The sequence below is a fragment of the Mustela erminea genome, chromosome 7 (assembly GCF_009829155.1).
Source record: "Mustela erminea isolate mMusErm1 chromosome 7, mMusErm1.Pri, whole genome shotgun sequence".
NCBI classification, from domain to species: domain Eukaryota; kingdom Metazoa; phylum Chordata; class Mammalia; order Carnivora; family Mustelidae; genus Mustela; species Mustela erminea.
Genome location: NC_045620.1, coordinates 137,864,360 through 138,008,538, shown reverse-complemented (window position 1 = coordinate 138,008,538; position 144,179 = coordinate 137,864,360). Strand labels below are relative to the sequence as shown.

General features: G+C 48.6%; 1 protein-coding gene across 1 annotated transcript; it reads left to right on the top strand.

Annotated features, from left to right (window-relative positions):
- The first annotated feature begins 49,214 nt into the window (after positions 1-49,214).
- On the top strand, positions 49,215-125,348 carry LOC116596422. The gene is made up of 3 exons (XM_032353719.1): positions 49,215-49,273; positions 62,537-62,922; positions 124,871-125,348. The coding sequence occupies exons 1-3, from the start codon at positions 49,215-49,217 to the stop codon at positions 125,227-125,229; spliced, it is 804 nt and encodes a 267-aa protein (XP_032209610.1). The 3' UTR covers positions 125,230-125,348.
- The last annotated feature ends 18,831 nt before the right edge of the window (positions 125,349-144,179 follow it).

Genomic DNA, 144,179 nt, shown 5'->3' with positions numbered 1-144,179 from the left:
AGGGGAGGGGGGGCAGCGAGACAGCAGAGGTAGAGAAACGTAGCGTGTCTGGGGGTTTACCAAAGAGAGCACGCGGTGATGCCACATTTCCGGCAGGACATCCAGGTCAGCGATAAGAGGAGGCTTTGAAATACCGGCATCCGAAATGTTCCCTATGCTTTGGGCTGCAGCCCCTTGGAGCATTATTTAGGGGTTCACCGGGCATGGGCCACCGTGTTTCTGACCCTGGTTTTCATGGCAGGCCACGCGTCAGGCAGCCTCGCCCACTGTCCCCCCTCCTGCCGCGCGGTGCCGTGCAGTTGAAGCAATCAGTCCGGCAGCCATGAGGAGTCGCTCCTGTTACCTGCTCCACTGACAGAAGCCGTTTTCCCCGCGTCTGTAACTCTTGTCTTTCTCTTTTAGAAACCTTGAAAATTCTTTAAATGTCAAGCCCTTGATTATCTGCCTGCATAATTAAGGCCGTTTTCTGTTTGGAATGGTTAAACCTGTACTTGCATTTTGACAGGTTGCAACTTTTGGAAACAATCTCTGCATTAAGAGATGGTCAATAAGAAAGATCCAGACCATATTTGGCTGAGATTTCGCGATGACCTTTTAATGAGTCAGCCAAGCTCTGCACAAATACGGGATCTATGGCCACTTCTGCGAATCTCTCCTGAGTCTCCTGGCTTCCTGGAGGTCCTTCTGCAGAAGCCAGTGGGGTGGAGAGGCAGCAGTCAGGGCCTCGCGTATATGAGGCCTCAAAGACTTTTTCTCCAAAGCGGGCTTCCTGCTGATTGATACCAAGGTCATTCATTATGCAGAACCATTAGTCACATCACATTACTTCTGCAATCAGGCTTTTGATGATCAGTCTTAAACTTAGAAAAAATTCAATTCTCAAAAGGCACAAAAGAGACAATACATTTGTCTGACCCGTTATATTTCTGGAGTGCTGCTCACTTGCTTCATGTTTTCTATACCTAAAGACGCTGCTCTGTGTTATGCCCTTGGCATTTTTTTTTTTATTGGTAGTTACTGCCGCTTTTTAGTTGGCGATCCTGTCTCTAGGCCCGGTGTTTTCTGGGCGTATCTGAAGTCCTGACGGCCACGGCTACGCGCTGGGCTCCCCCAGGACTGGCTGCACCTGCCCGCCCCTCCGGCTGGCGTCCATCCGCTGCTTCCTGCGTCCACATCCCTCCTCTGCTCCCCCAGATGCCAGGTTCCAAAGGGCCTGGGCTCCCCAGTCTCGCTGTCCCCCTTCTCAGAGCAGCTGACAGCCACCTAAGATCAGTCCTTCGCTGCCTGGGCTCAGAGGCCCAGGGGAAGCCTGGAAACCACGGTTTACAATGTCATTTGCAAATGTAAGAATTTGTCGGTACAGGATTCATCAAGGATGAAAGGAAATGCCCCTTTCCATCCAAAGCCAGAGCCGTTTTCCATGGTTGCTTTAGGAAGTGTCCAGCTCTGCGCGGGGGGGCGGGCCGGGGCCAGCGGAGGGGGCGGGGAGGGGTGGGGGCTAGCGGGGAGGCGACTGTCCCGGCTGCGGCTGCGGCGCGGGGTCCCTCCCTGCCCGCTGAGGGCCACCCTCAGTCCTTCTTTGCGCAGGAGGCACCAGGCCCAGGGAACAGAGAGAGGGGCCTGGCCTCGCCGTTGCCTTGGAGACGGGCTGGTGGGGCGTCTCTTCCCCTTCAGGAACAGACCCGTCCATTAGCAGCGGATTTTCTCTTCCATCCCTCCTGCTCTTTGTGCCTCTTAAGCAGACCCTAAAAACCTTCCCCTATTTGTAAAGAATAAAAATGACATTCTGTGAGGCCTTCGGCTTTTAGAATCCTAACAAATAATGTGCGGTTTCGATAGTGATGCCAATTCGCAGGAGCCCCGTGGCAGCACATTCTTCTGGTCTCCGTGGATGGCGCGTTTGTCGTGATGTATTTTCTGCCTCTCCCACCCCCACATTTCTTCCTTTCCTCATGCTCCACCGTCAACGCGTTACCCACACTCGGCTTGTCTCTGGTCTCAGCGCTACGGTCCGATACCCAGACCCCTTCTATGGGTTTAAGACCTCACTAGTGCCCAGACTGGGGGCTTCACAGACCTATTCCCCTAACAACGACAAAGGAAGAGAAAACAGGGCACAGAAGAAGGTGCTTTATAAATGGTGGAGCGTGATTTATGCTTGCAACAGTGTTTCAAGAAGACCCTTCCCAGCATTTCTAATACGGATATTCTTATTTTTCTTTCACAACGAAACGCTGAACATTTTATATTATTTTGATTTATTTTTTAAACTTTCTTTCTTTCTTTACTTAAAAGAGAGAGTGAGAGAGAGGAGGGGCAGAGAGAGAGAAGAGAGAACGTCCAGCAGACTCCCTGCTGCGTGGAGAAACCCCGTACGGGGCTGCATCTCAGCCCCTAAAATCATGAGCAGAGGCAAAATCAAGAGTCGAACGCTAAACCGACGGAGCCCCCCCTGCGCCCCAGAACGCTGAACGTTTTAAATGTGATTTCCATTTTACCAAGCATCCTGGGGACATTAGTTGTACGTACGCTCATTCAGGTCTCTGGAGTCTGGAGTCTGGGGTGCCGAGACCCTTCCTCCCGGCACCCTGGTGGCTGCGTGTGACGGCAGTGAGTGAGCAGGTCTCCGGACGGATTCGAAGCCGAGCGGATGGGGGCCTCTTGCCGACCAGGACGCTGGAGAAGGAGGCTCAGCCCACGATGTCTTTTGCCTTCTGCTGGCTTCCTGCGGGGACGGCGAGGCCCGAGTCCCGGTGGAATCACCCGGTAGAGGACCACGCCGTCGTCTCCCTATCTGTCTGGGCGCAGCAGATTCTGACAAGGGCGGCTGGGCTCCGCGCGCTTCGGAAAGGTGTTTGGCCCCTTGACCCCTCCCGTGGCAGGGCAGGCAGGCGGGAGCGGCAGGGAAGAGCCGCGCGAGCGTCCTTCCTCCCGCAGACGCGTCTTCTGGTTTGCGTCCCGGTTTGCTTGATTTTTGATCAGCGTTCCCCCAGCTCACGCACGTTTGTTCCCCTAGACCAGCCAGTCCCCCTGTTCCGGATCGTCCTTCCCGAAATGGCAAACGGTCAGTGCGCTGCTTGCTACCTTTCTGCAGACACAGGAGAGGCACGAGAGGGCGGATGAACCGCGTTAGCGGCTGACTGGCCACCACCACAGCCCAGGTCGGGCGTCACGAGTGGGTTTGACTTTTCACAGTCCTCCTCCCCCCACTGCCTCGCTGGCCAGGTGCGTGTTTGAGGCAGTTTTGAGGTCAACCTCACACAGCACACACGCCCGCCATGAGGGCTGGTTTTTTGAACCCAGGGCAGCACGTGGGAGGGAGCTGGGGGGCAAATCCTCGCCAGGGATGAAGGGGGGTCGGTGTACCAAGGAGGGGAGGGGAGACAGGCAGAGAGCCCGGGGACAAAGGGCCTGGGTGTGTAAGGGAACGATGCCTGGGACCATCGCAGGGACAGGACTGTGCGGCCTTCCCCTGAGCTGCCTTACGGCTCCACCGAGGGAGTGAGACAGTCCCCCTGCGTGGCTGAGCCCCAGCGGTCATGGGCCACCAAGGGTTGGAATATTCTTTTCGTTACACCTGTCGTTTGGACGTGTTCCTCTAAGAGAAGTACTTTGCCAGGGCTGAACTAAGGCCAGGAATGATGACGTTACAAGAGACTTGAAGAAGCTGTCACTCAAGACGCAGGCCTGTGCAGCTGGGGGACAGGCTCCCTTCCCTGGGGCAGAGGGGTGCCTAGGCAGAGAAGGCAGGTGCCGCCCCCCAGTCCTGCCCCAGCCTCTGCCCCAGGCTGGGTCCTGCTGGCCAACCACGAGGAGCTACTGGGGAAAAGCACTTTGGTGAGGATGAGAAGGGGGTACAGATGGCCAGGCAGATGTGTCGTCAAGACTTTGGAAGGAGATAGAAGAGGCCTTAGAGATCCTCAGATCTGACCCCTATAAGTGTGGAACCACCTGGGACTTGAGGACATGGAATGGTTTGCCCAAGGTCCACAAGCCCTGGTGTGGCGGGCTCTGGCCCAGAGCCTGATTCCCAGCCCAGGCTGTGCCCCCCGCACCCCCCACCGCCTCTCAGCGCAGTGCACGGCTCAGCTGCGGGGGGCACTGGCCTGTCAGAAGAGAAAGGTGGGGGCCTCCAGGGGTGCTGGGACTCCTGCGGCCTGAGAGGGAGGGCAGAGGAGAGGATCCGGGCGGCGAGAAAGAAAGGAAACTGAGCTTTCTTGTGTGGCTGCTGGGCTCACGGCAAGAGTCCTTGCTCATTCTCCACCACCCCTGTGCCCTGGCGGATCTCCCACATGTAAAAAATGGGAGCTATCCCAGCCCTTCTCCTGTGTACAGAAGCTGAGTTACGATCAAGTTTCTTTCTTCTCTCGTTCTGGAAGTACAGCTTTGTTCGTGGTCGTGTCCCCGTGTGTCTCCAGCAGAAGGAGCTAGAATAGCCCTAGGCTTTCACATCAAACCCAGCAAGTTGCAGATCCAAAGGCGCCCTTCAGAGATTTAGGGAAATTATTTTTTTCTTTTATGAGTTTCCGTTTCGTGATCTCTAAAAAGGGACAATATTACAGATCATACAGATGCTTTAATGGTCACCAGGATCAGTGCCTGTGGAAGTGGTCCTCACTGGTTCTGGAACATACAACACACACACCAACAGTCAAGGATCTCTCAGTGGCTGCTTGCCCAGGTTACGGAGGGCCCTCTGCGGGGCCACAGCAACACCATACACAGTTAACAAAAGAGGCTCTCGACTTCAAGAACGGGATGAATCATGGGAAGCAGTTACAGTTTGTTTCCCTTCTAAGGCTCACTACCTTGTTTGAAAACAGGAATCCCATTGTTCTGCTCTGTTTCTCCAGAGCCTAGCACAGTAGGAGCTCGGAACACCTAGTTGATGATGTATTTTGAGATGGTAGCATTGATACCGCCCTAGAAACTTTTCTTATCGTGATTAATGCAGAGACGGATGTCGAAGGGAGAGACGGCTGAGGCCTCATGTTCCTAAGCCATCCCGAAGCAACCCTGGGAGAATCAGGGCATCATTACGAGGGGCCCACATTGAGGGGATGGAGCACATCTGACCACCTTATAGAGCTGCTCTGACATTACATGATAAACAAACTTGATATAAATCTGTGGGATCAACTGATACCCCAAAGCAAAATGAATCAGTGCTCTGTCAGGAGCCCTCATTTGCAAGACAACAACTTCTCTTTAGAATTAACAAGCACTTGGATAGAGTATTCAATGTGTGATGATACAGAACCCATGTGTTCTAGGAAAAAAAAAAAATCAATGAGAAGGAAAAATGATAATTGTTGGTTTCAGGTAGAAGCAGAGATAAAGTACCAGAAATTGATATCAAGGATTGTTATGTGTGATTTATGTGTATTTTAAAAATAGTCATTTCTCCAAAGATGATTAAAAACAGATAAATTAGATTCAACTAACAATCACCAATCACCCACTATATTTTAGGTGTTAAATGATAAATAAAATACAAGATTTTTTTATTTTTCTCAAAGTGCTCCCATTCTAGAGGAGGATGCACACGAGAACAGTGACTCCTCTCCCCGGCTTACAAAACCAGACATGGCCTTCATAGGCCCGATGCCTTCTTGCGGGGCCAGAAACCTGATGTCACAGTAGCAGGGAGTGTTGTCGGGACATAAGAGGAGAAGGGGGCTTGAGGCCAAGTCCAGTTGGGGCTTCTAATCCATGGCGAGGGGTTTCAGCTGTCAGCAAATGTTCGGGTTCAAGTTCTGTCTTTTAATTCATGTAATCTCTCTCTCTCTCTTTCTATGTGTGTGTGTGTGTGTATGTGTGTGTGTGTGTGTGTGTGTGTGTGTGTGTGTGTGTATATCTATATATATATATATATAGTGAGAGGAAGAAGTCCTGACAGAGTTGGATGGCGTATGAGGAAGGCTGGACAGAGCAAGGAATTGATTTGCCTGCGGGGACCCGCGGCCTGGTGACAGGAGACTTTCCCGGGAAGCCTGGCTCCGCTTCGGACCCGGGGGCCTCCTGGCCGGCCCCTGCTGTTTCTGTCACTCCTTCTTCACATGGTTCCCGACCAAGGGACTGTGGTGGGTTGGTGAGGAGCTCGTTGGAAGGGACTGGGTGCATGCCATGGGGACATCGGTGGTGGCGACCACCTCTCCGGTGTGGGGGGGGTGAGGCGACGCGTGAGCAGCAGGGTCACAGGTGCGCAGGGCCCCAGGGGCAGGGCGGGGGGCAGGAATCGGCCCTGTGCCAAAGACACCGACGGTGTGGAGGTTGGGGTCGGGATCTCGACGTTCCACAGCCATGTGTAACCAGGAGAGAAGAACCCGCTTTTCAGGTGCTGTGCTTGACGCCAGGGGTGGCCAATCTGAGCCGCGGAGCGAATGCCCAGGATTTGGCGAGCCCGCGCGGCTGCGGCTGCTGCTGTGCTTCCTGCACAGAAGTCGCTTTCCACAGCCTCCTCCCGCTCTGCGCCGACGCCCTGCAGCAAAGCCCGTCTCTGCCCGAGTCGCCAGGAGAGCTTCCTGAGTGGAAGTCTCGAGGATGTGGGTCCCCGGCTGAGCCCAGCTCACTGCCTTGCTGTTGCTCTGGAGGAAGTGTGCGGACTGCCGACAAGCACCCCAGCTTTGGGCTGAAACCCTCTCTGTCTCGTGTTCCGATTTCTTCCATACAATCGGAATTCACCCCGACAATGGCCCTCCCTGACTCTGGTGCGTCAGGTCCTCTGATAGGTGGCTTCGGGGACAGACCATGACTCAAGTCTGGTGGTCAGTGTCAGGGCAGAGCAGCCTCCGGGATCACCAGTGGCTCGGCGTGTGGCCGCTCCGACCCTGTCTGAGCAGCCCCGTCCCGGTGAGGAGACGACAGCCCAGCCTCCAGGAGCCACCACACTGCCCTGGCCAGTGTCTAGCCCCGGATTCCAGTATCTGACCGGCAGGGGCTCTTGTTCATCCCTGGTGTATAAATAAACTGCCACCTGAGGTCTCCAGATGGTCACACCCGAGCAAGGACACGCTGCTGACTGCGCACACCCCGTGGAGACGGAGCTGCTTTGGGAGCTGTGTGGGCGCTTCCCGGGAAGAAGAGGAGGAACATGCTTAGAAGGCGCAGCGGTTGTGAAATCATCCCGCGATTCTCCTACCTGTTCGGGGACCCAGGGATGGTCTAGGGAACTGAGGCCGAGGGGGCTGTGCGCCGGTAGACGGGGCTGTGGGACTGACAGCGAGGCGGCCCTGAGGTGTGACTCGGTCACCTGCAGAGTGGTCGCTGCTAACTCCAGGACCTCCGAAGCCCCTGACGCCCTGCCCGGTGCCGGAGATCCTGGGTATCACGGGGCTTTCCCATCCCCCGGACACTGTGTTCTTATAGACTCAGGTGATGGTGACACGCACACCCCAGATAACAACCACTGTGCGAGGCAAGGCTGTTCATGTTCAGAAAAGACAGCAAGCTGTCCTTGGAGAGTGGATGACATTTGCCCGAGGTCTCGTGTCACTGTACTACCTACGAATCATGTGGGGTGTATTTTAGTGATCAATAACATGAAAATCATTGAGACTTACGAAGTCCTGGTGAGGAATGCACCTGTTATCTTGTCCCGAAGCAGCAAGTGTGCCTCAGAGCCTGGATTCTGGAACCTCCTTGTGTACGTCAACACATTCCGGCCTCATTTCATAGGAAAGAACATCACTGCAAGCAAATTCTGGGTGTCTGAATGGTGCTTCAAGGACCAGTTATCCTACCGGGACGCTCCGTAAATCTGCCCTTTGCAGACAGTGAGCACGGTCTGTAAATAAATCGGGACTCACATGGAAGCGGCGCTTACAGAGGAGGGCCGTGAAGAAAGGTGTGTGCTGCAGGCTGGCCGGCTCTCCTGACAGTACGTCTTGCAGCCTGAGATTCATAAAGCACTCAGGAATGCTCGGGGAGCCCTCAGAGGGGCTGCTCTATCCCGCCTGCTGAGATAGTTTCATGAAAGGTCAGTGATGACACGAAGCATTTGGTAAATCCTCAGGCCACTTCGGAAGGTGCCGGTGCATCTCTCCTCCAGAGAGAGATTTGCTTCCTAGGAAGGGCTACTCATGGAATCGTCCTCGGAAAACCCCAGGTAAATAGACCACGTTCTCTGAATTCAGTGGAGGTATTTCTTTCTTCCTTTAAAAATTCCCAGGGAGTAGCTCGTTCTTTAAGAAGCTTTTATAATCTCTTCCATCTGGTCTGGCTTTTATAACGTTGAGAAGGTCCGAAGTGCCTTTTTCCCCCTCAGTTCAAAGGGTCAGAACTGATCAGGTCAGCGGTAAAACAGACAAGTAGGTATGTCTGTGCCAGTCTATGTGTTTGTGTAGGTCCATGTGTGTCAGTGCATAGGTCTCTGTGTGCACGTGTGTGTGTATGCACACGCGTGTGTCGGGGGTGGTACTTAGGAGAGGACGGGCAGTACTTTGGTCTTGCTATATGGCTTATCTACAAATACAGATTCTAGAAACTTCACCACACTAAGTCAGGCATCTGTGCTTGATAATGTTGCCTGAAGTTAGGTTTTCAAAATAAAAATAATCATATTAATGATTTTACCATAAGGCTTTCTGCTGATTTTTTGTTTGGTGAGTGGAATTTCTGAATTCTCTTCCTTGGGCTGCGTCTGTGACCTCCCCTGCATTTGCCTGGTGGCCCATGGGGACGCCATGGACCGCCATGTTTGTCCTCTCCCCTACAGAGGTCAGACATGGCATGTCTCATTCCTGGGCCCTGCTAGGGTGCCCACATGGTCCTTCTGTCTCTGAAACGTTGTTCTCACGTTAATACTGAATGTAGAATTTAATTTGTCTCGATAGCTTATGTCTTGGCTCTTCAACCACCTTGCAAGTTCTACATGGCTACAGATTTGTGTCTGTATGTGTGTAAGTATGTGTCTGTTTGGGGTGTCTTCCGTACGCAGTACGCAGCCCAATATGCAATAGGATTGGATTCGTAGTAAACACTCAGTAGATGTGAGTTAAGGGGTTAATGGCCCCTGCCCCCAATCAGACTGTCCAAAACTAATGGCTCTATCAGATTAGCAGATTTTTATGAGACAAATAATTTTTCAAACTTAATTAATACTGAATTAAGACAGTACGTCTTGCAGCCTGAGATTCATAAAACACTCAGGAATGCTCGGGGAGTTAACTAGTTATTATTGTCATATCTGACAATAAAAACTGAAATGCAAACTGTAGTGTCTAAACAATCCAAACTGAGAGGTCGTGATGTTCTGCCTAAGAAAGTTCAGTCAAATAGGTTTGTTTTGAAATGACATCTGGCCGACCTGCTCCCAGGTCATTTTGTTTCCCCCCAAATTTGTTTGTCCACCCAACCATCATCTACCTACGCATCCATGTATCCGTCCATCATACATCCATCTATCCACTCAACAAATATCTATTTTTTACACTGGACAGTATCCTACATAATTAGGATCAGATATTGAAAAAGACACAAAATGTGCTATTGAAACAACAACAAGGAAAAAAAAGTCAGAATGGTGAGACAGAAAGCAGAAGGACTGTAAAGAAACCAGGGAAATGCCCCATAACAGTAACTATTATGCAGAAATACAAACAAGGTCCCAGGCAAAGCAAAAGCCAATGCAAGTGTCCTGGGGAGGGGATGAGCTCAGTCATGTCGTCAAGTTCCCAGAGGAGTCAGCACACCTGGAGTGGGAGGTGAGGGGCCCCGGGAGACGAGCACCAGGCTGCCGAGCTGGGAAAGCTTGTAAGGAACCCATAAGAAGGGTTTTGTACACCAGACTAAAGAATTTGCATTTGATTTCACATGGGCCAGGAAGCAAGGGAAGGGTTAAGATTCTACGCAGGGTGTCGATGTGGTGGTGGGGTAGCCACTCTAAATTCTATGTTCTTATAAGATCACTCTGACATATGTGCCAACAAATCGAAGACCTGGAAAGAAAGGAAATAAGAAAGACAATCTGAATATTTTGTTAGCGTGGGATGGGGTTAACGGGGGACATGGTGGTGAGCAGGAGAGTCACCCCTGGTACAGAAATAAGTGAACAGTCTTGTAGGTCTAAGACACTCGGGTTGTTGGTGAGGTAGATGTGAGGGGTGGGGAGAGGAGACAGTATTTCCATGAGAACGGGGAACCTGAAGAAACCTCACGAGCATCCTGAAAACAAAGGCCAACAGTGACTTATTGTTAGATCAAGATGGGACTTTCCAAGACCAGGAGGCCGGTGGCTGTGTGGCTGAGAAACGGGTCTGTTGGCCAATTATATACTCAGTGTCTGGGGACAGGAAATCCGTACTTACATCCAAGGAAGTTCTTCACAGAGTTCCGCCTCCTTCAGGGGGCAGAAGACCCTGCTCTGTGTCCCCCTGAAAGCTCACCCTGTAGAAACGGCTTGGAGCAGAGCATTCCTTCTTCCCACGTCCCTCAGCATCCCTGCTGTGTCCTGAGAAGGACTACAGCCACGAGGACTCATGGACGGAATGCAGACAGTGCCTGCCTGTGCAGGCATGTGCCTGAGGTATGTGCCGGAGATGGAGACAAGAAGAATGCGGGGCAGCGTGTCTGCGGGTGGAACTTCTCCAAGGCCCCCCCGGGTCCCAGCGCCGTGAGCCTTCGTCTCTCGCTCCCTTTGCCTAAAGCGGGGCTGCTGCCCGCCGGCTTGGTCTGGCCTTGGCTCACTGCCCCTGTTTCTCCTCAGCGTGCTTTCCGGCGATAATGACAAACCTGCTGGGTCATCCAGAAAGACCGAGTCTCATTTGCCATCCTGGATGTAGAGCAAGGCAGAGAGGGCGCCGACTGAGCCCCAGTGGCACAGAAGCAACCAGGGGAAATCTTACCGGACACTCGAAACTGGGCCAGATACTGTCTGTAACTGGTGCTGTGGTGACGTATCTGAGAAAGGATTGGATCATCCACCACGGAGACGTTGGTCGGAGGCTGAGCGACAGCTAAAGTCAGCAAAGGGAAAGAGCAACTTAGTGATTTTAATTAAAAAAAAAAAAAAATCCAGGGATAAAAGACATGACTTTAAAACTTTTTTTTTTTTTTTAAGATTTTATTTATTTATCCACAGACAGAGATCACAAGCAGGCAGAGAGGCAGCAGAGAGAGAGGGGGAAGCAGGCTCCCCGCCGAGCAGCGAGCCCGACAGGGGGCTCGATCCCAGGACCCTGAGACCATGACCCGAGCAGAGGCGCCCGACTTCAAAACTTAAAGGACAAAAATATGGATAAAATTTGAGGAACTGTGCTTAGCAACCCCAGTAGCCCAGAGGAAAATACATACTTCATAAAGAAGAAAAGAACGAACAACAAACAAACGAAAAACCCCAAACAAACAAAAAACAAACAAAATACCCCAAGATAGAGAGACGGCACTGAGCAATTCTCATCCTCGTGCATTTGGCCTGTCTGTGGCATTTAGCACAGAAGCTCATGTTTTGGCTCCCGACTCACAGACGTCCGGCATTTCTCTCTCCTCGCTCATTCCTTCTCAGTCTCATTTCCCTGATGTTCGAACTCTGGGACTCCCAAGGATTCAATGTTTGGATGTCTTCTCTCTCCTCTTGGTGACCTCACTTGTTCATTGTTACCTACATACTGATTTCATCCAAACCCGTTTCTCCAGTCCCCACCCCATCCTAGAACCCCAGACTCATGTACTCATCTGCTCACACCTCCATGTACTTAAAATATCCACTTGGATGTCTCCTGGACACGGAAACCCTCGCTGCCACCAACAGAGCTCTGCATGAGCCCGTACTCACGGCTCCTCTGCTTCCTAATCTCTGTTGATAAGAAACTCTGTTCTTCCAGACACTGAGGCCAGAGATTGTGGGTATTCATGGTTTACTCCTCTCTTTGCTTATTTCATAAGCAACCATCAGCAAATGCCGTTGACTGTACCTTCAAGATATACTCAGAATTGCTCATTGTCTTGACTCCCTCCATGGTCTACACCGCCCTCATGTCTCCTGTGGATCACTACTCTGATTGCCCTTCCTTCTGCCCTTCCCAACCTGCACCCTGTTCTCAACACAGAAGCCAGTGTAATCGCAGCAGCCTGCCAGGCCCCACCCAGTTCTCCTACCCCCCTAAACCCGCGGTGTCTTCTTCCGTGGTTTTCGTTCTTCTATAACCACATTGGCCCTGTTGCTCCTCAGGCAAGCCTGGTCAGATCTGTGCCAAGACCTTTGCTTTTCAAGATCTCCCTGCCTGCAGTGCATGGCTTGTTCATTACTTCCTTCTCAGTGATGTCTTTCTCCAAGGTAGTTGTCACCGTCTGATGATAAAGTCCTACCTGGTGATGACACACTTGTTTGATGGGTTGATTGAAGATCTGTCTCTGCATGAGGATGCCAGCTCCAGGAAGATGGAGATCTCTGTCTTACTGTTTGCTGAACTCTCTGTGCTTTAGAACAATACCCGGCACATAGCAGGCACAGGGTAAATATCTGTTGGATTAACTGATAGATTAATGACTATAACGATAATATGCAAGAATGAAAAGGAAATTGAATGCTTGAGGTAAGAGAAGAGGAAAAGGAAAAAAAACAAAAGCAGAGCCAAAGTCTGCATGGCATGCACTAATAACGACTTAATATATAAAAATAGAATTTGTGATCTGATGATGAATTTTAAAGTCCTTTCAGAATGAATAAGAAAAAACAAAGAAAAGTAAATGAAGACAAAGAAGACACTTTGCAAGGTGAAAAGAGACTAGGCATGTCGTCTTAAAATGATCGTGTTGTTCGAATTATCTAGAAAAATCAGTGCAGAGCAAATAATCAAAGGCACCACAGGACAAAATGCTCACATATAAGAATAAAATATAAACATCTTAATACATGGATTAATTAGGTTTATTATATTTTTAGATAAGATCCATAAAATCACATCTAGACAGGATCTTTTTTTTTTTTTAATTTTTTTGCTGGGTTTTGTTTGTTTTCTCATCTGTTTGTTTTTTGTTGTAGGGTAACATCCTCTGGGTTTCTCTTTTTCTCTCATACACACACACACATAGACGATCAGTCCTTACCACTGCAACCGTTAATGGTCAAGACAGTCAAACATCTCAGTTCCAAGACCAAAGTCTTACAGCACAACTTCTGAGCAGGACAGACAGGATTGGGACCTGTGCAGACATTACTTTCTTTGTGGGCCTGAAAGGTGCTAGACGTCCTCCACATCCCAGACAGACGGGATTACAGATAGGACTATACATGTCGCTTCTGAGCCTCCACTTCTCAGGTTCTAAAAGCAGGTCCTGCACGTCCTAGCTGCGCAATGCTCCATCATGTCTGTGCTGCACCAGTGTTCTTGTCTTCTGACTCCATAATCTTGGTCATTTATGGATGTCTTCCTACTGGTTGCATTTTCTTCTGGTTATGAGTCCCCACATCTTTATATTTCTGATCATTTCTTACTGGATGCTGGACATAGTGTTACATTATCGCTTCTTGGATTTTGTTGTATTCTTCAGAGTGCTGGGTTTTGTTCTGTGACACAGGGAAGTTATTTCACATCAAGTGGACCATGTCAAGGCTTGCTTTTATAATTTGTCAGAGTGGGTCTGGTGCAGCTTTGTGATGAGTTCTAATTATCCCTCTTGGATTCTCCTGGTTGCCCTTCATGCTCTTCTGTTTTTCTGCTCTGGCTGGTGGGACACCAGAAGTCATGCGAGTTGTCCACGTTTTGGGTGCTCTTCCCAGCCTCAGGGGGTTTCCTGTCGTGCACACACGTAGATCTGGAATTGGCCAGAGACTCCAGGGGACTATGTGGATTACCAGGCCTCTTCTTCTGCATAGCCATCTCCTCTCCAACATTTCTGCTCCATAAACACTAGCTACACCAGCTTCTCCAGCATCCAGTCTCTGCCTCCTCAGCTAAGTGGAGATTCTGAGCTCTGTGTGCTGCTGGTGGCATTGTATGCACTTAGCACACAGGTTCTTCCTTTCACACTGTCCTCACGTGTGCCATCCCTTCTGGATCACCACACCCCGACAGCCCAGTCCATGGCTGTCTGGCATTTATCCCAGCTTCCATGATGTCTATACATAGTATGTGACACATCAGTGTTTGTCAGATGAAGAGTTCTCTTTAGGTACAAGACAATTTCTTCCTTAAAGGAAGTCGTACTGGCTACATTTAGATAATTGTGTTCTGGAGCTGCCGAATTCAAGCACAGATCCTGTTCCTATGATGGGCGGAGACTAGAACCCATTATTGACAAGGAGTCTAGGGAGAAGAATTTACTTTGCTGACATCATGATCATAATGTATGCTACATTTTTTTCTCGCCAAAACCATTGTGTTTCCATAGCAGCAAGAGGAAGAAATCAAACTGACTTCAGAAATAAAATGCTATTGAACCTAGGAAAATACATACGTCACTGAGCTTTGTTTAATGGAAAAAATGAAGGTTCCTTTCTCTAACAGGCAAGTGAGACAGACACAGCCTAAGTGTGACACAGTGGCTTTGGCCCTTCTGCTAAGGTTTTGTGCTGACAGGGACTGTAGATACACAGGCTTGTGTTCTGCTCTAAGATAAATCATTCTTGAAGGTAAAAAAAATAGTAAATAAATAAGAATAAAAACAGCGTGAGCCAATAATGAGCTCATAGAATAGTCTACAGGACTAAATGTAGCTAAGTGGGAGAAGGTTTTACTAATATGGACAAATGTTAGGACAAAGTGGTTGATTATAGAATTTCGGGCTGTCTCTGGAGAATGTGGCATTGGAATCGAATCTTGAAGAACCATAAGGATGTCACAGACTTTCTCCTGTGGGGAGGGGTCAGAATGGATGCACGCAAGGTCAGAATGATCTGGCCCAATGCTCTCTCTCCCCTGATGTCTAGGACCTCAGCACACCCACTTGTTGGCCTTCCCGAGGCTTGGCTTCTGCTGGTGTCAGTGGGGACAGGGCTGTAGAAATCACAGGACTGTGGAGACGTGTGTAACGTGTATGACCAGTAGTGTTAGGGACTGAGTTCCATCCCTTTGGAAGGATATGCTGAGGTCCTAAATCCCAGTACCTCAGGACTGTGAGCTTATTTGAAAATAGGTCATCCTTAAAATGAGGTCCCCAGGGTGGCTGTCCCTTGTAGGACTGACATTCTCATCAGACACAGAGGTGGACATGGGCAGAGGGGAGAGCACGTCCGTGAGGGCAGGGACACAGCCCTGGTCGCCTCACCCCTGGAGAGCCGACAGCTGTCGGAGGGAGCACCGCCCTGCTGACGACTTGATTTGGGGCTTTGCTTCCAGTAACTCTCTGTTGCTTTAGTGTGGTGCTGAGTCGTGGCCGCCCTAGGGACCTCACGTGAATGGCGGATGTGGGCGGACTGGGACGAGCCCGCAGCCGGCCGCGACGTCAAGGTGCAGAGGGGCCCGGCGGCCCGAGCCTGTGCGGAGACGCGCGTGCAGAAGACCGCGAGGCCGGCGGTGGAGGGAGGGCAGGAGACCAGGGCCTCACTGACGCCCGTTCCCGCTTCCCGTGCTTGGGGACCCGAGCCCCCAGACGGGTCAAACGGAAGGGACGTGCGTGGCTTCCTGCGCTTCCGTCCCTGGCTTCTCGGCATCTCTAGCCTTCCCCGCAGTGGCTCCGCGCGGCCGCCCGGCGCACGGTGAGGAGCCGGAGACGAAGCGGGCGGCTGGTGTGGGCGGCCCACCACACCGGGGCAGGCTCGCAGGCACCACGGAAGGCCAGAGCCGGCCCTGGCATGGCCCCACCTGCGCGCCCAGGTCCCCTGCGAAGCTCGGGCTCGTGGGAGGAGACGCCCGCTGAAGGCGCGTGAGGCCCCTTGGCTGCGTCGCGGGGGCCGCTGTCCCTCGCTGGGCTCCGGCCGGAGCAGCTGCTGGGCGCGCTCCACAGGCAAGTGCCCCAGCGGCAGCTGCAGACCCGTCCCTCAGCGCCGGGCCAACGCTGTGTGGGTGTCGGCAGAGCATGGAAATAGCTGGAATCCGACGGGCGTGTCCTTCCGGCCACGGCTCTCCTCCAGGAGCCCTGAAGGCGGCTGTGGGGGGGAGGCGCGCATCTGAACAGCCTGTGCAGCCCCAGAGGCGCCCGCGGAGAAGACCTGGTGGCGGGTGAGCTGGGGTGCCTGCGTGTCCCTGTCACTGAGCCCCCACAGAGCCTCCTCCTCCACACAGAGACATGGAACCAACACCCGAAATCAGGCAGAGGCAGAGTGCTGATGTCACCTGCACTCATCTTTCTAGATGAACTGCCTTCTTTATTAAAGTGAGTCACACAGCCAGTGTCCCCCAAACCCAGCCCCTCTTCTTGGGCCTCAGCATCAGGCTTCACGACGATGTCCTTTCCTTTTGCCCCATTCTTTGACAGCTGCGCGATGCCGCTGGGCCAGCCGGCCAGGAACACAGGGGGGGTCATCCCACGGGCCAAGGCTTTCCTCCTCTGAGCCTAAAGGCAGGGGACAAGCTCCTGGGAACCTGCTCGAAGTAGACAATTCCAACAAGGATTCTCATGATACAAGCACCCCACACAGATACTTCAAGAGCTTCTCTGGGACCCTCACGTACACAGACCACACCCCCATCCCCTTCCCAGTCACCCTGGATTCCTGGACAAACTCTGTGCCTCTTCAGGAAGTCCTGAAACTGAAGTCACCGTCAGCCTAACCCATCAGCTCAGGTTCCAGAAAACAGGCATCGGCTACCGTGTGCTTGGTCCGCAGAGAGCGTGTGATGGAGGGCCCCGGGAGGCTGCGTGGGGAGTCCAGAGCTCACCGCTGTCTGAAGCACAGGAGTGAGTTGTCATTCCGTTTCCTGCCATTATGAGTGGAGGGTTGGAGCTGGGACCACCATCTCCCAGCACCAGGGATGCGGACTCTGCCGGAGCCAGCGCTGTGCGTTCTGAGAAACTGAGGCAGCTCGGCTCTTGTGGATGTGAGTGCGTGCTCTGGTTGACCAGGGGGTGCAGACAGTGATGGGGACACATCCCGAGAGCCATTTCTCCTGAAGGCCTTCCCATGGGGCGGGGATGTGCCGAGTCCTGGGGAGGGCCAGCCTGTCCCATCTGGGGCGGAAGAGAACTCTGGTCTTCTCCCCGTGAGGGGAGAGGGCCTTATGGAGACGTCTGCACACGGGGACAGCAGGGCAGTGCAGACACATGGCTCAATCCACTCTGCTCCGCTCAGGCTCGGGAGTGTCAGGCCACCCGAACCACCGGCTGCTTGTCGGACCCAAGGCGGGAGAAGGGGCGGGCGCGACAGGGGTCAGTATGGCCAGACGCGCATTCCCGAGCCCTCCGGCCAGGTCACCCTCAGAGGCAGCTGTGCCCACACCCAGCAACGCCCCAGGCCGCGAGACTCCGCAGGGGACCCAGCGAGGGGGGGCCCAGGAGCCAGCTGCCGCTGCAGGCACCGACATTTCCTTCAGGAGGGGCGCAGCTGCATTCCCGAGCGGCGTCCCCCCAGCCCTTCCGGGACGGTCCTCGGAGCTGCCGGCTGCCAGTGCAGAAATATGCAGCCCCTAATTGCTCGTGATCCCTGGAAAATCCCCGGGTGTGTCCGCCCAGGGATGTCTCGCCCTGCAACACGCTCGGCTTGGGAGGTCTCCCGGCGTCCAGGGAAAGAGGGCGATGCGGGCGCGGGCGCTGCCAGACGACAAGAGTCGCTCGGCTTGCACAGCCTCCCTCCTCCAGGCCTTTTGTTCTGAGTCTCCTTTCCACTCACCAGAGAGGCACGCGTTCCCAGCCACGGAAGGGCTGTCAGAGAAGGTGTTGCTATGACTCCCTTTGCTTTATCCTATTCTCGACAGAGAGGGGAGCCGAGCGGGGCCGTGGGTGTCCAGGGCAAGAGAAGGGAAGCCCAGAGCCTTGGCGCTGCTCAGTGCTCATGGATCATGTCTCCTCCTCCCTGAAGCCCACCCGTCCTTACGCACACGCTCCGTCTTTCACCTTATGGAGGGCAAGTGGGCCAATCCGTTTCTTTCTCCATCTACCTGTTCACAAACCTTAGTAAGACAGACAGTGTCAGAATTTCAGTTTTTTTCCGTGTCGTCAAACAGAACAAAGTGACGCTGGGATTTGCAGTTCTGGGCTGTGAAACCATCTTTGCTTCCGCGGACTCCTCTCTGGTTTATAACCTCTCCAGCTGTCTGCTCGTCTGGGCCGACGCGTTTCATCCTCTCTCAGATGAGAACTGTCTCATCCGACCATGTGGGAGACACCGAGGGGGGAAGCAGGATGACTAAGAACCGCCCCGCCCCCGCCCAGCCCACTGAGAGAGAGCTGCTGCTTCTCAGATCGGCTAAAAAGTGAACCCCGTGACCCTCGCCCCTACTGCTGCCCCTGCACGTCACCCACATGTCCGCTCAGCCCCTGCACAGGCATCAGTGAGAATTCGAGGACAGTTCCCTCCTCGGCCACCTTCTGGGCTGACTTCTGGCTCATCTCCTGGGCAGCGCCTTTCCTGGGAGGCCAACCCGCTCGTCCACATCTTACGGCAAAATTCTCTCTCTGCCTGCGACATTTCGATGACCTGGGTCAGTTTTCTTTTCTGACTTTTTTTTTTTCTTTTTTGTCTAGTCTTGCATTCACAAATATGATCAGCATAACAGCTTCACTGAGTTTGCTGTGCAGCTGAAGCCTGATGGGCTTCACCTTACACGTGGGACATCGGGGACTGTCTCACCCAAATACTCTTGGCACTTTATCACAGGCGATGCCTGGGAAGCTGGACGGTTTCTAGTTTCTGCTCAAGACCTCGTCTGTGTCTGGCAGTGTTCAGGGGAAGGTGCATAAGCCCAGGACTCAAGGCCAGGCTGTCAATGGGGATTTTCCGGAAGTCTCTTAGTGAAGCAGGGCCAGTCGCCGTGGTTTCCAGACCCTCTGCCTGAACCTTCCCTTTAGCCAGTCACACCTCAACTTCGTTCTGCTTCTTTCTTACAGGAAGGCTGTCCTCTGTAGAACTAGACACACCTGAACTCAATTTCTCAGCCCCTTGGGACCTTTGTGGCCGTGGCACGTCGGAGAAGCTTGATGGCTCTCCAGTTCCCAGACCTTAAAGTGCAGCTGCTGCCCTTCCTGGGCACGGTTATCCTGCAAGTCACACCGAACTTCTGACACAGGGGGTCCTGATACCGGGCGGTGTTCGGGGACCACCGGCCCTCAGGGATCATTCGTTCCCTCTGGTGACGTGTTCCTTGTCTTGGCCGTGGGGACTGTAGGAGGAAGAACCTGAGCATGGAACAGTGGCTCCACCACCTTGGGACCCCTGGATTCCAGTAGAGCTGCCTCATTTCCTCTCTGGAAAAATGGCCACACTCACAGTGCGGGCTCACCGGGTCGCTAAGAGTAAATGACCAAAGTAGTTGAGGTGAACAATTACAACAGCTGATGTTTTATTTTTTTACTCTTTTATTTACATGTAGCATTTGTGAGTGCGTCAGCAAATATGTCTAATATTTAGGCTCTGTCCCCATCACAAGCACATCTCTGGTCCGCTGCCATAAGCTCTGTGTCTTACGTGAGTGCCCCAAGGCCCACAGGGGCTGGGAGAGTTGCCTGGGGACAGAGAGAGCACTGCTGACCGCCCACAGTCCCACTGCACCTGTCATCACCCAAAGCAAGGCCGTATTCGGTCGCCCGACTGTGCCCCGGGGGCTGGAATGAACACAGCCACAGGGTGTCTTCCCCAGCCTGCCTGGTGTGGACGGTGCCCTCGCATTTCTGCCCGGAAGCCCCAGCCTCGTGGGGTGCAGACTCCATGGTGCTCTTTGGTTTTCTAGTCTTCCAGGTGCCCAGGCGACCTGTGGTAAGTGATTTACAAGCACAGTTGTCTCCACTTCCGCTCCTGCTGCTTCTCAAGACTGAGGCACACAGGCAGCTCCCTCAGTTGCAGGGTCCGGGCTGGGCCACGCATTCCTGTAGATGGGAGAGGACCGACGGCACCACCTCTGCCAAGCTACCACGGCTCTGAAATGGTGAGAGCAAGTGTTCTCCAAGCCAGGAAGACTATGACAGTCATTTCCAGAAAGGAGTCAAAGGAATGCACGGAGACTCAATTTTCTATAATAAGCATCGGCTCACACAGCACATTCTCTTATCGGTGAAGCACTTCCTGCTGAGCGGTTTTTATGAATTCTTCCAGCCGAGGAGCTGCAAGGTGTGGTCTTTCTTGGAACGCAGCTGCTTCACCGGCAGTCCTTATAATGTGTAGGATGGAGCCAGCACTCTATGCCTGAAGTCACGCGGAGCTCTGCAGCTAGTGGCATTACGGTGTGCAAGGATACAGGCAGCGTGACCAACAACAGTGCCCGCCCATCCTCCGGTGACCTGGGGCTCATCCCCTTTCTATTTCCACCATGGAAGCTTGCTTTCTTCTTACAAATGCACCTGTTCCTAGCCCAGCCTCCAGCCTGACCAGGGATCTACTCTCAGTGCTGAATCTTGGAGGTGGCTCAGAATTCTTGCTGGGCTGCATCTCAGCAGAACCGTAACTTCTACCTTTGGCTGGCACAGGTCTTGCTTCCTTGTGGCCATGGCCTACGATCAGGGAACCAACAGGAAGTTAGAAGTTGTGGACCCCTCTAACTCCGTCCTCACCTGAACCAAACAGAGTTCATACAAAAGTCAAAAGATTTGGTCTGTTTTATTACAGTGGGTACTTTTAAAAAATGTTTTCTCTTTTTTCGAGTGCCCTTGGACCTCAAATTCAGGCCTCTACCATTTACGAGAGCAGGGATTCTGTTTTCTCAGCTGGCACGGGTCCATAATCCTACATTCATGTCCATGTATGTGCTCCGTAGTTGGAAGAACTACCATTTACTTTTAAAATGGTTTCTGCGGGGTTCATGGGTGGCTCAGGGGGTTAAGCCACTGCGTTTGGCTCAGATCATGGTCTCAGTGTCCTGGGATGAGCTCTGCATTGGGCTTTCTGCTTGACAAGGAGGCTGCTTCTTCTTCCCTCGGTCTCTGCCTGTCTCTCTGCCTGCTTGTGATCTCTCTCTGTCAAATAAATAAATAAAATCTTCAAAAAAAAGGTTTTCCCTAATTTGTAATGCTTCAATATCCATGTGAGCTCGTGGTATTGAAATGGTATTGAAATATTTTGTTTGTTTTTGATGTGTGGGTCTATATGAACCCCAAATGTAGGGTCATTTGCATCAGACTGCTGATCATCATGGAACCATTGCATCAGACCGCTGATCATTATGGATTCAAAACCATTTAAATTGGATTCAAAACCTGTCCATGTTGGCCCCTTCATCAAGGGGGGTGCATTACAAGGCCATGGAGGTTTTCCCACAACGGGAGTTGTGAGATGATCCAAACCGCAAGTATTCCTTCTGCGGGACAATTAAGACCTGTTGGATGGCTCCAGGACGTCCCATAAGGAAGTTCTCCAGAGCAGGGTTCTAAGGATGGATGCCTGGGCAGCCGGCCTCACATTCCAATTGCATCAGACTGCTGATCATCATGGATTCAAAAATACACTCTCCCTGCCCCATCTTAATGTTTCTGAAAGCAGCATACAATTTACACTCCCCGACATCTTAGACTCAGTGAAATGCAGCTATGATTATTAGACATTTCCCCATTAATTTTTTCATTGCCCATGAACATACTCTCCAAGTGATGTTAAAATATCTTGAGTGGTTGTTCTGGACTCAATTTTGTCCATGCCCAAATTTGTATAATGAAGTCCTAACAAGATGACTGTATTTGGAGATAGACTCTTTAAGAAGGAAAACAAGGTTAAGTGAGGTCAAAAGAGTGGGTCCTAAACTAATAGGTCTGGTCCTTTTATAAGAAGAGGGAGAGACCCAGGGTGTGCACACACACAGAGGGAGACCCCGATGAGAAGGCAGGTGTCTGAGAGCCAAGGGGAGAGGCCTTCGGAGAAACCAGCTCTTTAGATAGTTTGATCTTGGACTTCCAGCCCCCAGATTTGTGAGAAAAGACATTTCTGTTTTTTCGGCTGTCCAGTCTGTGGTACCATGTTATGCAGCTCTTGTTGATGAATCCGAGGTAAGGGAAGAGCCCAGTGTTGTCATCATAACATCTGGAGTAGTTTTGTGAATGAACTGCCGGCTTAGCTGAGCAGACCATGATGGGTAAACAACAGATTATTAGATCTGAGCTCATTCAATTATGAAAGTCTTCCACAGGTGTACGCATGTAGGCTCAGCTTTAGAATTAGAGAGCCCAGTAGAAAACAAAGAAAAATCTGCAGTTGGGATGTAGGCAGAGAATTCTTAGGACAAAAAAAGTAGAAAGCCTTAAACTGTATGAATTTATCTTCCTCAAAGTTAAAAACTTCTATTCCTTCAATGACATGGTTAAGAAAGTTAAAAGACATACCATCGACCAGGAGAAAGTGTTCTCACTGTATGTAACTGGAAAGGAGTTTCTATCTAGATTTCATAAATAATTCATACAACTTAATAAGGGGGGAAAGGTCAACATAAACAGGCATAAGACTTAAACAGACACTTCATAAAAGAAGATACACCAACATCCAAAAGCCCATGAGAGACCATCCTACACCCTTAGTTATAAGGATAAATGAGACCTGCCACGTGGTACTAAGACACACGCTTGTGAATGGATACGATGAAAAGACACACACAGTGAACGGATACAATGAAAAGACACAACGATGTTGTTAAGCACGCATACGCATTGGCACTCCTAAAAACAAACAAAAACCCATGATTTTTTCCCATAATTCCATAATACAAGGTGAAAATTACATTCAGCCCATAATGCATGTTTGAATGCTTCCTTCTTCAAAGTGGTTGGAGTGAATGAGATCCCAGTGTCCGGCTTCCACCGAGTGACAGAGTGCGGAGCTCAGTGTTGGGTCAGGAGGAAGGACAGCTCTCGAGAACGACGTGAGGAGCCTTTGCCAGCTCTTCCACCTTGTGGACTTCAACTTACGTTGTCCTTGTGGAAACAGAAGACCACGTTGTGAATACTAAATAGTTTTGTATTACTTAAAAAAATCTTTGGATACAATTCAAGGTATTGACTTCACAAGCATTAAGAAGGAGACGTTCTTAGTACACATTCTTATTAAGGCTGTTTAATACTAATGGACACGACTACGGAGGTAATCACTTATTTCTACTTCTCTGTTCTTTTTTTAATTAAAAAGAAGTCACTCTTAACAACCATTTCTATACTAACTTGTCCTTTTAGGTACATGATAATATTTATTCAAAACTTAAAAATTCAATGCAAAAATGCCTCTGTAATAAAGCACTTGACTATTAATTGCTAAGAGTAAGAATCAGTTTTACTCGTATGTTTTGAGAAATTAAAAGGCGGACTTTTTTGTCCCCTCTTTGATAGCACTCAGAGAGGGTTTAAATAGTATATCAAAACATGCAAGGATGAAACATCATTATCTCATGCCTTATCAAGAACTATTGGTGATAACCCCGATAGAAATTTTTCTACTTTAAAATACAAATCCAAATAGTTCTAATTCCTGCTTTCTTTCAGAACTGATTATGACAATGGAGATTGTACCTACAAACAGATTTTCAAGTTCAGGGCTTCATTTGTTGGGAATCACTGTATTTTTTTGGTACTCTTCATCTTCAAAAGCCCGGCACCCAGCTACTCCAAGAGCCCTTCCGACCACTCCTGTTCTCTTTCGAGCACTTGTAGACAATGTTTTGGTATATTTGCTTTGCTTTGGGATCTATAGAATTACCTTTCACTGTTAGTTCTAATAAAAAATGTGTATTAGGAATCTCAGAGCCAGGACAATCCTTATAGCACGTTTATTTCCAACACCCAAACCATTACCTCTTTGCAACATGACCACTCTCGGATGATTCTTAATGAGAGGGAACATGTCGTCTCCAAAAGGCATTGGTGCATAATCTATTTAAAATTTTCCTTAAAATATGAAAGTATCAACACTGTGGATCAAACAAATCAAAACTGTTAACACCTGTTGCCACAGTGTGCTTTAAACTCTTCCGTATTGACTAAATTTATTCCAATGGGTGTTTGTTAGGTCTATAACTCAACTAACTGTAATAGTGACCATAAATTTTCCTTGTGTTATTTGGAAGATATATATGATAAGCCAAAGATCAACCCCATGGGGCCCCAGAGACCAAGCTTCACGTGTTTGTCATTTCTGCTTGTCTAACTCCTCAAGGTACTGGTCAGGACTGTCCTCATCCTTCCCTGAAGATGTCTCCACATTAACTATTTCAGGTCCTTCAATGATAGTGCCGAGATCCTTGAAGTTAAGGGGCATGCTTACTTATTGTTGTGCCTCAACAACTTAGAGAGTGTTTGATGTGAATTCAGTCTGGGGCTCAGCTACTATTAGTGGGATATGGGAATGACATGATTTTATTTCCCCTCACCAAAATGGTGACTTTTTCACTGAAAGACCACAGGTTTGACTCTATCTTTCCCCAAATGTAGTCCCAAACTGGCTCTCCATCAATGTCCAGAGTGACATTTTTTTGGCTTTTTTTTTTTTTTTCTTTTAATGGAACCTAAGATTTCTTGAGTGTCTGGGCAGCAAATGTTACCATTAATTCCCATGCACTCATTCGTCAATAAAATATTAAATTCTTTCCATGGTTTATACTTTGTCATCCTCTGCAACTCAGACAGTGTTAAGGTCACTAGCTTAGCTCCTTTGTGTCTAGTTCACCATAACATCAGTAATAATTTTTTTCCTATGTGCTAGCAATAGTTCTAAGACATCTCCTTTTTTTTTTCTTTGCATTAACTTCACTAATTCACGTAGAAGATCTGTAAGAACGCACTTTTACTGTAAGAATCTCAGTTGCTTAATTAATAAAATGAGCTGCTCCTTGAAATATAGAGAATATTCTAGAGGATCAGAAAGTACTGCCACAAAAATAAAGAGTAAGAGATTCTTATATTTCTGGAAAATGTGCTTTAGCCAGAGAAGGTTGCTACCCAAAGTGTGGCTTGAGACCAGCAGCATTGCCTGGGAAATTGGCAGACACGCAGATTCTTAGCTCTTGCTCCAGACAGAGTGAATCAGATATAGTGGCTTAGCAAGGTTCTGAGGTCATTCCTGTGCACACGCAGGTCTGTGAAGCAGGGTTTCAGTGCAGGACGGTGCCCCAAGAGGCGGACTGCCTGAAGTCATAGCACCACCCGTATCCTTTGCCACAGACTCTTCATGAATAAATAAATAAATACAGGCAAATGGTGTCTACCTCAGATTTGCAGTTTCAAACAAACTAGATTAAATATATACACACGATCAGCCCAGCACCAATGTCACTGATGCCTTTTACATATTTACTGAATCAAAATACAATAATTTTAAAACGATGCTTTCTTTTATCTGATTAAAAAAAAAATCCATACACGTTCACTGTAGAAAATCCGTAAAATGCATTTTTAATGTGTAGTTTTATTCCAGTTTAAAGCTAGATAAAAGGTGCGGTGTCTGCAGATGTTGTATTGAATTAAATGGCTATTATAAAAAATACTTGCATTGCAGTTTGGGAAATCAGGTTCTATTTTCTTAAAATCTGTGATAGTAAGAACGCAGTGAAAAGAATGTGTCCCGCAGAACAAAACAAACCACCAAACACAACTTTCCTAAGAGGTAGAGCTCAGTGGGAGGAGGCCAGGCTTTTGAGTTGGGCGGATTAAGTCTGGACCCAGAATGCTCCGTCTAGTAGACAAGCAACATCAGGCAAGACCTTTACGTCATGTGACCCTCAGCATCTTCATCGGAATGTTTGCTTGGAGGGTTAGGGCTTTTCATTGCCAGGGGACACCTAACTCCAGGGCTGGCGTGGGGTAGGTGCTGGTTAAGTGGGGGCCAGCATGGCGATAGTGTTTCAGGAGGATCTTTCCTGACAGCCCCTAGAATGGAAACTCACTACCGGGTCTAACCTCAGCGAGGAACACAAAGTAGCTTCAGGATGGGCGAGAGCGTGGCAGGGAGCGCCTCCCAGTGAGGGAGCCTGAAGGCCGACGTCACCAAGGGGCAGGTCTCTCACCAAAGCAGCTCTGTGGGGACAGTGGCCGCGCGAGGTCACCTGACCGTCTGCAGCATGCTGATGCTCTTTAGGTCGGAGCTGATGCTCTTTAGGTCGGAGGCCTCGCGTTGACAAGCTCATTTTGTCCCAGGAAGGGAGTCTGAGCTGAGTTCTCAGGGCATCATTGCAAGGTAGCTACTTCTGCTCCTGCCTCGCCACGGTTGGCTGCAAAGTGCAGCCGGGGTGTGGTGGGGAACATGTGGGCTGTGGCCGGGTGAGAAGATTCTGCTTCATCAAGCGAGTTTCCAGAACTCGACTCCGGTGTCCAGCGGGTCTGCCACGTTCTTGAGCTTGTGGCGGACTCTGTGCACAGTCCGATGAGTGTCCGCGACCTTTCTAGCTCCCGCCAGCGTGGAAGGCTGTGGCCTGTCCACACGGATGTTTTCCTTCCCTCGTCTGGACGTCTGCTTGTCACAGGGTTCTTGGACGTCCAATGGAGAATGAAAGACAGCGTAGCGGTGAAGATCAGTGATGCCCAGAGCGGAGACGAGCAGGTGTCCCGCGCGCTCTGAGGAGACACGTCTGGAGGCGGGCCCATTCCTCATGGTGTCAGATCACACGCAGCACAGTCCTTGACCTTGCTACCCTAGCGAATCGACCCGCATCGCTTGGGCTTCCTCGTTGGCGAAAGTTGGTTGAAATCCTCTTTGCTGTCGGTCGCCGTTGGGTTTTCTCATGAAAGGGAACAGAGCTGTAAAAACCCACCCCTCCCCAGCGAAGGTGAACACGCGGCGGGGGCGCGAGGCCATCGTGGGTGTCGCCGGGCCGTGTGTGACGTGCGGAGACTTGAGGATGTGGAAGAAGGCTCACTTCCAGCTGAGGGAAACAGCCTGCCGGAGGAGAGTGGAAGTCAGACGAAGTGCTGAGAGACTTCTTCTCAAAGATGGGGATATTCCAGAGACACAGGGAACAGAGGGCAGTGGCTTCTAAGCCACAGCTACAGAAGGCGTTAGGTTTTCCCTGAAAACTTGGACTCTATATTTACACACATATATAATAAATATTATATATAATACTTTATTTTATTTTTTATTCTTATTTTATTTTTTAAAAGACTTTATTTATTTATGTGACAGACAGAGATCAGAAGTAGGCAGACAGGCAGGTGGACAGAGACAGGAGGAAGCAGGCTCCCGGTGGAGCAGAGAGCCCAATGCGGGGCTCGATCCCAGGACCCTGGGATCATGACCTGAGCCGAAGGCAGAGGCTTAACCCGCTGAGCCACCCAGGCCCCCCTATATAATATTTTAATACATTTATTTATACATTTATTTAAATGTATTTTTAATACATACATTTAAATGTGTTAAAACTTGCTTAGAAACTACTTACCAAATAACTCTCTATACTAATTTTGAATTGGAAACACAACCTCAAAACAGCTTAAGAATTCTCTTTTTGTTTTGTTTTGTTTTTAGCGGCCGGATTAAATATTAGCCGACCTGAGGAGACATTTGAAAGCCCCTTGGGCCGTCTTAACTCTCTAACTCAAATCTTTACCTCCCTGCGGTTCTCAAGATAGAAGCTTCTGCTTGAGCGTGCTTGCCAGAAAAACAAATGTTTGCTGCAGAATGCTACAGTTGGACTGTTGAGACATGACTAAATAAATTGCTTGATTGCCAAATCACACTTTTTGTTTGGAAAATTACTAAGATTGGTCGTATGCCCTAAGAGTTAAAGTTGGCTTTTTATAGATGAGCAATAGTGTGGGACACTCTGAAAAAAGGAATGCTGGTAGAGAAGAGTAAGGTTCGCCTTGTGGATGATGCACATTTGAAACAGCTGAGACGCTCATACATAAAGGCAACGACTTGCCCCTGAAATAAATGCTCCCTCAAAGGCACACACTTCATGTCATTATGCCTAGAGGCAGGCCAGCTCATCTACCGTCCCAGACCTTTGTAAGTGTTTACTAAAAGACCTTGCTGTAGAAAGCAACCTCAAGCAAGTGGGCCTCATTAATCTGGAATTTATAATATTGCTTGTAGAAATGGCTTGAAGTTCTTCTTTTAAGACAAAAGAGTAAGTGTAATTTCAGGGCAATTTTTTAAGCAGTTTAGCAGATTGAACTATTTTGAAACACTGTGGGGAGCATTCATTTGCACGTGGCTATTGGATAAGCTTTTCTGCAAATTGCTGCAACCCAAGTCTCTAAGCCAGTTTTGTCCCAATCTTCTTAGGTACGTGGACTTTTGGCCACTTTGATGGTTTTATTGCTAATGATCTATTTGTTTGACATATCCTTAAAAATACTAAAGCTGCATGCATTTCAAACCGTTCCCAACTTTATCTTCCGTATACGATTTCTATGAATTGGTGAGGTTTGCTTTGAATTTCTTCTTTGGCACATAACTAGGACATCAGGTAGTGTTTCTTCTTATACATGTATTAGCTATAAAACATAGGTAACTCTGGGACACTGAAGCCTGGAACTCTTAAAATCTAGGGGGCTAATATAAAATTCAGAATTCTGCAGCATGCCATTGCATATGATATTAACACTTTATGTCAATAATGGGTATGCATTGCTCACTTATTGCATTTTGACAGTGCTTTATACAGAAAGAAAGAAAGAGTATCCACTTCCTCAGAAGCTGAGTATAAATTACCTAGTACAATTGATCAAACAAACAAAAACAACAGATGAGTAGAAGGGTAAACACACACACACACACACACACACACACACACACACAACAAACAAAAGAACAGTCTTCTATGCATGGCTTTGTAAGTATATTAGTTAATCTTGAACATGGTACTTGAATTGAATAGAGCTCCCATCATGGAAAGATCACAAACTTTACAATGTACAACCTAGAGGGGATATTCACCTGTTACATGTTAGAACTTCTGAAAAATGGACGAGTCCAAGTCTCACTCTTAGAGATTTTGACAGAGTGGAACTGGGGTGGGGTCTGGCTGGGCATTTTTGAGAAGCTTTACAGATGAGGGGCACCTGGGTGGCCCAGTTGATAGGGTGTCTCACTCTTATTTTGTCTCAGGTCATGACCTCAGGGTGCAGGAGGGAGCCCGGCAGCGAGCTCCACACTCAGCATGAAGTCAGCTTGCGACTCTCTCCCTCCCGCTCCCTCTGCCCTTCCGACTTGTGCTGTCTCTCTCTCTCTCATAAATAAATAACATCTTAAATAAAAGATAAGAAAAGCTTTATAGATAATTCTGATGCTATCTGCTGGAACACAGAAGCAATATTAACCAGGAGTTTGAGAATTTAAGTACTAATTTTGACTCTTTCATTTACCAGGAATATGACTTGTGAAGTTGCTGGTGGTCAGTGAGATCTGGCATGTTTATTCAATGTTACACTTTTAAGGACAGCACCAGCAAGTAGTAGGTAAGGAAGGATGTAGAAAACTGGCATCCTTGGCAAAAATGCACGAGCTTATTATTTTCAGAGACCAATGGTTTGGGTAAATGAAGTTTTTTATGTGGAGACTATTTTGGCACATTTTATCAATGTGACCATATTTGGTCACCAATAATATCTCCTGATGTCCTGATCAGAGCTCTACAATAAACCGTGTATTCAGCTCATGGACTAACCAAGTAGTTCCTTCTGGCTTGATGAAGCAGGACAACACAGGAAGTAGCTGTTCTTCCACAGGGTGGTCTGTGTGACTAGCCCGGCTGTGTCACTGGAAGAAGACCACCAGTGGGTCTCAGTACTGAGCTGTGTGTAAGCTCAAAAAGGTAGAGGAACTATGGTGCATTTTAAGAAGAGACATGGAAGGTATAAACATGGCCCGAGGTAACTTTCTATGGAGGAATCTCTCCTGAGATTAATAAATAAATAAATAAATAAATAAATAGAGTAGGATTAATGCCGATTAGATACTGCCAAATGAGTGATTAGTAATGTGAAGTCACAGCAATGGAAGCCTGCCAAAACAGAGAGAAGTGGCTGAAAAAAGTGATGGCACTCAGGGAGCTTTGCAACAACATAAAACAGCTTAATATACCTGTAATTGGCATTCTGAAGGTTGGGGGAAGACCAAGCTGAGACAAGCTTTCAAAGAAATAAATAATGGCTAAGACTTTCCCAAACATCATGAGAACTCTAAACTCAGGGATCTAAGAAGCTCAAAAACAGGAAACTCTACATGAAGCAAAAATGAAGAGAACAATATCATAGTCAAATTGCTTAAAATCAGTGAAAATAGAAAATGTTCCAAGTTTACAAAGTACAAAACAAAAACAAAAAACAAACAAACAAACAAACAAAACCAAACTCATGTACAGAGAAAAAAATATAAAGATGAGAGCCCATTCCTCATCAGAAATAATGGAAAACAGAATACAGGAGAGCAATATCTAAAATACTAAATCGGGGGGTCAACTTTTAATTCTGGAATTCTATGCTTAGTTCTTGGTGTCAAGACTGTCTGTATAGCAACCACAATCAAGTGTGAATTATCAAGATAGACATACAGATCAATGGAAATGATCTGAGAATCTAAAAACAGGTATGCACTCAATGTCAACTGATTTTTACCACATGCACCCAAGTAATTTAATGGGAAAGAATTTTTTTCAATAAATGGTAGTGGACCTAGGGAACATCCATATGCAAAACAATAAACCTCAACTTTTACTTTGTTCTATATACAAAAATATACAGCAGTGTGGAATAAATATAAAAGATTATAAAACTTGCAGAAGAAAGCAGAAAAATCTTTATGACACTGAGCTAGGTAAGTACTTCTTTATATGAAAAGCATGAGTGATGAAAAAACGTCGATCAACTGGAATTCATCAACATGCAGTTTTTTTCTGTTCAAAGACTTTGATAGTTTTCACTAAAAGACAAGCCACACACAGAGAGTAAATATTTGCAAAACACATTCAATAAAGAACTTGTATCCAGATTATATCTTACAATTTAGTAATAGGAAAATAATTACATCAATAAAAGGGAGAAAAATGTGAACAGATACTCCTTCAAAGAAGATATGAAGATGGTAAATAAACATATGAAGGATGCTCATTGGGAGGGGAAAAAAAAAAAAAAAAAACCAAAAACACCATGAGATACCATGACCATGGCTAGAAGGGATAAACTTTAGGAAATTGATAGTGCCACATGCTTGCAAGGATAAAAAGCCACTGGGACCTCACACATTGAGAGTGGGAACTGAATGGTACAGCCACTTTGGTAACCAATTTGATGATTTCTTTTAACATTAAGATAGCTGCACCTAAGTATTCGTTTCCTAGGGGTGCCATAACAAAGTTACCCAAACTGGGTGGCTTCAACAACAGAAGTGCATTGTCTTGCAGATCTGGAAGCTGACATGAAGGTGTCAACTGTGTGGGCTTCTCTCTCCTGGGTTCTGACGGTTCCCTGGCCATCTCCAGCACTTCTCCAGTTGTAGATGCACCCGCCCTATGTCTGCCTTCACTTTCATACGGCAACCTCTCTGGGGGCACCTGTGTCCTCATTTCCCCTTTGGTGAAGGACCCAGTCATATCACATTAGGGCCCACCCTACTGATCTCACCATTACTGGATCATTGGCAAGAACTCAATTTCCAAATAAGGCCATGTTAACAGGCTGGGTTTAGAACCTCAACATTTTCTATGGGACCCAAGTCAACCTACAATATCCTAGTGATCCCACATGTAGATATTCCTCAAGAGGCTTTTGTTTGTTTGTTTAAGATTTTTTTTATTTATTTGAGAGAGAGAGTAAGAAAGAGAGAGCGCTTGAGGAGCGGGAGCGGGCAGAGGGAGAGGGAAAGGGAAAGACTCTCAAACGGACTCTGTGTTGAGCACAGAGCCTGATGGAGCCTTGATCTCAAGACGAAATCAGGAGTGGGAGGCTTAACTGACTGAGCCACCCGGGCGCCCTTCCTCAAAGGCTTTATGAAGATTATATGAAATTTCAGTATCGATGAGTCTGATCACCGTTAATGTAAATTTTACTATATCGAGTCCAGTCCTTGATTTCATGCATGCAGTTGGGGTGAGAACATTGCTTTGTTCTGTCCCTCAACACACATACACAGCATGGAATGCACTGATTGCATTGCGCAAAATCCTGCTTTTAAGGAACTTACACTCTGATGGAAAATGTAAAATGTGACTTTCCAAACTTGTAAGGCCAGGTGGGCTTGCCTTGTGCAGGAAAAGTTGTAGAAAAAGCATTCTTGTAAATTTTGGAAGGCCAGAAACCTCTTTTACATGGAGAGGGTCAGAAATGGCATCCTGGGGAAAGTCTCAGTTGTCCTCATCCTCGAAGTTCTGGACGAGCGGTTGGAGGGAAAGGCGGTCTGCGCAGCAAAGCCAGGTGACGGGACTGGGAGTGGGCAGAAACCCAAGCAAGGAGCAGATCACTGACGTGGAGCCATGCAGGTGAAGTGACGGGCATCAGCCCCAGGAGCCCAGGAAACCAGCGCGGGAGATGGTCTGTGCTCTGGCGGCAACAGGGAGGAAGGGGCACATCTGGACACGAAAATGACAGGATTAGTCTTATTTCAGCAAGATGTATCTTGCATTGGGTGCAGAGTGGTCAGAAAGGGACGAGCCACGTGGGGCCACTCACTGTGCAGACAGTGGAGGGGAGGACCTGGAAACGGGCTATCTTTCCTCCTTTGGGGAGGTTCCTTGTGCACCCAACTGACCCTGCGTGTATCAGGTGGCTTTCTACGAAAACGAGTCCCGCAGAGATGTGAGCACACAGTGGAGAAGCTGATGACCTTTTGGCCGAAAGAGTTGGGGCTTAGAGGATGCTGAGGTCTGTCCCTCCTTCTATAAAGACATAATTCTACTGCAAGGATGCAACCTTTAGCTTGATTTGTGTGGAAGTGGCAGGATAATTTTCCTCATGATCAGATCTCCAAACCATCAGCATTAAAGGTATTTCCAGCCTTGCACTTTTTAACACTTTTTAACACTTTTTAACTCTAATAGCATATCTTTTATGATATTAGAGTCATCTCATGGAGAACGCCCTGAGTGCCCAGGGATAGGGTTCAAACGTGCGGATCTCCAAATGTCCCTGCGTGACATGAGTTTTCAAGGTTAATGGCCAGAGAAACAGTCCTTGTAAGAAAACCTGAGAACGGCTCAACTTCACAGTAAACGCATATGATCGGGTTATCCAGGGAAGCAAAGGCCAAGTTCTCTGCCCATCCTTGCGTGTCCTTGGAGAGGTGAACCTTGGCAGCATCTTCTCCCAGAATGCTCCCCAAACGGCCCATCTCTCCCCCTTGAGTAATCTGCCACGGCTGCTTCCCTGCAGCTTGGGCAGAGCTGTGTCTCTTAGAGCGAGCTCAGTGATGGTGAGGTGAGACCCAGCCTTGGGGAGGGGGCTTCGGGTCTCCCCAGATGACTTGGAGATAGCGGGTGTGCTCAGCCCAACTTGGTACATATGCAACTCTGCGGGGAAGCGGAGGCCCCCCAGGAAGGCGGATCCGGACGCCAATCTGTCACTGGTGCACAACAGAATGAGTTTAGGAACAATTGAGTTGAAGGCACACATGTACTGTCTCCATGAGTTCCCTAGAGGGCATTTTAAGCAGGAAGCAAGATGTTTATTACTATGTAAAGCTCTGAGTTTCCTGGATAAGAAATCTGTTCCTGTATTTCTTTATTTATGCCTGTATTTCATATATATCCACAGAGAAGAGGAAAATATTTCAGACAGGAGCATCTTTGGATGGCAGGCTGGTACGTATAAGGAAAAATGTCTGAAGTTACCGGATGATCTGAGGCTCAGGGCAAAATGTGGCTGGGAGTCAAAGCAATGGGATAATTTTCCAAGAGCCCACACAGTTATTGGCTGAATGGAAATGCAAGTCCTTGTCTCTTGACTCCCCATTCCTGCTCTCCGCTCCTATATAACACATCACCCCAAAATTCAGTGGCTTAAAAAAATGCAACAATGAGTTCTATATTTTACTAAGGGTTTTGGAAAAGTTATGGATAGCTTGCCTGTTTTGTGCAAGGGTGGGAGTGTTGGCTCTCTGGAGCAGGGGAAGGGCAGCCTCTAGGAAGCCTCCCGCTCAGACAGGCAGGTGGGCTATGGCTATCTTTGGGGGCTCAGGTGAGGCTGTATTTAGAAACCCTATTACTTCTTCACAGGGGTGTCCACATCTCTGCCTTCCTTACAGCATGAGGGCACATTTTATTTGTTTATTGTTTATTTGATTTTAAAGATTTATTTACTTGAGAGAAAGAGAGTGCACAAGCAGGAGGAGTGGCAGAGGGAGAGAGAGAAGCAGACTCCCCACTAAGCAGGGAGCTAGCCTGGGGGCTCGATCCCAGGACTCTGGGATCATGACCTGAGCCAAAGGCAGATGTTTAGGCAACTGTGCCGCCCAGGGTCCCTGTTTATTTGTTTTAATACCCTTTATTTTTAGAGCAGGTTAAGGTCCACAGCAAAATTGAGAAACAGGTGCAGAGATTTCCTGGATGCTCCCTGCCCCCACATACACACAGCCTCTCCCCTTGTCAGCGCCCCCCACAGAGCTCAATACATTTGTTACAACTGGTGAACCACATACTCATCATATGAGTGCAGACTCGTCATAATCAACCAAGGCCTATCATGTACCTTATTGCCCACTCCTGGTGTTGTACAACCTCTGGGTTTGGAGAAATGTATAATGGCATGTGTCCTCCCGTACGGATCACACAGAGTAGGTTCACGTCCCTAAAACCCCTGCACGCTCTGTCTAGTCATCCCTCCCTCACCCACTACCCTCTGCCTCCCTCGGCACCCACCCATCTTTGTATCATCTACATACGTCTGCATTTTACAGACTATCGCATAGTTAAATCGTAAACTAGGCAACCTTTTCGGATTGGTGCCCCTCACTTAGGAATATGCACTTGACTTTCCTGCATGTCTTTTCGTGGCTCGATGGTTCATTGCCATTTAGTGCTGAATAACAGACTGCGCTGTCTGGATGTTGCAGTTTCTTACCCACTGACCTCTCTCTCGGTTGCTTCCAAGTTTGTTCTATTTATTTATTTATTTATTTATTTATTTATTTATTTGACAGAGATCACAAGTAGGCAGAGAGGCAGGCAGAGAGAGAGAGGAAGGGAAGCAGGCTTTCCACAGAGCAGAGCCACCCAGGCACCCTGGTTGTTTCCAAGTTTTGACTAGGGGTGCGTGTGTGTGTGTGTGTGTGTGCGCGTGCGCTCCTGCTGTAGACATCTATGTGCAGATTTTGTGTGGACATACGTTTTCATTTCCCTTGAGTACATACCGAGGAAGACAATTGTGGGACGGTGCAGCATCCTGTGATGAGCTTTGTAAGAAACCGCTAACTGTGCGGGAACATTTTGCGTTCCCTCTAGCAATGAGTGAGGTGCCTATTGCTTCACAACCTTGTCAGCATTTGGTGTTGTCAGCGTTCCGGCTGTGGGCCATTCTGATGGGCACGTAGTGGTACCTCGTTGTTTTAATTTGCATTTCCTTGATGACATACGATGTGGACCATCTTTTCATGTGTTCATATGTCATCTGTGTATCTTCGTTGGTGAGTGTCCCTTGAAACCTTTGACCCAGTTTTTAACTGAATTGTTTGTTTTCCAACTGAGCTTTAAGAGTATTTTGTATATTTTAGATTAACAGTCTTTTATCAGATGTGTCCTTTGCAAATATTTTCTCCCAGTCTGTGTCTTGTCTTCTAGTTATGTTGATGTTGTCTTTTACAGAACAGAAGCTTTTAATTTCAATGAAGTTCAGTGTATCAGTGATTTCTTTCATGGCTTCTGCCTTTGGTGCTGGATCTAAGAAGGCAGCACCATACCCAAGGTCATCTAGGCTTTCTGCTACATTCTCTTCTAAGTGTTTTATAGTTTTGTGTTTTACATTTGGGCCTCTGATCCATTTTCAATTAACCTCTGTGAAGAGTGTGAAATCTGTGTCTAGATTCATTTTTCTGCACATGGATGCCCGGTTGGTCCAGCACAATTTACTGAAAAGCCTCACTTTGCTCCATTGTATTTCCTTTACCGCTTTGCCAAAGATCAATTAACGATATTTATATGGGTGTATTTCTGGGCTCTCTGTTCTGTCCCATTGATCTATTTCACCAGTACCCACTGTCTGGATTACTAGAGCTTTGTAGTGAGTCTCGAGGTCAGCTAGTGTCAGCCTCCAACTCTGCTCTCCTTCAGTACTGTGCTGGATATTCTGGGTCATACCTTTCTCTATGCATCAAAGAATTTTGCCTCTGGAACCTCATGGAATCTTTCCCGTTCCCTTAGTGTATGGGTTTTAAAGCCTTTTTAGATCCTTAAGAGTGAAAATTGCCTAATTCAGGTTTTCGTCCCAGCTGTGCTGTTGTTTTGATATGCAGCCGTGTAACGAGCTCTGTTTTATAGTTGCTAATATACGCCTATGATTGTGCCATTGTTTATGTTGCTGTGGCCGCTTTATTTACATGTTTGGGCCTATGGTATTATAAGGCCTGCGATATGATATTCTTGCGTCATCTCGAGATGTAGAAATGTTGTTCTCATTAGTGTGGTTTCAGAAACAACCTCAATATGTAAAACACTTTCAAAGAAAGCCTATCCCTGATCAACTTTAAGTAAGAATAACACATCTATATTCATGGTGATTTTTGAAATGTGATCCTCTGGGTTAAATGTCCTATCCATACACTATCTACTTTTAGGATAAACACAGCATTTAACGTTGATTAAATAGGGAGTAGATGTGAATTTAAACGAGTGGAACTCAATTATTGGACTGATTACACAAGAAATATATGTTGTCTATTTTAATCTGCTTAATTACTGAAACAAGCTTTTCTTTTAAAATTACTCCATTAGCCCAAAGAACAAAATCAATGCATATTCAATTAATATTAATTATACAACAAATTCAAAGTTGAGTCAGGTTTAGCACAGCCCAATACTGTGATTTTCTTATTGGTAAATTGAAAATTCATTTACTGAAAGGGAGACGGAAGGGTGCCTTTGACTACATTTAGAATCAGCAGGAGTGCCAAACTGTAAATGTCAAACCAATCTCAGACCTGTAGGGGTTTGTGTAAGTGAAGGCGGGGATGGGGTCAGGGGCACACCATGGTTCTCTTTCCTCTGTTTCTGGAACAGAAACTTGAAAATACTTGGAAAATGAACTTGTAAGTTTTGTGGACATGAAATTACTTGTGTCAAATGAAGTTTTGGTGATCGTAGAGTGACACATCAGAAAATGCCAAATGAATTTTCCTGAAGCTGTATGCAAGTTTACAAAGTATATGTAAGTAGATATATTTAAATCTATAAATAAATAAATAAATAAGGTTAAGTATTAACTAGTCATTGTAGTATATAATTAACATATGTAAACTAAGTTAAAATTTCGAAATATATGCAGACACATGCAATTATTATTCCTCTCCCTCCGTGAACTAGCGATCAGCGTCAGGCAGGCAGAATTCTGGCGTCGGATACCTTATGAATGACACAGGTGGGATCTGGGGGTGCATTTTCAAAGCCCGCTTCTCTGGCCTGTGTGCCAGAGCTCTCATTCCGTAAGCTGACCTGTTTATCATCGGAAACAGACGAAGACAAAACGACGGCTAACTAAACTTCAGTGGTCTCAGAGACGTTCTGCCTATGCCGGTCACGTAACATTAAAGATGAAGCCTGAAGTTTTAGGGAGAAAAACATAATGTTCTTGACAGAATGTATAGCAAATTTCAAGGGCCAAGTGCCCAATCTAGTTTGATTCTTTCAACAACCCCATGAGGATTCTTCATTTTGCCAGAAACAAATGTGCTTTTTAGTAGCTGCCCCAGTCTGATCTGTGTAGATGCCAAGGCACAGGAAGGCAAAAGAATGTATCTTCTCCTGGAAAATAGCAGAGTCAGACTTAAAATATATTTTTTTCATAATTCTACATTGTAATTATCCACAGTTTACATCAAAATTCCCAAACCATACTTTGCCCTCAAATATGAAGAAGCTAAGAGTTTGTGCGGTGGCCAATGAGATTAGACCTTGAAATTATAGAATGAGTCAAGGTGATTTATCCAGTGGGTCCTGACCACAGAGATGGCCAATAATGTTTCAGTGGCTTCTGTGTCATGGAGTCTGGTAGGAGGGTAGAGCTTGGGAGGGCAGGAGACGACTTCCCACTCTGGGTGCAATCCTTCTCAACTTACACTCATTTCAGCCTTTCTATTTCACGGCGCTCTTCTCCCGTGCTGAATAGACAGAAAGAGAGGCGATGAGTCTACCATGGCTCAGGGAGCTTTGGGAACTGCACATTTGTATATGGAAACAGGCAGAGGACCCCCCCAATCTCCCTCCCTTCATCTCTCTGGCACACAGGTGTGCTAGAATCCGTCCCTCCCATCCAAATCACCAAATCGTGCCTACCGCTCCTTTAAGAGATGGCAGGGATACTCTAAAAATCAGCCCTTAGAAATCAGCAGCTGAGAGAGAAGGACAGTAATGCAGCTGTTAGCAGTGTAGTGTGGCATCCAGGTCAAGGCCAATGCCTCACCATGCAAACGTTTTCTGCTTTGGGAAAACCCCTTTCTGTGCATCCCTTTCGGTGAGCCACCTGTCCAGCAAACTGCTGTCCATGTGGAGCTTCCTGTTCTGTCTTCGTGCTTCGAGATACAGCTCCTACATGATTTATCTTTTGTGGCCCAACACCCATCCAAACATCGTTTTTGCTTTTTTTTAAAATAAGATTTTTATTTATTTGACAGAGATCACAAGTAGGCAGAGAGGCAGGCAGAGAGAGGGGTAATCGGGCTCCCCACTGAGCAGAGAGCCCGATGCAGGGCTCAATCCCAGGACCCTGGGATCATGACCTGAGCCGAAGGCAGAGCCTTTAACCCACTGAGCCACCCAGGCGCCCCCATCCAAACTTCTAGAAAAACAATAGTATGTATTTGGGTCGGGGCGGTGGAAGCTTTTTCAAGGTTTCTAAGGCATGTGGGTATGACAGAGTTGGCTTCACCTCCAGGCCCTGCCGTGAGTGGATGCTGACCGGCCGGCTGGCTCAGAAGAAGACATTCTGCTGAACTCGTTCAGATGTGGTAGGTTACACAATGACTTCTGACTTCTGTTGGGTCTCTGCCACACTTGCAGGTGTTACACCTGCTGTATTAGAACTTGGGAGAAAGGCAGCGTGCCACCCATTCAACCTCCATGCCGCAGCACGTGGCCTGAACACAAAGCCAGCCCTCGCAGCCGGACAACGCACCCGAGAGGGACGGGAAGAGTTGAGTCTGGTGCAATCAGCTGGGTCCCTGAACTCAGTCCTGCTCTGACAGTGTCCTAGATTCCCTGTTTTATCTCTACGCCCTGATTCTTTAACCAACTTTGGGTTGTATTTTTGGCCATCTTCCACTGCAAGAACATTCACTGATATGCTTTGCCAAGCCTGCCAGGCAGAAGAGACTGTGTCCTCCTCTGCATTCTCAAAACGCTTTGTTTATAGCCTATTACTTCTCCTATCTAATGGTTTATAGGTGGTTCTATGTGTCTGTTGGCCTCTGGAGGGCATTCACCACGCCTAATTCCTCTTTACGTCTCCCCAGACTTAAGCACAGTGCCTGGCACATGGTGGTGCTCAATGAGGGTTTGTTCAATTAACTAACAAGTTTACTGCTCTTCTGCTCACTTCAAATCGTTTTCCCTCTCTGTGTTTACAGGCTTTGGCTCCCACGGAATGGGAATGCAGCAGTGAGATGTTTTAATGATTAAAATAATTAAAAGACAATAGAGCCACTTTAACTTGACAACCTCCTCAAAGGTGAACCAAGCTAAACACAGTTAACTAATTACAATCGGAGGGAAACCAAATGCAGGGGATTGTCAGTTGTTTACAGAGAAATGTCACCACTGTTTTGAAAGCACATTTTTCCAGGTTTATATTATTCCAGTCCTTCCATGGGCACCGGAGACCTTTGAAAAAGAAAGGATGGGCATTCTATCTGTGAAAAGATAACCTTTAAGGGATTTTAAAGAGAAGAAATAGCTATTCCCAAGAGTGTCTTCCAAAGCCTTATAAAAATGCTACCAGCTGAATTATGACAGTATTTCTACTTTGTTTCAGAAAATCCACCCTGCCAGGATTGAAAAATACCATCCAATTAGCCATCCAGACAGCATGAGTGCTTTCATTAGCCTTCAGATGTTTGCTGAGTCTCTTTCTTGTACCCATACTGAGCAGGAAGCTCACTCGCGGATCCCAGGTGAATGTCATCAATAGAGCAGATCCGTCGCATTTTTACTCTCGTTGCCTGGCAGATCTGTGCATCGCGAGTTCACTGCCACAGTCTTCAGACTCTTGTTTTCATGCGGTTTTCACGACGATCCTTCCCTCCCTTACATGGAAGGAAGGACCGAGCCAGACCTTTATCGACCGTCTCTTGCCTGAAATAGAGTTCCAGGTAGCTAAAGCCTACGCATGCTGCTTGGCTTTCCCTACATGACTGCCACATCTGTCATTAGCTGGTTTCAGCAGTGCTTTTCACCATGAGGTAACGGTGCTCTTGAATACGACCTTCAAAGTGTCGTGCCGGGAACAGGGTCAGAGGAGCACGTGGATGTCAGGACAGCAGACTACTTAGACCCCCCAGCTCACGGTTTTCTTGGCTTGTGGAAAAAAACAAAAACAAAACAAAAAATCACTTTTCTTCCATTGACCTCATAAAAGAAAAGACATTGGTACACACAGTCTGCAAAGATGATGAGCATCTCGATATTTTCTGGTCCTCTCTCCGTTTCTTTGAGAGGGTAGCATGCTAGTTAACGTACAAGAAATGTGAGCCCCAGGTGGAGAATACACTCAGAAGTTCTGCTTTCTCTTCTGCAGTACGGACTGTGTCTCCCTTCAGGTTTCTTCGCTCAGTTGTTAACAGGGAGCATATGTTCTTGTAGAGTCTCTTTCTTGTTGTGGAAAGCAAGAAATGTAATCATCTGTAAGAACAAGACAGGAGAGCTCCGATGATCTTCACATCACAGAGAATTGCACAAAGAGTGGCCTCTTGGAATATTAACAGATTTGAAAATAGTTTCTATGTTAGTGGCGATTCTCTCTATTTGCTGCTACTTTAACTCAGAAGTTCCAATCCTGAAAACTTCCCGTCGTGTGCAGACCCCGCTGCAGCCCTACCTGCTCCCGGAAGCCTTGGTCAGACTCAGCTCCCCACGTTCCCCTGCGCACACACCAGTCCCTCCATGCCATCTTTATAGTGCTTTAATTTAGGACAAAGTTCTACATTTTGAGTCCATTGAAGGCGATGAGTATGCCACACCCCCTTGTATGCCCAAGACCCAGCCAACGGGCAGCACATTACTACAGAAATCCTAGTGAGTGTATGAGAACAGAGCTTAGATAAAGTCCATTAACAAGAGCCTTAAACAATAATGACAAACTAAACTTGCAGTGTAAAAGAATTCTCAGTAATGTGTACCACAGATGGGAGGTGGGTTAATTTGACGCGGAAGGACATCGGGGAGTTGAAATGTCGGCAGCAGAAAGACGATAGTAGGAAGAGATACGAAAACGAGGTAATGTACTTTTTGTGCTTCAGGACTGTAATTAGTCCAATATGGCTAAGGAATGTTAGAGAGAGAGGTTGAGAGGAAATTGCAGAAAGCTTTGAAGGTCAGGCTAAGACTTTACCAAAATACTCTGTGGACCAGGCTAAGATTTTCCTGAACATATTCCGGGCAACCCCACCAGGCACACGCGTTGTCAAGATAGAAGTTACCCCCCGGGCTTCAGCTTCTTCCTGTGCCAGTCGAGGCGTTAGATCCGTAGGTGATCTCTAGGCTCTGTGCTGGTCTCTAATCTACTCCCAGGCATCTCTAATCTACGGCTCTAATCTAATCTACCTCTCTGATCTATGGCTCACCCACCCCGTGTGGACAGTGCGTTGGAAAGGCGTCTCCTCATTGGGTCTGCCCCACGTAAGCCCAGGATAATGAAAAACTGCCATGACCAGTTTGGCCTACTTATTTTGGCTTCCTTCCCTAAACATCTTGAAGATAATTCTTGAACTCAAGACTCTAGAAACACACCAGATACTTCGCGGAGGAGAAGCAAACACATTTTCCTCAAGAGAGGCAGCCCGTCCCCGTGGAGAGTGCTTTTTTTTCAGAGAAAGAACAGAGCTAAGCCAGAAACCAGAACCAGAGCCGAGATGACTTCACCTGAGAAAGGTTGAGGGATTCAGAAAAGGAATGAGAAGTGGAAGCCAGAACCCTCAGGCAAGTCGCTTAGACATGGGCTGGCCAGAGTGGGGAAAATCTGGAATTCTGAAATCAAGGTGCCTGGGCTGAGGCGTCCAAAGTGCTCAGGAGAACCCAACGGACCCAGCAGGACCATCTCACTGTGGAGACATAGGCTTGTATTTCTATCCACTTTTCTTGGAAATTTCCACTTATGTCCTCTACCCTCCAGAGAAACTTAAAGGTTTCGACATATATGGTCTAGAAGCAAACTGACTCATCAGAAGCCGGATTGAGTCCAATATCTTGGATGTCAGTAGACTGTAACTGCACTTACCATGATGACGGCTTCGTTATATGTATCCCTGTTGAATCACTACATGTATATCTAAAACTAATATTCAATAAACTAATATTGATGTTAACCACTCTTGAAAGAAGCTCAGAATTGGCCAATATGAAAGTTCTTTGGCAAGTAATTCAGAAAATGCACTGACTACCATAAATTATAACCAATTTACAGGGTTTTGTGGCAAAAGAAAAATGTAATTTGGAGGTTTGTTGTAAAAATATGCTGCCTACTGTAATTTGGACTCAAAAAAGAAAAAAAAAAGCCTTATATGTGGTGAGTTCCTTTGACTGCTTCCTTTTTCACAAGATGGCTTGGCTTAATCTTTTCTTCACACATGTGGAGTAAAATGCTACCCAAACATATGAAGTTAAGGTGTTTGAGCTCATGACATTTATAGGAACAGTGAGAATAATAAAACACACGTGGATATGTACAGAGTCACCTTCATGAGCCCACAACCTGTGCAGACACACAGCCCATACTCTGCCGGCTCCTTCTTGAAATTCCTAATAAATTTTGTAGAAAGACATATATATGTGTATATATAGATATAGATATAGATATAGATATGGATATAGATATAGATATAGATATCTCTTGTATTGGGTCCTACAAATGACGTAGTCATTCCTGTATATAAATGTAGACAGTTGATTGATGGATAGACAAAAACAGATCATGAGAGAGAGAGAGAGGAAGGAACATAACCTTGGGATGAGGCACGCCCTCTGTCATCTGTTGAATGCCCAAACCATTACTTTTCTGCAAACTCACTCTTCTGCCGTATTCATATCCCATCTAGAAAGACAATTTTCATTTGACTATCAGAGAATTTAAATGCTCTAAGCACATATTTTCATGAGTTTCACTACGATTAACTTACTCACTTCATTAAATGGCGTGAACGTCATTTATGTAGCTACCTTAAGCGATTAGAAAGCCATTCTTTCCAGAAAAGACAGTGTGTTTGTCGATAACATTCTTTCTACTTCCTTTGGTCATAACTACATGCCTACGAACCAGCTAGTACTCACTGAAAGACAGGCCTCGTACGCCGCCCCCACAGACATCACCTAGCAGCACGTTGATTCAAAACATGTCGTCAGGAGACTTTCGGGCTGAATTACACGGTGACTAAGTCTCATGCTGGTCTAATTGCAAACAGGCCCCGTCTGGAAGCCTCGCTGGTGGGACAGCTGGAGTCCCCTTGAAGACACCACAGAGAGGTGGACTGACCCAGAGAATTGTGACGCTTTCAAGTCCACTGGAATGGAGACATGTGCTCACAGTGACCAGAGGAACCTTCTGAAACAACTCGTTGCAGACCCTCTCATGCGCAGTGTCAATCAATTCCCACTGTATTATTAGCTTGATTACTACATATTAGTGGTTTCCTGCCTTTCCATCATTCAGTTATTCTGCATTTGGGCTTACTTTTTAAATTACACACTTTTCTTTCTGGCTAAACAAAATCACTGATTTCTGTGCTCCTGGGAGCTGGGATTATCTACTTCACTGTTTTACAACTTCCAAGTCTTCGGCATTAATTTTACATTTTTTTTCCCCATGACTTCTTTCCCCATATACAGTGCTATTACTTTAAATATTACTTAAAATAAGCTCACTTTTTATGTTCAGTTAAAAAAAAACAAATTTAAAAAATGATAAAATAAAAAATTATCCCTTTAGCAATAATATGCATTAAGGTCTGCATTTATTAAGCTAGGTTCTTGTTTTTAAAACATAAGTATAACTACTTTTTCCTGAAGTTTGTCTATATAGGGACCTCCCTATATATAGGGAGGTCTATGGGAGGTCTATATACTTCCCTAAAATGGTTTATGTATCTCTGTTAAACATACCACCATTGGAGGTATGGACATATGACCCAAACTTCTCTTGGTACAGATGAGCCAATGAAAGTAGAGTGAGCTTATTGAAATAAAGAAATGATTATCCCACAGAAAGCCACAGGATTAAAAATAAGTAAATAAATCTTAGAACCCTTACCTTGCAACTTCTCACTTCTACCTTTTGGGGGTAAGTTCCTTCAAACTCCTGAACCTCAGTTTTCTTCTCTGTAGAACGGGGATTTATCCAGCAACATAACTCCTAGGATTTTCTTAGAGCACAAAAGGAGCCCAAGGAGCAGGGTTTGCAGTGGGGAAGGTGAGTCACGGGGACAGGGGAGGTGTGACCTGGTCGAGACTGTGGGTGTTATTCTGAGTGACATAGGAAGCCATGACCCAAGGTCCCAGAGGCAGTTACTGACAGAGCCTGAACAAAACCAAGCTTTTGTAACTCAGTGAGATATATAACCCAGGTGTAGAATGAAATCAGCTGATTTGGTGTGGAAAAAGCTCTGCAACCATCCTCCCTCTGCCTCCGAAGCAGTAGGTTTTTATAAGGCTCTCTCCTGCCTACGATGTCCATAGAACACAGATAACTTTTCTTCTGATGAAAATATATGAATACACAGCATTGCATAATCATCACTGTTTCCCTATTTTTTTTTTTTTTCATAACATGGTTGCTTCTTTGCAATGTATCTCTTTAGCAAAAGGTAGAGGGATTGGTTTGTTTCTGATTTTTCCTTTCAATCGAACATATGGTTCTGTTTAAATGTGTCCATGTTTGCAACTTACAGTTGACGTTTTTGGCACTCAGAATAGTATCTTGCAATTATACTTAGTTTAGAAAGAAGGGTTTGCTTTAACAGCAGAATGCATGAAATAAAAAAGTTCAAGTCAAATTTATTGGCTGCTGAGAGCCTTCGAGAATGTAGACGTCTGGTCTGGGGGAACTCAATGGATTTCTGTTCTTGGTACATGCACCCACTTATGTGTTCATGTCCGGCCCCCATCCTCATGGCCATTACAAGAAAGCATCTGAGTGTTGTACAAGGCTAGAGCTTTTTGTGTTAATCTATCCCATATGGAGTAGGTATTAAACAGACAGCGAATTCACTAAGGCCTGGGGGCAAGAATGTATTTGCAACATGGGGACTCTGTCGAGGGACTTGAGTAGCAAAGAATGGGGAAAGAAAACAGAAAAGGGTACAAGAAAATTTAAAAAAAAAAAAAAAAGTGCCTTCCTGCTTAAGCTCAGCCTAAAAATAATCGTTTGTGAGGACTGTAAACCTCCCTGTTGGCAGGGGACCTTTACCACCCCTCGAAGAGAATATCGGAGGTAGGGTGCTCTGTCTGATTCACTGACAGGAGACACAGGTTTACCCTATTTGTGGGTCTAGTGGCAGACATTAGACACAGAAATAGCAGTGATTCAGGGAAACTCAATAATGTCCCAGCGCCAGATCCAAGACACATGGAAAATAATGAAACACGGGAGTCCAGCAAAAGTGATAGAAAAGCACGTGTAGAACCCCTGGGAATCTAAGCAAGATTTTAGATTTAGGTACTGAACTTTAACCAAATGAGAGAGATTATCTAGAATATCTACACCAAAAACAAGAAAAGAATCGGGCCAGTTCCCCGTGTTTCAACAGAGAGGAGAAATCCTAAGTGGACTCTGAAAACCTGGGGAGAGACACCGCACACCCTACCAGACAAACCGATTCCCCAGCAAGGGGGGAACGGAAGTTAATGCAAATATACCATTGACTGGTTTATTTCTATAATCTTCTACATACATTGCCCCTTGCTTATTAGATTTAAAATTGCCTCTTCTAAATGTGGATCTATTCTTTCCAGGCGATTTTATTCCTTATTTGGCCTACAGACTCTTTGGGGGTGATTTAAGCTCTATCAACTATTAATGCAGATCTCTTGTCCAAAATGAGCCCAAACGAAGCCTGGAAAACCATTTATCAAGTGGCATGCATGCCCTAGTAGATTTGCAAAGAGAGGGAGTTTTCAGTTCAATGACGTCTAAAATCTCTTTTAGCTCTGAGACTGCTGTTCTATGAATGGTCCCTGGCTTCCGAAAGCCTAGCAAACACTCCTAACCTAATTGGGCTTCTACCCTGCTGCCCCTATGGGAACAGCTCTCTGAGTCATTCAGATCGATATTCTTTTAGTCAGCGGATTTCCGTTCAACACACACCACGTACCTACTAGGAGCCGGGCCCACCGTGATAAGCGCTAAGGATCCAAGAGTGAGAACAACCAACACAGTCTTTGTTCCCAGGGAGTTTACAGTTTAGGTCATTTAAATATCCAGAGTAAGAAATGTCTGTCTAAAAAGCTGGGATGAAAAGAACATGATTGTATGCACAACACAGGAGAGGGCTGGGAACGGTATTTGAACCCAAATCCAAAAACAAAAACAAAAAAACAGGGGAATTGACTAAGAAAGTGGGGGCGGGGTTTCTGGAGAGGACACAGCTATGTCCAGGGAAGGAGTGAGTCACTAACACAAGCCAAAACCAAAGGAAGCCGGTGGTCAGAAGAGAAAGAGGGAGGTGTCCTGGGGCAGGGGCTCTTAGGGACTCAGACACTGGGCCAAGGATTCTGCTGCTGATCCTAAAAGATCATGGAGATCACCTACGGCTTAAGATGAAGGTTAACATGATTAGATTTGAACTGGAAAGCATCAATGCGGTCTCTGCTTAATAGCAACAACCAAGCAAAACAGTTTTTGAATCAATAGACTTATACTCCCTTAGCAGACAATTCTCGGAAAAATTCCTTGCTCAGGTGCCGTGTCCGCACGTCGATGACTCAGTAACTGTGCACTGTATAGAGCTCAGCCCCCCGGGAGTACCGCCAACCTGGGTTTCCCCACTACTTTGTGTAAATGAGCCTCTTTAATTTCCTTGAAATTTGAGACTTCTTGTGGGGTGGGGCGACCAGAAGGATGTCAGTAAGATGTCTTCACAGTCAGACTGCATTTGGAGAAGTTTTATGAACAAATGAGAAGACGGACCACGGATCTTTGAAGACACTTGATAGTAGGATGGATAGCGGGTAAGGTTCTCAAAGTCAGGGTCCACATAAATGAGCCCAGCCACCCTGTGCCTCTGTCCACTTGCCGGCAAAGTAGATTTACTCATTTGTGCAAAACACACGGCCTTTCCTGTTTTAAAAAATGCAACCATGCACCAAATCTCGTGCTAAGCTCTGGGCATGTGCAAATAAGGTGTGGGGCCAGGATTCAAGTCACCAGCATTCTCGCTGGGGAGGAGAGAGCCTATCCTTAGGGAGCACGGCGGAGTTCTAGATGGGCGGGCGCTCAGTTTTGCTCCCGTTACTCACACCTGGGTGCTGCCAGGTGACACCACCAGCCTGGTAGCCCCACTTTCAGGGAAGAGAAAAAGCATCAGCCAAAGTCAGGCTGTGGGTAGGAGCCAGGGTCGGTTTTTTCTGACCGGGAGCCCTCGTCCTTTCCACGGGAAGGCCCTGGAAGCAAGCAGTCACACAAAACAAGGTGATGGGCAGGAGGAATTTCGGGGGCTGAGGGCAGGGACACGAGGCGGAGCATCTCCTGCTTCCCCGCCCAAGGATCAGGTCCTCAAGTAGAAACACGAAAGTGTCATATAAACAGAAGGGGTCTTTGTAACCCACACAAGCAGGTCTGCTCTGCCAGGGTGTCTCAGGGTGAGGAGGGCAGGCTGGGACAACAGCTATTTCCAGGACATTCTCGGCATTGGCTAAGCCGCAGGGGTGGACCTGCAGCCGGGGGCCTCTCCCTCCCACAGGGAAGCACGGGGCTGTGAGCTGTGAGCGTGCGGGGACCCGGCCCCGACACTGGCCACTCAGGGTCTATTTCCAGGGGAGGGGGGAGCCTGGCCCAGCCTGGAGAGCCCTGGAGCACGTTCCTCCAGGGGCCCAGCCCAGGAGGCCCTCCCAGGCTGCAGCTCCCCCGCGGATGTCTGCACCCTAGGTCTGGGGAGGGCGGGCTGTGACACCGGCTGTGCGAGGTTTCCGGGCTCTTCCGGGCGGCCTGGGCAGGGCTGCCGCTGGTACGCGGCTGTGCAGAGCATCTCTGGAGGGACAGCACGGCTGGGGGTCGTGGCTCCGAGTCCCCTCGGGGAATGCAAGGCCGGCTTCGGGCAGAAATGCTCCCACCGCCTGCCCTGTGGTCAGCGTGGGGAAAGCCTGCCGCGCGTGGGGTGCCTGTGAGCCTGAGCCGCTGCGTGGAAGGTCTGGGGACAGGCGGGCGGGGGCGGGGGGCTCCCTGCAGGCCACTCCGCCAACCCCTGACACCACGGATTCTTTTTCCTTCTTTGTTTTTGAGCTTTTGTGGCAAGAAAGAGGAAAACATGGCGAGAGGCAGGCAGCTGGGAAAGAGGAAGGTGAGGTGGAGGCAAAGAGGAGAGGCGGGGGGGGGGGGGGGGGGTACAGAGGAAGGGGAGGGGGGAGATGGGGGATGGGAGAGAGGGTGGAGGCAGGGGAGGAGCAGTAGGAGAAAGGGAGAAGGAGAAAGAAGGGGAGGGGGGAGGGGGAGGGGGAGGGGCAGGGGCAGGAAGGTCAGTGGCTGCCCTGGAGCTCTGGGACAGAAGCAGCTTCTGAGGTGGAAAGAGGCTCAGAAGGGCTCGTGGTTTAACAAAACAGCAAGGGGAGGAAAAGCAGGAAATCTCCGGACCCTCCGTGGGGGCTGCACGTTTGCTCTTTGAGGGGTCCCCGTAGGGAAGGGCCATCTGCTGGCATCACCGCGGCTGTCTGCTGTCACCCCGGACCATGGGGCAGCCTCAGCCCGCAGGGCAGCTCCGGCGTGACGCGCCCCTGCGTGTGCGCAGGTGCAGCGCGAGCAGATGCTGCCATAAAAGTAAACAAAAACAATGACAAAAATCCTATTGTCGATGAAAGCATTTCAGCAAAACTACAATGAGAGAGGTTCAACTTTTCAGAGGACTCCCCTGTGGCAGAATGTCCCCAGCCCCCCACCCCTGCCCCTGAATTTCCCCTTCCCACCAAACAAGTCAGTGGAGAGAAGATATTTGAACACAGCACACGGGGTGTCTCGAAGAGGAAGCCGGAAGAGTGTCACCTCCAAGTGGCTGGCAGTGGCCCTGAAGGACTGACACAGGGAGTGGTTCGCACTCACCCGTCACGGCTCACATCCACAAAAGCTGCAACCTTGTGCTACTTTAAGAAAGTCACCAGAGATCTTTCCTCTCTATGTCTGCAAGGACCGTGGGGTCCCAGACAAAGGGTATTTTCAGGTCTGTCTTCAGCATTATTATTATAAGAAATTAATATCATCCACCTTATCTAGGAATGTTTAAGGGTCGTGACCTGACCTGAACCATGAACCCAAAACTGAACTGAACCACGTTAATTCGCAAAACCATCCACTGAAACTGAACCCGCGTAGTGATTTTAGCTGAAATGTATCCTGAAACAGTCTTCTAAAAACCTGGCTTAGTGTGTTTTGAAAGCAAATTCAGGGATGTAAAAATGTCCCTGAATGACTGGCCATCGGAGCTTTATTGGTAATAGGAGTCAAAGCACATGCAGTGTGACCAAAATAATCAAAGAAGAGAAAAACCACGCCAGCACTTAGCATGACTGGGCTGTCCGCTTTCCAGACTGCTCCTGGCGGGGGAGGAAGCAGCGGAGCTGGAGCTGGGGAGGGCACCGCGGGTCCTGGGGTCCGGCCTCGGGGGAGCAAAGCTCGGCCTGGGACAGCTCTGCAGTCAGGCTCCGCAGGGAGGGAGAGAAACAACGGAACTAGGGAGGGGTCCTCTGCTGGGATGCTCAGCAAAGAGCTCTAACGTTCTCTAAAAGTGATGGAAAGAAATCGGCCGGATCCTACGTGAGCTCAGTGCGCTGACTGCCTGCTTGAAAATGAATGAGAAACCTCCTTTGGTTCCCTCGGCCTTGGTACTGCTTGTAGGATAGCGTTAAGTTTGTCACTGTCCCCGTTTGAGGGGGAGGGCAGGAGCCAGGGCCAGGGAAGAACGGAACAAGCCTGTTCTGCTCACCCGCAGGTGAGAAGGGTCCAGGGCACAGCCTGGGCCTGACTTCTCCGGAGACGCGTCAGCCGGGGAAGGAGCTCTCCCTTGGCGTCTGCCCATCTCCAGATGCCCAGTTCCGAACGCGTCAGCTTCTCCCACCGGCGTACACACAGCCGGCGACTGTCCATCAAACAGACCCAAAGGCCTCTCCTCACCCCTTCCCCCTGCCCACCAGCACGGCGCCTGCCCTTCCTGGACCCCAGCAGGGCCGAGAGCCCTCCATGCCTTGCTTCCCTGCCTTCAAAGAACCCTTTCCTTAAAAACACCCCTCTTCTTCAAGTTCTCATGTTAGTTTTCCTTTTATTTTAGTGGCTGTGTTAGTTTCCTAGGGCTGGTGTAACCAGTGGTTACCCCTAATGGCCTAAAACGACAGAAATGTATTTTCTCGCAGTTTGGGAAGCTGGAGGTCAGAAATCAAGGTGTCCATGGGGTCACACTCTGCTTCTGAAACCTTCGAGAAAGGGACTGTGTTTCTCCTACTATAACTTTATTTGGAAATAAGGTCCAGGCAGGTCCAAACGCATACGGGGAGGTCATCCTGGGTGGGGGGCACTGGTGTCCTGATAAAGGGGGCCAGGTGGAGATAGACAGGCACATGGAGAGCAGCATGTCAAGGTGAAGCAGACACGGTGGGGGCCAGACTCTTCCCTACAGCCTCCTGAGGGAGCGTGTCCCCAGTAATACCTCCAGCTCAGACGTCCAGGCGGCAGAACTGTGGGGCCATCACTTCTGTGTTTGAAGCGGCTCCGTTCCCAGACTTTATGATGGCCGTGCTGGGACACCGACCCAGGGACCGTCAACCTTGCACCTCGGGAGCTGTGGTGGTGGCCACAGTCCTCAGCTCTTATGTCTTGTCGCTGAGACATTTGGATGAGGTCCCACCGGCCTGGCTTCCTCGAAAGTATATTCTGCCTGCAAAGACCCCATTTCCAAATAAGATCCCATTCACATGTCCTGGGGGCTTCAGACTTCCACGTCTTTCTTGGGGACATGATTCAGTGCAAACTCCTTGAACAGTGTTCACTGTTCCTTCCTCAGAGCCTGGCGATTGCCCATATCTTCACCACCATTTGTCTGCTGCTTCAGATGCCCCAAGGTTCCATTTTCCCCCGGCCACCCTGCTACCTAGGGTTCTCTTCTCTGCTCCAACACTGAGACTTTTGTCCACGGCCTCCCACCTTGCCCCCTGGCGCTCAAGGCTGCACTGTCCACAGTCCTGGGCGGTAACACCATGGACTCCTGGACCTGCTCTCCTCTCTCAAGTACCCAGAAAGCTTCTCAAGTACCCAACTCCTTCCCAGAGTCCTCTGCTCCTTAGATGCTGGTGCTGCCGGGCCTTTGGGGCAGTTGGGCCATACAGGGGTTCCCCGTCCCTGGCATCCTGTGCCCCCCTCCCCACGCTGTGCACCTGCGGGACCAGCTGTCCCCTTCTTTGCATTCCCATGAGCACTGTAACCATGGACATTACCCATCAGTGGGTCCAGCCCAGAATAAGCACCCACAGCCCTTGAATGACTGAATGAATGCATGAACCAATGGGACCTTGTGAGTTTTCAGAAGTGTAGAAGGAAGTAAACATCCAGGCTGATAGCACACAGGTTTGAATCCTACCTCTTGCACTTACCAGCTGTGTGACAGCAGACACCTTACTTAACCTCTCTGGATCTCGGCTTACTGGTCTGTAACATGCATGTTGAAACAAATAGCTCACAGGCTCTTGCTACAGTGTTTCTGGGCAGTGTGCACCATCACACTCCGCATAGTGCTAGCCCAGTGATCTGTGTTCAGCATGTTTTATCTGCACATGACTTCAGACTGTGGAGAGGGTGGGAAGCCAGAAAAAGAAACATCTCACTGAAAATTAAAATCAGCTGGTAGGGACTTCACCCCCAAATTCTAGGAATTCCATGCTTTGCCACATTAATTTCATTAAATATTCATGGAATTGTGGGTGTCTTCTGAATCTGCCTTGGAAGCCCTGAGGAAAAAGCACTTCCTGTGTCCTCTGAGAGGTTACCCTGAGTTAGCCGACAAGCGCGGGTGGTGGGCAGTTGGAAAGCAGGCGATGGCTGAGTGACAAATGAGGAAGCCTGGAGGGCAGCAGGTCACTGCAAGGGCAGAACTCGGCTTCAGCAGCTTCCGCAGCATGCCTGCGAGGGGCCCGCCATGGGCTGGCCAGCCACCGTCCGCTGGGTTTGCTCTCTTGTACGTACAAGGTGCGTCCATTCTGGGAGCCCCGTCTCAGCTCAGGGGCGGGCTCCAGCCAGAGGCGCTCAGGACCTTCCCTGCAGCCTGCTCCCAGGTACAGCGGCTCATGAGGGACAGCCGCCGGCGGCACGTGGCATATCCACAGTCTCTTGAAAATACTTGATCCACGTATTCCGTCCTCACAAAGATGGTCTCATCCATGCAGAAATCATTTGCATCTATACAACGTAGACTTCCAGAGTGAAATGGTTTTGCCTTTTGAGGTTCCTTCCCAAATGCTTGTACTGATGGACTCAAGTGGGAGCTGCTGGCGGGACGGGAATGGAGCGAGAGCCCACGGGACAGGCTTGCGCGGCCGCTCTCGGCTGAAGATCTCCACTGATGTCTCCCGCACGAAGGTTTACGCTTTGCAGACCTCACTTACCAGAGCTGTTTCATTCCATTCAAATTAGAGCATCATTTCTCCTTCTTGAGAGGATTGGCAAAATAGGAGTTGAAGTAATATTTGCGAGACTTTTTTTTTTTTTTTTTTTTTTTTCCAGGGAGGAAATGGATTCAGAGGAGGGCGCGCGGGGCTGAGCACCCCTGTGTGTCCCTGCGCTGTTCTCGTCGAGACCCTGGTGCAGACGTTCTGCCTGTGATTTCTCATCTAATACTTTCAACAGCCCTGGGGGGGGGGGGCGGGGGGGCGGTGGTATTATTTTTCATTCCACAAATGAGGAAGCGGAGATTCACCTGGTTTAAGTGATACATCAAAGGCTGTGCAGTTTGTTTACAGAGGAGCTGGGATTTAAACTTAAGTGTCCTCGGCACATACGTGATTTTGTTTAAATGATACTGAGTCACACACAGTACAGTTTACTTACAAAAATAAAAACCCTCTCCTAGGACGGGCATAATAATAGATGAGACCAGCAAGAGAACATGCCTTGTCAGAACTGACGGAGGTCGGGGCATTCCCAAGATCATGATCCTGTGTGTCCTGCTGCCATTTACACGAGAAAGGGCTGACTTTGGACTCTGCGGTACCTGGTACCATTCCCTGTTCTGGTTCTTGTCCTCATCAACCTCACATAGAGTCACAGGAAGAGAGAAGCAAGTAAAACCCAGACTAGCTGAAGGGGAAGAAGGAACAACAATGCCTCCTTTGCTGGACTTAACTGCGGGGCTTTGAGATGTCGGTCCCGTGCTGGACAGGGAATATGGCCTAAGGCCTTTGGAATGTTCCCCAGTTCTCAGAGCCTAGGCTGGGCCCTCAGTGACACTGGGGTTCCGCTCAGCACTGAGGGAACTGGAGGCATTTCAGGCTGTTCCCTGGCCCGAAGGCATTTACACCCTCCATCCATCCGAGGGCTGAGAGCACACACAGATGAGCGAGACAAGTTTGGGAGACCGTGGTTTATGGCACTCACTCCTTTTCATCGTTACGTGCTTTACAGGCAGGGTCTCAGCTCTGTAGTTTGAGGAAACAGGCCCTTGGCTGAGTCAACCCTGGACAGTTACAGCTGCCGGCAATAACATGTGGGTTATTAGCTCGAGATGTTACCTTCTTCTGAAGCATCTTCTTCTTCTTCCTTTTTTTTTTTTTTTAAAGATTTTATTTATTTGACAGAGAGAGAGATGGTGAGAGAGGGAACACAAGCAGGGGGAGAGGGAGAGGGAGAACAGGCTTCCCACGGAGCAGGGAGCCCGATGCAGGGCTCGATCCCAGGACCCCAGGATCATGACCTGAGAGGAAGGCAGACGCCTAACCCGCTGAGCCACCCAGGTGACCTCTATAGCATGTTTGAAAGAACCGAGAATTACCAAACATATAGCCTTTGAGGAGCTTTATGTGATGGAATGTGATGCAACGTTTGAAGTAGAATTTGAAATGTTACTTATTAGCTTGAAATTAAAATGAACTAGGGTCCCCAGGCCGGGTGCGCATGAACGATGACCCATGATGCACAGAATTTCATACGCGCATCTCGGGCCACAGGTCCGGATGTCCACGAAACGTTCATTTCTTTATTGTCTAAAACATAACTAATGTTACCTGATTGAAAGCCATGTCCCCAGGGCCGTGGGGCGTGACCTCTGGCCTTTGTCGGCTTGTTCCTCTTTGCAGGATCGCCCACAGTTACAGCGTTTTGCCAAGGTTTTGGGGTGATGTAGAGCTGAGGATGGGGGTGATGGTCATTGCCTCATGAAGCTGTTGCTGAGATGTGAGACATCATGAGATGCCTCATGAAGCTGTTGCTGAAAGCCCCCAGCACCTGGGGTTTTCACACCAGTGGGCCCTCTGCTACCGGGGGCATGTGCAAGCCTGACACTCCTGCACAGGTTGGACTCATCATGAGGCCACTTTTACCTGAAGACTTGGGTGTGTTCTGGTTGTTACACTAGGGACCAAGGCACAGAACCCACAGATCTCTCCTTTTCCCATTTCTTTCTTTTTTTATTATTTGGAGGAAGTTGTTTTTCATCAATGCTCCTGGACAAGGCACTTTGTATGGTCAGTGTATATCCTATTTCTTCTAATTGAGTTGGGCATTTGGAAAGAGAATCCAGGAAGGGACTGTGTGGGGATGACTCAGGACTCTCTAGTGCTGTGAGCACACAACCAAAACCCTAGTGAATTAGGAAACTGGAGAAGAGGGAGATGCAGGAATCATATAGATTCATATCTACACCTTTATGTTGAAAGGTCTGTAAATCTCCATTTTTATGTATCTCTGGCTTGCTTTATGTATTTATCTTGGAGCTACGCGTGGTTATGGCAGGGAATGGCTGGTAAGATTTTCAATACTTTTAATGTGTAAAAACTCCTTTATAAACATTTTGATTAATAACTAGAATAAATAATGGTATTTTGTAAAATAATGCATGTAGACATGTTTTAAGTTGCTATAGGGGTCTCAAAAATTAAGATACAGGAAGAGTAATATATAGGAAAGGAGCTATCTTTTGTCATTTTCAGCATGAGGCAAGGACCAAATTCTGTTTTTCCTGAAGAATGGCAAATTAATGTCTCCCAGCTTCCTTCTGCAGAGTTAGTCACGGGTGCTGTAAACAGGCGCTATGAGAAATCTTCTCTACCACCGTCTCCTATAATCTGTGCAGGGAACGTGTCTCTATGTGACATTTAATTCTCAATGTGGCATTTTTGTTCACCCTAAGCTGTGTAGCTTCAAGTGTTTTCTGACAAGAAAAGTAGAAAATGAGGCTCAGGTCTGACTGATTAGGGGACCTTCCCTCCTACCCTGCAGGTAGGAAACTAAACGGTGGAACATCCCTTCTCTTGAGGCTTCCAGAATTGCTCCTGATGATTTCCCCATGACTACCACATGGAACAGGTCACCATCACGGCTGTAGCAATACATGAACCAGGAGGCAACAGGAACACGCAGCAAAACCGTGAAGGGTCTGAGGACCCAGCCGACCCCGCTCTTCAACCCTCCTTGCATCTTGGCTGCGATTACCGCTTAGGCTTCGGAGCCTCTCCCTCCTGTTCTAGCCTAATTTCCGCAGGAGCTGTGGCCCCAGCTTGGAGGCTTGTTGATTTCTCTGGACTTTAAATCTGGTCAGGATGCTCCTCCCACGGCGAATGGCTCTCCGTTGCTCCGCTGTGGCTGAAGCCCCAGTCACAAGGCATGAGACAGAAGTTTTTCCCATTGGAAGCTTCTCCAGAGAAGATATAAATATGGTGGATCTAAAAGGGCAACAAACCCATTAAAAGATGCTCCACGTCATTAGTCATTAGGAGAAGACAAATCACAGCCCCAGTGAGATGCCATTCCCCATCCGCTGGGATGGCCATAATAATAATAGCAGTGACAGTGACAACGGGGGGTAACAAGTGCGGATGAGGATGTGGGGAGATGGGGCCCCTCTACTGCTGGTGCGGCTGTACAATGCTGTAGCTTCTGTGGAAGACAGGAAGGTAAATACAGAATATCACACACCCAGCAGCTCCACTCTTTGGTGTATACTCAGAAAAACTGAAGACAGGTTTTCAACCGAAAACTTGCTTTGGAATACTCATGGTGGCCCTCTCCATGGCCAAAGGCAGAAACACCACCATGACCAACAACTGGCAAACAGGTAAACAGAATGTGCCGTTCCCTTACAGTGGAATATTATTAAGCTGTAAAAATGGATCAAGTGCTGCATGGGTTCCAGCGTGGATGAGGCTTGGAGAGAGTTCTGCCAAGTGAAAGTAGTCAGGCATGAGGGGCCTCCTGTTGTATGGTTTTACGGAAACAGAATACCCAGGAAAGACAAATCGTAGAGACAGGAAGGAGCCGAGTGGTTGCCAGGGGAGTGGGTGGGGAAGGGAGGGGGTGGGGGAAATGATTGCCTGATGCGTATAAGGAATTTCAGGGTGAAGACTCTTTGGGAAATAACGTTGGGATCTACTGAATGCCGCTGCATTGCACACTACACAATTATTAACATGGTAACTTGTGTGTTATATGTACGTTTTCAGAGTAACAAAAATTGTTTTAGAGGTTTCCATATGTGAATCTAGCTGGATTGCTTCTGATCCTTCTTCCCAGCCCTGTCTCAGTGGGCAAGCCAGGCTACACACTCACACTTCACAGAGAGGACGTGCTGGCTCATAGCCTCATTCTTGTGGTCACATGCCTCGTTGTGCTTAAAAGTGTGGGTCCTGACTTCACCAAGATCAAAAGCTTCTGCACAGCAAAGGAAACAGTCAGCAAAACAAAGAGGCAACTGTGGAATGGGAGAAGATATTTGCAAATGACACTACAGACGAAGGGATAATATCTAAGATCTATAAAGAACTACTCAAACTCAACACACACAAAACAGATAATCACATCAGAAAATGGGTAGAAAACATGAACAGACACTTCTCCAATGAAGACATACAAATGGCTAACAGACACATGAAAAAATGTTTCTCATCTTAGCCTTCAGGGAGATTGAAATCAAAACCACACTGAGATACCACCTTACACCAGTTATAGTGGCCAAAATTAACAGGACAGGAAACAACAAGTGTTGGAGAGGATGTGGAGAAAGGGGAACCTTCTTATACTCTTGGTGGGAATGCAAGTTGGTGCAGCCTCTTTGGAGAACAGTGTGGAGATTCCTTAAGAAATTGAAAATAGAGCTTCCCTATGACCATGCAATTGCACTCCTGGGTATTTACCCCAAAGATACAGATGTCGTGAAAAGAAGGGCCTCCTGTACCCCAATGTTCATAGCAGCAATGGCCACGGTCGCCAAACTGTGGGAAGAGCCAAGATGCCCTTCAACAGACGAATGGATCAGGAAGATGTGGTCCATATACACTATGGAGTATGATGCCTCCATCAGAAAGGATCGATGCCCAACTTTTATATTAACATGGACAGGACTGGAAGAGATTATGCTGAGTGAAATAAGTCAAGCAGAGAGAGTCAATTATCATATGGTTTCACTTACTTGTGGGGCATAAGATATATCATGGAGGACATGGGGAGATGGAGAGGAGAAGTAAGTTGGGGGAAATTGGAAGGGGAGGTGAACCATGAGAGACTGTGGACTCTGAGGAACTAACTGAAGGTTTTGGAGGGGAGGGAGATGGGAGTTGGGTGAGCCTGGTGGTGGGTACTGTGGAGGGCATGTAGTGCATGGAGCATTGGTGTGGTGCATAAACAATGAATTTTGGAACACTGAAAAAAAAAATAAAACAAGACAAAAAACAATTCAGGTCCTGCCATTTTCCTGTCTGCCTGCCTAATACCTACTGGAGGATGCACTCAGGTTTCAAGGCACAATTCAAATGACCACATCTCGAAAACTTGCCTGGACTACTTAAAATAGATTTGTGCCCCCATACCCTTTTAGAAATATCTTTCAAATCTAGGTGGTTTTGTCAAGGTTACTATGGTTGTGTAACCGACCACCCCAAAGCTTTGTGGCTTAAAACAATGGAAACATTTATTTTACTTGCAAATTCACAACGTGGGTCAGGATTTGGTAGAAATCATTCCTCTCTCTTCCATTAAAGCCACAGTCAGGGCAACTTGAAGGCCGGACTCACTGCTTACACACTGGCCACGAGTCTGACCACTCACAAGACTGACCACGACCTCAACTGGAGCTATCAGCCAGGGCCACGCAGTCTGTCCTGAATGTGTCTGTACAACATGGCAGCTGGTCACCCAGGGCGTAGCCTCAAGCTGGAGAGAAGCCAGCAGAGTGCCATTGTCTATCTTGAGTCCCATGGTGACATTTCCACCACATTCTCTTAGAAATGTGTCCCTAACACCAGCACTGACTCCTATCTAACAGGAGGTGAAGTCGACTTACGTTTCATGAGCCGAGTATCCAAAAGCTTATGAGCGTGTATTAAAATCATCATGAATATTCCTGTAATCTAAGACGGGTGCACCCGCCCTAAACCCCCGTGGCCTCCCTTACTTCCACTATAATCTTCTTCCTTATTTCTGAGTTTGTGTCTTATCTCTTCTAGATCGTTAACTGCAGGAGATGGTATCAGTTCTGCTCTATATCCTATTACCACTGTGCAGCACTCTGCCTAAATATTTATTACAAGAATAAACAATATTTTATTGCCCTCACTTGTTTGCTACATTTTTCTCAAACTACTACTGCCTAAAGGCAGGAATTGAGTCTTATACAGCTTCCTAATCCATGCCTAGGCATGGTGGTGTCTAACACAGAGCAGAAAGAATAGTTATTTGTGAAAGGAATCAGTCAGCGCGTGGACTGACCATAGCCTTTGTTTGCTGGGAATGCACGTGCGCCTGTACACATAGGTGTTTTTGAAAGACATTTTCATTTGTCTGCTAACCTTGGTGACAAAAGACAAGTTTTTTTTTTTTTTTTTAAAGATTTTATTTATTTATTTGACAGAGATCACAAGTAGGCATAGAGGCAGGCAGAGAGAGAGAGGGAAGCAGCCTCCCTGATGAGCAGAGAGCCTGATGTGGGACTTGATCCCAGGACCCTGGGATCATGACCTGAGCCGAAGGCAGCGGCTTAACCCACTGAGCCACCCAGGCCCCCCAACAAGTGTTTTTCTTAGGACTTTATAATCAGGCCTAAGAAAGTGCTCCAAAAAACAGTAAGTGTTCATAAGCATGAAATTTCCTAATACGTAAATTAATGAATTCCTTCGTGGTTTGCTCTTTAGTAGAGAAATACACGGGTAGATATCGAGTGTTCACTGGTTGCCTGCTATGCTACAATGAATGCATTCTATCATAATTTGGTATTTTCTTAACAGTTTTCTTCTTTTAATATTAATTGTAAAATTACAAGTAACTTAATACTACTTGTAATCAGAGTAGCCAGTGGTTTTCAAGCGCAGCGGATCTTGCCCCCAGGAGGCATTTGACGATGTCTGGAGGCGGTTCGGTTGTCTCGGCTGGGAGGGTGCCGCATCTGGTGGGAGGAAGCTGGGCGCTATGGTAAACCAAAGAGCCCCCCACAAAGGAGAAGGACCCAGTCACACTTCTCAGTCTTGCGGAGGTCAGGAAACGGGACACACACTCAGGCAGACAAAGCCGCTGTCCCTTGGGGAACCCCGGGAAACGTCGGTGTGTGAAGTAGTGATTACATGCCCCCCCCATGTATTATCCCTGCGAAGCACCGCACCCCCCCCCACCCCCCACCCCCCCAACCCCCCAACCCCGGCGCCGGGCTTCGCCGGGATAATAGAAATGTGTGGAACAAACATTGGTGGGCCGTGGTGGCCTGTCCTTAGGTGATCTGGACCCATCGTCACACAGAAGGAGAAAGAGCCTGGGTAAAGGAGGAAAGCCTCGACCAACGCATGCACACTTAGCAATACTCAGAACCCCAGGATGGGCGGGAAGGGGAAGGTCGTCGTGCCCAGGCGTCTTCCGGTGGCGAGAAACGATGCTGGGCGCGGCCCCCCTGGCACGGGGACGGCTCTGCTCCATGTGATGTCATGGATGACAGCGTGCTGGGGAGAGAGAAGCTTTGCTGATCCTTTTTCTCCCCCCTTCTTCTTTGTCCCACAACCTCTGAGGCCGGCAGGGGATCCCGTCTGTCCTGGCGAGGAGGGGACGGTCCTCCTCTCTGCTGCCTACGTTTCCCTTTTCCCTTCGCGGCGAAGGCGGGCAGTGCGGCGTCTGTCCCTCAGCTCCAAGCCCACCTTCCGCCCTGCTCTATGCTGCCAGCCCTGTCCGGTGCCCGATGCTTCTGCGGGCTGCTGGCGTGAAGCCTCGTCCACAGGGCTCAGGCCAGGGACCCCGGCGGAAGGCACACACACACACACTCACCTCCCGGGTTCCGCCTCGCTTGCTGCTGCTGTGACCGTGTACCATCACTCAGTGTGGGACACCCAGAGACACTTTGCACAGCAACGCGTCTTTCCAGTTCCACACTTAAAAACGTCCGGTGAATTCATGCCCAGTAAAATGCTGCGATCAGTTAGGAGAACGGAATGGCTGTGACAGAAAGGCAGTCCCCCTCCTCCTCCTCTGTAAAGCCTCATCCCAGTTTCTAGGTTGTGTTGGAAATCCCCGCTTCCCCCACTGATTCCTGGGATGGACGACCTCACCCTTCAGGCAGGCTTGGAGCCGGACTTCAGGGCTCCCATCTCTGACTCACTACTAAGGACATCCATCGCTTCGGGCAAATTGTATAAGCTTTCTACAGTAGTATTAGCCTGTCTTATGATCGGGGCCATTCTAAATGGTTATCGGAAGAAAAATGTTTACTTGGTGCCCTGAAACACAACAGTCAGCAGAGAAAAAGCACTTTACAGAATATCCCAGTGTATGGCAGATGGTTTTGTTTTTGTCTTCTGAAGGCGAGATCCTGTGTCCTGGCGATGGAGGTGTGGTCTTGTCTTTGCACACATCAGCAGAACCCTCTCTTGGTGAGTGTATACAAGACGCTTGAGTGTATACAAGAGGTTTGCACATGGAGTCCCGGAGAGACGGCGCGGTAGCTCAGAGAGTCGTGGTAGAACGAGGACCCCAGAGGAGTAACGGTAACAGCTAACGTTCCCCGAGCGGGAGCCGGGGTTTTGCAAGTAACACCCCATTTGGTCCTTACAGGGGCTGCATCAGCCCGGGGGCGGGCTCTGTTCGCCCATCTGGCAGACGAGGACGCTGAGTCATCATCTTCTGGGGCAGGGCTGTGAGTCCTAGCCTGGAGGTCTTCAGCGATTCCCATGTCCACTCCCTCTAAGGGCCACCCTTCCTCCAAAAGCACAAGGAGGTAGCTTTGCTTTTCTCTGCTCCGGAAAGGAAAACCTAGCTGGTCGGGCTGTCGGAAACGTCGCTGGCCATCGGCGAGCCTGGGCGGGGCACAGAGGCCAGGAGCCAGGCACTTGCACAGACCCGTACAGCTCAGTGAGCATTGGTTTGGGACTGGAAACTGGGTCTCTCTAGTGCCAATTCTGTGCCCTTCTCCTCCGTCCTTTGCATTCAGTCCCCCAACAGTATAATCCACAGTCTGGCGTGCATTATTAATTTCCTATGTGATCACTTTTTTTTTTTTTTTTAATATCCATGTCTCCCCAGTCAACCATATCCTTTCCATATGGAGTTGCAAGTCTTATAAATTAAATGAGAACAGCATGTTTCAGAGGAATGAAGGAGTGGCTGTTGGATTTTTTTTTTTTCCCAAGAATACAATGATTTCGACCTATAGGTATTTATGGAAAAACACCAGAATATTTACAAATATCTGAATGCTGAAAATGTTTTAATTGGCTCTTCAAAAGAAAAGGGCTTACACAGAAGCCCTGGGATTAATCATTACTTCGGTGAGAACGAAGGATCCTTGGGTGGTAAGGGGCTGGGCTAGTGAGCCCCCGCGAGCCTGGAGCCCTGGCAGGGAGAAGCCTGGGGCGGCGGAGCCCCGGCATCGCAGGAGGAGCATCCTACAGAGACACGAGGGCTCTGAGCTTGGGGACGAGACAGTTAAAGCCTCCCTGTGCGAGCCAGTGATATCACACAGCGCGGGGGCCAGGTCAGCAGTCTGGCTGGAGCTCGGACGTGGCGGGTTGTGCCATGTGGTGCCAGGCACCCCGGGGAGCCCTGAAGAGGGACCCCCAAACCGGGTTTCATTCTGCAGCACGGGGGATGCTTTGGCGACAGCCTCACGCAAGGAAACAGGGTTGTATGGCTGCTTCCCAGACAAGCCACGTTGGAGCACGGACCTCCCCGGCTGGGAGCCCACTGTTGCTGCGACAAAAGAAGCTCAGCTGGGAACCTGCTCAGGTGAGATGAGCCGGGGCCGCTGCGGTCTGGGCTCCTGTCTGGGCCGTGCGTGAGGGGGAAGCCCGTCTGCCGCTGAGAAGCTGCTCTCAGACAGATTGATGGCTGCATGCTTTTTGCCGTTTCCCTAATTTCTTTCTGAGAAGCGTGAGTGGGTATCACGCACTTCGTTCAGGAAGCCACCTCTAAAATCAGGCACACGCTTTCCAAGAGCATCGAGCTGGTGGGGAATGCTAGCTCAGTGGGTCCTATGTGACAGCAGGAGATGCGTCTGAGTCGCACGTCCCCAGAGGAGATTTCTCACAGCCCCGCCAGACTCCTATGGGGCTGGTGAGCCCGGCGTGCACCAGGGTGCCTGGCAAGCTGAGTTCAAATTCAGAGCCTGTCCTGTGGGGAGCAGGAAGCTGTGTGGTGTCGGGGGAAAACACGCGACCCCTCGGCGTTCACCTCCTCTTCAGAAAAGGTGATTAAATACTTGCTGCGACAGGTTTGAGCACAGATCTGTGCTCAGGATGCAGATCTGTTTTTTATGTACCTTTGCTCATTCAGCCGCAGGTCTGGTGCTCAGCATTCCTGAAAACTGTCCATCCACTGACCAGGCTTTGGAACAGAAAAAATGACAGCAAAATACAGGTGCAAACATGGGAAAGCCACAAAGTCTAAGTTGTAGCCTCGGGGAGCTGTTAGACTGTCAGAGCATTTAAAAAAGGACAGGGCACGGTTTTGGGTAGTGATGAGCCCATTAGTTAAGGTCTGAACAACCATTAGGCCAATGCGGGGTGCCGCAGCAGGTGTCGTGACCCCAGTGGCCTGAGGGAGCTGTGGGTTAAGCAAGAGCCCAGGGACGGGGCTGAGACACAGACAGCAGATGGGAGTGATCTCCGGACTTTGGGATGAGAGCATTTTGCAAACGGTCTGGCGGGATGGGTCACCATGGCTTCTTGGGGGTGAAGAAGCCACACCCAAGATGGGGTCAAGCTCCAGCTGGGTAGGCTCTGGCCTCAGGCCAGGTCCACGATGAGATGAATATTCTGGCATCAGTAGCCAGACGATTGATGTGAATTATACCTCCAACTTTACTCTTGCAAAAGCAAAATTGCCGGTTACTTTCCTGAGGAAATCCCTAGAAAAGCTCCTCAACGCCTTCACCGTTACATTCAGCGTTCTCCCAGTGACCCTCCAGGACCCTCCAGGGTTCTCCCAGTGACCCTCCAGGGTGCCTCCAGCCCCGCGGTCTCTGTCCATGGCTCTGCGCGCTCCGGGTCTGCCTGCGGGACTCCCAGCCTCCCGCCTCACAGCGCATGCTCACTGCCTGTGGGAAGTGGCTCCGGCTGCCCGATGTGGTCTTTCCATCCCTGGGCTGAGCCCTCAGCCTGTAACAGCCCCTCTGGTGAACTGTATGAGCTCTATCCATTGTTTAAGACCCACTTCAGCTGTGGTTTCTTCCAAAAAGCATCCTGGGGCTGTTTTAGGTGTGTAGCTCCTTCCTCTGAAAGCTGTCTGTTTTATTTCTATTACAGAGCACTGTCTTTTTTTTTTTTTAAGATTTTATTTATTTATTTGACAGACAGACATCACAAGTAGGCAGAGAGAGGTAGGCAGAGAGAGAGAGAAGGAAGCAGGTTCCCTGCGGAGCAGAGAGCCTGATGCAGGGCTCCATCCAAGGACCCCAGCATCATGACCTGAGCCGAAAGCAGAGGCTTTAACCCACTGAGCCACCCAGGGGCCCCTACAGAGCACTGTCTTGGAATTACCCACATCCCCCACTAACCTGATACGGGCGGGGGGGGCTATGGCTTCAGCATCTGGTACACCCAGATTCTGGGACCCAGTAGGGAGAACCCTGCCCAACTGCAGGCAGAGAAAGGGATCTCCTGCCCTCTGGAGAAGGCTCTAGAGGCTTCTGAGAGGTTTGTCGTTCTCCATAAGACAGGGAACCCGCAGAGAACGACAACAAAACCAGGGGACCCAAGCAGGAGACCAGGGCTCCAATCCCAAGACCAGAAGAGGCAGGGGGCTGCCGCTCTGGAGACTGAGTGCGGCAGGTGCATCAGGCCCACTGCAGGCAGAGAGCTCTACCGAGAGCCTCCTTGCTGGTCCGAGACCACCAGCTTGGTCTGTCCCAGACTGCTCAGGGTATAGCCCAAGGAACAGGGCTAAAGATAGAAGCGAACACTGAACTGTGCAGTGGGCAGTAACGGTCACACACCCTGTGGGAATAAGTCACAGTTTCCCAAGTGTTCATTACAGCCTTGCTGGGCTCTCACGTGAGAGGGCACTGCAGCTGGGTGTGCACAGTTTGCAGAGAGGCCTGAACAGCTCTCCCTTGGTCCCAGAATCAAAGTTAGAGGCCCCCTTGCAGAGACAGTGAGGAAACCGTCCCCGAGGGGCAGGAAGCACACAGAGCACTGACCCCGATGAACCCTGCTCGTGAGAAAAGGCACCTGAGTGGGCGTAGCCAACCCACAGCACCATCTGGGGAGCATTGTGGCCCTTGTGCGGGTCCCCCGGAAAGACAAGGTTAGAATGGGGACGATGACAAGCCATGCATCTTTGCATCGCCTCAAATACGCCTCTGACTGGTTTAGACAAGAGAGGAAATGCGTTGGGTCAGGAGACCAGAAGGATCACAGTGTGGTTTTGCTTCCAGGCCAGCTGGATACAGGGATCAATAGGAATCAGTGCGTGCTTGTGTTTGCTTGTTTTAATTTTCTCTGTTTCTCAGGTCTGCTTTGTTCTGGGTTGATTTTATTCACAAAGAAACATTCCCCATGATTGGCCCAGATGAAACCTCCGATAGTTCTGATTGGTAAGCTCCGTGATGAAAGGAAGAATCGTTCCCAGAGTCCAGGCAAAATCCCCGTGTTCTTATTTTGTCCCCTTTGTCTCTTGAAGCCGTTCCTCGGTGTGGCTGGGGTGAAGGGAGTGCAGCGTTGGAGGGGCTGTGCCCGGTTTAGTCCATCCCCTCCCTCTCCCACTGAGCAGCATAGAGACCGGTCCCGGGCCACCACTGACTCCCGAGCCGGCCGTCACCGCAGGGGCAAGAAGACAGCTTAGCAGCTACCTGCTTTGCTTCCCCCAACTTAATTTCTTTGGGGCCAAGGGGCTGCGAAGACATGACACACTTAATGATCACGACGACTTCGAGAACAAAGAAAAAGATGAACACGAAAAGATGAACACAAAAGTGATGCATTGTCCCGTGGTGTATAGATAAGACCTCCCATCACGCACGACTTCCCCAATTTAAAAGTTTTCTACACAATTTGGAATGTATTTATTTTGATCTTTTACAGTAATCATTTTCTTTCATCACTCAATTTTTTAAAAAATCTACTTGCATGGCAGCATGACCCTCCCAGACACGAACATCCACATTCATCTAGAATGTTTTGGCCTAGAATCAATCCCTTCTTTTTATAGGTGAGAAAATTAAGATCGCAAGAAGGAAGTCATTTTCCCAGATTTGTAGATGTACTGAGACGAGCTGTCAGGTCCTGTGATTCGGATTCTAACTGTACCTTTTGCCTACGGTGCTTGCCTTCCCATGTCTGCAAGGATGATAAAGGTTCATCTGTTTATTATTTCACTTTGCGACTTTAAGACCTGGTGGGTAAATACAGGAGAGAAACATCTTTGTTGTGTAAAACACCCTTCTGTCAGTAAAACACCCCTTTAAGGAAGACAGTGTCCTTCAGGGGCCTGACCAGGTGGCAGGTGGAAGACAGTATCTAACGGGGGTGGTAAAACTAAATTTTTCTAAATTTTGTAAAAGTGGAGGCTATTTTGAAAACATGTGATTTTTCCAGGGCAGCATGTATGCAGGAAGGTTCTAAGTCTTGCTTCTGCCTCCTTGTTTTCATTCATTTAACAAATACTTGCTGTATACCTGCTCCATGTCAGGCAGTATTTTAAGTACTGAGAAGAAAAATAAGTAAGGGCTGTGCTCTCAGGGAGCTCATAAGCTATGCAGGGGAGGTGGGACAGAAAATTAGACAAAAAAAGGGAATAAAATGCATCAATGCTGATGAATAGTAAGAAGGAAATTAAGATGGAGAACTGTGATAAGGACTGGGGAGTTGATTTTGGACTCAGTTGTCAGGAAAGTCTACTTATGATGTGAGATTAGGCTGAGAAGAGGGGGAAATCAGTGCAAAGGTCCTGGGGTGGCCTCTGCAGTTCTTGACTGAGAAGCAGAAGGAAAGCCAGCTGGCGTGGCCCAAGGAGGGGACTGTGGATCAGATGGCTGTCCAAAATAGGCGGGGCCAGGTAAGGAGTTTAGTTTTGATAAACGTGAGGGGCTGCCTGGAAGTTTTGTAGCTGGGCAGAGCCATGATGATCTGATGCATGTTTGGAAGGTCACATTGGCTTCTGAGGGAGAGTGGATATTGCAGGGTCAGGAAGGGAAGCAGGGTTTCTGGTGAGGGAGTTGTTGCAGATGGTCGGATGTGAAGGGATGGCTTCTTGACCTGGGAGAGAAGGGGACTGACATGTTTTGGAGGCTTCAGAGTGGACAAGTGGACCCAAGCACGAGATGTGTGCTTAGGAAATGAGGAGCATCAAAGACCATCCCTACCATTGTTAATGCTCACGAAAACCTAACACCTTATTTATTGCGCCCCCCCCCCCCGCCCCCAGACACACACCTTTCCACTTTATCTGGAAGAAAGAGTGACCACGTGGAAGAAATTCAGATTCAAGTAGCCTAGCACTCTTCAGATCATCTATAGTCACAGAGGTCCTTCCTCGTACGTCGCTCTTGGGCAGCAGTGAGGGAGTGGGCTCTGCTTCTTTGAGGATGAGGCAGGGGTCCCTGATGCCCAGGGATAGACCAAGTGCCACCCCATCCCCAGGGCACAGAAGCTCGGGAGAGGTTCCAGCATCTCTCAACGGCCTGTGGTATTTGCACGCAAGATGAGTGGAGTGGCATAGGGTCTGCAGCCAGAATATTCCGACAGCCATTGCCCCCACTCGCTGAGTAGACACAGTGCTATCCCTGTGGGACCTGTGCACCTCGTGATCTGACTGATCCCGGCCTGAGCCTGCAGTGATACCACCCCCCACCCCCCCTTCAGACCTAGGTCCTCTGACCCCAACTGTTGGCCATGGGATGACTTGTAAACAAGCAGCTAGATGCACGAGGGGCTCCATCGAGGAAGGACCATGAGGTGACATCTCATAAGAGCTCCCATGTGGGTTGAGTCAGTAAGTCATTTTAGCAAACCTCTTCTAGAGTAGTTCCCAACAACCAGCTGGGGACGGGGCTGGCCTGTGAGAGGGGCCCCTAAGGACCAAGTTGCTTGTTTGAAAGGAGGCACAGTTTGAGGGGCCTGTAAAATTACATTGCTCAGGTCTGTGGCCTCCCTTCCTGGACCCCCAATTTCTGGCCTCCACCTGGAGGTCCTGTCTCCTCCAGTGGGTTCTTAGTCTGTGCCCTGGTCCTTGGGGACATTCATCCTCCGTCCTGGTGGGGAGTCTCTTCCTCTTCCTCTTCTGAATTCTACAGCGCTGTTCATTTATCCTCTGTGTTGCACACAGTTCTACCGTCTACAGCTTGAAGACCCTCTCTGGTGTCCAAAGCAAACATTTGCACACACCACAAAGAGAAAGCAGAGCCTGCTGTCTCTACAGCCAGCGTCTCTGGGGTCAGCACTAAGTCACGGGGAATAAGAAGATGAGACCAGGGGTCTCTGCAGCTTAGGGATTTCTGTGCATGGGCGGCCACCACTTAAGCTCTGGGTCTTGCCATATATATATATATATATATATATATATATAAAGATTTTATTTATTTATTTTGAGAAAGAGACAGTGAGAGAGAGCATGAGTGAGGAGAAGGTCAGAGGGAGAAGCAGACTCCCCATGGAGCTGGGAGCCTGATGTGGGACTCGATCCCGGGAGTCTGGGATCATGACCTGAGCCAAAGGCAGTCGTCCAACCAACTGAGCCACCCAGGCGTCCCTTTGGCCAATATTTTAAAACAGGAGATTCAAAGAGCTGATCTGAATGTTTTGGTGGAATATTCAATCACAGAGTTAGAAACTCATCAAAATTGGCCTACACGAAGGCACTATTGTTTTCCACACTAAAACCCAGTCACGGAGGAATGGACACAGTATTTTCAAGATTAAAACAGGATCCAAGCTTATACGAAGAGATGTTGTGACATCTGAGGGGAAGATGTGTTGGGGTCACCCTATAACAATTTAAACAACATCAGCACTAAGTGAAAGAAGTTTTTCTATGTCCAGAATATTTGCCTCATGACTAAGATCAAGATTATTGAGTACGGCAATCCATACTTTGCTTGTTTTAAAATTTCATTTTAAGAGTGACAATTTCAAATATCAAGTATTCATGATAACATCTTTCATTTTTAGAGCAATTTTTATTTGGAATTTATTTTGCATTCCTATATCTTTGTTTCAGCATTTTTTATTATCAAATATTTGTATTAGGTAGAGATCATCTTTTTTCTTGTAATTGAAATACCGAATCTTTCCCAACATATGGGTTCATAAGAAAAAGTCATGTATTCATTATAACACATATTTAACAGAAAGTCTCTGTAATATAGCCCCCAATCACAGAAAAATGATTCACTGTGTATTATTTTGGACATTCATGGAAAGCCACATGTATACAGTGTTGCCAAAACAAAAAGTACAGAATAGTTTACAGTTTCAGGATGACTTTAGAATTCCTGGAAATTTCAGTACTTTTCTCCTGAATCCGTGTAAGACTTACAACCCATGAGAATTCGGGAGCACTAAAATGTGCTCTCCTGCCGCGGAGTGCAGGGTCTGTAACAAATCTAAGGGTTGACAGCTGTGGGAGTGTGGGTGAGAAAACTGGTGATTCTGCCTGAGGTCTGTGGTTAGGAAATATTAGAGATAACGTGTAATTGAAGATGGGTTTTGAAGGACCAGTAGTTGCTCATGAGGCCAAAAAGAAGAGAAGTCTGTTCCACCACCATAGCACCTGCGCACCTCGGCACTCACGAGCCTGGAGGAAGGGCTGCATCGCTCCGCACAAAGAGACAGGGAAGGTGGGCAGAGCCATCGCAGTGGGATTCGAGTCCTAGCACACGCCTGTCCCTGCTCTCCTCTGTTGCTCCCTGTGCTGCCTCTCCTCCTTTTCCCAGGCCCACCCACCTCCAGCTCACACCTCCTCCAGGAAGCCCCCTCGGCTGTCCAGCTCCCTTGGGTCCATTCTTCTCAAACACCTTACCATGCCCTCCTCATCTGAATGCCATTCTGACTTCTGCAACCAGAAACTGCTACTTGAAGTGTGGTCCTCAGACCAGTAGATAGGCCTCACCCAGGAGCTTGTTGGAAATGCAGTTCTCAGGCCCTAAGACGTACAAAATCAGAATCCACCCCTCATAAGATTCTTGGGTGACTTGAATGTGCAGTGATGTAAGGGAAGCTCTGGTCTAGTCCCACCATCTCCTTTCCTGGGTAAAGCAGATCCAGGTACAGGCAGGGCGGTGAGGTGCCAGGGAGGCCCGGACATGGGTGGGCTGCTACCCTGGTGTGGCGGACGGCCAGTGGATGGTGACAGCTCCCAAGCTCACGGTGGCTGCAGATGCTGTGTCTCTTTCTCAAAGATCTAATTGGACTGGTCTGCACAATCATGTACTTTTAAAGATTTTATTTTTATTTGTTTATTTGACTGACAAAGATCACAAGTAGGCAGAGAGGCAGGCAGAGAGAGAGAGAGAGGAGGAAGCAGACACCACGCCGAGTGAAGAGCCTGATGCGGGGCTCTATGGGACCCCGGGATCATGTCTGAGCCAAAGGCAGAGGCTCCAACCCACTGAACCACCCAGGTGCCCCCAAATATGTACTTCCAGTTTCCGGATGATTCTGGAGTGCAGCCAGGGTGGGCTCACTTGTTGCTGTAGCACAGAATGTTCTCCTCTGCAAGGGGATCAAGGAATGAGGAGCCCGTGCCCAGTTGTCACACTCCTGCAGTAGTGTGACACAGATGATCAGAGCCCCAGAGCATGTGGGTCTCTGGAGTCTCTCTGGTGGAACCTAGGCCTCGCAGATAGCTTCTAAGGAGAATCACCCTGGTGACTCTCTTGGTGTCCAGGAACAGCCTTCTGGCTTGGCAGGGAGGATCCTTTCTGTTCTGTGCCTGAGAGCATGGACCCCAGCCCTGGTAGTTGCAGAAAACCCAACCAAGGGCCCGGGCAGCTGGCTCTGGAACTCCAGAGCTCCGGCTTGGGTGGCCGGCAGGAGTCACACAGGTGAAGCGCCATGATCACAGGATCACAGATCCTAATTCTCAGGATCACAGCTGCTCTCCCCAGGAAATCAAGTCCCCAAGGCCTGGCCCTGCCTTTCATGCCTTATTGTTGCCATTCTCTGCCTCGAAATTCACACACTCAGAAGAGGTGTTCTATGCAATTCTGTGTACTCTTGCACACATACATGAATGCTTAGTGGTTTTCTTCTTTGGGCAGTTTCTGTGCACCTCTGCCTGCTAGGTGTGGGACCCTTATCAGCCCACGCCAATTCATAGCCCAGACACATGAAACATCAGTGCTGTATGCCAGGATATCTCTGTCTCCACCCAGTCTAGGCTCAACATTCTTCCTCTGTGCCATCAAATCCCATCATTGCAGCCTGGACAAGGTGTTCAGTGCTCTCCTCAGAAATGCCTGTCTTCATACCCCCATCTCTTAATCTATGTGCTCCTCATTAGCTCTGCAGTATCTGCAGCATCTGCACAGTATATGCACCACCTGTACAGTATCTGCACCATATGTTCAGTATCTGCACTATTTGTACTGTATCTGCACCACCTGTTTAGTATTTGCACCAGCTCCGCAGTATCTGCACTGTCTGTACAGTATCTTCACCAGCTCTTCAGTATTTGTACCATCTGTACAGTATCTGCACCAGCTCTGCAGTATCAGCACCATCTGTAAATTATCAGCACCGTCTGTACAGTATCTTCACCAGCTCTGCAGTATCTGCACCGTCTATACAGTATCTTCACCAGCTCTGCAGTATTTGCACCATGGGTACAGTATCTGCACCAACTGGACAGTATCTGCACCAGCTCTGCAGTATCTGCACCATCTGTAAAGTATCTACACCATCTGTGCAGTATCTGCACCATCTGTACAGTATCTGCACCATCTATATAGTTTCTGCACCATCTGTACAGTATCTGTACCATCTCTGTAGTATCTGCACCATTTTTACAGTATCTACACCATCTGTCTGATATTTTCACTGTCTGTACAGTATCTGCACCTTCTGTACAGTATCTGCACCACCTGTACAGTATCTTCACCATCAGTATAGTATTGGTACCATCTGCGATATCTGCACCATCTGTACAGTATCTGCACCATCTATATAGTTTCTGCACCATCTGTACAGTATCTGTACCATCTCTGTAGTATCTGCACCATTTTTACAGTATCTACACCATCTGTCTGATATTTTCACTGTCTGTACAGTATCTGCACCTTCTGTACAGTATCTGCACCACCTGTACAGTATCTTCACCATCAGTATAGTATTGGTACCATCTGCGATATCTGCACCATCTGTACAGTATCTGTACCAGCTCTGCAGTATCTGCACCAGTTGTACAGTATCTGCACCATCTGTATGTTATTTGCACTGTCTGTACAGTATCTGCACCATCTGGACAGTATCTGCACCATCCGTATGGTATTTGCATTATGTGTTCAATATCTGCACTATCTGGACGGTATCTGCACCACCTGTACAGTATCTACACCGTCAGTACAGTATTGGCACCATCTGCAATATCTGCACCGTCTGGATAGTATCTGCACCAGTTCTGCAGTATCCGCTCCATCTGTACAATATCTGCACCATCTGCACAGTATCTACACCAGTTCTGTAGTATCTACACCATCTGTGCAGTATCTGTACCATCTGTACAGTATCTGCACCAGCTCTGCAGTATCTGCACCATCTGTATAGTATCTGCACCGACTATACAGTATTTGCATTAGCTCTTCAGTGTCTGCACCATCTGTACAGTATCTGCACCATCTGCACAGTATCTGCATCAGCTCCAGAGTATCTGCACTGTCTGTATGGTATTTTCACTGTCTGTACAGTATCTGCACCACCTGGACAGTATCTGTACCATCTGTACAGAATCTGCACTGTCTGTACAATATATGCACCAGGTCTGCAGTATATGCAGCATCTCTATAGTATTTGCACTGTCTGTACACTATCTGCATCAGCTCTTCAGTATCTGCACCATATGGACAGTATCTGCACCATATGGACAGTATCTGCACCATCTGCACAGTATCTGTACCAGTTCTGCAGTATCTGCACCATCTGTACAGTATTTCCACCATCTGTACAGTGTCTGCACCATCTGTACAGTATCTGTACGAGTTCTGCAGTATCTGCACCATCTGTACAGTATTTCTGCCATCTGTACAGTGTCTGCACCATCTGTACAGTATCTGCACCATCTGTACAGTATCTGTACTAGCTCTGCAATTCTACACTATCTATACAGTATCTGCATCAGCTCTGCAGTTTACACTATCTGTGCAGTCACCTCATCATTTCTCACAGTGTGTGTGGTCTCTGAGACCTGCTACCTACTGACAACTTGTCTAACTTTTTGGAAGGAAATGTCAGGATCCCGGAATCCTACACAGGGTTTTACTCTGGCATCCAGCTTGCCTCTCTGAGCTGTATCCCGTCCTTCCTCTTGATCCGTGCTCCAATTCAGAAAATTCCTTGTTATGGAAAAAACAAAGCCTAGAGCAGGGTCGCACCTGTAGCCCACAGTCCCAGTCCTTTCTGTGTTGATTCCTGTAACTCTAGCTTCCCTGGCATACACCCACCCCATCCACTTACCTGTCATCCCTTGCACAGATGGAACAAGTGTGCACATGCCATTGTTGCTATTACGTTTAAAGAGATAAGCCCTGTATCCTGCTTCAAGTTGTACTCTGGTTTTGTTCCTGGATGGCAGGGTAGAATTTGTTAGAAATAAGGGAGGGGGGCATTGGAGAATGGAGGGTTAAAGCAGATAGTTAGTATGTCTAAGTCAAGTCCACACTGACCCAGTGACAGTGTGGACTTGGCAGAGAATCACAAAGACAACCACTATAAGCTAATCACAGAGACACCAGGGACATAAGAACACCTGTTCTTAAACGATGGTCAGATTTCTAGGAAAAATGATTTTGTGACAAAACTAGAACAGTGTTAGGAGTCTGAGACTGAAGAACAAGTGAGTCTGTGCCGGGCATCTGTATTTTAAAGTTTTGACAATTTTGTATGGAAATCCTTCAAATTTTATTATAGTTCTCCTCCTTCTTAAGAAGAGCAAGCATCATAACGTGTGGTGCAGCTGAGCGGTATTGTCAGGGCTCTGCAGGGAGGTTTTCCGCTATGCTTAATGGCCCTAGACTGACACAACTTTTGAATTAACGTATTAATTTTGGTGGTCTTCAGTGTTTTATCTCCTTCCAAGTCAATTGCCAATTTCTATTTTATTTTCCAATATTGGACCATTTCCCTACAATAGCTATGTTTCTCAGTGTAGATATTTTTCACCCAATCTGGAAGAAAGTTGGGACTGTGATATCAAAGCTGATTACAGACACATATAAACTACAAACACCCGTGAGGATTCCAAGCTGTCAAGAGGAGCTGAGCACCTAGTTTCACAGCAGAACTTCTGAAGCCTCTGCAGCAACTGATACAAAGGGGTTTTGTCAGCTTATTTCCCTATTTTGTATCTTACTGTCATTTATCTTCTCACATTATGTGTCCATTTTGCTAATAGGTGACTTTGTTAAAAGGCTCAATTCCAACCTTGTGAAGCATTTCAAGGGCAACATGAATATTTCACTATATAAAATGGTATAATGTCCAGATTCAACTCCATGTTTCAAATACTTGATGAGTCACTTAATAGGCATTAAGCCCCTTTATGTCCAGGATGTTGTCGGGTCTTGAGAGGAGACCCAGGAAGAGTGGGGGTTCATAGTCCCCCACCTTACACAAAGGCTTGATTCCTTTGACTTCGAGGCCATCCATGCTTATTTGATGATACCTTCCTGGGTAGCTGGACAAGTCCTATAAGAACATACTTCTTTTCTTTTTCTCATTTTCATGTGCATATCAAGCAAAAGATACTCTCTACAGAGGCCTATTAGGTACTTACAAAACTATGTGATAGTTTAGGTGTAAAATGTTCATGGTCATCAGGGCAAATAGAATGCCATGAGCAGAATCTTCTTTGATGCCCTATAGATGGATGCTTTGGGGGTTGGTTTGATGGTTGGTTGGTTGGTTCATTGGTTGGTTGGTTGTTTGGTTTGTTGGTTGATTGGTTGCACTAAATTTGGAAAATGCCATTGAGCACAGTACCTTACTCCCTGAATTAAAGACTACCACCTTCAGTTTGTGAATTAGGTGTGCATATTATTTCTGTGCCAAAAGGTGAAGGCAAGGGCTCCTGTAACCCTACACCTGAGGAAAGAAAAGTGGTCCCTGAGAAATGCAGTCCCTCTGGCACAGAACTGATGAACTCAAGTTGCCACACAGACAAGGCAGCCAGCACAAAGGGGAGAAGCAGGCCAGGTACAGTGCCACAGGGAGAGTCTGCCCCATCCAATGTCACCTGCTGAAGACCCATGGTCTAGAGTTCCATGGAAGCCAGATTTGGAACCGAACATGGAATCTCCCGTTTTGAGAGGCTCGTGAGACCACAAGACCCTATGTCTTGTGGGATGGAGGCAGCTTTGTCACATCAGCTTGGTACCATTACTAGAGTGCATCTGTCTCTCCCTGGGAGCCCCCACTCCAAACCCAAGCCCAGAACTATTTTCCACAGTTGGTATAGTGCTTTGAAAATAAGTAAATAATATCTGTTTGGATGGAGTGTCCTTGAGTCGTGTGTCAGCCGGGTTTTCCTCAGACCTCCCCGCTTCCTGCTGTCTTGCGCTAGCCAGCCGCCAGGAATCTGCAGACATTCCCTGCCTGTCCCCTGTAAGCATTTGCATTTTTAACTGTGCCTCCAAACAGACATACATGTTAATCTCTTGTCTTTGGGGAGCTTACTATCTCACTGAAGCCCTAAAACAGAAGATTGGATAACTAAGCAGAACCAGAAAGTGTTATAAATGACATCTGGGGGCCCGGGGCGTGTCTTGTTGGTGTGTCATCGGCTTCGCTCCCTTCACTTCTGCTGGGACTTGAGAGTTCTGGTCTGTAACCCACAAGTAGCTGGGTCGTTAGAAACAAAACATGCAGAGTATCAACGATAGCGTCTGACATATCATAGAAATGGGATATATGGAAACTCATTATCGTTGTGGTTATTATTTTATGATTCTTTTTATTAGGGTAACCGGCATTAGTCGGCGCAAATACATAGCTAAATTACCTCGGGTGCACCCAGTGCAAAAAGGCTTATATTCATAAACTTACATGGCCCCTTAGCAGTGTTTCTTATATACAAACACAATAGAGGCGGAATTCTAAAGCCCCAATTAAGTGGAAAAGGTCGCTTTCCTTGGTAACAATAGGCCAGAGCTAAAGCAACAACAAAAAAAAAGCTACTTAGTTTGGCAACCTTTGTTCGGAAGGATCCTCTGAAAAAGCCCCCCTCGGAACCTTCTGAATGGGGCCTGCGCCGACCTTCCTAATCCTCTGCCCGTCTCATATAGGGTTAATTCAATGCTTGGGAGGGGGTGGGTCTCCCTTTTGTGGCACTGGCTGGTCACCAAACAAAAACCAATTGCTAGGTTCCAAAGGGGTTTCTCACTCACACTCTGGGTTAAAATAAGCGTCCCCCTTGTTCCTCCTTCTGCGCCAGGAGGGGGTGGAGAGAAAGTTAAACCTTCGGAACACACAGAATTTGCTGAAAAAGGTGAAAGTTCCATTTCAAGTTCCAAATTGAATGCAGACTCCAGGCTTTGCTCCTCCTTTGTCCCTCGTGGGGAGGGTGTGTGCGTGCGGTGGGGAGGGCCTGTCAGGCTGCCACCCCCGAAACAGCAGGTAATTAAACCTCGGGGGCCTGGAGAATTTGGACTCCAGTTTGGAGAAATACTACACGGGAGACTCCCCCCAACCCACCCTCCTCGGGCTTGCTGTGGGAATTTTCTATAGTTACACACGGAGTCCCAGGTAAACAAGCTTGAAAAGGAAGTCACAGGCGGGGTTGGAATTAGCACCTCGGTGTTGTTGGTAATGAACCAGTTTGCTTAATTAGACGATCGTGAAATTGTCACATTGAAAAACATAAAACTGTGGCTAAAAATTGAGGGTTGGTCTAGCTTTCCGAGGTCCTTCGTGGAATATTTTTATTGAATATGATGTTTTCTTGGGTATTAAACTAGTATATACCACAAACTGGGGTTCTTAGTCACATGCCACATGTCCCGGCAGACTGTTCCGTTTCTCTGGACCTCGGTTTCCTTTCTGTGACATTCGTATGATTTTATCTGTCTGGGGACTGAAGTCTGAGAACTGAGTGAACTTCTTGGGACCACATTCTGAACACAGAGGGTGTGCGAAGCATCGTACTAACTCACCAGCACGTGGGATCTTTGCTTCCACGTGGTTCTGGGACCAGACCCTGACGTGATCCACAGATTGAAACATCAAGCACGTGAATTTAAGTAACTCGCCCAAGACTGCAGACCTGGCACGTGACCCAGCCCTGAGGCAGAAGGCGTCCTGCCGAACCAGACCTGTGCTCTGAAGCAAGACCCGATCGCACCCTGGACTTCAAGGGCGATATTTTGGTGCAGAGGAAATGTGCACGTGGTCTCTCAACTTTAGTGACATTTTGTTTCCTCGGGAAGAAAAGGAGACCCTTTCACACAGCCTCTGGTTTGATGTCTACTTGTGGACGGAGTCAAGTCACCCTGTGGAGTCACTGAGTTGACAGCAAACGAGCAAGACAGCGCCTTGTTTCTGAAATCATCACGGGCCTTCGCTGTCGGTCTGGGAAAGAAGAGACCCATGGGTCATGGGACTGTTTTCAAATATGCACCTTGGATCATCCCACAAGCAGCTATCAAGAGAGGGCGTGTGTGCCTGGGGTCTCTTGGTGGTCTTGACATGGTAGAATTGGTCTCTCCAGCACTTGTTTTGTGGCTGTCACCATGGACACAGAGGGGAGAAGGTAGCCTGTAACCAACCTTTGTTTGCCTGAATTCCCATCTTTCTTCCCGCAGAGGGAGCGTCACCTTCAGATGCTGACAGGTCAGAAGGCGTAATTCGGGGTCTCCTGCCTCTTCCCAGCAATGTGAGCTAAGAGGGGCTGCTGAGCCAGGCTTGTTTTCCTCAATCTTCTCTCTAAGTTCTCTTCCGGTTTGACAAACCTGATAGGTATCTGTCCCAGTGATCATGATGATATGAACACGTAGATCCGAGAGCTGGGAAGACCCCTTTAGAACACGCAGCTGAGAAGTTTTCTGCAAACCTGCGTCTCCGCGTGGTTAGGAGCACACTCGCCGCTGTCATGAGGGAACTTGTCGTCTTATTTCTCCTCCTGTCACCCAGAGTCCTCCTCCTGCCCTTGCTGTCTGGACAGTGGAGGTGGCATGAAGGTGGGAGGGTCCAAGTGCGTGGCATGTTCTTGGCAAGAAGGAGGGTGCTCTAGCAGAGGAGGCATGACTTTATTTCCCTTTTCTGCCCCGCTCAGAGCCCATTCCGAAGAGATCTCCATGGGGGGGATGAAGAAGCCATGCAGAGAGAGAGAGGGGTCGGGTAACGGGGAAGAGGGGAGTTCGGATGCCAGGTTCTTGGCATGGGGCAGCCAGGAGTGAGAGAGACGCCAGTGGTGGTGTTCGTACTAGTAGTTCTATCTGTCATCAAGTGCTTCTTGTCCCCCAGATGCTCATGACTTTCGTGACTCTTGGTATTCTGCTTTTCACTAAAGCCTTAGAAGGTAGGCATTTCTATTTTCCCTACTAGCTGGCACATGAGGGGCCCGATGTTCAGGGAATGGGAGAAGCTTATTCAGGGTACAGAACCACCGACGGTGTCCTCTGTCTCAGCCCAGGTGCGGGGAGCGGCCCACGGCCCACATGAGAGGGAGTCCGTCTTCACCTCCCAGCAGAGTCCAGGCCCATCTACCCCTGGGACGTGGCCCCGCAGCCTGGGCAGCGGACAGAGCAGCTCTCGTGAGATCTCCCCCCACCCCGGTCCACTTGCTCCTGTCCTCCCCTCCCTGAACACGGTAGACAGAGCGGGCGCCAGCTTTGTACTCATTTTCTTGGGAGCAGGATTTGGGGATAAAGTCCGGAGCGGGACGCAGGAGGCAGGGAGCGCCCTGCCGTCCGGGGACGTCGGGGGTCGTGTCCCTGGCCTCCAGAGCAGCTTCTGTTCCTGGGCTCCAGTTCCATTCTCTTCTCTAACTGCCTCGCAGCTCTGGGCCCGTCCACGGGGAACGAGCTCGGTGACATTCTGCGTGTGTTGGCCACCAAGGGGCTGCAGTGGACATGTGCTCACGGCTAAAGAGAGGACACCTGCGATGTGTTCTAAACCAGCAGAGGAAGGAACACCTTCGGTGCGGGGAACCGGGCCAGGAAAGGGTGCGAGGAGGGCATGGCACGTCTTCTTGTCATGAGGAGGGAGCACACCTCGGCAAGTGGGTGCCACCCGGGACCAGAGAATGCCCTTGAGGACAGAGACTTTGACCTCAAGCAGCCATGGAGGGCAGGGTGAGGAGAGAGGAGGGGCCTGTGCACCTGCCAGCACTCTTTACTAGCAGGATGTGTGAGTCGTCTCTGAGATGCTCAGCTAAGACTGGTCACTTCATGGTGAGTGTTAAAAACACAACATAGATCGAACAGGAGTAAGATGTAGTAATATGTAGTCACAGAGACTAACTAACATGTATCTTCTCAAAATTTTCAACTTATCTTCATTTGCTAAGTTAATGACCCTGAATGAAGATAGGGGCCCACCGCCAGACACCTGGGGTGTGCGATCGAGGGCCGGGGGCCGCCAGAGGCATGGTTCTTAGACGAAGGTGGTCATTTACATGGCTCGGGTGCCCGCGCTGCCGTGTGCATTCAGGAAGCTGTTTCTATTGAAATCTGCACACAGGCGCTCACCCACGGTCGTATAAGGACCGGTGTGGCACACACCGGACTGTGTGTGGCACACACAGAACAGCAGACGTGCGGGTTCCCCTCTCCGGAAACTGGAGACTCCTCCTCGTGTGTTTGCTGCAGCTTCCTGAGCTACGGTCTCCTCCGCCCGACTCTCGCGGCTCGTGTGCGCCTCCATCAGCGTGGCCTGCTGGCGCAGGGGCACCCGTGCAGTGAGGACAGACCCTCCGCGGTCGGTGCGCGAGCCCCGCACTGGACCCCCAGGACCTTGAAGAAGCAGGTGGGGCAGGGCCCAGGCAGATCTGGGGCAAAAGGAAGTTCCCGATCCCCGGAGCCTTGGGTTTGGCACTCCAAACCTCAGGCTGGGTGTGATGAAGGGTCGCGTGACTGATCCCCTAGGGTCTGTGACAGGCCGCCCCCGCCGGCCCTCGGGCTCTCCCAACCGCCCTTCTCCATCCTTGCTCCTTCCCCCCTCAGGGACAGGCAGAGCTTTAGCAACCGCTTTGCCAGGACCATAAGCTCTGCCAAGAGCTCAGACCTAGTTTTCTCCTTGTTTGGAAACTGGACTACATGGGTATAGAGGGTTAAGATGACCTCATCCCCTGAAGGGGTCGAGTTCTTTCTGCAAACCTGCTGCCAGCAAAGGACAGGTGCACTAGTAAGTTTTCACTTTTTCCACTTGCAGTGTGCAAGATGAACTTGCCTTTCCTTGGACTGGCTCGGTGGTCCCTTGCCTGCACAGCGTAGGCGGGGAGACTGGCTCCTTCTGCAGTTTTGGGGAGCTCCGGTGGCTATCTTCCTCCTGGGATCGTTCCTTTACTCGGGCAAGAAAAGCCTGCACCAGCCCCCAGGTGGCTACAAGGTGAGCAACTTCGCAGTCTCGACCATGGGATGGACCCTCAGCACTGGCTCCGGCATGTATCACTGTAAGGCACATGAGGGGTGGAACCCAGAGAGCAGCCCGGGGTCCTCGCGGAAGCCGGCACACAGGGCTGGTGGGCAATGAGGAATTGCCACCACAGCCCTTAGGACCCAGGGAGCCTTTAGAAAAACAGACAAAATAACCTTTCTCTAGTTGGTGTGCAGGGAGACTGTCTACTAAAGCCTGAGGCCAGGATGAGCTCAGGACAGTGCATCTCCCCCAGCTGACCACATCCTCCCCAGGGATTCCTCCTCACCTGCCTGCAGCGCCCTCTTCCCTCAGGGCAACTCCAGATCATGAATGTTCACGGCCTTCTTCCCACTGGGCAGCGAGCCCCAGGACGAGCCTGCTTCCCTCTGCGCACAGGCTGAGGTTACTGGATGAAAGCAAGGATGGAGGCTCGGCTTCAAAAAACATACTGTCCCTTGACAGACCCATTCCCCTCATTCATTCTCCGCCCGTGTGGCACCCAGCGGTCTCTCCTCATCCAGCCCTGCTCTGATTAAAACCATGACCAGCGACGACTTCAGAAAAACCCTGATATTGGATATTTACTCCTTTGCACAAGTTAGGTTGAGATGCCCATTCTTTCTGAGACAATTTGTCATTGTTTGCTAATTCCCGGTTTTTCATGCATACACTCTCCTGCCCCAGAGCCTTTGCACCAGCCGTTTCCAAGAGAAAGGCAGTTCCCCTGGATCTCTGCTTTGTCCTCTCTCTCCTCCTTTGGGGCTCTCCTCCCTGTCTCTGAATAGATGCGGCTTCCTGGCCACCTTGTTTACAGTGGTGATTCCCTCTTCCTTCCATACACACCCCATCCTACCTCCAACCTAATTTTTACCACAGCCCTTGGCATTATCTGACCTGCCATAAGCTTTGCTCTTTATTCTTCTATAAAGTTCTTACAGACTGTGTGCTTCTATGGGCAGGGCATGCTCGTCTGTCTGCTGTCCTGCTGAATCTCCAGGGCCCACGACAGCATGTGGCATCTAACAAGTAGAGAGTATGTGTTGAATGAATTCATGAGTAAACCATGGATCAAAGGTTCAAGCAGGAGCTTGTCTTGGTGACACACTCTGGGCACAGTGCTTTCTGCAAGGGGACATCTGCTGCCCAGCCCAAGTCTGCCCCAGTGACCAGGCTTCTTGGGGTCTCTTCCTAGGGGACAGGAGTGTGTGGTGAGGTGGCCGTGAGGTGGGGACAAAGCCTGGCACTCTGGATTTAGTGGAGGACACAGCATGGCAGGAGGACCACGAGGGCCTACGGGTCCGATGAACGTGGCTTCTCCCTGCTCTCCCACATCTGGTTGGATGACGTTGGGCGATCTCTTAACTTTGTGAACTTTGGATTTTCCAATCTAAAAGATTAGAACAAGGAAACCTACCTTGCTGGGTTTCTATAAATGGTTATGGGCTGGCTTATAAGAAATTAGAAACCCATTTCTCCTGGCTCCCAGTAGGCATTTCAGATCAGCAGGCACTGTGGGTATGAATGAGAGGAAAGTTCTCGTCTCCTCAAAAAACAGGGACGTGTCTGGGATAGATTGCCCTGGGGCCTCCTATCCCTGATGTCTCCTGACCCCTCTGGAAGGAAGCAGAGTGTCCTGGGCACAGTCCAGCCTTGCCACGGGTAGACTGTGGACCACCTCCCTAGTGCTGACCAGTGTTTCTCTGCTTGCTGTCCAGGAAAATGGACACATCACGAATCAGGATCTTGATGGGGAGGTGTCCTGGCCTGGCACAGCGACCCCGACTTGCTGACCTGGGCTTGGCTCCCTTTGTGGCTTTGCCATCAACATACCACCAGTCCTTGTCCCCTACTTGTTTACAGGCCTCCAGCCCGCCTGCCTGTCTTCTTTTATTTATTTAGCTAATTTAAAAAACTGTCTGTGAAACATCTAGTCTTGCCGAGTATTTTCTTAGGCTTCACGAGGAAGGCAGGAAGCTCTGGAGTTAAATATTTCCAAGGGGAGACACGAGACATTGATACTGGCGGTGACCAGCTCAGGCCTCTCTTTTTCTGTGTTAGAGAGTGCGACAGATACCTGTGGTCCGGGAGAGGAAGGACAGCCATCTCTTCCCACGGTGAAAAGAGAAAGTTTGAAATGCACTGAGCGTTTCACCAAAAAAAAAAAAGAAAGAAAGAAAAAAAGCATGGAGGAACTTTAGATGTGCTTTACCAAGTGAAAGCAGCCAATCTGAAAGACTACGCACTGTGTATCACATTCTGAAAATACAGAGCTATGGAGGCTGTCAAAAGACCAGGGGTTGCCATGGACCCACGGGGAGCGCAGACCAGGTTGAGGGCAGTGGAACTGCTGTGGATGATAAGGTCTTGCTGGAGGTGTTTGTGCTAACCCACAGAGTGTATGTCAACTTGAATATATACTTGAATCAGTAACAATGTACCAATCTTGGTTCATCAATTGCAACAAAGTTACACAAGGATGCCGCGATGTCTCTAATGCAGAAAGCTGTTCACGGGGAGGAGGGATGCATGGGATCCTTCTCGGAGGATACCTGCTCTAGTCTTCTATAAGCCTAAAACCTAAACTCTGTTAATTCACACACACACACACACACACACACACACACACACACACACACACAGCCCTGCGTGTGTGTGCAGGAAAGTTCAAGAAAGCTGGTTCACTAGTGTGGGTGAGATAGAAGCAGGGGAAGCTCAGAGGTGAGAAGCCCATTCCAACACCTCTGGGCCACACCAGGATGGACCTTGTAAGGGGCAGAGCTTTGGCCCACCTCCTGGCAGATCCCGGGTGGCCTCGGTCTCTTTTTACTTCCTTCTTGGGTAATGACCAAGCAATAGGTTCAGGACATTCTACTGTTAAACAAAAATAAATGAGAAGCTCAAGCCACAGGGCGATGCTAGGGGGGAGAGAGAAAGAAGTTTCCAACCAAACTTGTTTAAATCTTGGGTCTGCCGCCTCTGAGTTGGTCCTCGAGCAAGGCACACAGTGTCATTGGCCTATGTCATCATTTACATTTCGCCAGACAGGGTTCAGTGATAAAATGCAATAATCCTCCCTCATCAGAGGGTGTGTGGATAGTAGTGGTGAAACCTGTGTGTTCAGTGGTGTGCATTTTTAATGATCCTTTCCAACCAACCGCTGCATTGATGTCATCGTTTCAACCAGCACAGACCTTGCTTGCAGATTTCTGCTTTCCCTTTGTCCCTCAACTATATCATTTTTCATCGTGACTGTTCGGAGCTGTGGAGGTGTTCACCAGCGTCCCTAAAAAGAGGCCCATGAATCATCCTCATGCTGGGATTTCACATGGAGACTCCTGCGGGTGGCCTTTGGGGTGATGGGTCCCACACACACTGCTCTGGAGTACCAGAGGAGACCCAGATTTTAAAGCCGCCAGAGCCCAGTGCCGTGCACTGGGGAGGCGACCTTTTATGTGGTCGGCCGCCAGGAGCTAAAGCAGCCTCACCTGCTCACTCTCCTCCACTCTCTTGGGCAATCAGCAGCACCTTTTATAGCTCCCCGCCAGAAACCGGGGACCACGGATCAAAGGACCATCGCCCAGCAGCTGAGGAAGTCATTTCAAGTGGGAGGTAGACATTCAGTTATTGAACGGCCCATCCGTGAACTTAATTGGGTCCTTCATCTCTTCAAGACATTCTTTGTTTTTTTTTTGGAAGAGGAAGCAGAAAGTGCTGCTTTGATCTGAAATTAAGCATTAAGCAAGTGTTCTTCCAGTGAGCCCATTGTGGAGTTGACTGGTGGTGACGGCGCGGTGGTCTGGGCGGCACCGTGCCAGGTGGCGCCTCCTTATGGGGCATTTCCCTTGGTGGCTGTGGGCGGGGAAGAGGTGGTGGGAGCAGACGGCGGGGAGCCCACCCAGAGCCCAGGGCCTATGGCTGTATCCCGACGTGTTTGCGGGCGGCTTCCCGGGGCAGTCTGTGCCCCCGGATCGAGAGGCCTGGGAGCAGATGTGTACAGTTAGGGAAACGTGATCGAGCGAGAACCTTTTCACTGTAAATACCGTCCATATGCTCCTGGGCCAACTGTAGTAACTACAGAGCCTCTTCTCAAATGTCCAGATCCCCTCTGCTGGGTTCTACAGAACAGATGTTACCCTGGCTCCTACGAGAGTAATTTACAGACTTTACATATGCCGAGCCTTGGGTCCCACACTATTGCATGTGCTTTTCTGTTATGTTCCCCAAACCACATTTTTATGGTTTTGTAGAAACCCTGTGCTGTTCTGCTCTTGCTTTCTGTGAGATTCTGATGTCTTTTCCCAGCGGCATTTCAGGCTTGCCCTAGAACATCACAGATCCAAGAACTGACCCTGGCAGCCCCCACACCTGCCACGTGAGGTGATGAGAGGCATGGGACAGGGTGTCTCCCCCAGTTTGCCAGATTCGGTGACCAGCCCAAGACCCACGGCCTGATCCTGGCTTCTAATCAGTGCAGGACCCTTTATGTCTCAAACCCTGATTCCTGGTAATATCACAGTTTTGCAAGTAAATGGTTCAGTGATGTTTAATTATTTTTGTTTGTTTTTCAAGAATTCTTTTAGAGCAGCTTTAGGTCCACAGCACACTTCGGGGAAGGTGTGCAAATACCTCACACATTCCCCTGCCCCTCCCCCACAGTCTCCCTCATTACCAACATCGCCAGCACAGTAGGACATTCGTTATAGCCCGTGATTATATCCACGACACATTCATCGTTTTCATCCCAAGTCCCTAGTTTACATCAGGGTTCATTCACTCTCGGTGTTGGGGCCCGCTTTATGGGTTTGAGCAAATGCATAATAAAATGACAGGTCTCCACCATTACAGGGTCACACGGAGCAGCCCCACTGCCCTCAACACCGTCTGTGCTCTGCGTGCTCCTCCCTCCTCCGCCCAACCCCTGACAACACTCATCTTCTACTAGCCCCATAGCTGTCCTCTATTTAATACTTCTGAGCTTTAATCATTACTCCCAGAGGTCCTATGAACAAAGGTTAACTATCAAATCGGAGGAGATGGGGTCTGGGTGGGTCTCCACTTTCAGGACAGAAGGATTTCAGAAAAGCCTTGACCACAGCTTTCCTGCGAGTGACCAGATATTGTTTGTCTGCACGGATGTGGCCCAGCCACGTCTTCCGAGGACAGCCGCCCTTCTGGGCATCAGAGTGTGTCTCTGTGACCTCCCCTCCCTTCCCACTTTGGCACCAACCCCCACCTCGGGCACCAGGTACCCCTAATTTATGTCTGGCTTCCCGGGGTTCCATGATCCATGCCCAGGGAGCAGGACTTGGCGGTCTTGTTGCCTGGGGTTCCCAGGCAGAGGACGATGGCTGGTTTAAAGTGGCTACTCAACACATCATTCTCAGGAAAGAACAGATGCCATAGCCAAATCAGTCTTTCTTATGTGTTACATGTTTTGACCCAGAGCTCTGAGTCTTACCTCAGTGTTTCTCAAACCTTGGGGTACATGGCCGGCACCAGGGGGACGGGACTCTTCGGCCTCACCCGCAGGGGCTCAGAGTGTGTACATCTGGGTGGCCTGGTAGTCTGCATTTCAACCTGAGTCCCTGGAGGCTGCCTCATAGAAGGACTCAAGAAGGTTGTTCCAGGGGTGGGGACATTGTCCATGTTTATCGGTGCTCTGTGACTTTGGAGTGTGGCTGGGCCCCACAGGGATGAGTTCGTTATCTCGTGGGATGGTGAGCCATAGACGTCTGGTCCTCAAATATGAATTCTCAACCACTCATTTTTTACTATCCCCATGGCTGTCCCTTATTTAATATTTTTGAGGTTAAATTGGTAGCTCCAGGGGTGATATGAGTCCAGACTTAACTGTCAAAGCCGAGGAGATGAGTTGTGGTTGGGTGTCCACTCTGGCTCTGCCCTTCATGGGCTGGTGGGACTTGAGCAAATTGCCTCCCCACTCTGAGCCTGTTTCCTCATTGTGGAATTAAGACTTTGAAATTTGTGAAGGTCCTTTTCCGTCCCTATCAACCCGTGAGGAAGTGCGTGCTGGTCGCTCCTGTTATGGGTCCACATTCCTGGGCAGGAGGGGAGGAGGAGACAACAGGTGTGTCCTGGTCCACAAGCAGCTCTTGGAGGGAACACTTCCCTGGTCATCAGCCACCACTGCCTCACATGTGGTCCCTCACTCACCCATGTGCAGCCCCCCACCCCCCAATAAGGGGAAGCAGAGCCCACCAGGTCTTCGGGCCCCCCACTCCCACCTCACTTGCCTTCATTGGATCACACATTTCCTGGACTCAGCCTCTGCTCCTGGGGTTGTTTCAGACCCACGGTGCCAGGGAAACTGCTCAAGACCAGGAGTCAAAATGCTCAGATGTGAGTCTAATGAGCGTGGGGCAGGTGACTTCATGGGTCCGACTGTGGTTTCCCATGTACACAATGGGCGGGGGGCGCACTTTCGTGGTTATCACCTGGAGCCCAAAGAGCCCAACTCAGGATCTTTGGGGCTGAAGACACATAACTAGGTTCTAACCTCAGAGATTCCAAGCAGGAGGTCTGGAGCAAGGTACACACACAAGAAATTAGGGGTAAGACTACTTTCTAGGGGAATCTGAGGTCCTTGAGGTTTTCCCAGCTCTCAGTCACAGTTTCCCTAAGTAATGCAAACCCTGATGCTCATCTCTTGGCAGCCTCTCCCTGGCACCCGATGGAAGCCCACTTCCAGGGCATGCAAACACTCCCTCTCGGTGATGTTTGCTTCTGAAAGGTAGCCTGCAGTCAGAGATCTTTTCCTGCCCTTTGGGCTCAAATGAGCACGGACCATCGTTAATGTGCAGGACTGAATCTGTCGGAGAAGTCTTACCAGGGGCTAAGCAGAGAAACAGCCCCCGGGTGGCAAATATTTGCAAAGCCATGCCTAGGTGTTCAGTCACCTGAGATATTGCTTGAGCAGAGGGTGCCAACCCTCCGTTCAGTCCTTAGTGGGCGTGCATGGAAGCCTGTTCTCTAAATCCCAGCAGGACCACAAGGATGGTGCTGCCCTCTGGCCCCATAGATGGTGCACGGGAAAGCCATTGCATATTACTCCCCTCTGATATATATATATATATATATGACTTCCTCATGGTATTACTGCTGCTTTCAGTGACATCATTTTATAGCAATAGCAATATGAATAGATGCACGTTTTTGAGCTTTTCTGTGTGCCAAATATTCATATAATGCTTTTCCTGCTTACCAGGTAACCACACTTTGAAATAACACTTATCACCCTCATTTACACGTAAAGGAAATAAAGACCAAGGCATGTAAGTGTATTTTGGGGAAGGTATTATTGTGGTTCAATGGAGGGACTGATACACTAGTTCATGAAAATTCAAAAAAAGAACCAAAAATAAAAAGAGAAAGTGTGGTTACCTGATTCACCCAACCTCTATGTTTGCTTGGAAGGAACCCCAGCTCTCCTTAACATGGTTCTAGAAGAGGGGCTCACACTTCAATGCCCCTCTGTGCTGTGAGCTCTGCCCAGACATGAGACCTCACAGGCTCCCCTGAGGAGCCCCTTCTGTGGACGGTGACAGAGACGCTAGAAGGTCCGGGCTTGTGCCGAGGTCCCATGATGAGTGACACGCCTGACGTAGGACGTGCAGGCAGTCTGGTTCCAACACATATGCAATACCCTTCGGATCCCATTGGAAGCTTGAGCAAGTTCTGCTCAATCAGCTTGGGGAAACTCGAGGTACCCAAAGTCCAGCAGGGTGGGGCCGGGAGGGCAGGGGGCCCTGTGCTCTTGTGTCCAAGCCAGATGCTCCCTCCTTCTGCTTTCTGAAGTGACCAGGCCCAAGGCTCCGCTGTTCGCTTTCAGGACTGCCAGAACAGCCACGGTCTTCATGACGTGGGGCTCAAAATCCCTCGTGGCATGCATTCTGGTGGAGGTGCCCTGACATTTCTGCTGAGCCATCCCCTGTTCCGCAGTACATAGCCGCGCGTCCCTTCGGGTGGACACTGAGGCCCAGGACACAGTCACAGCATGAGGGCGAAGCCAGGTGTGGAGCTGGAGTTTCAGAGCCCCAAACCGTGGCTCGCTGTGCGGTCGTGGCTCCCTGCGGGCCACTCGGCTCTGGTATCAGCCGAAGGATGGTTCTGTCTGCTCCTGGGGCTTACGTGGGGGCAAATTCTTCCCGAGGGGGTGGAGTAGACAACATGCTGCCCACTTCCTCTCGCCCAGGTTCCTGCCCCAGATGCAAAGGAACATCAAGCTCATTTTCAAAAATGCCATAGATGTACTTAAAACACACACACACGTGTGCACATACGCATGCACACACATGCACACATGCGCACACACAGTGTCAGAGAAGAAGGGAAACATAAAGACTGGGGCATCAGCAGGGCGGAAACTGAACCCTGAACAGCTGTCGGGGTGAGAGATAGTCTTAGGGGACAAGAACCAAACACCTGCCTTGGGATGTCTGCGGGGCCAGTGAATGCTGCGTGCCTTGAGCTGAAGAGCCGAGCAGCTTTACGAAGCCAGGATTGGGGTTGGAGATGTAACGTCTCTGAGGGCAAAGCAGTGGCGCTTGGCCTTCTGCATCAGGGGACACTGCACAAAAACCCGTGCTGCTCTGGACCCCGAGCATGCCTCGTGTGGGGGCCCCAGGTCAACTCTCTGCACGAGTAGGGAATTTCGAGCAGGAATTAATTAACTGTAAGTGCTGGTCCGGAGCTGACTGGCACCCCAAAGGCCCCGGCCTGGGAGAAATCGGCCTCATGCCAGCAGGGGCGCCTGCACCACTCGGGGCGTTTCCAAGAGTCCAGGGCAAAATGGTGCCTCAGGCGGAGGGGCTCAGCGCCTGTGGAAACTCAGCACCTGAAGATCAGTAGCCTCAGGGAAGGGAGACATCCTACCCAAGGAGGTGCTGATAATGGACAAATCAAAATGTGCGTCTGATCATTTCAGACACAACTGAAGGGGAAAAAAAAGGATCAAGGGACGTACTTACAGCTCCAAAAAGAGGACTTTTTAAAAAGTTGGAAAAAAAGTTAAAAATAGAGTCACTGAGGGGCACCTGGGTGGTTCAGATGGCTGAGCGTCTGCCTTTAGCTCAGGTCCTGATCCCGGGGTCCCAGGATCGAGCCCCATGTCGGGCTCCCCACTCAGAGGGGAGCCTTCTTCTGCCTCTCCCTCTGCCCGTCCCCTGCTTATGCTCTCCCTGTCTCTGTCTCTGTATCTCTCTCAAATGAATTAAAATAAATAAATAAATGAATGAATGAATGAATGAAACAATAGAGTCACTAAGCTAGAGCCAGTGGGTTGGACTAGAATGTCTTCTGGTCCCTGTTAGTCTTGTCCCCACTGGGATGTCCTGGGAGTGAGGACGGGTCTCTGTGACCTGGGATCTCCACGGGCTCACAGTCAGAGTGCACCTGCGGTGGCCAAACTGCTCGATTGTCGAAGTGAGTGTCCATGGTGACCTGCTCTTTCCTGTCCCCAGCTGTGGGCTGTCCCCTCCCAGACCCGCCCTGTCAGCCAGGCACCACGGACACTGTCTCAGTGTTGAGGGAAGCAGGCACGTCGCCGGGCACGTCAAGGTGAGCTTCTCTTGTCTTACGTTCTGCATCAGCAAGAGCCCCAGGTCAGCCCCTGGGTTCCATCAGGGCGGCGGTGGGGACAGAGACGACCCCTCTCCCCAGGAGCGCTGCCTGTGTGAGCGCCCTCCGCAGCTTCCCTCCCTCCTTCCTTCTGTCACACCACCTACTGTGTTTCCTCATCTGGTGCTAACAAGGGTCCTTGAACGATGACTGCTATGGTAATGATCTACAGAACTTACTAGAGCTAGCACTTAAATATGGCTAACGGCCGGGTCTGCTGACACCCTAAAAGGCCTGCAGGCTGCGATTTATGGAGACCACTCGGGTGCCTCATTTGTATCTGAGGCACTTCTCTGGTCTCAGGGGAGAAGGTCCGGTCCCAGAGGAAATGATTTCCAGGCCTACCCCGCCTCAGCCGGGTCACCAGTCCCCCAAAACCACCTTAGCCCCGCTTTACTGTCCTTACCATGTCCGACAAGGTCCTGGGGTTGGGGCTGCTGAACTCCTCAGCCTGAGATCCGGGCGAACATTCCTGTGTGGGAAAGTCTCATGCCCTCAGGGAGACATTTTACACGAAACATGGGGGGTGATTCTCACACATGGTAAGAACTGAGATTAAGACCTGGGATCTCGCTGTCCCAAACGTTGATGATTTTTGGGTAGAATAGACATTCAGCTCCAGTGTAACAATGGGCAGGAAGCTGTCTCCTGAGGTGGGCAGGAAGCTCCATGGAGTCATGCCACAGTCATCCGGCCCAGCCACTGTGACCTGCCCGGGGAGGGAGCAGAGCTTCTGAGAAGCCCCGACATGGCCATGCCACCGACTCACAAGTTACCAAGCAGAGAGAGATGAGAGACCAGCCCGCCCCAGTGACCGCACCCCTGCCGGCCAGCTCCACTCCCTGTCCACTCGGTCACCATGTGCCTTACCCCCGGCAGTCAGGGGTGGAGAGAAAATGTGTGTTCACGGCTTCTGTTCTGGACCTTCGCCAAGAACCTACTGACCAAATATAAAAACAGTACAAATAGTGTAATTTTGTAAGTAAGTTACCCAAGTATCTGTGTGTGTTTCTCTTTTTATGGAAACTTTTCCATGTCCCCATTCTGAAATAATAGCCAAGACTCTGTGTTCTCTTCCCTCCGAGATTGCTAATGGTTTCGTGTCACAAGACCAAAGGCAGAAGTGTCTGAGCAGCTAGGAGATGATTCAAGGCCATGTTTTTGGAAGCTTAGGTTTACTGGGAGGAATCGTGCTGCAACGGTCGGTGGGGGAAACGGCAGGAGTTATCAGCCACGGGAGGCGGGGGCTGGCAGACCAGGCGGGTGCAGAGGAGGGGGTGAGGAGAGAGATGGCTTCACAATGATGTCATCACAACTGCTTTCCAGGGAGTCCCTGGGACGTCCCCTCCTCAACCAGAGATGCTGAGAAGTTTGAGGCCACTGAACGCAGAGAAGTGACCTTGAGGAAAATAACAAAGTATCTCTGTGACCAAACTCAGCTCAGATACAGCCTCCCTCAAAGGGGGTGGGGCAGGATTTATCTGTTGGACACCTGGTGCTGAAGAGCACATGTCCGGACTACAGAGAACCTTCTGGAGTTTTGTTCAAGTGAAGAAAGGAGGGCTCGAAACAGGACTGAGATTGATTTGCATCAGTAGGTTGAAGAGATGTTTGGATCAGATTTTAGTTAATTTGAAGAAAAAACAACACGTAATAGTTCTTCTGCGGTGATCTAAGAACTTCTAGAGTTTGCCAGTGAGATGAATTCCCCCAAAGAGGGAATGACTCAGAAGGTAATGAGTTGGCCTCAATCTCCCTGTGTGACTTTTTAGGAAAACCGAAGCTGTCCTCTGGAGTGGGAATGGCACCCAGGTCTGTGTTGCTGGGCCACGGGCAGAGGACCTCTATCCCTGAGGCACAGGAGCAGAGTGTGTCCAGGTGGTGGGTCCACTGCCAGCATGGAAGCAATCAGTCCACTGACATCAAAGGTTTGTTTGTATGTTGCTTTGTTTACAGCTTTATGAACATATAATTTACTAATAAAAAATTGTGACTATTTAAGATGTACAACTTGGTATTTCGATATACATCTGCTTTGTGAAATCATCCTCATAATCAAGCTAATTAACATTCCTGTCATGTCAAATAGTTATCTTTTCTGTGTGTGGGGGGGGTGAGAGCACTTAATTATCTATGTTCTTAGTAAATTTTGAGAATACAATACCAGATTTTTTTTTTTTTAAGTAGGCCCCATACCAGTGTGGGGCTTGAACTCACAATCCTGAGATCAAGACCTGAGCTGAGATCAAGAATCAGATGCTCAATGGACTGAGCCCCCCCAAGACCATGTACTGACCACAGTCACCAGTCTGTACAGTCGATCCCCAGAAATTATCCATCTTACAGCTGAAAGTTTGTGTCCTTCGACCAATATCTTCCTGTATCCTCTCCCTTCAGCTGTTGGCTACCACCATCCTACGCTTAGCTGCTGTGAATGCGTACACTCGAGATCCCACACGCAAGTGAGATCATGTAGTATTTGTATTCCTGGATCTGGCTGATCTCCCTTAACATCGTGTCCTCCAGGGTCATCCATGTTGTCACTAATGACAGGTTGTCCTTCTTTTTAAAGGTCAAATGATATTATTTGTTGTATATTCATGGATATATCCAAGATGGATACTTAGATTGCTTCCATATCTTGGCTATTGTGAATGAATGCTGCAATGAACATGGGAACTCAGGTATCTCTTTGAGATCTGATTTAATTTTATGTGGAAGAACTTGTTGGATTACAGGTAGTTCTATTTTTAATTTTATAAGGAACGTCCATACTGTTTTCCATAATGGTGGTACCAGTTGACATTCCCCCCAACACTGTACAAGGGTTTGTTTTGATCCACACCCTCACCAACGTTTCTCTTTTGCCTTTTTGATAATCGCCCTCGTTAGCAGGTATGGGTGTATCTTATGGTTTTGATTTGCACTTCCCTGTTGACTACTGATTTTGAATACCTTTTGTTTTCTCTTGAGAAATGTTTGTTCATGTCCTTTACCCATTTAATTTTTCCCCTACTGATACATAATAATTTCTCAGGTATTTTGGATATTAACCTCTTATCAAATATATGGGATGGTTTCTCGCATCCCATACATGGTCTTTTCACTCTGTTGGCTATTGCTGTGCAGAAGCTCAAAGATATTTCCTAAGGCTGAGACTCCTGAGCTATGAATAGACATATTTGAACTTTGACTGGCATCTTACCAAGAAGTTGAATCAATGGTCAGTATCTGAGGCCAGGAAAAGTGTCGGCTTCTGGAATATTATAGAGCTCTGCCTTTCAGATATTTGCATACTCCAGGAGACTTCATCTTCAATGGCCTTGATGCAAAGAATGTCTGAATAATTTAAAATAGGCTTTGGACACGCTAACACTCAGAAAACATGCAGGTCACCTACCTAGATACTTACGGGCTGAGGTTCTATGTTGTTCTGAGAGCAGAGGCAGAGCATTGAGGCTCTGAGCAGAGAGATGTGAAATCAGGAGGCATGGTTCAAGCCTCGATAGAAGAGGTGTGGTCCAAACGGAGCTGGGGGATGTCCTCAGCCCTAAGCTCCGAATGACTAGATTACACTCATTGTAAATATCTGCAACCGGCGGAGATGTTAACAGATGGAGGAAGGAGAAAACGAAGCAAGACAGAGGTTGTGGCTCAGTTTTACTAGCTACGGCAGACAGGGACCAGTCATGGGAGCGAAAAGCCTCCAGAGAGAGAAGCGTAGCCGTCCTCAGCTGGTCCCTGCGAGGCAGGTACAACCCAGATGCCACCTGTCCCTGACAGGGGATTCGCACACCCGTAGTCTGGATTCATTGTGTTGGTCAGGGCACACACAAGACTGTCTTGGGAGAGGAGGTTTGACGTTAAGGCAAGTACAGAAATCAATATACTCACCTCGATGCTGAGTGAAGGAAGCTACTCAGACACAAGACCTGAGGGCTTTGGTAAGGGTACTCTTAGCCCCTCGCAGTTTACAGGGGCTGGTACAGGGGATTTGGGGTGATGGCACCACCAGGGAGGAAGCAGAGATGGGTATTTCATGGCAGACTGACCCAACAAACAAAGATTTGTAACCAGGAACCTGGATCCTCAGGAACACTTGGGCAACTTCGGAGAGCCAGGCAGGTACTCCAGAGCGGAGCACCTGGGCACTTGTCTAAGATTCGGTTTGGCCGTCTGGCCCCAAGGCCTGGGAAGTGATTCCCCTGACAGAAGCCCCCTGGATACCAGGTCTGGGGCAGGACTGGCCCCGAGTCATGGCTGCTATGACTAGTCTGCCAGGTCAGGGACGTACAGAGCTATAGTGGGAGATGCGATCAAACAGCAGAGCACAAGCTTGAACGTCAGAGAGAAAGGGAAGGTCTTAGAGCAGGTTCCTTCTGGTACCGTGTTCCTGACAGCCGCACACACCCCTCTGGCTCCCAGCCTGCCGTCCGGGACGTCACAGAGCCACGCCCACTGCAGGGACACTGGGAAATGCCGACTCATTCCCACTGGCCACATGGCCGGCTGATTACTGGGGTTCTGCTATTGTGAGGAAACAGGGCAGTACCGATACTATTGGGACCAACGTGTGGTCTAGAGCACACGTACTCTTACGGTCCAGAGGGATCGAATTAAAATTTAGAACATACAGACTGTGAAGATAGCAAACCCACTGAAAACGGTGTTACCTGAGTGGATCTTTAAGTGATATATTTGCCAATTTTTGTTAAGCCGGCAAACAGCAGTCAGATTGCTTCCTTGAAGTTAGTATTTTTCTGATTATAGAGATGTACTGTTTCTCATTCCATTCTACTTAATTTAGGAAAAAAATTAAAAAGACAGAAAATCAAATAGAATTAACAGTTATCACATCATCAAAATGTAACAACCTCTTTTATGTTTAAAACATTTTTTTAAATTTATTTGATAGAAAGAGAGAGACAGCATGAGTGGGGGGGAGGGGCAGAGGGAGAGGGCAAAGCAGACTCCTCGCTGAGCGGAGAGCCTGACATCCCAGGACCCCAGGTTCGTAACCTGAGCTGAAGGCGGACGCTGAAATGACTGAACCACGCAGGCGCCCCTCTTTTATGCTTGTACATATTCTTCCTGTGTGTTCCATAGATCAGGATCTTACATAGCATGATTATAAGAGAATCATATGGTATAGGCTATCTTATAACAGAATTTTCCCCCTTGTTTTAATAATTTTATCAGTGTCTTTACTCTTTATTGTCTATGTCCTAATATTTCTTTCCTTCTCTGCTGGAACCAAGTCAAGGGAAGAGAGAGAAGCAGACAGCTTACTGTGCCTGCTCTCCTGAGTGCCTCTGACACAAGGAGAAGGTCTCAAAAGTCCTGGAGAAGGACAGCACGACAGTCCCTCCGGGGGCCGACACGGTGTGGACTGAATCAGCCAGCCCGACCTGCCCGTGCTCTTCCCAGTCACTCCGGCCCAGACGGGCCTTTTCCTCCAATGCCTGTAACAACTCCCGCAGGAGGGAAGGTGCGGAGCGAAAGCACAGCTCCGCTCGCCCGCGCTCTGTGTTTACACGCGCAGGTGCAGGTAGAAGCGGGCCACAGCATCGTCACTATTATCAAAAGCCTGCCAGACTGCGACACATGCCCAGGTCCACAGGAACGGCCTCCTCTGGGTCAACCACCTACCCTGAGCTGCTGTCTGTAGGTGCCTCAGCCAAGCCCAAGTGCCGTGAGGTGGTGGGTGGTGCCAGTGTCCTGTGAGGACAGGCTGAGCCTCCTGGCTCGGACGCTGATTTGGAAATTACATTTCCCAAGGTCAGCTTTTCCTTGGGCCCTAGGTTCGTTTTAGGGGTGTGTGCGTGTGCGTGTATGAGTGTGTGTGTGCGTGCCTGTGCATCTGCACAGGTACGTGTGTATGTCTTAGAGGACAGACCCAGCTGTATAAACATTTTATTGATTCCCAAATCTGTCCTCATTAGGGATAGACACTTTACGGCTAACAGTGTTCCCTGGGATTTCAGTGTGAATTAAGATTCCTTAAACACACACACACACACACACACACACACACACACACACACTCCTCCTCCCTGGCATGATAGATCGTAGGCTCGACCCGATGCTCGGAAGGTCAGAGCGCGCAGAGGAATCAATCTCGAGCTATTCTTTCCCGAGTTCCGCAGGAGAGCCAGAAGCAGCCTGAACCCCTGCTCGTCATTTCTCAGGGTCTCTCTGCCCCGCAGCCCCCCGGCCCAGCCAGCTCTGAACCCAAGCCGGTGTCTTGGTTGCAGATGCAGAGAGTAGGGATCCGCCTGGGACTGCGTGCACCGTGGCTGGAGAAGCCCGGTTCCCGCGTGCCCACACGGTGACCAGCCCACAGAAGGCTCCTGGGCGCCTGGAGCTGGCACAGACCCTCTCCGAAGTGCCACGTGTTTGTCCACAGAGGGAGAAAGGCAGCTGGTCTGGGAATTCATCAACCCACATGGGTAGGAGATACATTAAAAACAAAAACAAAAATAAACAAACACACAAAAACACCCAAACCCAAAACCTAACTAAACCAAACCAAAATAAAAAATACACTGACAGCAAATAGGGCACGGAAAGCCCAGGTTGTGATGCTTTAAAGAGGAGGTGCCGTTGGCGCAGCCCAGCCCCCTCTGTCACCCAGACTCCACTGTCGGGCTTCCCACCCCCTCCGTGGGAGGTAGGTGCAGAGCATGTCCCCTGAGGAGAGCAGCCCCGCGCAGCCCTGCCCTCCACCCTGTGGCCTGCATCCTGCCGAGGCCGATGTGGTGGCTGTGGGGACACAGGTGGCTGCACCCGGGGGCAGTGCTGGTGCAGGGGAGGGGCACGTCCTAGCTGGTCTTCTGTGGCCTGTGGCAGGACTCCAGGGTTGGGGGCGAACTCCCCGTGCCTTCATTTTAAGTCAAATCGGCTGCGCAGCTTCACCCCTGAATGTCTCCACCAAAACCCTTTCTGGCTGCTTCTTGAAAGGAATCGCTTGCCTTTGCCTCCAGACTCAGTTGGATGTAAAGATGGTGGTGTGTTTCTCTCTGCTTCAGAAACATACAGAAACATGTGGAAACGTTCCATTTTTCAGGTTGAAAACCATGTGTACCAAATTTTCACAGACCCGATCTTGATGTAGATAAAAGTGAGAAACCCAGAGGGGCTGCGCGCTGTAGAGACCGTGCATTCTCTGCTATAATTTAATCATCGTGGGCTGCAGAATTCCTTTGCATAAATTACAACCACAGTGATAGCATCACTTTCACAAAAGGTGGCCTCCAATAGATTCAACCCTCCAAGGGGTGGCTGGGTTTTCGCAGCAGAGGAAGGATGTCCTGCGGTCCTACAGAGCTGCCTGTTGGACCTGGGGCTCCCCTGGCAGGGGACTGCACCTTGGGCTGTTTGCTGATTCTGCTGATTTGGTTTTACCTCTTGACATTCGCTAACCACTTGGTTTTCATTTTTCTGGTAATAAAGGGTGAACGGTAACGGGTTCCGCCCTCCGCCCCGCCCCCCCCCTGCAGGAGGCATATTTGCAGGTGGCCCCCAGAGTGGAGAAATGGCGGAGGTGACCGTTGCCTACAGCGCTTCTCCTGACCTCCTCGCTCTCTTCCTCTCCCTCCCCTCAATCCCTTGGACGAAGGTGATTTTTAAATTTTCGACATGTTTAATGCTCTCGGGTCTTCTCGTATCTGGAAAAGCACAGAACCTGTGTTGCCCTGGATACTTCTGAGATGTGGCCGCCCTTCCCCAGGCCCAAGCCCCCAAGAAGACAGTCTTCTTCAGGAGCCTGGGAGCACGTTTTGTAAGCCTCTCTATTGAAATGAGGCCGCCGGCCAGCCGTGCGTGTCCGCACTGTGGTGGTCCCAGCGTGCTCTGGACACTCCGTTTGAAAGAAAAGGTCGGGAAGATTCTCAGGACAGAGGCAGCTAATTTCCATCCTTGAGGCTTTATCTTACAAAGGACACTTGATTTAAGAACAAAACAAAACAAAGCAAACAAACAAAAAAGAGCAAAAAAACACCTATGTCTGTGGAAAATTTGCTCCCATTTCCAAACGGGTTCCCTTTGGCTGAAATAGAATACTTTCACCTTTTCTCAGTTGAGCGACGCTCTTAGCGCCAAAATTCTCTAAAGAGAATGAACCCCGCCCAGCACACCTACGTGCAGGACACGTAGGATGGGGAACAATTCCGTGGCTGTAGGCATACAGCTGGTGTTTAATACAAGCTAAATGGATCCGTGAAAAATAGCGTTGTCATTGCTGCTCCAAGAAGTAGTGATGATTAAATAGCTGTGAGTTTACAATCCCTTTCATAATCTCAGCAGATAAAAGCCTTATCTGCTCCTGCATCACCATGGAAACCTTTGATATGTATTCCTGGGGGCAAAACAGCAGGACCGCCCTCCCGTGTGTGCACAGGGGAAAAGCTCCCCTGGCAGCCGGGGTCTGCAAGGGCTCCAAGTGCATTGTGGGTATTCAGGGCTGGTCACGAGTCCACAAGCTCCCCCGGCCCGATATAGAAAATACCAGATAATGCAGCCTTAGGTCATCAAAGTTTTCCTCTGACTCTGTTTACACATGTAAATAGGAAGGAGCTAAATGGGAAAGAATAGTGACACTAAAGACCGTTAAAAGAGACAAGACGTATGTGGACACAGATATCCTTTTTTTTTTTTTTTTCCAAATCAGATATCCTGTGGCCCATGTGCTCACTGGTTTGGGAGGTCAGACTCTGGATGGTTGAGCGGAGAGCTGGATCAACCCGTGGTGCCGGAGTGTGTGTGTGTGCAAGGGTGTGGGAGTGTGTGTGCACAGCTGTAGGAACGGTGAGTGTGTGTGTCTGTGCTCAGGAGACTCCGGGAGTCTGGCCCTGTGGCCCTGAACAATTACACAGGAAGTAGCCCCTCTTACCATTTGAATAGAAAACCTTCTGAAGGAGAACCCGGCCTCAGGGCCCCCGTTGGGGCAGAAAAAAGGGCTTGACCACTCTCAGAAGGTGGCGTGCCTTAATGCCATCTGACAGTTCTGTTTCCTGCATTTCCAGGTTTTAGACCTCCCCCTCCGTTCCTTAGATTAAGAAGGAAAACCTATTGAGATGATTCTGTGGGGTTTCTCTTTTGTTACAAATAAACCTCGTCCCTCACAGATCTTGGGCATTCGGGAGGGTGACTGTGTCTGGGTCTGGAACCAGGCGGGCCTGCGGGCGCACCCGACTCCCTTGATGGCTGTGCTTGGCCCTTGCCACCCCTCGGCTTCTTCGGCTTTCCTGGTGAGCATTTCTTTACCTGCAGAACAGCAGCAACACTGCCCACCTTGCTGGGTCGTACTACGGAGCGCGGTTTACGTCCGAGAAACACGTGGCACAGAATCGAAGCTTAATAAATAGGGATTATTACTGATCACGTGCATGTGTATCAATGTGCGAATGTCCTTAATGTTGATTCACAGCGAGCACATTCTTCTGGACTAAAGATAAAAGGGTCATAAAATCCCAGAGACATACTTCCCTCAAACATTAGCACAGCTTAAATAAGGAGATAATGTAACAGGGTCTTAGCTCTGCCACTAATTAGTTCTGTAACCTCAACGAGTTGCATCACCTTCCTGGCTTCCGGTTGTCAGCGGAGCTGTGTTCTAGACACCAGCCAGGCTGTGCAGGGGAAGCGACTTTGACAGGGGCCTCTGGGATGACTCATGCCCGCCTCCCTCCCGGCCGGTTCTTGCAGACCCGCTCCTCTCCCCTCTCTGGAGGCAGTGGCCCTTCTTTTCATCTTTTCCTTGTCTCCAGGCTGTTGAAGGCAGGTGCTGTTCTAGTCCTTGGGAGCAGGCAGCCAAGGCTCAGCCTCCGCCAAGGCGGGTGTGGCTCGAGCCCACCCCCTGCACCCCGCACCGAGCGTGCCCCTTGCAGGGCCGGTCCTTGACCTGGAGCCCCAGGTCTCCACTCTCCTGGTCAGGAGGTCGGCCGTGCACGCCCCCCGGAAATGGCTCCGCACTCTCCCAGTTTAGGCCCTGGGAATCAGCATTCTTCTGTTGACCTTCAGGTTTTGCCCCAAGTCCACTCCCCTACCGCCTCTTCAGGTTCCACACCCCTCACAGGAGACCGGGGACGCCCCCTGCTTTCCAGCACTGCGTTTCCAAAATGTTTCGAATCCGAGCCCAGAAGGACATCCAGCCTTGCAGTAGAGAAGCGGGAGACTGGTCACTCCGGGCAGTGAGCCTTGGTGCCAAAGGGACGGTCTCCTCCATCTGCAGGGACACAGACGTTGGATCCCATGTAGAACAAAAGGCCGGCCCGGCAGCATGAGCCAGGGAGGAAAAGCCGCTCAGCGTAGATGGCGGGGCGGAAGGTGACCAGCAGGCTGGTCCCAGTGATAATTAGAGGCGGCCCGGCAGGCAGCAGCTGAGGCCCCATCCCCGAGAGCCATTTCAATTGCGGAGTCAGCGCAGAAGGGCCTATTGGCCTGATAGTCATCTCTGCCTGGCCATTTGATCACAGGGAAATAATAGCCCCAGCCTCACTGTGTTAGGCTGGATGAGGACAATGACCCGCCGTGAAAGGAGTTAAATAGATTCTGGGGAAGGGGAGGGGGAGGGGGCCCACACGGTGGCAATTCAAGATCTTTTGGACGCGGTTAGCTCGTTCTTTAATTAAGCCCCTTCTTCAGCTCACCCTGCGGAAACGCACCTGCCTGCCGTCTGCCATCCTGAGTGGGGAGCAGGACAGTGACTTCACACCGTTGCTTCCCGAGCTTTGCCGTGGCCCATGGGGGTTTTTCAAGGGAGGCCGCCGCAGACCCGCCTGCTCTTGCTTCCCTTTGTGCTCGGGATGACTTGATGAAAGCCGCATTAGAAAGCGGGTGCGCCCAGCAATTTCCTTCATCAGAGGGAGAAGGTCCTAAACAGCGTTCATTCCGAAGCCATCAGGCGCACAGCCAGCTTTCCACGAGACGCACGAACCCCAGGGTTTCCTTCATTCGCTTGGTCTCCACGTCGTCCCCCAAACTGCGTCTGTCTGTGCCTGACAACGGGGGCGCAGCATAGTTTCCTCTACCAGAAGACTCGTACTTTCTGCAGCGGCATGTCATAAACAACCAGGGGCCGTGACGTGGGATTGTGTCATTTTCTGAACAACCCAGTTCTATTTGGCGTCTCTGTGGTGGTACCTGTTTCAGGCTGTTTGGTGCTTATTCCATTCCGCAGATCATTCCCATTCACATGGGCCCGCGATGGGCATGAGCCAGTGTCTGGCCAGAAATCAGCAGGAGGCACCTGTCTGCGTTCCTGGAAATCCTGTCCTTGTCAGAGTTGTGTTAGCATGGGTCCAGAGCTCATCACTCCCTCCCCTACAGATGCTGGTGCCTTTTCAGGGAGGGACCTGGAATGTGCTGGTTCTCTCTCGCTCACAGGCCTGCTGTCTCCCTCGCTAAGGGAGGCTGGTGCAAACCCGGCCCAGCCCGGATCTCCCCCAGGCCTGCTGCAGCTCCAAAGGACAAAGAGCTGTGGTGGCTGGTTCCTGAGGACTGGGCCCTCTGGACTGCCGTGCCCCGTGGAGAACTGCTGCCCATGTTGTGAATAGGGAAGCTAAGGTCTTCATTGATTTGTGCAGGTTCCAAAGAAAGTGCAAGTCAGAGATCCCTGTCTGGGCTGCCTGGCTTGAAAAATTGACTGTGCCCTGAGAAGCTATAAATGCAACAGCGGGAAGTGGTTTTCCACCTACCTGGGAAACGGCCCCCTGATGGGCTCACCCATTAAACACCTGCTCCTTCGGGTCTGGTCTCCTGCCTACGTACTGCCCCTGCGGCTGCCCCTGCTCCCTTACCCGTGCTCTGGACACACCCCTTCTGCCTGTGTCATCTCGTCCTTGACGTCAGCTTTATTCCTCACTGCTCTGCCTACTCAGGACCTCCTTGAGTGTCCCCATTCTCTGATTGTTTGATTCTTCCATTATTAGCCCAAAGCTCGCTGGGTCTAGGGAGCTGAGAGGGCATTTGTATTACACGCTTTTAATTATTTAGATAAAAGATGTCCAGGCTCAGATTTATCTCTGCTAAGGAAAAATGGAGATTTCTATGTAGTTCTACTGTGAAAAATGTAGACTTGAGAAGGAAACTGTGATTCAATCGAAAGTATTCAGGAAAATCTTCAAGTTGGATAAGCTTCATGATTTATAGAATTTCAAATACACTGTGAGCCCTTGTTGTCATGTGCAACTCTTTTGGAGACTATGGGCCGGTGATGGTGTTATCTCTCCTCTCAGACAACCATAGGTGTCCACCGTCTCCCATGTTGGGTCTGATTCGGAGGCGGGGGGTGGAAAGAGAGAGATGCACCAAGAAAAGTCTGGCTTCTCAAATGGCACATAACATACTTGTGAGATAGAGAAGGAAACAGAGGCAAGAATTTTCTAGCATTCAGGTGGGGCCTCTGTATGTCCAGCACGAGGTCCGCACCCTTCCACAGTGAAGCCAAGATTTCAGTTTCGCGAATGACCCCCCAGCCCCCAGCACACACACATCCAGTTCAGAAAGGTCCAAGCAGAGTGTTCTCCCCCGGAAAGAGGCCGCACGTGGTGGACCCGGGGCCTGTCAGTGTTGTGCAGACGGCGGGCTCTCGCACTGGACCCGCCCCACAGGTGTAGGAGCGTGACTGGGTCAGACCCGAACACCAGCCCTTACTGGTCCCGTGACGGGGGTGCTGCTGTGCCCGCGACACGTGGAGATGGCTCTGCGATGTCTCCATGTGACGGGGGTGCTGCTGTTACCGCAACACGCGGAGATGGCTCCGTGATGTCTCCATGTGACGGGGGTGCTGCTGTACCCGCGACACGCGGAGATGGCTCTGCGATGTCTCCATTTCCCACCTTCCTCCTCCGACCACTTTCCAGTCCCTCACTCCCTGCGGGCTGGCTAGGACTTGTGGCTGCCCCAATTCCTTCTGTTCCTCCCTCACCGGATGCGATCCTTTTCTCAACATTAGTATCGACAGCTAAGATTCCTATTTCCAATTGTATGATTGCGACTCTGAAGCCTTTGTATTTCACTTGCAGCTCTCTGTGGAATGCTGAGCGCACAGCTCCAAGCCTGCTGGTCAGCTCTGCCCGCGCAGCCCCAGCCCGAGCCCACCACCTTCCTCCCTGGGGCCAAAGGCACGAAGCACGGAAGCATCAACATTCTCTGCGCCTGATCCTGTCCTTCAAAGCCTGCTGCTTCTCCGTGTTGCCCACCTTTAATTAGTGGCATCCCCATAATTAGCCAAACTAGAAAGCTAGTCCCTCCCCGGGGCACGTGCACCCCTTCCCCTTATCAGGGCATCTCTCTTCTGACCATTGCCGCAGCGCAGGTTCAGGCCCAGATCATTCCTGCAAAAGCAGCCACTGGGCTTCCTGCCTCCAGGCGGAGCCTCACCTTCCAGTCTCTCTTCCGCCTGCCTCCAAACTGATTCTCCATAAGCAAAGCTTGTGTTTTCCAGCACTTATGGAACAAGCGCCTTAGCCTGTCACTTGAGGTCTTCACGTGCACGGTCACATCAACCTCTCCATGCACCCCAGCAGGCTCCTACTCATCTGGAAAGACTGCGATCAGGCTCTGCACGTTGCAATGTCCTTCCTCTCTGCTTGGTGAAAAGCATTCTCAAGGCTCCTTTAAATGTTATCTGTTATGTTCTATGTATAATGTTATCTGTGCTATAGTCTATGTAATACACACCATGCGATATATGCTACCTGGTATATGCAGCTATGCAATGTGGTGCATGCTACATGCGATATGCTATGTGCTGTGCTGTCCAGGATGCTCTAGGTGATGTATGTCAAGGCTGTGTGATACACGCTGTATGCTATATGCAATGTGGGACACGCAGTGGGAGCCCATGAATCAGAGTAAGAGGCTCACTGCAAGCACTCACTTCTGTCTCCCACTCTGGGTGTCCTGCCTTTTCTCATGTGTAGCTGAGTGTGGCTCAGGGTCCACAGGCTGGGTGCTGACGCCTGGGATGGCTCCGGGAGCCGCAGGGGGACTGTTGTCTCGGGCTCTGGGATGCAGCCCTCGTCGACTCTTCCTCCTGCCGGGGGGACGGCGTGCTCACGGTCGCCACCGTCCATAGCACGCTGTGTGCTTATTAGCTGTAATGACACACTTAGCATCATTACTTTGTTTTTGTCAAAGCACTCCTGCATCTTCTTATTGAGGGCAGTGGATTTTATCCCCATTACACAAGTGAGGAGAGAAAGAGTCAGAGAGGAGGCTTTTTCAAGGCAGCCGTTGCATCCCACGCTCGCCTGCGCCAGGCTCATGCTGGGGGACCTGCTCCCGTATTCCTTCTTCTCTCCTCACCTTCGCTCCTTCCTGTGGTTGTCCTGACTCCTGTCCTGACTTCTGGCTGCTCTGAGGACTTCCCTTGGCCTCACCCCACACCATGGCTTCCTCTGAAGAGCACCAGGTGCCAGACGTGTAACATGCAAAAGGATGGGAATGGACAAGGTGACAGAGGCCGGTGGGCGCGCCGGAGGGACACCTCCCACCCCCGGAATTTCCCTGGGTGTCGTCAGTCTGTACGCCTACATATAGGACCAGCTCCTCTAGACTCACCTGTCTTCTATAGAACATTGATTTTACATTTGTTTTCTACATCTTGAAATATAGTGTGTACTAGTCAAAATAGTGTGTACTAGTCAGAGTTGCTGTTCCCCAGAGGTGCTGGTGATACTTATTTAAAATCACTGAATGCGGGGCGCCTGGGTGGCTCAGTGGGTTGGGGTCTCTGCCTTCGGCTCAGGTCATGGTCCCGGGTCCTGGGATCGAGTCCCACATCGGGCTCTCTGCTCAGCAGGGAGCCTGCTTCCTCCTCTCTCCCTGCCTGTCTCTCTGCCTACTCGTGATCTCTGTCTGTCAAATAAATAAATAAAATCCTAAAAAAAAAAAAAATCACTGAATGAGAGGGTTGAAGTAAGTCATGCATGCGTGATACCGTGTGAAGTTCGCCAGACGTCAGTGGGAAAGAAGCTCCTGGTAGGCTTTTTGGAAAAAGCGGTTGGCTTCGTCTTTAGCGGATGTGATAGAACAAGTCACCGGACTCCTGAAGAGAGATGGAGCAGGGGAGGGCCAGAGGGAGAGATGGGGGGGGTGCTGGGGGAGGTGCAGGGGGAGGTGCAGGGGGAGGTGCAGGGGGAGGTGCAGGGGGAGGTGCAGGGGCAGATGCAGGGGGAGGCGCTGAGGGAGGCGCAGGGGGAGGCGCAGGGGGAGGCGCAGGGGGAGGTGCTGGGGGAGGCGCAGGGGGAGGTGCAGGGGGAGATGCTGGGGGAGGTGCAGGGGGAGGTGCAGGGGGAGGTGCAGGGGGAGGTGCAGGGGGAGGTGCTGGGGGAGGTGCAGGGGGAGGTGCAGGGGGAGGTGCAGGGGGAGGTGCTGGGGGAGGTGCAGGGGGAGGTGCAGGGGGAGGTGCAGGGGGAGGTGCAGGGGGAGGTGCAGGGGGAGGTGCAGGGGCAGATGCAGGGGGAGGTGCTGGGGGAGGCGCAGGGGGAGGCGCAGGGGGAGGCGCAGGGGGAGGCGCAGGGGGAGATGCAGGGGGAGAGGAGAGACACAGAAGGGGTGGGAGAGAGAAGCGGGTAGGGGAGGGAGGAGAGAGAAGGATGGGGGAGGGGAGAGAAGGGGGCGCGTGAGGAAGGAAGGGCAGACTGGGAGGAGGGTGTGTCCGGCTGCCCAGCTGCCCTGGAGGGCGGGAAGGGCGTGCGGCAGAGTCCTGCGCAGGGTGGGTGCGGGCCGGCGGAGGGACCGTGGGCGGACCAGCCCCGCATAGCTGTTTGCTCAGCTGTTTGTGCGGCTGGCCTTCCTGTGCCTTTCCTTTAGTGTCACTCCCTCAGAGAGAACTTCTTTGATCGTCTCACTTCATGCAGGGACCCCTTCCTTTCCAATTTTCATTTTTATGAAACTTTCTTGGTCTTTAAGCCTCTCTGCCCTCTGTGATCCCTCGGCTCGTGGATGCCGCCATGCCTGGCTCTCTCCGTAGCACAGGCGCTCACTGCTGCCGCCCCAGGGCCCGGGCACAGCATCCCGGAATGTGTCCGCAGTCAGGAACCAGGCAGGGATGGGGGGGGGGGGGTTCTGGCGTGTGCCGGGGCTGGGCAGAAGGGCGCCCTGCAGAGGGCTTCCTGCACCGGCGCGGGGACGCTGCCTGTGGGTCCCCGTGAGCCTGCGGGGGCTGCCACCTCCATGCCCCTGAAGCAGGGCGGCTGCATGAAGGTCAGAGGGATAAGAAACATGGAACAGCCAGGGCAGTCCCGTCAAACACGGAGCAGCCGTGTGCTCTCGAGGCCGTGGGAACCTGGTCCGGAATCTGAGGGGCTTCGATTTTTCTGTGACATCACAAGCACCATTATAATTAGAAAATAGTGTTACGTGGAACGGAATCCCCCGGGATTTCTAAACACCCTTCTTCTCCTTCACCAAATAAAGACACATGCATTTTGCATTAATATTAAGAAATAAATACCAAATTATAAACAGACCAGAAATTATAACATGGTGGTGGGATGTCTGCAGATTTTTATGGTCTCTGGAGTATGCCCCTCTAGAAAGAATTCATTCTTCCTGCTGCTTAAAAATATTCACAATTCTTTGTTAATCTCGTTTACCATGTCCATATAGGAGGAACGTTGGAACAGAAAGTGTGTTTAGGATTCTATGGGCCCTATTCTTCCAGTGCATTTCAATTAGAGACACCATTTGTCTTGTGTGTTTTATCTCTTGGAACATTCTCCCGTGTGCTGTTGGAAGATAACACAATTTTCAGGTCTCTCAAGTTGCTGGGTTTTACTCCGCATCTGCTAACACCCGTAGGTGTATGTAATCTCACTGTAGCAGGATGTTGTCATGTCTTGTTGACTAATTAGCCCCTCACTCCAAATCTCAGCAGCTAAGAGTTCAAGTGTTAAATGGTGGGACAGTGAATCCAAAAGGGAGGGAACCAGGACAGTGCTCAGGAACTGGCTGGGAACTCTGGCTGTATTTTCCCTCGGTCACGCCAGGCACTGTCTGGTTACAGATCCTCGTGGTCTCAACCCGGAGCCACAGATATTGTCCAAACATGAGATTAGCAACTAGACTATATGTGATGAAGGACAGAAAATTCTTTTACGTTGGTATTCCAGGAGGGGAGTGCAAAATGCTGTAATATAACATTATATAATACAGAGGTATTTGCTTATTCACGAAGGCAATGTTGATCATCTACAATGTGCCAGACACTGGGGCCATAACAATTCATAAGACAATCTTTTTGCCCTTAAAGTTCATGATCTGGAGGAAAAGAAAGACAAGTAGACAATTTATAGGATGATATGGTAAGGAATGGGAGACACGTCTTCTCAGGACCCCTGAGGACTGGAGAGGGTTGGAGTCAGGGTAAGTGGCCTTCGAGCTGTGTGAAGAATGAGGAGGAATGAAATAGGACAGGAAGCACGTTCTAGGTGGTAATAGAAGGCCACACAGTACACAGCACAAGCATGGGCTTCTACTGAAGGACTTGAGAAACTACTGGAAAGAGTCCAGTTGTGAAGTTCCAAGAGGAACCTTGAGGACATATCATGACTGGTTGTTCAAGGATGAACTCATTGGGGAAGAAAAGTGAGATCCGACAGACCGAGGGACTCTTTTGAAGGAAAAGAGACGACGGATCTGCGATAACGCCGTGATGGCGGATTCTAGGGTGATTTAAGGACGACATTATTGGGTTCAGCTGCAGTGAGGAGGGTTTGGAATCTCATTGGGAGACACTGAGTTGATGCTGGTGGTGAGCCAGAGAATGCAGGGAAAAGACAGTGTGTGAAGATGATGTCATGATTTTCAGTGTGTGCCAATTTTAGTTGAGGTACCAGTGAGACATTCTTCTGTCCATGAGTGCCTAGAGCCTCAGACCTGGGCTGGAATGTAGACATGTAAATCCAAAACTTTCCAGAGCACTCATACACCAGGTCGATAAGCCATGAGAATAAAAGTAACAGGAAGATAACTGTAAAGTCCTTGGAATGATAAAATTAAAGAAAATCAGAAGAAAGAGATCATGGAGGCAGACTGGGAGCAGTAAGTGGTCAGAGAGGGAGGGGAAGATCCAGAAAAGAAAAATGTCACAAAAGCCAACAAGAGAGACAGCTGAGGAGAGATGTCATTGATGACATTGGAAGTGTCCATCAGACTAGGAGGAACCTATCCTTAGACTTGCACATCTGAGGTCTCAGGAGAACTTTGGATGAGTACTGTCTGTGGATTCAAGAATAGATTGAGGGATTCCTGGGTGGCTCAGTTGTTTGAGCTCTGGACTCTTGATTTTGGCTCATAATGATCTCAGGTTCCTGAGATTGAGGTCCACCTGGGGCTCCCTGCTCAGCCAGGAGCCTGCTTAAGAATCTCTCCCTCTGTTCCTTCCCCCACTTGCATGCTCTCTCTCTCTCACAAATAAATAAATGCATCTTTTTAAAAAACAGTTGATGAAAATTAAATAAAGAGGGTAAAATGGAGGTAAAGGGGAACCTAGAGTTAATCTGTCTCATTTGTAGTTGGAAAGACAGAGATCCAATGAATTCATTTTCCCAACAGCACCTGTAGACTAGAAAATCCAGTTTCTATGTGGTTTAGAGGAAATATGCTTAGCATGAAAGAGACAGGGACCTGTGGAGGGTCTTGAATCTGGGTCTAGAAACACAAGAATATAACATAGAGCTGCAGAAGCTTCTTGAGCTGCGTGCTGGCATGTTCACAGGCGCATTTTAAGAAGATCTGTCTAACAGAAGCAGGTATGCCACGGAAGGGAGACAAAGGATGGGGAAGCTGGACGTGGACGTGGACTTGGGGGCCGACCCACAGTCCGGGGATGAGGGGGAGTGTAAAGCAGTTGGAAGGGAGGACTGAGTACGAATCATGAGGACAGTGTTTATGAATGGAGGGGGAGGAAATGAAATAGAGAAGAAGCCTAACTAACGTCTGCCTTCTTGTCTTGGCAGAAGAGAGACTCATTGGTAGAAATGGGAAAATCCAGGAGTACCGCTTCTTGGCATATAAAATGCCTTTAAGAATGATAATTCTGATTTCCCAGAGAAGCATCAGTTTTAGATCATTCCAGAAGAAGACTACTCTTGACATGTCACTTAATACATCTCTTTAAATTGGTGTTACTCAATTTTCAGTGAACACAGCTCTGCCGTCATTGTCGTCCCTCATGAATTCTGGATTCCCGTCCGGCTGTTCTTCCCACCCCCCTACCCCCCAAGTCACGGAGCACAACCTCTCACCTCTCGTCAGGAGCAGCTCAGTAACACAGAGAGGCAGCAAGGTTTCATATTACTAATATTCCGGTATTTTTGCAAAAGAGACAAGAGCACACTCATTAGTACACTGTGAAATATTACCCTAAATGAGTAAGATTAAATTATAGTTGTCAAAATAGAGACCACAGCACACACCACGATTTGATGTCCCTAATTCTTTTTTTTTTTTACTTGCTAATTTGTGAGATTAGCTAACACACGGTGGGCACCCCTGTCATTAGGGAGATGGTCGCTTCTGCTCTAACACACAGGTTTGCATACCCTGCTTCCCATGGCTTCCGGCATTCTGTACCTGGGGCACCACATGGGCTGATTATTTGGTTCTTTTTCTCTCTTCAAGCTTTTGCAAGCCACATATGAATTTTCTCCTTTTGAAATTGGTGACGAGGAGATGAGTGTTCTCCAGGAAGATGGAAAAAACACCATTTTGCTCTGAAATTGGAAATCCCAGCCCCGTCTAGAATGACTAACATTGCCTTATCCTTCCTGTTGTGTTCGTGTGCACGCAGAAGTGTGTCTGTATTCTTATGAATGCAAAAAGCAGGCACTGTGCTGGCTTCAGTCTGCTGGTTGGTGGAGTGGTCTTTGCTGACCACTCACCTGGAAGGATGCAGCCAGCCTCTTGGCCTCGGGGCGCTCTGGGAAAGCTTCAAGCCCCAGACCGTGCCATCGAGGTCCTTCGAGGGCCTGCTGCTTTCTGCGAGCGTCTTACAGATCCTGCCTTTCAGTCCTCAATATCCCCACGAGTTAGGCACTTTGAGTTCTCTTTAAGGGGTCTGCAGCTCAGAGCAGGGCAGTGCACTTCCCAAGGTCATGCACCTGGTGAGAGCCAGGAGGGGAGCCCGTGTCTGTGCCCGCTCCCGGAGCCCTGTGGCTCTCGCCCAGCTGCCCTCGACTGCTCGTTGTTACTGGGAGCCGAGTGTGTTCGGGAGACCCAGAAAGGACGTGGGAAGAGAGCGACCAGGCAGAAGGTGGAGGAGCGGGGTCCGAGGCAGGCACGGAAGAAGGCTTGCAGGTATCTCATTCCGAATTTTAACAGTTTTTGTTGTTGTTGTTTTGGGTTTTTTGTTGTTGTTGTTGTTGTTTGTTGTTGTTGTTTTGTTTTGTTTTTTTAAAGTAGTTTCCTGAAGAATATTGAGAAAACACGATGATCGATGTCTGTCGATATTGCATTCGCCTATTTTCTCTGTCAATATTTTCTTGCAGGCACCAGTGACTTTCATGTCCGTGTGCAGCCCCTGGTGTGGCTGTCGCCATGGTGCCCTCCCCACGACCCTGTGCTGGCCTTTAGGCTCCCTTCTGAGCAAAAGACACAGGACACTAGCGTCCTGGCTTCCTCGCCAGGTTGTCTCTCTACCCTCTCTACCTCCCTGGCCAGGTTCCGGGCGTGCAGCCTGGGAGCCTTGAATTGCCTGCGGGTACTATCCACCCCAACGCTCCTTGGCTAGAGATGCACAGCACGTGGTAAAGACTGAGGAGCTCAGTGTGGGCCCAGCCCGGGCCCCCAGCTCTGGAGCGAGCGCTGTCCCCTGCCTTCCAGGGGAAGCAGAGAGGCTTCGGAGTGGGTCTCCTCAGCTAGTGGCCTCACTCTCCCAGAGATCTTCACCCACTGTATGCTTTGCCCCAAAGAAAGCCTCTTTCAGATGAATCTCTCTGGTTTCATTACGAGAATGTTCATATAATAAGTGTAAACAATTTATGTGGAAACTACTTTTAAATGTCCAATATGGTCATGAACTGATGACCATATTGGACTGATGGAGGCGTTACTGCGCCCAGCTCAGGACAGGCTTGCAGAGATGCTCTTTCATTCTCCTAAGGGGCAATTTGGGTACACTTAACATTCCCCCGATAGTCAGGAACAAAGTTTGATTTTTTTCCGCAGTTCCTCCTCATCCCGGAGCACATTATCATCTTCCAAAAAGATACAAGGCAGATCTATCTTCGAAGGCTTGTATATCTGACGACAACGTCAGGCAGTTTGGCGGAGCAAGTTCTCTGAGCTGTGCTCACCCTTCAGCACCTGCTGCCGGGTGCAGTCCGAGATTAGCCCCGACTGATTTTCTCAGGGGAGTCCCGCCATGAATGGAGGAATAGGGGCTCGTAAGTTTTCACTCCGCTCCTCCTTCTAATTAAAAGACTGGCGGACTCTGTCTAGATGTGGAGCTGATAAGCATTTTTAAATCTCCTCTTTGTGTGTCCAGGTCTTCTGAAATCCGGGATGTTGTAATGACACAGCATCTCACGGCTTGTCGCATTCCTGTCCCAGCACCTCTGCCCGACTCCGCCCTTTCCGAGGGCACTTCTGCCATCAGCGTCTCTCCTTCCCGCCCTTCGGGACTCTTGAGGAGATGCTGCTCCGACCATGTGATCTAGAGAGTTCCCCAAGTGTGTCTCTTGTGCTTCATCTCCCTTCTCCATTTTTTTTTTTTAAGCATTTATTGTTATTTGAAAATATCCTTTTGCCCTAGTGGTTTGCTTTTTATGGCCTTTCCTCTACTTTTGCTCGAATGAAAACGCCCTGAGAACAGGATGAGAACAGGATGCTTTTGAGTTATTCCCTGAGTTATTCCCTACAGCCTGGAACACAGCAATTGCCCCATAAATATTTGTCAAAGGAATGAATGAAGAAATGAGCGGATGAGTAATTGAGTTTCAAAACCGCTCAAACATCTTGACCAGGTTGTTGCTCTTTATTAGCCCTGTTGACCCGCCACCCATCCTCTTAGCTTTGGCTCCATTTGCTTTTCCTCTGGATGCAGACCCTGCTGGTGGTCCCTTCCCTTTGCAGCAAACCTGACACCTTCAGCCTCTTGTGTGTGTTTTGAATCTGGGCTACATTGCCAAGTCCTCGTTCCGTCCTTCTGCACCGCTCCCCTTTTATGTATGCTGGTACAGGAGCTGCGCGCTGACGGGCTCAGGAGGTAGCACCCCGTAAGTCAGGAGACAGCTGTTCTGCCTCCCGAATGTTACAGGTCTGGGGTATCCCTACAGGGGACGAGATGGGCTGAGAGTGGATGGTCCTTGCTATCTGTTTCCAGGCAGGTGTCACACAAGTGCATGAAGACGGTACCTGTTCAGTCCACTGCGACTGTCCTATGTGTACCTTCAACTCCTAAATGTGGCTTCAGCTGTTTTTTCTGCTCAGTGGTGCAGTCTGAGCTCTGACATCTGAGGCTAATAGCCAGACACGTGCTTTAACATAAATTCATGCTCATTTATCTTCAGTAAAACAATCTTCTGCATATAGATGTTGTATAGATTCGCGTTCAGAAATAATTTAAAATGATTTTTTTTGTTCTGTCTTCAAATAGGTAGTACATTTCAAAATTGAGGTATAACTTACCTAGAGTACCAGGCAGTGCCTTGAAAACTCAGACACTAGACTCTGATTTGGAAGGTGGGCTTAGCAGACAGAATTTCAAGGCCTTCAAGTATGTATCCAATGGTGGGATACATTGTATTTGAATTAAAACTCACCACTTTTAGTATAAATAAGCTGCAGGCTACTCTCTATCTGCTTTTTAAAAGTATCCCAGAGAACTAGGCTTAATGGTTTGTCAGAGAGTGGGCATTTGCCCTTGACCTTGGCATCAATGTCCTCCCTCCAACATTTAACTATTCTCCAGAGGAGCCAGCTTTGCACGCTTGCATGGGGAAGAGGCCAGGGAGGGGGCAGGGAATAGCAGACTATGGCAAAGGGGGGCCAGGGGAAGAAGAAAACTACCCTCCCCCACCAAGTGCCAATGTGTGTGAAGTGCCGCTGGATGTTTCAAATGTGTGAGTTCTTTTTATTCGTTTGATCAATAATCCGCACATAGAAATTCAGCAGATACTTTACACCATCTCTTTCTGTCTTTTTGGATGGAATTTCACTTGTATTTGTAATACTTTGAAAATTACTTAATCTCTCATTAAATCGCTAGAGTATGCCTTTTTAAATGATGTTTGCATAGGCCATTAAACAGAATGAATAAAAGAGAAGTCCTATGATCTAGGACATTGCTTTTAGAATTGATGCCTACCCAGTGCCTTATCCTGAATTTACTTAGAATACATAAAGGAGCTACATATGCATGAACCCTTGAGGACTGCTTATGCTGAGGTATAGTTTAAATAACTACATAACTACAGTGGGTTAAAAAAGGGGCAAAACCAGGATGCTTCTCTCCACCTTTGCCCTCTGATTTAGTCTAGAGGATAACTCATATATACATCCACTTCTTTGTATAATTTTTATGTATTTATATATGGTACATAATGTTAGATTCCCATCTGTCATGGTATTCGAGATTTTTCAGGGAAAGCAATTGTCACCATAAAGTTTATAAATAGTTACCATTCTGATTAATGTGGCCAACCAGAAGTATATGCTAACCTGACTGATGCAGAAAGCTCCCCACCCCCAATTCTGTGTGATGCAAATTCCTGTGTCCAGTACGCGAACTGGACTTGGTCTCTAAGCTACCATTTAGATGCCTTCCTGCCACCAGGAAGGGTGCTAACACGTGCACACACCTGCACAGAGAAATTTAAGTGTTTTTTTTTTTCTTTTTTTTCATTTTTTTCTTAGCAACGTGGCTATTTTTCATTAGACAGCCCCTTCAGCTAGCTGGTTATTTCCACAATCTAGCCTCCATTTGTGGTCTTTTGAGAAAACACATTCATGTGCCTTGGAATGTAAACACAGAATTGCAAAATTTGACTTTGGTCCCAACCCAGACCCTCTCCATATTCCTTTGGCCCTACTTAGTGGACTGGAGGATTCTCTCTTTCTCCATCTGCATTAGTGTTCTCGGGTTGCTGTAACAAAGCATCCCAGACCAGGTTGCCTGAACAATAGAAATGTGTTATCTCGCAGGTCTGGAGGCTGGAAATCCAAGATCAAGGGGTCGGCAGGCTTGGTTCCTTTTCAGGCATTGAAGGACGGTGTCTTCTAGCCTTTCTCTCCAGCGCCCTGTGGTTTGCCGGCAATCTGACATTCTTTGGTGCTTAGATACATCACGCCAATCTCTGTCTTTATCTGCATGTGTGAGGATGTTGTCCTGCTGTCTAGGTCCATATTTCCCCTTTTTATAAGAATTAGATCAGCGGTCACCTACTCTGTGGCTTCATCTAAAATAATTACACCCGTCACAGCCCTATCTTCAAAGAAGTTTCCACATTCGGGTACTAGGGGATAGGAAGTTAACGTGTGAATTTTGAAGGGGATGAAATTTCACTCATAACACCATCTATGGCCCAAAGCAGCAGGTGTGTCACAGCCGTAGAGATGGTGTTGCCACCAACTGCCCTACCAGCACCATGGGTGACATCCACTGATGCCTGTGCCAAAGCTCCATGTTGGGTGTTTCCTCTAAGGGCGGCGTTCCTCACACATGAAACCATTGGCCCTATGCTGTTGGACCTCAGGTGCCCAGCCGTCCCAGGAGGCCATGGCAAGCCATCTCCCATGTGTGCTTTCACATTGATGTATCCATCTTGCCAAGGAACCAAGCATGACCCACAGGTCTGGAGTAGGAACAATCATGAAGGCATCCTTGCTTTGTCCCAATGCCCCCTGTGCTTGCTTTATGTGGAGAGTATGCAGGGAAGGAAAAGACACTCATGGTGTTGGGTAATCAGAGTTCCTCAGGAATTTGGTTAAATGTCTTCTCCTTCTTGTCCAAAGTCTCCTGTACTCTGGAGCAGTAGCACAAGAGTACAGATGGTCATGGCATGAGGCAAATGAACACGTGGAAGTGGCGGGAGCTCTCAGGGCTTTCACCAAGAACGGCTGTGCTCCTCGCAATGGTCTGCTTGACCCATCACATTCCATGATCCAAATAATCCAGGTCTGTGGGTTCATGCTTTTCTTCCATTAGGGGAGTTCAATTACAGTCTCTTTCCCATAAAGAATTATACCACCTTGCGAGTATGGACAGACCTGCCCACGTTATATCATAAGTTACTTCCAGGCCCAGTGTTTATATTTCATTTCATCGATATTTACTGCAGATTATGCTAGACAAACAAGTGGCTTCATCAGTGTTCAATAGCAATATGTAGTATTCAGCTAATATGACGTGAACTCGTCATATTCTGTAATTAATAGAATGTGTCGCAGCACGGCATCTTGCACACAATGGTTACAAAATATGTTTGCCAGATAAAGGAATAGATGGATTATAAGATGCATGATACATTACAGCCTTATCTCCATCCTGCAGCCAAGGACATGAAAGCTCAGGTGGCTGCAAAAACTCTCCCAAGATCGTCCCACAAGGAAATGCCAGCTCTGAGAGGTAAGCCGTGTCTGACTCTGAAACTCCTGTTTCCTCTATCATTTTGCTACACGAAGTCATAGCAGGGACATCTTTAAAACATAGTCTTTTCATTGTCTCTTGTGGAATCACAACGGCTGCTGTGTTTTAAAAAAGTTGAATGAAGTTAGGAGGCAATCACGCTGAATAGTAAATCTTTTTCCAATTTTAAGAAAAAAGTACCCCAATATGTTACAATTCTACTTAAAGTTATTGAATTGTTGGCCATCTTAGAACCGATTGTATCGACAGCAGTGGATTTGGCTCTGGACACCGTGTATGAAGAGAATGGGACCACATTTAAAGTCATTCTGTGGAGGATGACGTAGTTATAGTAAGAGGAGGGAGTTCTGTGCCAGGGAATGTGGTCAAGGCCTGGCAGGCTGGCCGTGCAGACAGCACATAGCACCTAACACACTGTGAACATCCCCTGTCTGGGGACGGATGGACGGACGGATGTATGGAGCATCACATGGGTCACCAGATTTCATTGCTTTGAAAATGCCTCTGAACTCCGAGACTCTCTCAGTCTAGGATTCTCCGGTTCCATATTTGGTCCTACACAAGAACAGTGTTATTCTTTCTACAGTACGTGAAGTACTGGACTGCTCACTATGCCGTAGATCCATATTCTGACATTCTGAGAGAGGAAATTCTCTCTGAATGCTCAATGCCGATGAGTGTGCTGCTGTCTGGCACGCCGTCATTCACGCCATCTGTGCCGGTGGCATCGTGCCTAATTGCAAGGTGGCCTGACGGTTTTAAGGGGCCCGGCCTGCCAATCACATTTGAGCTTAGCTAGCTAACCTGCAGAACTCAGAATATAATAAGCCGAAAAAAGTTATCCTGCTGGTGAATCGCAACCGCAAATGAAAAGATCATGCTTCATTAAAGATTGCCATCTTTTTTGAATGAGGTAGGCATCCTTTAGATAGCCTCTCCTGAGTTCACGTCCCCCCCCCCACCCACCCCATGACCGCTGCTATGGGATCTCATGCCGTGGAGAGATCACAGACAAAGACCACGTCGTGTCCAGCCAGAGCCACTGAAGCCTTACAAATGTTCAGAGTGTCTTAAACTCTCCTGCTTGGAAACAAATGCACCGAGCTGCCAGAATTTCACAGCATTGTCTTCCTATAATAAGCAAACATCTGTTACCCTAAAACTCAGTTTATCTTTTGGAAAAGACACAGTAGAAGTCTGGAGAGGAGTGAACTTGCTTACCTCCTGGAATTGTCATGGCAAAGACCCAACATAAGCATTAAACTATGTAGATTGTTAACTGCTTTCCCGACACTGGAAATCTGGGAGTGTGTGTTTAGGTTTAGAGCTGCTGGTTAGAGACGAGAGAGTAGGCCGGGGGATGTTAAAAGACTTACTCAAGATCAAACAGGTAGTTAATGCAGAGCTGGGACCATAACGCCTGACACAGTCTCCTTTCTCCCCAAACACAGCTGCAGTCATGGTAATTGCCATTCTAGCAAAATGGCAATCAGGGGTTTTGAGAAGTCTGGGTTGACCATGTTTTTCTTGTTAGCTCGCTGTCCCTTTATTGACATTTCCTCTCTTTTTTTCTTTTTTAGCGTAATCAACCCAACTGGTCATGCACTTAAACATATTTCTTCTGTATAATGACTCTATAAAAATGTTGAAGATTTGAGGCTCATTGTCTTTAAGACATTTAATATGGCCGGCCCATCTCTTGTTTTTATGAAGTAATGTCTATTGTGAGCCATGCTCCGTGTCTGCGGCAGACAGACGCTGTTGCGTCTCTGTATGGGCTGTGACATAGTACTGAATGCATAGCAGGACTGCCGTGGGGGGGAGTGGAAATCAAAAAGGCAGAATGTCATCAAAGAATGTAGATAGGAACGATGTTGAATGATACTGGCTCTTAAGATAGAGTCCAGACTTTTTTTTAGAGGGTTTATTTATTTATTTATTTATTTATTTTTGAAAGAGTGAGCGGGTGTGTGTTTGTGACAGAGAGAGAGAGAGATTGACATTCTGAGAGACCGAGAGAGCAGGAGCAGGGGGTGGGGAGGGGCAAAGGCAGAGGGAGAAGCAGACTCTTCAGATGCGGGGCTTGATCCCAGGATCCCAGGAGCATGACCCGAACCGAAGGCAGACGCTTAACCCACAGAGCCACGCAGGCACCCCAGAACCCAAAGTTTTGAGAGTGGTGTCCCTCACGTATCGTTTCTACTTCAGTGGTCTCTGCTTGAGTACCTCCATACGCGTGTGAGGCATGTTGCATGGGCGGAATCGGACAGAGACCAGTTGAGGAACTGTGTGTTGCAACCTGTTAACCCACTTAGTCGGCATTCGTTCCCCCATCCCTGAATGGCGCCATCAGTCTCCTGCATCATGCTCAGGCATTACAACAGACTTGTTTCCAGTTACTAAAACTCCAGGCTGATCTACATCCGCCATCGTATCTCACACCCCAGCCTAGGGTTCAGGTCGGACTCAGGTTCCGCAGCCTTGAATGGGGAAGCAAGGCGTCATCTGCGCTAACTTGTTCACCTCATACTACATCATCTACACCATCATTGCCTCTACTTTCTGGAAAGCCGGGATGCAGGGCAAGGCCCTGTGTGATTAGGGACCCCTGTACAGATTCCTGAATGTTGGCGTAGTCACACTGGGCCATCGGATTTGGGTTTCCTGGAGGTGTAACTGGCGGTCTGCCTCCCCTCCTCGCCCCATACATCAGACAGTGTGTTGTTTCCTGGTGTAGATGATCACCCGCCTTTGGCCAGCTGATCTCCTGGGAGTCACCTCTTGCTAACACCAGGCATTCTTGCTCTTGGAAATCTGTGTATGTCCTTGCATCCCAAAGATAAATACTGCACCCGGTCTCCTATTTTAAGTCCAAAGGACAATAGATGAAGTGTCTGAGAACAAGGATGATGACTTCTAAACAACTCCTGCAAAGGATGGGGCTGGCTGCCATTTTCAAAAATTAGGATTGTCACCTAGCTTCTCAGTTTAATGGCTTTAACAAGGCTCTAAAAATGGGAACAATATTGAATAGTCAGCTACATTTATTTATATCAAACCTTGATCTGAAAAAATTCTGAGGTGGTTCTTTACCAAAAGAAGAAAAAGAAAAGAAAAGAAAACATGTACAAGAAAACATTGTACACAGTTGGATAATTTCGCTAGAAATACGCAATTCACATCTTTAGGCTCTCCATATCAAAACGATCCGACGTGCCTTTGATTATACGTGACTTCCGTAGACCAAAGATGCACAATGGTAAAACTTTTTAAATTTTCTCTGGGAAAAAAAAAAAAAAGATGCAGCATTATCTTGTGGAAGCATATGGGAAAGCAGTGAGTCATGTTCTCAAGGGGCAGCAGAGATCTAGACACTCCAGAAAGAAGGTGTCGGGGGTCCCCCAACTTTCAGCCTCCATAAGTATTTGCCCTTTTGATAGCTTCCGTTTTCTGATCTGCAAAGAATGGGAATTAAATGTATCTCAAACAATTACTTGAGGGTTTGCACAAAGTATCATAAATACAATCCCCCAACTGGCACAGAAGAACATTTTTTTAATCTGTGAAAAAGTTATTTATAGAAATCAGATTCTTATCTAAACGAACACACATTTTAAACAATAGACATTTCTTAACATTTAACTCCTAAAGACCTGGATAAATATTATGTCCCTGTTTTAGGTTGATGGCAAAGCTGGGCTCAAGGACAGATTTGCTAAAGAAGTAAGAGCCTTTCTTCAAGGACAAATCATAGCATCACCCTCTTCCTCTTACATCACAACTGGTGAATACAGTCACTCTGCAAAGCTAAAACGTTCTGTGATTGCTGTCTAGGTCAATTACCGTCATTTGGCCAGTCCCTCTCTTTCTTGCAGGGAGGCCTTGTCAATAAGCCAATCCCTCCCAGGCTTCATGTGGCTGCAATTAAGCTTCGCCCCTCCCCTCGGGTTTCCAGAATCTGGGCATACTGTGGATAAATCCACCCCATCTGAAAAGGTGGGGAGGAAAGAGAAGACAGCAGGGCCAGCATGTCTTTCTGCTGCCTTCTTCTCTTCAGTGGGGACTTTAACTATGTTCACTCGACGTTCATGTTATTTCCTATTTTTGAGCAGAATGGCTAGAAGCAGTAACAGCAGCAGCAAAGCCACGGGTCTGTCAGCCATCTCTGCCTTTCTCACACACGTGCTCTCTCCGTCACATACACACAAACACATGTCGTTCTTGTGAGTTTTGAGTTTCCAAATATAGGAAATGAGACTGTGATTCCTAGAGCAATCATTGGACTCCTTAAAAGCTTCAGAATTTATCACTACTGCTAGAATGCACAAGAAAAGGGATGCCGAGCCCACGGACCTCCACATTGTCCAGAGCCCCCCACCCCCACCACACGTGCAGAGTGCCCCCACCACGCATGGCATTCAGCCTAAAAGGGCTTTTTAAAGTTTCTGCTCCTTGTTGGGCCACAGTATGGTAGTTCAGAACAATCCTGCAGAGGACAACAGGGCTGGTCAGCATAAAGCCAGGGAGATTTAAAGCCAGGGGCCATTGTAAGCAGCCTTATCAGATGCCCACCTAGACTGTAACCCACGTGTGCACATGCCCAGTGTAATCCCCCAACAGTGAATACGATGACTACCATTCCCGTGGTGAGGTTGGGTTACGCAGCACAGCCGGCTCCAGAAAAGGAAGATGGCTCTGGGCAGCACCTGTCTACTTCGATGAGCACTGAAAGAGACGGCGGCCATCCTACATGAAGAGATTTGAAGCATGAGCTGGGATTTTACCCAAGGAAGATCCTCCATTGCTGGCTTCGTGTTGGAAGGGGCCAAGTGACAAGGATGTGAAGGCTCCCAACAGCAAACCCAGAAACAACGCCCACCACCCCACTCCTCAACAAGGAACTGGATTCTGCCAAGGACAAGAGTGAGCTGGGAAGGGGGCCCTGGGACCCAGAAGAGAACCCAAGCACCGGGGCTTTGATTGTGCCTCGTGTGCAGTTTGCTGGTGGAAAGCACGGTCCTGTCACATCTGGACTCGCAGAGCGGAGAGCTAGTGAGTGAGTGGGATCTCCCCACACCAACTCCATTGAGATAGGAGTTACACACCATAAAATCCATTCTTTTAAAGTTTACGATTTAGTAATTTTTATTACATTCACAGAGCTGTCCATTATCTAATTTCAGAACATTTTCATCACCCCCCAAAAGAAAGGTCCTCCCATTAGCAATCAATCCCCCCCACCCCTGACCTCCTGGCAACCACTCGCCTGCCTTCTGTCTTACAGATTCAGCTGTTCTTGACATTTGAAGTAAATGACATCATAGGACATGTGCCCATCTGCGTCTGGTTCCTTTCACTGAGCTGTAGCATGTGTAATTACTCCATTCCTTTTTACAGCTGAATAAATGTCCACTGTATGGATAGATCACATTTCACTTACACATTCACTTGTTGATGGACGTTTGGGTTGTTCCTCATTTTTGCTTATTAAGGATAATGTTGCTGGAACATTTCTGTCCAGGTTTTTGTGTAGACACACATCTTCAATCCCTTTGAGTGTGCATCTAGGGGGTAGAATATTGCATGATATGGAATGTCTATGCTTAACATTTTGAGGACCTGCCAACGGGTTTTCCCAAGTGACTGTACCATTTTGCTTCCCACAGGCGACGAATGAGAATTCCAATTTCTCCACAGGCTCACCAACATTTGTTACTGGCGGTTATCATCATGGGATTATTGGCCATTTGCTTGTCATTCTTGAAAATATGTCTATTCAAGTTCTTTTCCCATCTAAAAATATTGGAATGTCTTTTTACTATTGAGTTGTAAGGATTCTTTATATATCCTGGATACAAGTCTTCTACCACATAAACGATTTACAAATACATTCTTCCATTCTATTAATTGTCTTTTCACCTTCTGATGGTATGTTTTGAAACACAGAGGTTTTAGGTTTTGCTAAACTCAAAATTATTTATATTTTATTTTGTCACGTGTGCCTTTATTGTCTCATCTAGGAGACTACCACCTAAACCTGGGTCACGAAGTTTTACTCCTGTTTCTTTCAAAGACATCCATAGCTTTAGCTCTTAGGGTTCAATGCGTAGTTAATTTTGAGTTAGTTTTTATATGAAGTGAAATAGGGGTCCGCTTTCATCTTTTGCGTGTGGGTATTTAGTTCTCTAGCATCATTTGTGTTAAAGATTATTTCCCCCCATTGAGTTTGCCTGACACCTTGCCAAAAATTTACCGATGATACGCACGAGTTTATGACTGGGTTCTCATTTCGTTCTGCTGATGTCTACGTGTATCCTTATGTCACTATCACATTGCCGTAAGCTTCGGGGAAGCGTGAGTCCTTCAAATTTGTTCTGTATAAAGACTGTCTGGTCATCCCTGGTCCCCCGCCTCTCCCTCGGAATCTTAGGACTAGTTTGAATCCGTTGTTTTCCTACTGAGGGTCCACACTGCCTCGCGGCCACTCTTCATAGAAAGTCAAGAAGGCGTCCGCACTGGAGTGCTCAGTCTTGCATATTAGCGTCAATCACTTTATAGCATCTCATTACCTCCTCCGGAGGCCGGTGGGCCAGTGGAAGGTACCCGGCTTGAGGGGAGCACCCAGATTGTAACAGAGGAGGGGAATGCAAACTGAGGGCCAGACGTGAGGAACGAGGTAGAGCTACAGTCCTGAGTGGAGCCACAACCAGAAAAGCGGTGATGAGTTCAGCGTTGCCTGGCACATGTTACATGCTTTATAAGCAGTGGGTGAATTAATTAATGAATAAGCCAAGAAGCTGAGTGACGGTGCAGGGTTTCTATGAGTGGTGTGAATGCTCAGAAGCCCATTTTTGTGTGGCTCTAGCTGCAGGCCTGGGTCCACAGACACTGACTACAAATAAGGAATGACACGCTGTGGGACTTCAGATCCTGCGTCCAATGCAAAAATCCCTACTTCTAGTGTTAGCATATGAGCTCAGATTAACTCACTGCATTTTCTTGCTAAAACGAAGACCCAAGGCATGATTTAATTAGTCAATCTCTTGCAAACGGATGGTTTAGAAGAGAATGGCTGTAGTAAGTTATCCTTGTAGCATTTTTATCCCTCATTGATTCTGCTCTGGTAAGCACATGCAATTCAACATCAAGAAAGAGAAGAATATGCTGAAGACGCATCATTTTATAACGCCGGAAAGCAGATTTATAAAGACTCCCGCAGACTTGGAATGCCAGCCAATTTTTACAAGTGTGAGCATTCTCCCAAGTTCTTCATTGTTTGGAGGACCTTGAGCCATACAGCAATGACCGATTTATGAGGTCAGTTGATCATGGCGTTAGAAAAATGGGATCTATCGAGTATTGTCTGATCGAATACTGCATATTGCAGAAGTGGGACTCTCGATTCAGACATTTCATCCTGAAAGAACGGGTTATCAGCCAAAGAACCGACCGGCGCATCCCATGAAAGCATTTATAGCAAGGGCAGTGCGGTTGTTATAAATTCTGTGCCCGGTGGCTCTTCAAGCAGGCCCTGGCGTTCCGTGTGGACGGCAGCACATTTCTATTGCATAAGCAACCCCTTATGGCCCTCTCGCTTTGTGTACGTTACCGTGGCAAGCAAAGCCCAAGGCTATTGGCAGAGCTGACGATTTTTTTCAACATGATTACCACTGCTTGTGGATTAGGTAAACTGCAAGGAACCAGAAGCAGGGCTTTCCAGCTTGAGAGCTTGTGTATTTGCCAAATGAGTGGTTTTGAAAATTGGCCTGCCTTTGCTGAAACACGTTTTTCTACACTCTAAGAAACCTCCCTCAGAAAAGAAAAACGTTGTGCCAGAACACGGGAGGCCAAATGAACACTGTGCAACCTATCTTTTCTTCTTTCTTTCTTTCTTTCTTTCAGTTTCCTTTTGTGGAATGGAGACGGGGCAAGTGAGAACTCCATTCACACCCCACCACTCTCTACAGTGGCTCTGTGCTGTGCGTCATGGGGTCATGGGGGGCGGTATTGGACGAGAAAGCTGTGGACCCTATTTCCAGTAACACCTACTCAGCCTCAGAAAACTCTGGGAGTAATAGGTTGATCAGAAGCCTGGTAAGTAGGGAAGTTTCCTGGAGGTGTTTGAGGAGGGGCGGGGGGTGGGGGACAGTTTGCAGGTGCCTTCCAACCGTGCCAGCAATGGACTCAAGGCAGAACATATTTAATTACATCACAAGGGTTCTTTCTCAAATGCCCTCTTTCCAGTCTCGGGTTTCTTGGCAGACGATATTGCAAACTAAGAGTTGGTTGAATATATGGAAGCCAAAAATAAATAAATAAATAAATTTATATATAATTTATATATTTTTATATATTATATAATAATAATAATAATAATAATAACAATAATGCTGCATGTCTGGAGGTTTGAGTGGGGAGAAAGTCCTCCCTGTCTTGCTGAGAGGTAAAACAGCAAACAGCAGTCCAGGGAGAGGGCCCGTAGGCCAGAAGCTGCTAGGACCTTGGCAACCAGGACTCAGAGCCCTCAAGGCACAGCCCAGAAGGCAGCACACAATTCAGGATCCTCCGCCTCTACCCGGTAGATGTGGCCCTGGAGGACTTCCTCCGCAGATCGTCCTGGCTTTTCTTTCTCCCAAGCTCTGAAAATGGGGTCAGGTGATCTCAGATGTTTCAGCTCTGTAACTGCTATTAACCTTTTTTTGTTTGTTTGTCTGCCTCATAGGGACGGCGACAATAAGATCCCGCCGTCTTGGCTCAGCGTCCCGATCAGAGATGTTTCCAGGAGCCGTGGGACTCTTCCGGGGGCCAGAAGATTGCACGTGGCCGTTGACCAGTCACTGTACCGCGCACTTGGCGCGTCCATCCTTGTGGCCGGCCGGGGGCAGCAGGATCCGGGATCCGCGCGCCGCAGACGCAGGAGGGCAGCCCCGGGGAGGGCAGGTCTGGCGGAGGGTCCCCGGGGAAGGGGGTTGGGTGGGTGAGTGCAGGTCCGCGGAGGGGGCCTGGCCCTCGCCCGTCTGCGGCCGCACAACCCACACGGTTGCTCCGTCCGCGAGGACGTCTGCCTATTTCAAGTTTTGAGGGAGGAGCCCCTAAACCATTTCCTTACTATCTGATGGCGGAGTTGGATTCTGGAACAATCCGGGGTAGACAGGCAGGAAAATCCCAGCAACTGAAACATCGCCTTATCTCAGAGGCAGGTGAGCACGTGCTGTGGGCCTGTGGGCCTGGGACCAGTATGGAGCTGCCCACCTCTCTCCCGTGGCCGCCAGCCCGCGTGCACCCTGTGGGTGCTGCGCAGGGCGCCGGGCTGGGTGCCGCTCTGGGTGCTGCTCTGGGTGCTGGGCTGGGTGCTGCGCTGGGTGCCGCTCTGGGTGCTGGGCTGGGTGCTGCGCTGGGTGCTGCTCTGGGTGCTGGGCTGGGTGCTGCGCTGGGTGCCGCTCTGGGTGCTGCGCTGGGTGCTGCGCTGGGTGCTGCTCTGGGTGCTGGGCTGGGTGCTGAGCTCCTTCCCGCACTCGGGCTGTGCGCTCAGTGGTGCCTTCACCTGCCCGGTGTTTTCTCCCGCTTCCTGACCCGCTTGTCCGCAGCGCAGTTCACTCCCTGCGGTAGTTTTGAACACAGATCCACAAGGTCTTAGATCGTGTTCTCTTCATGGGCGGGAGATAATTTCCTGCGCCCGGAGGGTGCGCTGCACGGCCGCTGCACACACGGAGTAAGGACAGGATGGTGTGTGGCGCTGAGACGAGGTCCCGGAGCCACAGTAGCTTCACAGAGGGGTGTCCTCTGTCCCCCCTTCCCTGTTCTCCCTTTCTGTCTCTAGTTTTCCTTCTCTCTCCTCTCTTCCGTCTGTCTCTTTTCTGTCTCCCCCTCACCCTCACTTCTTTGCCTCTGTCTCTCATCACTTGCTGTGAGGGACGCCCGCTGCCCGAGGAGAAGTCCCCATGCCGGGAACTCGTGGCTCCAGCCTCCAGCCCTGTGTCGAGCTGCTGAGGAGCTGACGCCCGCGCCTTCTGAGGACGGCAGCCTTTGCCGCAGCCACCAGCGTCCTGCTAAGCTGCTCCTTGATTTCCGAACGCAGACGCTGTGCGTTGTGCTGAGCTGCTAAGTTTGGGGTATTTTGTTACAAAGCCACAGACAGCTACTATGCCTTGGACTCGTCCTTTGGTATAACTTCACGGGCCCCGGCAGCATGGTTCGTTGGGGATCATTAACGGGTTGGACGTGGCCCCTGAATCCCTTAACCCGTGTTCAGCCTCCCGGCCCCAGAGTCTGGTGTCCTTGTTGGCCTCCGAGGGGTTTGTTCAAACACGTGCTTCCTACATTGGCTCCTCTTCCTGGAACAGCTTCCCTGCCTCCTAGTGGGTTCTGTGTAGGGGAATTCTGGGAACCTGTGGGAAGTCTGCGGAGAGGATGAACAGGCAGGGCCTGCCCAGACCTGGGCTGCAATGTCGTCGGGCCATTTAAAGCCCCTTCTCCCCCAGCCACCGCCCCCGCCAATCCCTCCGTCACCCCAGGGGGACAGGCCTTGTCAGTTCTGCCTCTACTGGCCCCTCGGCTGTCCGCCCTCGTCCTCTCTGTCCGGACACGGCTGCATCTTCAGGACTGGTTCCATGACTCTGAGCCCAAACTTAACAGTGTCTTACTTTCCTCGCCCTTCCTTCTCTTCAGGTTCTCACACCCGCGGCTGGTCCAGCGCTCCCGGAGTAGTACCGCTGGTCCTGTCACTTGCATATGAAGTAATACCGCCGGTCCTGTCACTTGCATATGAAGTAATACCGCCGGTCCTGTCACTTGCATATGCACACAGCTTACCGGGCTTCCCAATTTCCCACAGATAAGGTCTGCCTTTTTGTCTGAAGCTGGAGACTGGTTCTCACCAACAGCCTCTGAGCTTTGCCGTGTCTCCACCCACCCCCTTCCCCGCAAGATTCCCAGTTTCTCCATCTCCCCATGCCCCGACCCCTCTGCAGGCAAAACGCACGTGGTTTGAAGCTGCGGAGTCTCGCGGCGACTTGTTGCATGCTACGGATGAATCGTGTACGTGCAAGCTTGTCTTTTGACACGGCTTCCCTGCCCCTCTGGTGATATTTCAACTTTATATTAATACAGTTCCCACAAACAATTGTAAATCACACCTCATTGTTCTTGAGAAACAATGAGCACCGTCCTTCTCTGTTACCACGTATCCGGCGTGTAAGCACACGGTAGTCATTAAAATACACCAGTCTCAGTTTTCCCCTCTGCAAAATCATTGTGATTACTAAGGTCCTTCATCTTTTTTCTTTCTTTCTTTCTTTTTTTTTGTGGGGAGGGGCTTTATTTTATTTACTTTTTATATTTTTTTATTAACATGTAATGCATTATCTGCCCCAAGGGTACAGGTCTGTGAATCATCAGTCTTAACCAGTTCACAGCACTCCGCACAGCACACACCTCGCCGATGTCCTTCACGCGGCCACCCCGGCCCTCCCCCACTCCACCCCCCACTCTAGCAACCCTCCGTTTGTTTCCGGAGAGTCTCTTACGGTTTGTGTCCCTCTCTGGTTTCTTCCCATTTCATCTTCCCTCCCGCCATGATCCTCTCCCTTGTTCTCAAATTCCATATATCAGCGAGAGCATATAATTGTGTTTCTCTGATGGGCTTAGTTCGCTTAGCGAATACCCCCTAGTTCCATCCAGGGCATTGTAAATGGCAAGATTATATTTTTTGATGGCTGCATAGTATTCAACTGCATGTATAGACCATATCTTCTTTATCCACTCATCTGCCAGTGGACACCCCAATCTTTATGGCAGCAATGTTCACAAAAGCCAAACTATGGGAATTCTAGACCGCCTTCATCTTTTCTAACTCACCTATTCCAAACCTATGTGCTTCTCACGGTGTCAGGTTACAAAGGAAACCGATTAAAAAGGATATCAAAAATTTCTAAATATCTTAGTCAGTCAATGAGCATTTATTGAGTGACTAGTGTATACTCAGAATTTTGCCAGGAGCACTGAATCTCAAAACTCCCTGTATGTCATAGATCACTTTGCTGAACTTATTTTGTTTAGTCCCATATGTCTTCCATTCCTATAGCTACTTTTATACTGATAATACTTTGAATAAAAACTCTTAAGAGAAAGGGAAAGTATCCATCCAAAGTCTGTTCATCTGTGTTACCAGTGAGTTGTTCGCAGCTGTTGAAGGGTAGGTGGATATGGGGGATATGTGAGGGAGATTGTCCAGTGGAGCTGACAGCAGGGCATACAACTTTTGAGTCTCAGCTGAATGGTCTGCTGTTGCTGGTCTTGAAAATCTTAGCACTTTTTAAAGAGATGCATGTCTTCATTTCGCAGTGAGCCCGTAATCTACGTACCCAGTTTTGTCCTCTTTCCTTTCCTTGTGAACAAGTAATTAGCAGAGAGGAAGAGATTGTTGTAGATTCGCTCCCCGGAGGCAGAGCCTAAGACAAGAGTTTGTGTGCAAGTGATTTACTAAGGAATTGTTCCAAGGAGTAGCAGGTATGAGATTGGGGGAGCCAGGAGAGGAAAAGGGAAGAAGCAAAGCAAGACTGTGAGTGCAGGAAATCTCCCAAAGATTTGCTCCTGTCTAAGAGGCTGTGGTCTCTAAGCTGTGCTCACAGTGTCTGGACCTCCATGAGTAGCTGAGCTTCCAACTCCCTATTCTCTGGGGCAAGAGCAGCAGGTGGGGAGGACCTCCCAAGATTGTCCTGTTGTCTGCACAACAAAGTCTAAGAGACCGTAGGAGTTGAGGGTCAACCTCCATAAATAATCCTAGGTAGACCTCCAGTGACAGAGGCACCTTGAAGCTTGGAATGACAAATACTAAGCAGTAAAAGGAGCTCAAGGGAGTGTGGGTGGAACACTGACCACGTTCACTGTCGTGGCCCAGTGCTCTGAAACCAGGGGCAATCTTCTCTATTCCTGAGAACACTCAACTGAGGCTTCATGTGGAACATTCTCTCAAAGCTTCAAATAAAGATAAAGAAGCAACAAATACAGTATGTTCACTAACAGTAGTACATTCTTTGCCAGATGTTGTGTTAGATGTGTTTTCTGTGGAAAGCACACAAAAGGATGAGACATGGGGTATGTTGCACTAAAACAAAACAAAACTAAAGTAAATTATAGAGATGTTCTTTAAAAAAAATAATAGAACATTTTCTATGAGCCAAGCGCTCTCCCTGAATATTGAGATTACCAGGGAGGTGACTTGGGTCCTTACTCTCAGACATGGAGAGTGTAAAGGGAGGGCTTCTGATTGGCATGTGAAAGAATCGATGCCTTAGGCTGCTAGGGAGGCAGACGGGGCACATTGAAATCAAAGAAGATGATCTAAGTCTCTGGAGGTGTTTCGGAGGGAGGGTGCGGTTAGACTGAATTTCAGAGAAAGAATAAAATGAGGGGGAGAAGGGACTTCCAGACTAGCCAGTCTGTTCACCAAAATATAAAAGTTTTGGTCATTTTCCCACCATCTTTATTGAAAAAGGTGCTGGGGACAAAATGGTGAGTTAAGGAGTTTGGTCCTCCAACTGTTTGCCCTTGTGGAACTTACATTACAGTGGCAGGGAGCAGACACACATGCAAAGCAACTTCACATATGGCATTTAGAGACAGAGTTGTCTGCCGGGGACGTGGGCACCAGGGAACCCCATGTACCAAATGCCTGTGAGAGCTTGGGGAGGCAGGGGAGCTGGAGGACACGACCGCGAGAGAGTGCATCATGAGCCCTGGCTACACGCTCCACTGTGTTCTCTCTCCAGTGACTCGAGCTACTGGAGGGTTGGAAACACAAGAGTGTCATGGTTGGGGCACCTGAGTAGCTCATTCGGTTGAGTGTCTGACTCTTCATTTTGGCTCAGGTCATGATCTCAGGGTCATGAGATCGAGCCCCACATCAGGCTCAGTGTTGCTCGTTCCCTCTTCCCTCTGATCCTTCCCTAAAAACAAAACAAAACAAAAAAGTGATATGCTCTGCTATGCTCACATTTATATCCTAGAAATTTTCCTCTTCACTCTTGTGCTTAATCACTCCGGGCTTCTGTATTTGCCCCTAGAGCCGTGTCTCCTTTCGTCTCTGCTAGCTCATAGTCTCCGTCATCTGCTGCAAGGGAGCGCAGCCAGAGGAGTCTCTGTATTTGTCCTTGGAAACTGGGGAGACCTCTCCTGTCCAAGTGGGGGGTTTGGCAATGTGTGGAGGCATTTTTGGCTGTCATGACTTAGGGACTGTCCCTGGCGATGGGGACGCTGCTGAACACCCTGTAGTGCACAGGACCTCCCAGACAACCAAGAAGCATCTGATGCAAACGTCCGTGGTGTCCACGTGGATAAAAGGATGACAGAGCAGGCGAAGTTAGGAACGGACAAAAGAGAAGGTAAAGTAAATTTCTGGAGCCTGCAAAGTGTCTGGTGACTGGAAGGGCGTGGGTGAGATTTAAGACAATCGCTGGGGGAAATTCAGGGCACACTGTCCTGTGACGTGGTTCTTAAGCACAGAACTGCCAAACCAAGTGTGCAGAAAGTTGAGGTGTGTCTTAAGTTCGTTATTACTAAAACTAAATATTAGTTTTGCAAATTTAATGATTTCCCTTCTTATCATATACTTGCCATTTATTTGGATCCATCTATGTTTTTCTTTAGTGAGAGTGAAAAGGTGGAGTTGGCTTTCATGGGGCCGTTTTGGGGCATAGGAGTGCAACAACTGTTTGGTGTCACGCATTGTTTCATGCGACAACCGTTGTTTTACAGCATTAAATCACGTCTCATTCGCCATCCCTGTTACAAAAGTGTTTTTTTTTTTCCATTATTCAAACTCAAGTGTAACCAATAAATATTGAGTAATTCTATGCATAAGCTCTGGGGTTATAAATAGGAATAAAACATAGAAATTCAAATCTACGAGGGAGACAGACATCTCTACATCCCCGAGGAACTAGAGTGAGAGCGATTGGGAGTGTGCACAGAAGGTGTGGAGCGGGAAGCTGAGAGAGAGACGGACGCACAGAGGAGGGAGCAAAGTCAAAATAGGAAACGGGGAGGGTCCCAGCGGGGAGAGCTGGGCCAGGAAGATATCCAAGGTGAGGGACGGGCTCTAGTCACATGCTCAGAGACAGGAATAGAGCCTTAATGGAGACCATGCGTAGTCCTGGATTTATCCCCAGGGCGAAAGTTAGAGCATGCACAGGGAGGGGCCTTGCTCCTTCTTAAGTTTTAAAAATTATTCCTGTCAAATATTGTGACTTTGTTATTGCCTTCATTGTGGCATTCTACAGTTTTCCATGCTCTTTGTAACTTGCAAAACATTGGAGCTTCCTTAGCTCATCAAGTCTTACCCCAAATGAATCAGACTGGGCGGATGGTTACCATCTCTTTCAGAGGCAGCGGGAGAGGAGGTACAGAATCAGAAACACAGGAGGGACTCACAAAGCATTCATCATAGTATTTCTTGGCGCTGATGCTTGTCACATCAAGAGGTATTGGCAAAAGCCCAGGAGACAATGAATATGCAACATTTAACTTTTTTCATTTAAAGGACATGGACTCCTTAGATGAGTCATTTGACACTGAGTGTAGCCGGGATCCCAGAAAGCTTCTCTCTCTCTTTTCTCTCTTTCTCACCGTTCCCAAAATTTGAAGTCAAACGAATATACCGAGGGTGCCATTAAAGAGCTCATAGCTGGTATCTTGGACGTACTTGGCAAATTCCAACATGTAGCTCACTGCCTCAGTAATCCCGCGCTTTCCCGGGTCTGGCTGGCTGGCTTTCTCCTTTCTTCTTCCTCTCTCTCACTCTCTCTCCCTTCCTTTTTGTGACACTGGCTTTCTTATTTGTGTTTTCTGGATTTGGTTAATTCGATATTAATTCTTTTAAGTGAATAATCTTAATGGGATATTGAATTTTTCTTGAGGAATTATTAAACTACAAGTTTTATATTTGGATAATTACTAAAAACAATTAAAATTTAAAAACATCTCCTTTGAGAGGTCCATATCTAAGCCAAATAGCACAAATTCAGGGACTTTCTATGATTATACTTTGAAATAAATACAAAATATGTAGCTTTCTGGTTATGGCATTCCATAAACAGCCAACAAAGGCATTTCTAGGGAAGAAACAACATCAAGAAACATTTAGTACAAAAATAGACCAGGAGGGCAAGAGAGATTGCATATCTCAAAGCTCGGTTTTTCATTAAAAGAAGTCTTTGTCTATAAATGATATTTGCAGTATTTTAGAGTTTGAAAAGGATGTTTATACTATTTTTTCATGTGATTCTTTCAATATCCTCTTAGTTATCATCAGCTTTATTATTCTAATGGAAAAACTGAGGATCATGGAAATTAAATAAAATACATCTTGGAATCACATTTCCCTGTAACACCTCTGAAATAAGGATTCATCGTGCATTTAATGCATCAGCAATCATGCCTTAGTATAATGGCAGTATTTTGTTTCATTTTAGTGCCACATATACATATATTAATTAATGGCACCTTTGAGCCAAAAAAATATTATAAATTCCCCAAGTTCATGTAGCCTAAGAGATGCATTTACATTCAAGGACTCCACATAGTTTACTCTTTCCATGGAGCCATTGTCTCTCTCAAGATCATCTGTTAGAAAGAAATTAACCAACCAAAAAAGGTTTGAACACTGTGGGTTTTCAGCTAAAATGACAATGCCTGCACTCAAAATACACAAAATTATGTGCCGAGCTTCTTTTTATAACAAAGAATATTGTATTCCTAGTGTATTTGCATTGTCTATTTTTCGTTTATGATTTGGTTTAATTCTGTAAACATTTATGAAGAGCATGTTTTATATAGGACCTATTGCTTGTCATTATGGGCTCTCCACAGCTACGTAAAATTCAGATTACGCTCTTGTGCAAAAAAAATGATAGGAAATGGAAATTTATAAATTTTCTACTACCTATCAAATATTGTGTTAAGAACTTTTACACATTTTGCCTCACTTGATCCCCATTTTGTAGGTGTTTGGGCTGAGGCCCATAAAGTCACAACGATGGTTCCATGGCGTCAGGAATAAAAGTTGTTGACCTGAAGTCAGAGCCGGATCGTTCATCTGCCCAAACCTATTTTGCTTCCGTTAGTTCATGCATGTGGGTGGCTCTTGTGCAAGGTATGAAAAGAGATTCGCAGCCACATTGGTGGTTTGGAAAAAGGAGAGAGAATTTGGCTTCTACCAAGAAACTAGTACAAACACTCTCTCCTCTCATCAAATAGGTAGTCTTTATTTTGTAAGAATGGAAACATTCTGCCGGAGATATTTCTCCTGGACACTTCCCATCTTGCAAATAGAGTCTGAAATCAAGAAAATGGTCAAAGCATTGGGAAAGGAGAAGAGAGAAGTACAAGCAATTTTATTTGTCAGTAGTAACAATCAGTAACTATGAGCTTTAAAATTTCCCATGAATTCCCTCCATTGCGTAAAAAGAGTTCTAGCCAAAAAAAAAAAAAAAAAAAAAAAAAAAGGCAGAGTTCTATCCAAAGGAATATCCAAAGGAAGAAGAAAACATTTATACATATATGTGTGTGTGTGTGTGTGTGTGTGTGTGTGTTTAGCTCTAGCATTGAGCTAAGTGCTGTATATTTAACTTCACTCTTTATCCCCATAGCAGCCCTGAGAATTATTATAATCCCCATTTGGTAAGTACAGATACCCACAGATATATTAAAATGTTCAAAATGTTGCCCAAGGTCACAGAATAGTGTTTCATTCCAGAATACACGAGCTTTCTCCTACATCACTTGCTAGGAAGGATTATCTCTGGGCAGAGCAGGTGGGGAGTGTAGTATGTATCCATGGACCAAGGACTGAACCCTTGGACCCGAGACTGTCATTCTACTCTCTAGGTTAATCCCTCAGTCCAACCATTGGTGTTTCTGTCCGAGTTCCAAAAATGTGGAACAGATGAATCTATAGAAATGATGACCATACATCTAACTGGTCATTATTACTCTTAAAACCTGTTTACCAGGCTCTCACTTTTCTTCCTATTAATCCATTTATAACCGTTACTGTTGTACTTGTGTTATGATTATTCTTTTCCAGATGATGCACACTAAATGCACAGCATTGACATGAACTACTCAAGGCCACACAGATATGAAGTGGTAACATTTAGATGTCTAGATTTCAAATTGTGAGTTCTTTTCCAACATTCTTCTGACTTTCAAAATTTAAAGAAGTATTTTTCTTGGGTCCAGTCCTGGACAGATGGTGGGCATACTTCCTGTGTATAGTAAACAAGGCTGAGGATACAAGAATTCAATCAGAGATACTGGCATTGTGAAAGTGAGAGACTGATGGATAGATCTCCGTTTTCTCTGCAGGATGCATAGGGCAAGCCTGGCAGGTGATCTAGAAAGGTAGACCTTTATGAGTGACGTGGGTGTTAGTATAACTTCTTAAAGATGCTGAAACCGAGGTTTAAGAGACAGAGACATTCTCAACATCATAAAGCTAGTTGTTAACCAAAGGAGGGTATGTTGGGGTTAGCCAGCTCTACACCCTTGGCCTGTGGTGAAGGAAGGATGTACGGTGAAGTCAATAGGCATTGAACACTAAAGGGAAACCAGTTGTTCCCAAATCCCAGCTCACCCCTTTCACCGCTCTGTGACCTTGGGCACTTTGCTTGATATCTCTGTGCTTTAGTTCATCATATAAAATCTGGGGATCATAATTTCACTGTCTCATAGATTCGTCCTGATAATGAAATGGGGCAGGGCATCCAAAATGCTTCAAGCTGTCCCAGGCACAGAGTCAGGTGGAGGAGCAATGGCTACCATTGTTCAGTAGACCACAACCCCCTTGTCTTCTCTGTAAGATGAGCACCGATGTCCTATTCTGACAGCGTCATGGTAAGAATTACCTGAGAAACAGTGCAAAAGAACATCGATAAAAGGCACTTCACAGTGTTTGCAATGGGTGTGGTGGCTACAGAGTTATAAATGCTGCAAAAAGGTGGAGGTAGCATTCTCTTGGGAAGCATGAGCCAGGCACTGCTGGTACAGAAGACACTGAGACCAATAAGGTACAGACTGTTCCCTGGGGGCTCCTAGAAGAGTAAGGAGCACAGACATGGAGAGAGACAGTTCTCAAACACAGTGATGCTTCCATGGAGGCTTTCAGAGAAGACAAGATACTCTGTCTGCAAGCCTGTGACATTCGTTCTCATTATGAACTGACCTTAACTTAGTAAAAGGGGAGATTCACTTTATCTTATCTAGCTTCCTCTTACCCAGTTTTATGCCAGCATAGGATGATGAAGACGGAGCCCAGGTGACCTGGCCTTGACCTGGGCTTGCTGTGTCACCCGGGGATGTCGCTTCACTGACTTACATTTCAGACCCTGCAGGGGTAGCTGGGACCAGCTGTGTCTGAGCACACCGTGGCTGGACCCACCGCCGACCTTGCAAGCACTCAGCAGGGAGAGGGACACCAGTGAGGAGCTGACCACATGGAGAGGTTGGGGCAGATATCCCTGGACGCTGGAGAACATGTGTCAGAGGGTCCGTTTCTGAAGGCGTTCACAGTCCAGAACCCAAGTCTGGGACCACATGATTCCAGGTTTCTAGAAAGATGGTTCTAGGAAATTTTCCACTAGGGGTGAACTTGAACCTTGAGCATCTGATTCAAAGATAACAGTAATCTCCCTTTTCTTCAAGAATGAATGCATTTTACCTGCCCTGGGTTTTGCCACTTTCAAAGTGGATTATAATTATTTGTGGGCATGTTTTACTCCCTTAGTAGCCTGACAATTCTTTGAGGGCATGTCACATCTCCCTTTTGTTTGTTCTTCCAGCGCCAGAGTAAACGGACACATGTTCGTCGGATGTGCTTGCTATATGTTTATGAATGAATGCATGAATGAATGAATGAATGAATGGGTGGACAGGTGAAGTAATGCACAGGGCAGTGATTCATGAGTGTGGACAACCTCCTGCAGGTGCATCGACAGCAGTGGTAATGAACCGTAGTCACAACTGATGGTTAAAACATGAATGAATGTCCCAGGATGTCATCCCAGGGCTGGTCCCCAAACTAGGGGGACAGGCTGGCCTCCAGGGCCAGCTCCTTGAGGAAGGAGACGCTCCCGGCCGCACCTCACCTTCCTCCGCCTGCCGGGTTGCTGGTACAGGTTTTCATCCAGATGTTGGTCCCTGAAAACAAAGGTGCCTTCTTTGTCATCACTGTGGGTCATCTGTGTCCCTCTACGTGAGTCCGGGAGAGAGAAGGAGACGCCAGGCAGGAGGCAGGCAGCAAGCTTGCCTGAACCGTATGGGGAGAAGCAGGTTGCAGGCGGGAAGTGAGGACGCTGCGAAGAGCTGAGACCCTGCTGCCTGCGGAGGCGGGGAGTTGGTCCTGGGGGTGCATCAGGAGGGACTCTGTGCCCTCTGGTCTCCGGGGGAGGATTGGGTGGGTTGGTGGGTTTCCCCAGCTGGGAGTGGAGGCGGAGAGGGAGGTCTTGGCTCCACCCCTGCAAGGCCCCCTCGGGCTGCTCTTCCCTCACATGAAGTTTGGAGAACCTCCCGCAGCATCGTGTTCTATATACACCTTGTCTCCTCACCGGCTCTGGCACCTGCTCTGCCCCCTCCTCCCACTGCTCAGGGGTGGGGAGGTAACAGCTCAACATAAGGCAGCCCCCAGACCCCTACACATCACCCACACCTTTGCGATGAGCCCTTTTGTGGCTATGAGTCTCTGAATTCTCCTCTTTGAGGCATGCGTACCATTGGAGCCCTAACTAATGCAGACAGATGGAAAGACCTAATGGCCTCTGTTCTTTGTAAGTTCAGAGCCATTTTCTCTCCTGTGTGATCCTGACATGCTAGTCACTGCCTGAAGCCCCAATTTCCTCATCTCCAAAGTGGAGTGAATAGCCTGGGTTGTCACAGGCATGGAGCAAGCTGACGCCTGTAGGACACTTGGCAAAGGGCCTGGGAGATAGACGCCTTGGATATATTTAAACTTTAAAAAGGTACGCTCTTGAAGTGCCTCTTTTCACTCTAGAAATAAATGGCAATATACATCATGTTATGCCGTGAGTGGGGTTTTATAGCAAAATAGTAAGTCAAAGATGAGGAAAGATTTTTTTATTTTGTATTTTCTTAAAACAATCAATTTAAGAATCACTTGATGGGAATGATATGAGCCTCTCAAACGGTGCTCCCCTCCCCACCACCTCTACCCACATGGATTCTGGAAGCAACAGAAGACTAGCTCTGTTCAAAGACTTCTCTGAACTCTACCATTTGGGCAGGTTTTATGGGAGATTATATAGCTCTGTAAAGAACTTGATCAAACATGACCACAGGCCTGCAGATAACATCATTGTCCGTTCACTCAGTTGAGTTATCTGAAAAAAAATATGGGATTTAATTAGTTTATTCTCTCTTCTTTATAATGTGAGCAGAGAAAGATGTGTGCCAGCTGACCCCGAATAAAGGGGCTGTGCTCTCCTTCCCATCCTGAGGAAGGCCAACGGTTCCAAGTTGTTGGGACAGTGATGGCTGAGACAAAGAAGAAAAAGGAAGAATGTTCTCAAAAACATGAACTGTCTTCTTGCCTTAAAGGAGCATAGCCCAGAATCAGGCATGGGTGTCTCTGAAAAGCAAGGCTGCCTTGTAAGGCTTCTCCAAAATTATTCTGAAACCAAAGAGATTAGTGGTTTTGAAAATGTGAGTCCCAGGAGGTGTCTGGGCAACCAAAAAGTATGAAGTATGTTCTTCTGAAAGGAAGCTATTTATAGAATGAAGAATTTTGATGGCCAGATCTCTTTTTTGCCCGAGTGTGGGAGGTTAAGCTTAGGGACTGTATTGGGTGACACAGGTCTTGGCTCTCTAGCACAGACCCAGTGATGCTGCACGGCCCTAGTCCATTTTCATGAAAATGAATGAAAATTCTTTGTTTTTGAAACTTTGTTCTGAATAAGAGTCAGAATGGCTAATTTTCATGTGCTGAAATTACTGCTTGGGAAGCTTACTGCCGGTGTCGGCCCATGGGGGTAGGACCCGGATATTTCGATGGAATACTGAAATGCAGCACTCCGATGAGATATCTTCTTAGAGTCTTTCGTCAGCAACCATTCTGGTGTTTTTCTGACTGATGTGAAACCCTTGTCCTGGCCCAGAAAATAGAATAAGGGCGATAGGCAGTGGGTGCAGGAGGAATTGGGGGGTCAGAAGCAGTGGCTTTCTAGGTGTAGACATCGCTACTGCTTAAAGAAGCCATGGCCACTCTTCCTGTGCCTTGTCCCCTCATCCCGTCTGACGTTCCTAGTAGGACAAGCTCTCAGAGCCCTGGTTCTCCTCCCGGTGCGCACATAGCCAGGGTCCACCACAGGGGCGTTGGGGTTTTCCGGATGAGCTTCTGCTCTGTCTTCTGATGGCACACGCTGGCGTTAGTCCAGAAAAGAAGCTTTCTCTGCATCCGGAGCAGGGCAGGAATTACATTTTTGTTATAGACCTGATCTGCACGATCTTCCACATGACTTCCTAGCATCTGGTTTTCCCCTCTTTGTGGAAGCTAAAGACTTTGTGCCTCTCATGTTGTCCCAGCTGATGGTCAGGCACTTCCTCTGAACAACAAAAAAGCCATTCATCCCAGAATGGCCGTCTCTGAGAGCAATACCCCAGTGTTCTTGGGGCAGGCTTGCAGGCTGTGGAGTCCCACCTGAGGGCGTGGGAGCACACTGTTCGTGCCAAAGCTTGGTGCTTTCCCATGCTCCTTATCCTGCTTTCCTAACAGAACTTCTGCATCTACTTTGCAGTTTCTTCCCAGACAGCAATGGGGAAAAATGCATCCTAAGGAAGCTGAATGGCAATGAGGCACCTGGCCATTACATTGTTGGAGAACTGAGTGATGCTGGAAGCTGTGGGGCCCCTTGGGCAACGGAGCGCAGCATGCAACAAAGGGTATGACTCCAGGGTCATCTATAAACAGTCGCCTCCTCTTACAGGAAACATCCCGGGAACAGACTGCATTTCTTTCTTTTCTTTTCTTTTAAGATTTTATTTATTTATTTGACAGAGGGAGATCACAAGTAGGCAGAGAGGTAGGCAGAGAGAGAGGGGAAAGCAGGCTCCCCGCTGAGCAGAGAGCCCGATGCGGGGCTCGATCCTAGGACCCTGAGATCATGACCTGAGCCCAAGGCAGAGGCTTAACCCACTGAGCCACCCAGGTGCCCCCAGATTCCATTTCTTAAAGCACTGCTTAGACCTTCTTGAGCATAAGAGAAAGCAGTTGTCAAAGAGCCTGACAGTCACAGAGCAGCTTGGGCGCTCATCCCTCCACGTGGCTGGAGTCACAGTGTGGGAGAGATTCAAGCCAGACTGAGGCAGATTCTTAGGGTGGGATCACCAGAAACCCAAAAGCCTTATCAGGGACTGAAGTGTGTCCCCAGAATTCATAGGGTGAAGCCCTAACTCCCAATGACTGTATTTGGAGAAAGGGCCTTGACGGGGATAACGGGTTATCCTAGGTGCCTAATCTTACGGGACTGGTTTCCTTATAAGAAGAGACTCCAGAGCTTCCTCTGTGTCTCTCTGACTCTATAAACACACACACACACACACACACACAAGAGGTCATAATGTGAGGACGCAGTGAGAAGGTGAACATCTGTGACTGAACAAGAGAGATCTCACCAGAAACCAGCCCTACCGGCACCCCCACCTTGGACTTCCGGTCTTCTGAATGTGAAAAAAATAGTTTTTTGTTTCTCTGGGTGTTCAGTCTATGATGTTTCACTCTAGCCACCCACGTTGCTTCCCAGGGGAGAAATGGGCGTTAACTTAGCACTGGGCTCTATCACATTTGAGAGTATTAGGTAAATTGGTCAAAGGAGCCTAAAACAGTTGTTTGTAATAAAGTAAGTGTGATGTCTGAAAACAGGAGCATACAGAGAAATGAAAAGCAGCTTTCTCGATGGTGACTGATAAGAAAGAGAGAGGGAACTCATCAGACACCACCTCCCAACCAAGCCTCCATTGGCGAGTAGAGGAGCAATGCTGAGTCACAGTCAGAGCGACCAGCTTCTGAGAGCCATGGTCCTCAAACAGTCTCACTCAGGCTCCACAGCTCGGTGAGGCTGGGTGGCTGTCACCCCAACTATACACAATACGATGGAAACTTGTGTAAAGAGCTTTCCTCCAGCTCACCATGTTAGCAAATCGGGAGCCTGACTCAACGGGAGCACCTGCTTCGATGACTTGAGGGAACGGCCGGAGACTGTAATTCTGACGTGATCTGCAACCAGCGGCTAGTGAAAGCCTGAAAGAATCCAACTACTTTTGCGTCCTTTCTTTCAATTCTCAGATATGACCTATTTTATATGTCGGTAAAATACAGTTCAAAGAGATAAATAAGGTCCAATGTCCCAAGATCATGCCAGCCATTGAGTCTTCCCATTGGGATACCAACGTGTTGACTTCCTTCAAAAGTCTTTCCCTTTCTCCTGCTTTTCTTAGCCAAATGTTTTATGAGAATTCTCTAAAATGCTGGAAACACTTGCTATACTAGTAAGAAGTTAAAAAAAATTAAAAGAGGTTTATTTTTGAGGAGGAAATCATGAGCAATTGATGGATGAGCTTTGATACCTGAGACAAGCAGCAGAAATGGGGACCAGTGAGTATTCATCAATGCATTATTTTGTAAATTCAAGAGAATCTTATGGAAATCCTCTTCTTCAGAGCCTTATGAACTCACAGGTAATCCCTTTTGTTTTTTAAGATGTAAATTTTTTTTAAGATGTAAATTTTTTAATTTTTTTAATTTTTAATTTTTTAAAGATTTTATTTATTTATTTGACAGAGAAAAATCACAAGTAGGCAGAGAGGCAGGCAGAGAGAGAGGGGGGAAGCAGGCTCCCCGCTGAGCAGAAAGCCCGATGTGGGGCTCGATCCCAGGATGCTGGGATCATGACCTGAACCGAAGGCAGCGGCTTTACCCACTGAGCCACCCAGGCACCCCGGTAATCCCTTTTGTTAACTGACTACATTTTAGAACAAATTCATATCAAATAAACTCTTCTTGAGATGCCACAAGATATGAGTAACATATTTCTCAACCAAGCCCTGTTTATTTTGCCCAGAACTGTGATTCTCACCACCAGGAAAACCCTAATCACACAAGAAAGGAAAAGTTCTCCCCATATTCAAAGGGAAAACAAATCCCTTTCACCTTTACTAATAATGCACAACAATACACAATCTAATTGGACTATTTTACATCTTTTCTATTAAGGAAACCTGTATTGAAAGCTGGGCTTTTAGGGGCACCTGGGTGGCTCAGTTGGTTGATCCTCTGCTTTTGGTTCAGGTCATGATCTCAGGGTCCCAGGATCGAGCCTCATGTTCAGCTTCCCGCTCAGTGGTGAGTCTGCCTCTCCTTCCCCATCTGCCTCTCCCAACTCATGCTCTCTCTTGCTCTTTCATGCTCTCACTCTCAAATAAATAAATGAATGAATAAAATCTTGAAAGAAAAAAAGAAAGAAAGAAAGAAAGCTGAGCTTTTAGCTCCTCAGTGGGTGAGCCAACTTTTTATTTAAATATTCAAACCTAGTTCTCTGTATAACATAGTCCATATTACTTTGGGTCCTGGAAAACAACCCCTAATTTTGTAAAGTTCACTAGTATTTGACCTACTACTAAGACCCAGAAAGGCTCCTGGGCTCAGTTTTTTTGGGTAAAGATATAGAAATTGTCTGTTTAAATAATAACAAAGGCTTGGTGATTTGGGGAGGAACATAGGATGTGCCACTTGGTACTTAGGGAATTCGTTGCTCCCCAGCCACGTCACGATCTGCACATGCTAGCTGGCTCTCGCTCTGTGCTTGAAAACTCTTTAGAGAATCAAAAATGAGAGATAATGAAAGAAAATCGATCACAATGGTCACAAAACAACTTAACTCAGTTATAGTCTGGCACGTGGTTCAGTGCATTTTTGTTGATGATGCAATTTCCTAAAACAAGTGGAGAGCCCAAATGTATAGAGCTGGGAGAATTTAAAATGATCTGTGGCTCCCACTCCTTGCTTTCTGGCCTCTGTTGTTAGTCCCATGTCATAATGCAAAGATGCATTGTAGCCATTGTCCATTGCTTGGAAGCAGGGGCTGGCAAAACGTTTTCTATGAAGTGCCAGGGAGTCAATAGTTTTCATTCTGCAAGTCACGAAGACTTTGTTGAAAACAGCCACACTCAATACTCAAACCAGTGGCCAGGGTTGCAGTCCTGGAAAGCTTCAGTCAGAAAACAGACGCTGGGATGGCCTTGGTCTGAACTTGGTGCTGAACGGGGACCTCAAAGATAAAGCCTGTTCTCCGCTTTACTTCCCGGTGTGCCCAGCCTCCAAGCAACGGCCTTTCCCCGAAGGATGCACACCCTCGCTCCCTTCTCCCACATGATTCTACCTACTCTGCCCCTGGAGAACGCCAGTCACTGTCAGAATCGGCGCAAGCTACGCCTCTACTGATTCTGTGCAAGTCGCCTTCAAAGTCGAAGTCTGGGTGGAGGGGGTGTGGTTGCCTCTGATTGCTCAGCCCAGACCTTATTCCCATAGGCCTTTAAACTGTCTTTGTTTGGCTTCAGAGGAAGCATTTAGGGGGGAAAAAAAAGTGGCAAGTGATGGTTTGTGAAAATCAGTGGACAGCCTTGAGAATTCCCTGACATCAAAAATGGGATTTTGCAGAAACAAAGATGGCTTGTTTGCTTTAACCAGTAAATATCTTTCCCTGAAGCATTCATTCATCTACTGCTTTCCCTGAATGCCCACGACTTGCCTTCCTTGTGCAAAACTGTTCCCCAAATGCCCCCAGGAGGGATCGTGGAAGCGGCCCACTTGCATCGTGCGCTCGGATGCGAACGGCAGCCCTTCGATGGCAGGAACCTCCAGCTCACTCTCACCCAAACATCACCCAAGCATGAAACCTCTCCTTGCAGATAATTTGAACAAATTTAGATGCACTGGTTCTGTTACGGAGGGCCGCCGGGAAGCCCCGCCGTAGATCATTCCCCGACAACTATGTACCAAAGAGCAACAATTTCTGTTTTCTCAAGGTCATCGGTGGACTCTTCCAGCTGTTGTCAGAAGCTCCGAGAACCTCATCTCCTCCGGACAGGATCAAGTCTGGTGGCCGTGCGCTCGCTGTCACTGCCTGGGGGAGAGGACCTCGCTTGACATGACACAACCCAGGTCTGGACGACCACGAGTCCTCACGTTTGTGTGATGTGGGTTCCTGCATTCACCTGGTTTCTGTGTGATTCAGGGCTGCCTGGAAGGCCACAGGAGCTTAGAGGCCTGTGTCCCTGGTGGCAAGGTTGCCCTTCATACTCTGAGCCTTGCCGTCTTGGTAAAACCAACCCATATTCTACAGAAACCATATGGCGAAGGACAAAGAAATGCGTTGTGAAGTAGATTTGCAGCCCCCATCCTGGTCCTTCTAAAAGAATAAGGATGGTTTGTGGTGAACAAGGGACTTTAAATTCAATGTCGAATCTCATAATTCCTTGAATGTGCCCAGAGCTGATTCGAGAACACTGCAACCCTGAATTAAACTTTCCAAGCACAAAAAACTGTACTTTCTTTGCAGTGACGCCAATCCACGCCTTGGACAGGTCATGGATAAAGTGCAGGCAGAGACGTGTTATCTTATCAAGAGAGAGCTATTCTCTAAACCACACACAGACCAAAATGTTCATGAGCCGATTTTGTTATAAAGTTCCCCTCAAAGTGTGTATTTTTCTCAGAGCCTTGTTTTATTTGCAAATGTGAAACACCTGCTTCTTTCCATTGACAAGTTTCCACCCACGCACCTGTGTCTCTGCACGACCGTCCAAGTTACAGGATTCTATATTCTTTGCCAGCAAAAATAGAACGTGTGTCTTCACGTCCCCGCTGCAGCCTCCGACAAGGTTCTAGATGGAAAACCTGATGGACAGAATTTTGCTTTACACCAGAGAAAGTGAGCACTTCCATACGCCCCACAAAGGCAATAACATAA

Coding starts and splice junctions, on each gene's coding strand:
- LOC116596422 (XM_032353719.1), top strand. CDS start 49,215: ATGGGGCAGCCTCAGCCCGCAGGGCAGCTCCGGCGTGACGCGCCCCTG. Junction 49,274..62,536: donor GCGCCCCTGCGTGTGCGCAG/GTGCAGCGCGAG, acceptor GAGCCCTGGCAG/GGAGAAGCCTGGGGCGGCGG. Junction 62,923..124,870: donor TCAGCTGGGAACCTGCTCAG/GTGAGATGAGCC, acceptor TCTGCCTCATAG/GGACGGCGACAATAAGATCC.